Raw genomic sequence first — 144,179 nt, forward strand, 5'->3', positions numbered from 1 at the left:
AGTAAGTTCCTGACGTGATAACAGCAGAGCCAGAGAGCCCTGTTTTCTGAGTCCTAGGTCTAGATTGCAGCTCATTGAACATACCCTAAAGATCTCTTGAGTTTTGGCCTTAGCTGGGGGTCAACAAATTAAATGGCAACTCTGGCTAGTTCAGTTTCACTGCACTTAATGAGTAAAGTGGTTGCTAATGGGCTGAATTGTGTCCCAATTCCATGGTGAAGTCAAAACCACTAGGACCTCAGATTGTGACTGTATTTGGAGAGTGGACCTTTCAAGAGGTGGTGATAGTTTTGTCGCTAAGTCCTGTCCGACTCTTGTAACCCCATGGACTGTAGCCTGCCAGGCTCCTCTGTCCACGGGATTCTCCTGGCAAGAACACTGGAGTGGGTTGCCATTTCCTTCTCCAGCAGATCTTCATGACCCAGGGATCGAACCCAGGTCTCCTGCATTGCAGGCAGATTCTTAACCAATTGAGCTTTGAGGGAAGCCTCTTATAGAGGTAGCTAAGGTAAAATGAGGTTTGTGAATTAATGGGCCCCGATTTAGTATGACAGGTTAGAACACAGGTACTACCACGTGAGGACACAGCAAGAAGGTGGCCATCTGCATGCCAAGGGAAGAGGCCTCAGAAGAAACCACCCCGATGACATCTGGATTTTGGACTTACAGCCTCCAGAATTGCAAAGAAATAAATCCCCACTATTTAAGCCACATATTTCTGTGGCATTTTTAAAAATGGCAGCCCGAGCAAATACAGTGGTCCAGACCAAAGGAAAATGCAGAACTCACATTATGTTTTTGTTTGTAATAGAAACACTATGTGGTTAAGCAGGATTCATTTATCTTAGGGATACAGTGGTAGCTTATGGAACCAGAGCAGAAGCCAGCGGGCCTCAGAAGTGCACTGGGTCCAGGGCCTGGAGCACGGCCAAGATTCTGTTCTCATCTCTGCTTTTCACTGTGTATCTGCTTCAGTTTTTTCAATTCATCCCAATTTCCAGTTCCTGGGAAGAGACTGACTGGCCCAGATTGAGTGAGGGACTCACCCCGTCTACAGTCATGCCAGAAGAGGCAGAGTGACAGGCACACAGTGGCCATCAGAGCCCTCTGGAGACAGAGGAAGCATTCTCAGGAAAGCAGAGCTCACCAGACCATGAAATGGGTTCTCTGTAGCATGGAGGGTATGACCCACCTCAACGGCTATAGGGAGGCTAATATGTGATGCTCAGTGTGCTGAAGTGGAACAGTTGATGTATTAACAGTTTGGCTACAAATAGTAAAATTAAGGCAAGAGCAGCCTGAGACCTCATTCAGACCAAGGACTGCTTGCATCCCGACGGCTGTTTCCCAACTAAGGATGAGAGAGAAGGAAGAAATGCCAACAATGCTGATTAGGAGCCTGTCAAAGGATACACACTCATCAGCTAGAAAAAGTTGACTGGTGATCAACTGGAATTCCAATATACAAATGGTGTGCAATATTTATAATCTAAAAAATAATGTGCAATGAAACATAACAGAAAGCCAGACTGGTCTCTGATTTCATACATATTTGGGAGCCTAAATCATTACTCTCTGAAAGGAAGAGGGGAAAAGATTAAGTAACGCTTTCTGTTCTGGAGAAGAGGGTAACATGGAAAATACAAGAACAAATTTTCAATTAAATCAGAATAAGTCAAAAATGATTACCAGCCTGAATTAGCATAGGAAAAGGAATCCTCACCGCTATCATGGCACCCTGCTTTCGCTCACATTACCTCTTCTTCTTCCAGCTGGTATCCAGACCTAAAGCCCCTGTTTAGCTCCACCTCCTCTGTAACACCCTCCCTGACTGATCATATTATTTGGCATTTTATTTTTCTGAAACTGTTTGTGGATACTGTGTTCTCCACTGCCCCACCCAGGACTAAATCTCCTTAGAGTGAAAGCCCATATGATATTCCCCAATTTGTCTTTAAGGGTCTCATATATCTTTCACGAACATTTATTGCGTGACTAGTTGCCACCAGCCGAACTGAAAATGGTCAGAAATCTGCTTGCTGGGCTCAAGTAATCTTAGAATAAACAGAGAAGAGAAACATCCAGGTATAGTCCTTTTAAGATAAAAACTTTATTTTACAATTATATAAAGCAGCTTTACATTAAGCACAAACAATCCATTTACTTTGTATAGAAACAAAATACCTTTCCATCTGCAAAAAATCAAGTTTTGCTGTATATAAAACTAACATGTGCACATTGTGCTTAAACTGCAAAGTCTGTACAGCTTTACAAAGGACTACCCTTCAGAAGGGCATCCAGTAAACACTTTATTGCATATTTAACATATGGTCTATAACCCACACGTACAGTGGAGAAACAAGAAGAACAATCACAAGGAGGATGAAAATAGCAGCTTTCAGTGGAACTTCTGCACACCTATAAAGAAAAAGGACTGCCACATCTGGAGAGTTGTGCTTGTGTGTCATTTCTTGTATTTGCTCACGTACACTGGATGGTTTTTGGATGAAGCCTTTATGTACAGTAACTCTGAAAGGGTCAAACTTGACCTTTATCTGGAAACTTTTGGCTGGTTTTATAACTGAAGTGGCAATAGATTTAATTAAACATCAAAGCTAACTCAAGAGAAGTGTAAACAACTAATACCCATAATCTTGGAACAAGGAAAAATTTAAAGAATTAAAAAAAAAAAAAAACGGCAAAATACCTTCCCCATTCTCTCTAATCTCAGACAAAACATTTTGCATGATTTAAAACCCTAGAAAACTCCCTATGTGTTTAGGAACAAAAATGATGGATGGTCCTAGGCAGTGTTTTCCCACATGTGTCCCTCAGATCATGTGCCTCAGAATTACCTGAATGCCTATTTTAAAAATGCAGACTACCATGCTTCACAGGCAGATTCACTAGATATCTGGAATCTGTATTTCAGTAAGCTCCCAGGTGATTCTGAGGCATTCTAAAGTTTGAGAACCACTGGTTTGTACTGCCAGGGATGCTACAGGTTCAACTCACCCTCTTTGAAAATCCTGGGATCACAGGAAAAATCGAGTTGCTGTTGCAACATGGAAGGCAGTATGAGACCAACAGCAAAGAAACTGCAATGCCATTTCTAGACCAAAATGTCTTTCTGCTTTCAGTGAGAAAAGACAGCCACATTGTTAAGGCACTGATATTTGTCACAGACGCAGTACCATACTGTTTTCACTGATTCCCTCAATCTGAAGTAGCAGTATGCAAACAGAAGGCAGAAATCTGGACTGCTCTAAATAATAACAAATACAATGGAGTAAAAAGGATTTCCAGACTGGAGAAAGTTTATTTTTGAGCGGTGAAAATAAAATTTAAAAAGGAGTCTAGACATTCTTATTGAGACATCTAATGTATGAAGACTACAAAGGTCAACAGCTAGGGAGAAACCTAATACCCCACAACTGTTGTGGCAAAATTGACTTGTGGTCATATAAACTGGGAGTTTCAACTTCCTTTTCCATGGCCAGTTTCCATGGGCTTCCCTGGTGGCTCAGATGGTAAAGACTCTGCCTGCAATGCAGGAGACCCAGGTTCGGTCCCTGGGTTGCGAAGTTCCCTTGGAGCAAGGGAATGGCTACTCACTCTAGTATTCTTGCCTCGAGAATTCCAAGGACAGAGAAGCCTGGAGGGCTACAGTCCATGAGGTCACAAAGAGTTGGACACGACTTAGTGACTAAGAGTTTCACGTCAGTTGCAGGTCTTCGTTCTGGCTGCTGATACAACATAGACTTTGCACAAAGGCATGTATACATTTCCCCATCTCTGAGTGGTGTTGGTAGGCTGAGTCCAGTCAAGATGCAGTGGGCAGGGAGGTGCCCACCTCGCTCTTGATGTGCATTTCATATAGGTCACACACACACTGCACTGCGTGTGTCAGACTCAGTCCTCTGAAAGTACCGGATCTCATATTTCCAATCTGTATAAGTTATTGTATTGATTTAATGTATTGTCATACACTAAAACAGAGACAGCAAAATCAGTCTCCCTCAGTTCTGACCTACTGCCTAAGTCCGAGAACAGACACTGCCCAGGGTATGAGGGCTATGATGCCTATTTATGTGAGGTATGTGGGATATAAAACCAAAATAAAGGTCTGATTACACATGTACAGCTAATATAGTAGCATCACTTTTATCCAAGAGCTGAAATAATTTAAAATTAAAAACTGCAAAGAAAAAACACCAATACAGAAATGTTTAGAAATGCTTACTCAAAAACTATGTATTTTGTGTACATCAATAGTTTGGAAAGCTGTAGACCAAGAATGATCTAAGTAGGAAAAAAATCTGCTATAATCCTTATAATAGCTGACCTAGTATTTTTCTTTAAAGGGGAAAAGAATCTAGAAAAGGCAGTGGTAGTGGGCTTATTAAAATTACTACCTCCTCACCAAATTTAGGTTTATAGTAAAATTTCCCAAATGTTCCCAAAATTTCCCCCGAAAATAGACAAAACTCTCGAGTGTAGTCTGAAATGAAATACAAAATTTGAGATGGTGGCAAAAAGAAACCACCACAATGGGGGTAGAGGAGGGGTATACTGATTATCAAATCTTTACTGATTGTAGATTGTTTCATAAAACAGATAACATTTTTGTTCTGGTTCATAATTTCTTGTGCAGTCAACAAGTTTCATTTTAGTTGTGCTTACATTATATAACTGTGAAGCCTGAACACTGGTTGTGTTTTTAATTTATACACTTCAAGCAAACCATTAAATTCAAAATATTCTCCATATATAACAACTTGAACAAATGCAACAAATGCTCATCCACCCCTAAGAAATTAATTTATAGAAAAGAAAGATCATTTTTAAAGTTGCACACAGTCCACTATTCAGGCTACAAGTACATATTTACTGTATTTTAGCACATTATTTTTTAAAGTCTGCTTTCAACTTAAACATAAATAACCACATTTTAAAAGAGCCCCATACTAAGTTTTCAGACAAGTGCTGGACAGCTGGCCATTAAGAACTACTTACCATTGTCTTTCCCAAATCGAGAGAACTGGACTACCTGTGGAACTGAACAGGGTGATAAGCAAGGCCAAGTTAAATATCTTCATTCAGCCCACTGACTAAACACTTTTCTGCTCTAAATGCCACTGACATTCTAGACACTAAACCCATGGAATGCAATTATCTCAGAAGACTGGTTTTAAGGATCATTTATCACTTTGATGTAATCCACAAAAACCTAGTATACACCCTTTTAAAATGTGCCTATGCTCTGCTGACAGAGAGCCTCTAGTTTCTATGTACAGCAGAGGCTGACGTAGGATTTTGGTTCTGAGCTCTAGTTGTGCTTTGCCCGGCTGCCTTTAAGGTAACTTTTCCACCTCTTGACAAATTCTTTGAAGATTGGGGACTCATCAATGGTGCTAAGCAGCTGCAGTTGATTGATGTGGGTGGTGTGATAGTCCCAGCGGGCCAGGTTGGGGGCAATGCCAAGCATGAAGTGCCGGAGGTCGTAGATGGTTCCTGAGCCAGTGTCGTACAAGGGGAGCATGGCTTTAAGGGATTCCATGCCACGCTCATACAAGGACCTCGCTTCTTTCCCGAGTTTTTCCCCTGCAGTTTCTTTTAAGTCATATAGCCCAATTAAAGAATACATAAAGCCATTTAAAACAAAAGAGCTAGGTGTAGTTGGATATTCTTCATACCAATCATGTTTATTCATAAACACAGCCTTGACTCCATGCTGCTCTGACAGAAACTTGTAAGGGGCTGTTGCCCTTAAAGCTGAACTGAGGAATATATGGTCTTTTGTTAAGAGATAGGCCCTGACTAATGTAGAAATGGCTTGCCCTTGGGCCATGGCAGAGTACCACCCTGGCTCTAAAGACTTGAAGCCTTCCCCTAACTTACGGGTCACCATAATTGGCCAGCCGCCTTTCTCATCCTGGTTCCTCACCAGCCAGTCACTGGCAGCGAAGAAGGCAGCCATGTGGGCTGTGGTAGAGATGGTAATGTTGTCAAGGAAGCCCTTCCCTTTTGCAATCAGCCTAACCACCTTCTTGGGCATTATTCTTGTTGGCTTGACAGCTTTTGTGTTGGAAAGACCCACTCCTTTCCTGAGGTCAGTGACCAGGTCCCTGGTAACCGTGCTCCATGATGTTCTGGGCCCGATGCCATAGTATATGTCTCTTTCTTTAAAAGCAATTAGCTGGGTATTTGAGACATAATGTACAGTGAAGAGCTGATTCTTTTCTGTCGTCTCCAGAACCACAGACACACTTCCATTTGTTAAGAACTTGAGGTCAAATGAAATAATAAAATCTTTTGTGTTCCCCAGTTGCAAGGATACACCTTCACTGGTTTCTGTAGGGGAAAAAATATAACAAAAAATACTGGTTAGAATAGAAGGTCTCTCTCCGTATTTAAAATTTACTTAAAATTCATCCTTGATAACCACTGACCATAAAAAATTAACACATCAATATATGTTGGATTATTATTTTTTTAATTTTTATTTTTACTAAGTTAACCATAAACAAATGGCAGAATTGTTGAGTCCACGATGGCTTGTGAGCATCAGAACAAAGCTCTTTTACCTTTTGGCCTGTCTAGTTTATATTAGTGGGGTTAATGGCCTTAGCAGATAGCTAAGGTACTGTGGTCAAACTGCCTTTTCTAGATCCAAGTTGGTTGATCAATAATCAATGACTGTCTAATATACCTATTCTACAAAAAAGAAAAAAAAATAGCCCAAAGCTGGTTCAACACATAGTATTATAAGAAAGAGGCTAGAAGAAAAGAACAGTTAGACATGAATTGATGGAACAGGCAATTATGGAAGTTTTACGGAGAATGAGAACATCTTAGACTTAAACATCAAATGATGCTTTGAGTGACTTTTTGAAAACCAATTTCAAATTTTTTTTTTTGGCTATGCTGCATGCTTGTGGGATCGTAGTCCCCCCATCAGCAACTGAACCCAGCCCCTCACAGTAGAAGCATGGAGTCCTAAACACTGGACTGCCAGGGAATTCCCTAAACATTTTTTATTTAATTAATATTTGGTAAGTATTTACTGTGTTCTAAGTGCTATACATTAATTCATTTAGCCATTATAACAATCACAAGAGTAGTGCTATTATTACTCTTTATGGATGGTGAACAGAGACAGAAAAGTTAAGTAACTTGCCTAAGGTACAAAGAGCTGAACCCAGGTTGTTTAGTCTGGCTCTATAAAGTACATGCTCTTGATCACCCATCGTTGTTGGAAATGATAGGTTTGTTTTCAGACATTCACTGGAATTGTGAATAAAACTTCTGAGAATTAAGCAATGGGCTCCTGTAGTCAACAAAATGTGAGGAATACTGGGGGAGATGGAGGGGAAAGCATAGATTTTGGAGTTAAACAAACCTAGTTTGAATTATTAACTCCACCACTTACTAGCTTTGAGATGTTCAACAAGATACATCTTTGAGCCTTGGTTTCTTCATGTGTTAAGTAGAGATAATATTACTTTGCAAGGAAACTGTGAGGATTAAAAAGAAAAAGGATAGTGGCTTGGAACATAATAAAAAACGATGATGATAATTCTGAAGCCAAAGCGTTCAGAGACTGAAAAAATGGTTAAGAGCTGTTCTATTTGGGAAATAATCAAACAGGAAATTTCTCTTGCATATTTAGAGCAGTAAAAGAAACTGAGCATATTATAACCAAACAGTAGCAGCAGCAGGAAGAAGAAACGTTTTGTTGTTCAATTTCTTCTTCCTTCTTCTTCCTGCTGCTGCTACTGTTTGGTTATAATATGCTCAGTTTCTTTTACTGCTCTAAATAGAACAGAATTCAAGAGATGGTTCTAAAAAGCTTCTCAGCCCTTGAGGAGATCAAGATGAGGGCTGCTGTTTTCTACCCTAATCCAGACTACACTATTCATCAGTGTAAAAATAACCCCTCTAGATGTACCCAAAATCAAAAGTCCTTTTTAGTCTAAGCATTTCCTTCTACAAGCCATAAGCTAAATATTCTTAAACATCTCCATGTACTTTCTCACCCAGCCAAGCCTGTTGTTTTACAATAGGCAAAGATGCTCTGTGTACTAGAATATCACAGAATGCCACAGGATAAAAGAAGTTTTAGTCACAGAATAAAAAACTAAAGGTCACTCATTATTTGCACTGCATTAAACACTCATAAATCCATTACTTAAGGCCATCTAGAAGGAGTAGATTTGTATTGTGGCTTTCAAGGTCTGTGAATTACACAGCCATCAATAAAGGACAAGGAGAGAATACAGAAAAGGTCTTCTAACCTTTTCTCTTTTTATTTACCAACTGGCAAGGCTGGTGGGAGGAAGGATGAGTTCTGCTCTTGAAAACATTTCTCCACAGAAAACTAAGCCTGAGGTACTAACTAAAATTATTCCATTGTCTTTTTAACTAATGAACTCATTAATTCTCATGGATATTGATTAGTAGAGAGAAATACATTACACCCCAATTAATGAGACTGTCTTAGTAAAAGGGGAAATGTTGCATAAAGTTAATTTGATTTTATAAAAGATTTTATTAATGAAATGGCTTTATATGAAGTTTGAAACAATCTAGCACATTAACAAAATTCCACATAGGAAGCAGGCCTGGTTGGTAACGCTATATTAGCTTGAACAAATAAAAAGCTATTGGTAAAAAATAGGCAAAGGAAAGGATGGCTCTCTCTAGAAAGAAAAATTTCTACTTTAATGCAAAATAGTTTGAAAATTAAAGGATGAATACTATGCTGAAATATTAAACTGAGGAACTTCATTCCTGTGGGACATAGATCTCTGGAAGGAGAAAGCCCTCATGCAGTAACCTGGTTCTTGTGGCTTGGCTCTTCACACAGTAAATATTCCTTATATAACCTTGAACTTTTTAGCTGATCCTTTTTTAGATTTCATTTGGGTGACACTATTTGTGTCTTTATATATGTAATATCAAGGCATCTGCTAATGTGATTTTTACAACCATAAAAACCATTTTAAGGGAGTATCAGGTGTCATAAATCAACATAAAATTAGCAAACACACATGAAGCAGGACTTACCTGGAGCAATGAACTGTTTAACATTGGTGAATCTTGACTTGTCAGCCACACTAGCCATAAAGCAGCCCTTGGGCACAGTCCAGTCACTGGGCTTGCTGTTTTTGTCCCTGTCTTCGGCTGTTTCATATACCTCTATATGAGGGGGTTTCTCAGTTAGATTCTTGCTGTAGTGACTTAACCCATACTGTGCAATCTGGATTGGGTAGAAATAGCCTTGAGGTCCCCACTGTGTAGATAAAGGTACACCTATAAAATAGAGAAACAAAATAAATAACTATCTCCAGACATTCATAATCCTATTCTGAATACCTATTTCACTGTTTTACTTCACAGGGTTATCCACAGGGTTATAAAGCTTCCTTATTACACTGTTTTCATAATTACTAAAAATAGTACCAAATTAACCAGAAATGAAAACCAAAATTAAATGTTTATTCATTCTCATTCATTATTTGTTGACAGATAACAATGCATTGTTGTAAATTATCTTTTAAGGACTGATTTTTAATGAGCGCTACCCTTGCTCATAGCTATAAATGTCATTTTTCATAATTCGATGTCATCATTCAAATTCTATACAATTTAAACACATATATTGATAGTTAACAATTACCTGTTTTATTCTAGAGTATTAAACCTGAACTTTTGTTAACATCTGTACTTAACAGTCAAGTTAATTATATATTCATCTTTCCCTCCAATATCAAGATTTGGTCTAGCAACTATATCATCAGATGGTTAAAGTATTTGCTTAAGAAGCCAGCTATGACTAGGCAACTTAAGTATAAACAATTTGCAATTCTTTCTCATATCTCCCATGTCAAAATGTAATTCCTGAGAATAAGGAGTACTTAAAAAAAATGAATTACAGTTGTATATTTAACCATGGATTTTTAAAAAAATACATTTATTTTTATTTATTTGGCTGTCCCAGGTCTTAGTTGCAGCATGTGGAATCTAGTTCCCCTACCAGGGATTGAACCCAGGCCCCCTGCATTGGAAGTGTAGAGTCTTAACCACTGGACCACAAGGGAAGTTCCTTAACCATAGATTTTTGATGAATTCATTAATGGGTCACCTCTTGTAAAGTTCTAAGCAAAACTTTCCAATGTTTGGTATGAGTGCTCACTTCAGTAACTGCTTACATGGGAAGTACAGTACTACCACACTCTACAGAATATTTTATTATTGCGTCATGGTGTATGTGTTGAGATAAACTCCTCTTTGGAGCCCTAAAATAAGTCAACAAGCAACAGGCAGGCACAGCAGAAACCAAAACTTATAAAACCATATGCATTTTGGTGTAGTTTCAAAACAGTTTAAGGAACTGGGGACCATATAGGGTAAGAAACCTAGGCTGCAGATAAGCTTTTTAACTTCAGTCTTCTTTCTCCAAGGGTAGATTTCTTTTTTCAAAAGATTTTCACTGAGTAAAAGGAAGGTTTATACTATCTTATTATATGTGTAATAACTATGATAATATGCAATTGGCCTAAGAAGTGATAGACCGATCAATGGAACAGAACAGTAGGCCAGAAACATACTCTAGTTTTAAAATATTTAAGTATAATGATAAAGATTGTATCATTGATCAGCAGGGGAAAGAAGATTCAATAAATGTTAGGGGGAAAAACTAAAATTAGACCTTGGCTTTGTACCATTTGCCAAAATATAAATCAGCTTAGAGGGACTAAAAAATTAAATGTAAAAATACAAAACCATAAAACTATTAGAGAAAATAAAGATGAATAGCTGATCATGGCATAGCAAATGATTTTCTAAGCATAAAAGTAGTAATTTAAAAAAATTCCTTAGTAAATAGAACTAAAAATTTCTAAAACTAACAAATCATAAGTAAAATGAAAAGACAGTCAAATTAAAGAAAATATCTTTAACAAATATAACAAGGTGCTACTACCCTTGCTATATATATATAAAAGGTCTCATGATATATTTTTCCAAAAGGCAACATAATCACAATGAAAAGAGAGGGGAAAGAAAATCAAGGCCATTCTATAACAGTTAAAAGGATATGAAAAAGATACCTGACCTCACTAATTGCTACAGAAAGCAAATTATGAGATCCCTTTGTAAATGACAGATTAAAAAATAATGTTTCATGATGGCAGGAGTGAGATGATGAGTATCCTTATACTCTGCTACCAGAAGCATGAATACGGTCAACCTTCTTGGAAAACAGTTTGACAAAACTTACTATTTGGCAAGGTAATTTATTTCCTAGGGAAACAACTCTGAGAATACATTTAAAACAGTACATGATGAACTATGACTATCTATACCATTATGTATAATGACAAAAAGTATATGACCTAACTGTCCAACTAAAGAGCAAGGTCCTATACATTATTCCATACACTTTTATGAAATGTCATGATTATGAGTATTAGTGTTTAAAATGCTCAATAAATATTCAATAATAAGAGGAAATAATCCTGTTGAGGGGAAAAAAATACAAAATCGACTACAGAGCATGATTCTAAACTGTTTTAAAAAATGTATATATACAACAACAACAAAAAGATTGGAAAAAACATCAAAATATTAATAGCGGTTATAGGTGCTTTTCACTTTTTCTTTAGCACCTAGGCACCTTAACACATCGTAAAAAACTACTGGGGGAAAAGGTTTGGCAATGGAGAACTTTCAGGTCTCCAACAAACTATTACCCTCTTGAACACTGCACAATAAATATCATTACAACTATGTTAAAACATATACCTAGGTATAAAGACCTTCTGAGAATATATAAATATGGTAATCATTATCTTGAATGGTAAGAATCTATATGAATTTGGCCCCTTCCTTCTACTAAACATTCTGTAAAGATATTACAAAAATTAAAATATTAAGGTATGAAAATTACTTTTTATAAATGAGAAAAATGAAATAAAACTCAAACCAAGCAATCTTAAAACACATTAAGTTCTTTCCTTTGATTAAATTATATACTTTAAAGTCAAATTCAGTTTGGCTTTCTGATCAATTCTAGGTTTGAAATATAAATTCCAAAACATCCGTAAGGAACCCTCAGTGCTCCAAATTTTAAATACAAGGAAAGACAACATAGACAGTAGACTGTAGGAGTTCCAATATAGGTTCAGAGAAAACGGTACTATGGATTATCTTGTTCTGAGACCTTTAACCCTTCAACCAGAGATGATACCTGGCTAATCTGATAACAAGATGGCACTGGTACATTGATGGGTTCGCTGGATGGTCTGTCTCCCTTTCCCATCTCCTCTCATAGGATAATAACTGTATATTTTAATGCAAAATTTCTGGAGATGCTGTGCCTTGACTTTGATAATTTTAGTTTCTGGGGCAGGTTAATGGCATAATCCTATTTAATCAGGTATGATCTTATTGGAGCCCTTAAATCACCATCTAGAAGGCTGTCCAAGGTTCAGGTTTAACCTGTTCCTCCATGCTAAGTCGGAGTGGTGATAGGTCTCTTCTAATAAGCTATGTAACTACTTGCTATGTAATTAACACAGTCACTTATTTCTCAACACAATCTGGATAGAAAAACTCAGCAGAGTAGACGGATACCAACCTTCAACCCCACTTATGCACTTGACTCTGTCTCGGACTTCCACATTGTAGCCTTCAAAGGACATAAACACACCATCAGGGTGATAAGGGGCTCTCTGTGCATAGACTTTGGAATAGCTATGAGAGAATTCAAACCGATCATAGCCATCATACTGAACCACCTTTCCGTAAACGTCAAAATATTTCTCTACCCAGGTGAATGGAAGAAAGACTTCATTCCCCTCTCGTCTCCCTTTAATTGTGTGTTCATCATTTATGAGGCAGTCAATTTCTTCATATTTGAGCCCTAACACCTTGCCTCCCCCATTGTTATTGAAGCCCCCAACAACAGGGGGCGCTTTCTGCTGTTCCTGAGGGAAGGCCTCCTCAGACTGCTTGGCCATGTGGTTCACATAGTTGTTGCTCTCAGATGCTGCCGCTCTTTTTTCTAAGGCATCCACTCTGAAGCCACTACTCAAGTGCCGTGGAACCTGGATCGCTTTGTCACTGGAACACTTATTCCACAAAAGTACTGTGACCAAAGTGAAGAGTGCGCAGATGATAATCAAAGTCTTATAGTTGACCCGAGCTGCCAAGCAACGCATATTCAGACCATACCTATGGAGGCAAGAAGAAAAATTCACACAAAGATGTACTACTGACATTTGACAGGACAAGGCTTACTTTTTTATACTGAACCGCCACACTAGGGCAGTTTTATTAACTGCATGTAATCTGATCACACTTAAAATTACTAACTCAAACTTTTCAGCAGAGATGAAGAAAAGGAAGAGATGCTTCCCCCTCTTAACATGCTCAGTTAGCATGATCCTCTAAAGCAAAGATTCCCAAACTTGCCCTGTGTGTGCCTCCCTTGGATTCTTAATAACTTTTTCACAAAGCCCCTATGTCAAAAGGAATACCTATTCCTTCCATTTACGAAATAGGTGGGCTCCAACAACTTAACACATGCTTTTGTCCTAACAACTGAGTAGCTGTTTGAAAAAATATAACAGGTCTTGTCAAGGTAAACACTGACATCCATGGTGCCAAATCCAACAGTGCTCATTCTGTGTTACCTCTCAGGAGCATAAATGGCTCTTTCCTTTCTGAAACACTTTCTTTCCTGACTTCCAGGGCACCATTCTTTCTTGGTTCTCCTTATACCCCGGCTAGATGCTCCTCCTAGTCATCTTCGGTCATTCCTTCTCATCTCCCTGAATCTTAATGTTGAAATGTCTTAGGGTCCAAGTCCTCAGACCTCTTCTTTATCTCTATTCACTCCCAGGTGATCTCACTCATGAATCACATGGCGTTAAATACAATTTACATGCTGACTTTTCCCCAAATTCTATCTCCAGGCCAGATCTTTCTTCAGAACTGCAGGCATACATGTGTATGTGCCAATCCAAGTAACTGACATCTTTATTTGGAAGTCAAATGGATTTCTGAAACATAACTGCAGGGGTCCAGCCCCGGTGGATCCAGGGTGATTCGAAGGGGAGACGGATAGGCGAGGAAAAAAACTTATTTATTAATATAAGATTAGATTAGGAAGAAATAGTATAGTAGTAAAATTAAGTGGAGAAAAGATGCTGAATAACTTGGTTTACAGGGAAAACCAATAAAACCTCGAGACAAGAGGTTTGCACCATCTACGTTAGGCCACCAGCGCCCACGTGAATATCGAAGGGTGCCCCGCCTTAGGCTCCCTTTGCTGTGGGTCTTAGCAGCCAGGGCAAGTAAGCAGACGTGGTGAGCCTCCCCGCTCCAGATGGGAATTCAGCCGAAAAAGGAGAGAAAAGAATGATATGGGGAAGCCCAGCGTCGGTGCAAGACTACAAAAACTATTTTTCAAAATCAGCTTATATACCCCAAGTTGTACATAAAGAAATAATGGAATATGCAGAGTTATGCAGGGGCAGCAGTCCTGACCCTCACTGAGACAAACAAGGCTTTCTTTTGGCATACCCTCCCATATACAAAAGGTCTCAGGTGATTTACAATATCTTCTGGCCAAGAGGCCTGTTAACATTTTTATGGCTCTCTTCCTGGATAATTGTCTATCAACCAGAAAACTCCGTTTCCCTAAAAGTGTTTTCTCTACTCTGCATCACCCTCAAAGTACTAAATAAAGTTACATTCCTGTAGAACAAAGGTGCAGTGGGTTATAACAAAGAAAGTGCTTAACTCAAAGATCTAATGTTGCTAATACCAGGTCTACTACCTGTTTTTCTATATACCAACTGTATCTAAAAATAAAAGATATGAAAATTTGGCAGCAAGTATTGGCTTAACAAATGAAACCTTTAATCAGTCCTATTCTAATGATTTTGACTACTCGGAAGCCCCTACATTCCTAGGATGTTTTAAGCTTCCTGTGCCTCCTGCGGTCAGGAGGCCTCAAACAATCACATGCGCAGCTGTACGAGTCCTGCAGGCAGGCTAGAAAGCCATCAGAGGGGTTTTTGGATTGAAACACTCGTATTATGCCCAGGAGATTTATTATCTAAAAGCTCTAATTTTTTCCAGAAAAAGGTGGTGGGGGGACAGCCCCCTGTTAATGACAGAAGAGTAGGCGGAAAGTATAACACAGTAAAGCAGGCAGACTCTGGTCTTGGCAGGTGGATGCTCAGGAAATTCCACAGGGAAGCCCTGAAGCCTGATCACGTCCTTGCGTTTTGTCAGGCTTCCTTCCACATGACCTTGTCACAGGCGGGATTCCTCACGCTGGCCCCCAGCACATAACATTCAAAATTTATTCCCTAAGCTTTCCCCTCTACCTGTTGTTTTACTGGTCAGACCAGAAATACTGAGTCCTTTCTTGTTCACCCCAAATCCAACCAGTCAGGAAATCCTGTTGGCCCCACATTTAAATTATATCCAGATTCTAATCATTTTCACCAACTCCACTGTTCACACCATACCAGAGCTACTGCCATCTTTCACTTAGAATACTGCAATGACGGGGGCTTCCCAGCTGTTGCAGTGGTTAAGAATCTACCTGCCAATGCAGGAGACGTGGGTTTGATCCCTGGGTGAGGAAGATCCCCTGGAGTAAGAAATGGCAACCCACTCCTGTATTCTTGCCTGGAAAACTCCATGGACAGCAGAGCCTGGCAAACTACAGTCCATGGGGTCACAAAGAGTTGGACACAGCCAAGTGACTGAGCACACTGTAATGATGTCTAAACTGCTCTCCCTGCTTTCTACCCTTGATCTACTATTCTACCCCAGAGTCTACTCTCGACACAGCACTCAGAACGATGCATTTAAATACAAGCCAGATCATGTCATTGCAGTCACGATGGGAGAAGAGGATGATGCTGTTGCCCCTACCGGTCTTGTGGTATACCAACCAGTTGTGACTGTATATAGTAGTCCTGGCTTGCTTGTTGCTGAGGTCGTTGGGAAATATGGAAAACTATAGGTTAGTTATATGTGCAACATATCGAATATCTCAGTACACTGGAAGTAGAGAGACTAGGCTTATTGCTGTTCGCTACAGTAGCTCTAATTTATTTCATGGTGTAAATCCACAACTACTCATTTTATGGCTGTAATCCTTCTTTCCCCTTCTCCTCTCAATAAACCCTTCTGGCAGCAATGAGATAAAAAAAAAATCAAACTGTTAAAAGAAAAGGTTTAATGAAAAATATATAATGATTTTCTGTTTTTCAGGAAAGCTGATGATGAATGTGTAATTCACTCATTTCTTTTAATTCCAAGAGGAGGTAAACCCTGAGCCCTTGCATGTCTGAAAGCAACTTTATTCGGCTCTCACCTTTGATTAATAGTTTGGCACAATATAGAATCCTTGGGCTGCATATGATTTTCTTTCTAAATGCTGAAGGCAATATTTTACTTTCTTAAAGCATTACCAGCTACTGATGAGAGGTCTGATTTCAATCTGATACATGTCATTTTGTGCATAACTTCCCTCTGGATTTTGTGTTTACCCTACAAATTCTTCAGTTTTACAAGAATGTGTTACAGTATGATATTTAATTCACTATTTCAGCACATGGTGTACTCTTCCATCTGAAACCTTGTGTTCTCTTATTCTTATTCAACAGATGTAGTATCCTTTTGTAGCTCTGAGTATGTTAGAGTTCTGTTCTTGTAAGTTTCTCTCTGATATGTCTATTTTCTTTAGTGGTAATTTTCCTGGTTATTTTAGTCTCTCTCACAGTATTAGCTTTCCTGACACGCTTGTGATCTTTGGTTACTCACTCATCTTTAGGCTTGAATGACTCATTAGCCAACACAGATTTCCTCTGTTATTGTGAAGATGGTGTGATTTCTAGCTAGACCTCTCTCCAGAGAGGAGCTCTGTGTGGGCTAGGTACAAGCTGAGTGGTACTGTTCCTTTAGGGTGTGTGGGTGGGGACCCAGCAGGCCTTCTAGATGCCAGAATGAAGATGACTTTTATTTTGTTCTGGGACATAACTTGTACTCTAGAAGCCTTAGCTTTTCCCAATTTCTCTAAAGAAACCCTGGCAAAACGTGGGTTCGATCCCTGGGTTGGGAAGATCTCCCAGAGGAGGGTATGGCAATGCATTCCAGTATTCTTGCCTGGAGAATCTCATGGACAGAGGAGTCTGGTGGGCTATGGTCCATAGGGCCACAAAGAGTAGGACATGACTGAAGCAACTTAGCATGCACACATGCCAGGTATCTGCAGTTCAAATGCAGGGATGAGAGAGGTAAGGAGGAGGGTAGAGCTGTGCCTTCTAGTACTCAAAAAGAAATCCAGAAATATGTTAGATTATCATTCTGTGGTAATCTTCCCATTTCTTGTTATTGATTTCATTTCTTATTTCTATATATTTTATTTCAGTGGGGCAACAGGAGGGAAGGGAGGCAAAGATATGGGCTTGATCCAATTTGGAAATCGCACACAGATTGTAAGAGCCAGAATCCAATAATATACTTTATCATTCGCATTTACTATGAGAAAACATGTTGAATGCAAAAAAACAAGTGTGGAACAAGCAAATCTTCATAAGTCATGTATTTATAAATTGAGGATTTCCTTATATAGCAGCATGGGCAAACTGATAAAAATAAGTGATGTTTCATAAAAAAAAGAGCCCTCCATTAAAAATATTTAGGTGGCAACTTTTGAATTATCTGTCAGCTATACCTAACATTTAGACCAGTTTAAACAGAAATAAAAAGCTTTTGTGCTTCTTTGAGATGCACCCTTCCTCAATGACCCAAAAGACCTGCTTATGGAACTAGCAGACTACCATTATGATGAGGCATATAATGGAAAAAAAAAAAAGAAAAACCCATTAAAAACTTTTAATAACCTTTGCATCCAGATTTTTAAGCAATCAGGAAAAAAAATAAAAACAATCAAGGCTTCTCAGAGAAATCATTCTGAAAGATCCCCCTTCCCCATTAAGTCAAAGTTGTGAGAATTATGACTGACATTGACTGAAATGGTGAATCAATAAAAATCCATGAGTCTATAATAACATTCAGAAAAGGAGAAAGCCAGAAAAGATACTGATGTCATTTTTTGATAAAAATATGTAACTGAAAGAATTTATTTATCTAGTCTTTGCAGGAGAACAAACCAATAGTCCCAGATGATAAAAAATTCTATTTTACAGAAAACATGTGGTTAATAATGTGGAAGAAAAAAAATCAAAATCAGAAAATTAGCATATGTGATTCCTCATGCAATTATTAATTTCAGTTCAGTTCAGTTGCTCAGTCATGTCTGACTCTTTGTGACCCCAAGAATCACAGCACACCAGGCCTCCCTGTCCATCACCAACTCCCAGAGTTCACTCAGACCCACATCCATCGAGTGAGTGATGCCATCCAGCCATCTCATCCTCTGTCGTCCCCTTCTCCTCCTGCCCCCAATCCCTCCAAGCATCAGAGTCTTTTCCAATGAGTCAACTCTTCGCATGAGGTGGCCAAAGTACTGGAGTTTCAGCTTTAGCATCATTCCCTCCAAAGAAATCCCAGGGCTGATCTCCTTCAGAATGGACTGGTTGGATCTCCTTGCAGTCCAAGGGACTCTCAAGAGTCTTCTCCAACACCACAGTTCAAAAGCATCAATTCTTCGGCACTCAGCCTTCTTCACAGTCCAACTCTCACATCCATACATGACCACAGGAAAAACCACAGCCCTGACTAGACAGACCTTTGTTGGCAAAGTAATGTCTGCTTTTTAATATAGTATCTAGGTTGGTCATAACTTTCCTTCCAAGGAGTAAGTGTTAATTTCATGGCTGCAGTCACCATCTGCAGTGATTTTGGAGCCCAGAAAAATAAAGTCTGACACTGTTTCCACTGTTTGCCCATCTATTTCCCATGAAGTGATGGGACCAGATGCCATGATCTTTGTTTTCTGAATGTTGAGCTTTAAGCCAACTTTTTCACTCTCCTCTTTTGCTTTCATCAAGAGGCTTTTTAGCTCCTCTTCACTTTCTGCCATAAGGGTGGTGTCATCTGCATATCTGAGGTTATTGATATTTCTCCCAGCAATCTTGATTCCAGCTTGTGCTTCTTCCAGCCCAGCATTTCTCATGATGTACTCTGCATATAAGTTAAATAAGCAGGGTGACAATATACAGCATCTGACGTACTCCTTTTCCTATTTGGAACCAGTCTGTTGTTCCATGTCCAGTTCTAACTGTTGCTTCCTGACCTGCATATAGGTTTCTCAAGAGGCAGGTCAGGTGGTCTGGTATTCTCATCTCTTTCAGAATTTTCCACAGTTTATTGTGATGCACACAGTCAAAGGCTTTGGCATAGTCAATAAAGCAGAAATAGATGTTTTTCTGGAACTCTCTTGCTTTTTCGATGATCCAGCAGATGTTGGCAATTTGATCTCTGGTTCAAATTATTAATTATTAATTTAGGCAAGTATTATACCCAGGCATATGTTTGATAGGGATTTAATGATTCATACTGTGTGCAAAGTAACACCAAGTACATTATTTCCCAGTCACAAGGAGAAAAAGGTGAAATTCTACAATGAAGAGATCAGTCATCACCCTAAATCAGTAGTCAAATTCAGTCTCATTAATGATGACCCATCCAGATATTGTGCCTCTTGATAAGTTAAAATAAAAAACACATAGCCTATTGCATATCCCAGACAAAAATGTTTAACTTGGATCTCTTAGGCCCAACGATTTAACTTTGAGTTAACAGAAAATACAAGGGACAGAGGAACAAGTTAAACGCCGATGCAACCAGTGCATCTAGACAATGAAACACCCTGCAGGAGAATTGGCTCCATCCCCTCAATAAATTAATGGTATGAAAATACCACTGGGTTAGATTTTTTAAAAAAGAGACTTAAGGACTGTAACAACGAGATGTGAAACTTGGTCTGAAGCTGGGAAATTTGACTATGGCCTTGATAAGAAGAAAAGATGGAAGGATATATGGAGGTTAACACTGAAAAAATGAGGTTACAAAATAGCACATTTAGTATGATTTTCTAACTTTCCATGAATATATTTACTGTTTTTAAAAACCATATAATAGAAAATTAAGAAGGTCAAAGTCACTTTTGTTAAAATATTAAATGTAAATTTTGAGTTAAAATATTTTGTTTTCAAAACAGACACTGATATATTTTGGAGGGGAGGATGGAGAGAAAGAAAACTCTGAGTATTGACATGCATTACTAACTACCAAATAGGCTTATCTAAAGGTAAATGTAATAACTTTATTATGTTTCTCAGATTATAGAAAACTTTTACATTTCAAAAAGTAGACTGCATTGACATTTTGCTAAGTATAAGTGGTAGTAACTTTAAAAGCTAAAACCAGGGTTTTCTGCTGAGTAGTGATAAGCTTCCTACTCATTTTAAAGCCTTCGCTACATCCAAGAATTAGATTAACCCTTCAAGTTAAAGGGGGAAAAAGTAAATAAATAAATAAATTCAAAACCCATGAAAGCTTATGTACTGCTGACCTTAAATATTTATTTCATTAGAGACATAATACAATAAAATTTAGTTTAGCAACTTTAGAGATCTAAATAGGAAATAACATTCAGTAAACATCAAAAAGAAACTGTGGTAACTTATTTGCTGAAACCGGTTAAAAATTAAGTAAAGCAAAATATTACTTAGTTTCCCTCTGGAAGAGCAAACAGTTCTCTTCCCAAATGATTTGCAATTTAAAGAAATTTTCCTGATATTTTATATTTCAAATTCATTTTCCTAATTGAATATTTCAAGTAACCATTAGAGTAATTTAGTAAACATGAAAACTGGATATCACCATGAGTTTTTAAACTGGGAAGGTCATATTTCAGTTAAGAACAACCTTTAAATAAATTTGTAAAGGAGTTCAGTGACAGAAATTATCGGCTTTTTCTTTCCTCTGAATAATGTAGACCAAAGCTTGCCTGCCCGTTATTTTCTCTTATTTATTTACATATCTAACAACTGATATTCTTGTAATCCTTTGGGCTTCCCTGGTGGCTCAGACAGTGAAGACTCTGCCTGCAATGCAAGAGATCGGGGTTCGATCCCTGGGTCAGGAAGATTCCCTGCAGAAGGAAATGGCAACCCACTCCAGTATTCTTGCCTGGAGAATTCTATGGACAAATGAACCTGGCGGGCTACAGTCCATAGCGTCACAAAAGAGTCGGACACAACTGAGTGACTAACACTTTCAACACTTTGAATCCTTTGGTACCAAGTAAACAGAAGGAATAGCAGTTGCTCAATAGATAATCAAACTGATTCAATCAGTACCTATTCAGCAGCTAACATGCAGCAGGTAAGGCACAATTCCTGTCCCTAAAGGCCAGGCTGGTGGGAAACATAGGCATAAACACCATCATGCAACAACACACCAACTGTAAAAAGGAAAAGTTATATAGAACGTGCTATGAAACACCGTAACATTCTAAGTATGAAGGAAAGTGAGCACACTGACAGTCAAGCATGCTCGGAATCAGGTGTCTCCATTCGCCGTCTCCCCTGCTTGGAAACTTGTTTCCCCAGATATCCACCTGGCTTGCTCCCTTACTTCTTCAGGTCACTTTATTAGAGAGACTCTTTCTGACCACCTTATCCTAAGAAGGAATTCTCACCCCATCTTCTCTAGGTTCTTGATTTTTCTTCATGAACTTTATCATTACTTGATATTTTTGTTGCTGTTGTTTTTCAGTCACTAAGTCATGTCTGACTCTGCACAACCCCATAGATTGCAGCATGCCAGGCTCCCCTGTCCTTCACTATATCCCAGAGTTGTTCAGATTCATATCCACTGAGCTGGTGATGCTATCCAACCATCTCATCCTCTGTCATCCCATTCTCTTCCTGCCTTAAATCTTTCCCAGCATCAGGGTCTTTTCAAATGAGTCAGATCTTTGCATCAAGTGGCCAAAGTATTGGAGCTTCAGCTTCAGCATCAGTCCTTTCAATGAATATTTAGGGTGGATTTTCTTTAGGATTGACTGGTTTGATCTCCTTGCAGTCCAAGGGACTTTCAGAGTCTTCTCCAACACCACAGTTCAAAAGCATCAATTCTTTGGCACTCAAGCTTTCTTTATGGTCCAACTCTCATATCATACATGACTACTAGAAAAACCATAGCTTTGACTAGACAGACCTTTGTTGGCAAAGTAATGTCTCTGCTTTTTAATATGCTGTCTAGGTTTGTCATAACTTTTCTTCCAAAGAGCAAGCGTTTTTTGAATTTCATGGCTACAGTCACCATGTGCAGTGACTTTGGAGCCTGGAAAATGAAGTCTCTCAGTTTCCATGGGAAACTGTTTTCCCATCTATTTGCCATGAAGTGAGGAACTGGATGCCATGATCTTAGGTTTTTGAATGTTGAGTTTTAATCCAGCTTTTTCACTCTCCTCTTTTACTTTCATCAGGAGGTTCTTTAGTTCCTCTTCACCTTCTGTCATAAGGGTGGTGTCATCTGCATATCTGAGGTTATTGATATTCCTCCCAGCAATCTTCATGTATATACAATAATCAGAATCTAAAACACTTCCTTTACCCCACAAAAGTCCCTCATGCCCCTTTATAGTCATTCCCTTTCTGTCACTACTGATGTGTTATCCCTAAAATTTTCCAGAATGTCATATAAATGAAATCATATTAAGTGGCCTTTTGTGTCTGGCTTCTTGCTCTTAGCAAAATGCTTTTAAGGTTCATCCATGTTGTTAGTGATATCAGACATCAGTTTATTGCCGAATTATATTCCATTGTATAGATGAACCACAGTATTTATCCAGTCACCAGTTGATAGGCATTTAGTTTATTTCCAGTTTGGGATTAATATGGCATTATCTTGAGTACCTGGCATTCTGTTGAGTGACTAACATGGATTCCTTAGTCTTAAATAATCTAAAATATGAACCCTCTATTAGAAATTAGAGATGAAGAAACTTGTTGACTGTTTTCAATGATAATTTGGAGGGTACTTACTATATGACATTTGGGACATACTTCTTGTTTTTATTTAATTTATCATGCTGTAGTAGTAAAAAGATAAATAATACCTAGTAGAGTATATAGAAAATGTAGTCTAATGGCAAACACTAGACTAAGGATTTAGAAATTGAGTTTTGGTCATTTAATCTGGTTTTAATTTCCAACTCTATCTTTTATTAGACTTCAGACACATTGTGACTTTGAACAAATTAGTAACATTCTGTGCATGAAGAAAGACAGAAGTAATATTTCCACATTTTTAAGTATATTCATATCTCATTTAGTCCTAAAGACCACCCTATGAGGTACCTATGAGCTAAATAGTACTAGTCCTATTTTACTGGTAAGTTAACCAAGATTCACAGAAGTGAAACAATGGGCAATGGTTGAGCCAACAACTGACTCCATATCAGTTTTTTCTGGAAAATTGAGATAATACTCTTAAATGTGATTCCATTGATAAGATTCAAAACTGCTGTCTCTTGCTTCCTCCCACCAACCCCACCTTTAAATTGAAGTATAGTTGATTTACAGTGTTGTGTTTCTGGTGTACAGCATGGTGATTCAGTTATATATAGGTATATATTATTTTTCTTTATGGTTTATTACAGGATACTGAATATAGTTACCTGTGCCATATTGGTTATTGTTTAGTCACTAAGTTGTGTCTGACTCTTTTGCAATCCCATGGGCTGCAGCCCACCAGGCTCCTCTGTCCATGGAATTTCCCGGGCAAGAATACTGGAGTGGATTGCCATTTCTTCTCCAGGGGATCTTCCCAACTCAGGGACTGAACCCAAATCTCCTGCACTGGCAGGCAAATTCTTTACCACTGAGCCACCAGGGAAGCCCTGTGCTGTACAGCAGGGCTTTGTTATTTGTGCACGTTCTCCTTCCCTTTTTGTAACAGTCCCTCTTTCCTTGTCTCCTGACCACCTATTCTGCTACCTGTTAAGAGAAATCTAAAACATGGGGGCTAACCTTACCATGTTTAATTTTTAACTGCAAAAGATTATACACTGGCAAAGGGCTGGAACATTCATTTTTCTTTTTATCATAAACATTAGAAAAACACTAAGGTGCCTAGCAAATATTTGATCGAATTCCACAGTATAGTCTCACAACCTGACAGATCGTTCTCACATGATTCCTGTTAGCACATTCTCTCAACCATTTTTTCCAATGTGATTCTTACTGCATTGCTTTGTGCAGCAGCTCAAAACTGCATTCTGCTACTTCTGTTGTCACAGTCAACCCAATAATTACTCACATTTGAAAATCAGCTTGGTTGCTAATTTCTTCCACATACAGCTTCTTCTTCATGGCCAAGACTCTATTTTTCTGCCTTATGGTTGTTCAAAATTACTGTAAGTAAGCAAATTGATGAATCTTTCCCCTTCTGTCATTCGTTTTGCAGGATTACACCAAACTTGATAAAAACTTATTATCAGCGACTCTGTTCTGTAAACTTCTTAGGATCGTTCTACCAACTTGTTCTGTAAAGTCCTCCTATGTGTGAACTATGCAGAGTAAACACATCATTAGGTTTTCTTTCTCTTGGCTTTCCTAATGAGGACAGAAATCTTCTTATACAGCTGGAGAAGCCTAGTATTCCTTTCCGAACTGATTTATTTACATAGCATATGCTTCATTTGACACTTGCTTAGACGATGCAGAGAGCTTTTTAAGTTAAGTACTGTACAGTATTTGAAAGGATATTATAGCTATGCTGTAGCTGTTCAGCTTTTCCGGATACAAAGCTGCTCTTCGCTCTTTAAAAAACATTCCTATCCTAGTTCTTTAAATTACTACTTTCAGAATTCTTTATATTCCTGCTAGAGAGAATTAAGCTGATCGCATTTAGCAGCTCTTTTCAGAAACAAATTTTGGTTTCAGAAGCTGCTGCATAAAGCCAGCAGTTTAAAATGTCTGCACAAACCAAGGGCAACTAATTCTGCTCTTATCTAGTTGGTGAGAAAATAAATAGTGATTTGGAGTCAGATATTATACTGTTGTGGTCTGATATAAAGAACCTATGCTGAGAAGCCAGGTAAATCTAGGTTTAAATCCCATTATGTGTTTGCTGACAGTTTTTCTTCTTCAGAGTTAAAAACTACTGTTTCCTCAAGTATATGCTAGTGGTAACAAGAACTTCTTTATGGAGCTTGATTTCAGTAACTGAAAGTATATACAGTACTTGTATGTGCTTAGTTGCTCAGTCGTGTCCAGTTCTTTGCAACCCTGGTGGACTGTAGCCCACCAGGCCCTTCTGTCCATGGGGATTCTCCAGACAAGAATACTGGAGTGGGTTGCCATTTCTTCCTCCAGGGGATCTTCCCAACCCAGGGATCAAACCCAGGTCTCCCACATTGCAGGCAGATTCTTTACCATCTGAGCCACTAGGTAAATCTACTCTTTAAATATTTCCTTTACCTGTAATCTATCCCCTATACCCTCAAAAAAGAACAACTTCCTTTATCACTCAAATGTGATTTGTTGTTGTTAATCTAAATATGTCTCCTGAAGGTTTGAGATAGATGAACGTAGCAGGGTTGACCTCCTCAATAGTGCTGATGATCATCTTCAGCACAAACTCTGGACTGTGCGAAGACTAGATTGACCTAAGATTAGTTTGAAAATGTATGTGACCATAAACACTGTGCCCAGATACAGACCTTTGGTGTGGCTGAATAAGGCACATTCCATCTTAATATTTTATGGTTTTGAAGTATCTACTACAGTGAATATGGATAAGACATCTCACTGAGAGATGTGTTCACTTGCCCTTCTGTCATTTTTCCTTCTTTCTGGACTACAACACAAACAAGATGGCTGAGGCTTCAGCAACTCTCTTGGGCCAGAGAATGACGCAGAAAGATATAAAGTACCTAGGTCCTTGATCATGTAACTGTATATTAGCTCTAGACTGACTAATTATGGTTCTCTTTTACATGAGTGGAAAATACCAAGAGGTGGAACATATAAGAGTTTATTTCTCGCGTCTGTTACTAGAGGCAGAACCTAATCCATACAGATTCACATATCAGTCTGGATACAGGCATCTGACTCATCTCAGGCCACCACTGAAACACCTTAAAATAGTACACCAGCATTTAAACATGGAAAAGGCACATTCATAGACCTGAGACACAGAAATGTCAAGGAATTTCTATTAGAAATAGCCTAGATGTTCCCACTGAGAGCAACTAGAACTCTTTGAAGAACGGCTGTTTTGGATCTTTGGTAGGACGTGTACATGATGACCCTGGGATACCTTGTCACAGAAGAAAGCAAGAAAGCTCTCAGAAACTATTTTGTTGTTCAGTCACTTAGCCATGTCCCACTCTTTGTGATCCTACAGACTACAGCATGCCAGACTTTCCTGTCCTTTACTGTCTCTCTCAGTTTGTTCAAACTCATGTCCATTGAGTTGGTGATGCCATCCAACCATTTCATACTCTGTTGCCCCCTTCTCCTCTTGCCTCACTCTTTCCTAGCATTAGCGTCTTTTCCAATGAGTTAGCTTTTCACATCAGGTGGCCAAAGTGTTAGAGCTTCAGCATCAGTCTTTCCAATGAATTGACTTCCTTTAGGATTGACTGGTTTGATCTCCCTGCTGTCCAAGGGACTCTCAAGGTGTCTTCTCCAGTACCACAATTTGAAAGCATCAATTCGTCACCATTCAGCCTTCTTTATGGTCCAAATCTCACATCTGTACATGACTACTGGCAAAACCACGGCTTTGACTATATGGGCCTTTGTTGGCAAAGTGATGTCTCTGCTTTTTAATATGCTGTCTAGCTTTGTCATAGCTTTCCTTCCAAGGAGCAAGTATTTTAATTTCATGGCTGCAGTCACCATCCACAGTGATTCTGGAGCCCAAGAAAACAGTCTGTCACTGTTTCCACTGTTTCCCCATCTGTTTGCCATCAAGTGATGGGACGGATGCCATGATACTAATTTTTTGAATGTTCACTTTTAAGCCAGCATTACCACTCTCCTCTTTTACCTTCATCAAGAGGCTCTTTAGTTCCTTTTTACTTTCTGCCATTAGAGTGGTGCCATCTGCATAACTGAGATTATTGATATTTCTCCTGGCAATCTTGATTCCATTTTGTGATTCATCCAGCCCAGCATTTTGCATGATGTACTCTGCATATAAGTTAAATAAGCAGGGTGACAATATACAGCCTTGACGTATTCCTTTCCCAATTCTGAAACAGTCTGTTGTTCTATGTCTGGTTATAATTGTTGCTTCTTGACCTGCATACAGGTTTCTCAGGAGGCAGGTAAGGTGGTCTGGTACTCTCATCTCTTAAGGATTTTGAGCATTACCTCGCCAGCATGTGAAATGAGTGGAGCTGTGCAGTAGTTTGAACACTGCCCTTCTTCGGGATTGTAATGAAAACAGAAACTACTTGGGTTATGTCAAAAGGACTTTGGAGTCAGTCTGAAGAGATCTGTACTGGCTAAAGACGGGATGGGCTTCCTTGGTGGCTCAGCAGTAAAGAATCTGCCTGCCACTGCCAGAGACATGGGATTGATTCCTGGCTCAGGAAGATCCCCTGGAGATGGAAATGGCAGCCCGCTCCAGTATTCTTGCCTGGGAAATCCCAAGGACACAGGAGCCTGGTAGGCTACAGTCCATACAGTCACAAAAGAGTCACACACAACTGAGCAACTAAACAGCAGCAACAAAGATGGGGTATTTTGAGCATCAAAAAGTAGTCACTGTGGTGAACTGAAGCACATTGAATAGTATAAAATTAATGAATTCAGACGTTACTTTAAAAAAAAACTCACTGTTTATTTCTGGAGGTCATTAGGGACTCAATTCATTATTTTGAAGATTTGTAAATAAAAGGAGAGATTCAAGCATTAGTTCTGCCTCTCCTGTATGAACTCTATAAGGATAAGCAAGTTGTTGGGAAGGGCAAGATTTTCTTTAACAGAGATATTTCAGTTACTATGCTAGGAAAGGCTAATAGAATATCACCACTTTGCAGCCCATAATGAAAGAATTACTTTCAGCGCTTGCTAAAGCTATTTGATGGATTGCTAATGCAAAACTTTATGATAACTGGAAAAGGCTGACAACAGCTGAACACACAGATTAACCTTACAGAAAAAAAAGAGATTATCAGACATTTTCTGAGGTAAGTTCATACCTCTACCAAAGTATTCTTGCTGAAAAATCAAACCCTATTTTTGTCAAGCTGTAGAATCAGCTACTGGTTTACAGGAAATGCCCAGGGATAGAATCTGAGTTAGTACTCTGCAACCACTAAAAGAGAAGAAATTAGGACTCAGCACAAGACAAAATCATTTTCTTGACATTACAGGTTCCTTCAATACCAAGGAAGTTTTACAAACCATTTTTTTCTGCTAACAAATGTTAAAAATTATCTTTGCATTAACACAAAGAAAATGAATTCATAAGACAGTAGATTGAAATGAATCAGTTCAATTCAGTTCAAACACTCAGTAGTGTCCAACTCTTTGCAACCCCACGAACCACAGCACGCCAGGCCTCCCTGTCCATCACCAACTCTCAGAGTTTACCCAGACTCATGTACATTGAGTTGGTGATGCCATGCAACCATCTCATCCTCCGTCAGCCCCTACTTCTGCCCTCAATCTTTCCCAGCATCAGTCTTTTCAAATGAGTCAGCTCTTTTCATCAGGTGGCCAAAGTACTGGAGTTTCAGCTTCAACATCAGTCCTTTCAATGAACACCCGGGACTGATCTCCTTTAGGATGGACTGGTTGGATCTCCTTGCAGTCCAAGGGACTCTCAAGAGTCTTCTCCAACACCACAGTTCAAAAGCATCAATTCTTTGGCGCTCAGCTTTCTTCACAGTCCAACTCTCACATACATAGATGACCACCGGAAAAACCATAGCCTTGGCTAGACTGACAAAGTAATGTCTCTACTTTTTAATATGCTGTCTAGGTTGGTCATAATTTTCCTTTCAAGGAGTAAGCGTCTTTTAATTTCATGGCTGCAATCACCATCTATAGTGATTTTGGAGCCTCAAAAAATAAAGTCAGCCACTGTTTCCCCATCTATTTGCCATGAAGTGATGGGACTGGATGCCATGATCTTAGTTTTCTGAGTGTTGAGCTTTTTCACCCTTCTCTTTCACTTTCAAGAGGCTTTTAAGTTCTTCTTCACTTTCTGCCATAAGGGTGGTGTCATCTGCATATCTGAGTTTATTGATATTTCTCCTGGCAGTCTTGATTCCAGCTTGTGCTTCTTCCAGCCCAGCGTGTCTCATGATGTACTTCTGAGTATAAGTTAAATAAGCAGGGTGACAATACACAGCCTTGGCATACTCCTTTTCCTATTTGGAACCAGTCTGTTGTTCCATGTCCAGTTCTAACTGTTGCTTCCTGACCTGCATACAGACTTCTCCAGAGGCAAGTCAGGTGGTCTGGTATTCTCATCTCTTGAAGAATTTTCCACAGTTTATTGTGATGCACACAGTCAAAGGCTTTGGCATAGTCAATAAAGCAGAAATAGATGTTTTTCTGGAAGTCTCTTGCTTTTTCAATGATCTAGCAGATGTTGGCAATTTGATCTCTGGTTCCTCTGTCTTTTCTAAAACCAGCTTGAACATCTGGAAGTTCACAGTTTACGTATTGCTGAAGCCTGGCTTGGAGAATTTTGAGCATTACTTTACTAGTGTGTGAGATGAGTACAATTGTGTGATAGTTTGAGCATTCTTTGGCATTGCCTTTCTTTGGGATTGGAATGAAAACTGACCTTTTCCAGTCCTGTGGCCACTGCTGAGTTTTCCAAATTTGCTGACATATTGAGTGCAGCACTTGCACAGCATCATCCTTCAGGATTTGAAACAGCTCAACTGGAATTCCATCACCTCCACTAGCTTTGTTCGTAGTGATGCTTCCTAAGGCTCACTTGACTTCACATTCCAGGATGTCTGGCTCTAGGTGAGTGTGAGTGATCACACCATCATGATTATCTGGGTTGTGAAGATCTTTTTTGTACAATTCTTCTGTGTATTCTTGCCACCTCTTCTTAATATCTTCTGCTTCTGTTAGGTCCATGCCATTTCTGTCCTTTATTGAGCCCATCTTTGCATGAAATGTTCCCTTGGTATCTCTAATTTTCTTGAAGAGATCTCTAGTCTTTCCCATTCTATTGTTTACCTCTGTTTCTTTGCACTGATTGGTGAGGAAGGCTTTCTTATCTCTCCTTGCCATTCTTTGGAACTTTGTATCCAAACGGGTATATCTACCCTTTTCTCCTTTGCTTTTTGCTTCTCTTCTATTCTCCGCTATTTGTAAGGCCTCCTCAGACAGCCATTTTGCTTTTTTGCATTTCTTTTTCTTGGGGATGGTCTTGATCCCTTTCTCCTGTACAATGTCACGAACCTCCATCCATAGTTCATCAGGCAATCTGTCTGTCAGATCTAGTCCCTTAAATCTATTTCTCACTTCCACTGTATAGCCATATGGGATTTGATTTAAGTCATATCTAGGCTAGTGGTTTTAGGCTAGTGGTTTTCCCCACTTTCTTCAATTTAAGTCTGAATTTGGCAATAAGGAGTTCATGATCTGAGCTACAGTCAGCTCCTGGTCTTGTTTTTGCTGACTGTATAGAGTTTCTCTATCTTTGGCTGCAAAGAATATAATCAATCTGATTTTGGTGTTGGCCATCTGGTGATGTCCATGTGTAGAGTCTTTTGTGTTGTTGGAAGAGGGTGTTTGCTATGACCAGTGCCTTCTCTTGGCAAAATTCTATTAGCCTTTGCCCTGCTTCATTCTGTACTCCAAGGCCAAATTTGCCTGTTACTCCAGGTGTTTCCTGGCTTCCTACTGCTGCATTCCAGTCCTCTATAATGAAAAGGACATCTTTTTTGGGTGTTAGTTCTAAAAGCAGAGAAGGCAATGGCACCCCACTCCAGTACTCTTGCCTGGAAAATCCCATGGATGGAAGAGCCTGGTGGGCTGCAGTCCATGGGGTCGCTGAGAGTTGGACAGGACTCAGTGACTTCACTTTCACTTTTCACTTTCATGCATTGGAGGAAATGGCAACCCACTCCAGTGTTCTTGCTTGGAGAATCCCATGGACAGCGGAGCCTGGTGGGCTGCCGTCTATGGGGCCGCACAGAGCCGGACACGAATGAAGCAACTTAGCAGCAGTTCTAAAAGGTCTTGTAGTTCTTCATACATATGATAGGTCTTTACATATGATAAAACTGAAGCTTTATGATATTAAGTAATTCACCTAGGTCATGTGATTATTTGATGGTTCACTTGAGATCTGAACTCCAAACTGTGCTGTGAAATTCACAGAGGATCTTTGAGCAGACATATATTTTATTTCAGAAACTGAATAGTAAGTACCCTTTCCTGGGAGATATTATAACAGGTTACCAGATTGTGAATTGAGCTTAGACATTAACAGATCTTATTCTAAATAAAGCTGAATTATGTCCCTGAATCAATAGTTAACATAAGTAAAGTACAATTTTAGGAAAAGTTACCCAGTTATTTTAAAAATATATTAGCATTTCTGAATGAGTAACTTTTGAGTTTTCTTCAAATCCAGCAGTATAATTACATGCCATGTTACTATTAGAAAAGACAAGAAAGTCATAATTACGAATATTTATGTAGGTTTCCCAGGTGGCACCAGTAGTAAATAATCACCTGTCAATGCAGGAGACACAAGAGACATGGGTTCCATCCTTCGATCTGGAGGATCCCCTGGAGTAGGAAACAGCAACCCACTCCAGTATTCTTGCCTGTAAAATTCAGTAGACAGCTAAAGTCTATGAGGTCGCAAAGAATTGGACATGACTGAGCAACTGAGCACACGTGTACATGTGTACTACACACAGGTGGCACAGCAAAGCTACCTGGTCTGCACGTGGATTAGGACAATTAGGCTCTTGAAAATATGATTCCCATTGGCCCTACAAATCTAGCAACACCTTACAAATTCACTACAATGCTTCATTTCTGCTAATAATTATTAGGATATTCTGAGATAGCTTGTTGAAGCAAAACCTTTCTCTAGAGATAAAAATGGAGCTTAACAACAGTTCCATCATAATTTGAGGCACTGAAAAATAATGTACTGGTGTCCTAAAACCTCCACAGCAGCAGTATTTGTAAGAATAGTAATTAGCATTAGTATAAGGAGTTTGGAAGTAAAAAACTAGAAATCTTCAGATAAAAAATTTTATTCCACAACTGTCTTCTTATTAGCCACGGGGAGTTGGCGAGGGGGAGGAAGATTGGTAAGAAAAGAGAAACAAAGAAAAACCCAGAATAGAAAAAAAAATTTTTTCTACTTAGTTTAATTTCTGGTAAGAACATATAATCTTGGACATAGATTATTTGTAATTGCTCTTGGAATGAAAATTACCATCAAAGCTCAAATTTATCTGCTAGGTTGGTTACTCAACGCAAATCTGTTTTGAAGCAACATAAACCAATACTTCTGTGTTCTAGTCTCTTACAAGCATTTCCATTCTCATGAAAGGTAAAAACAAAATAAAAATGAAAAACTTCAAACTATAGAGATAAAGGAGAACCACATATACAACAGCAATTAATACAACATAAACCAATACTTCACTAAAAATTCTTTAGAACTGCACATTTTTTTTCCCCATTTTTTTCCTTTGGGAGGTAAAATGCAAATAATAAAGTCACTGTCTTAACTATTTTTAAGTGTACAGTTACGTGGTATTAAATATATTTGTAATGTTGGATTACCATCACTACCATTCATCACCATTACTCTTTTCATCGTGTAAAACTGAAACTCATACCTATTGAACAATAACTTCCTATTCCTCTCTCCTCACTAGCCTCTGGCAACCACACTTTCTGTGTCTATGATTTTGACTTCTCTAAGTATTTCATGTAAGTGGAATAATCTAATATTTGTCTTTTTGTGACTGGCCTCTTTCACTTAGCATAAAGAGCCCATGTTTCATACAGGTACATATGTCAGTTTTCCCTCCTTTTTAAGGCCCTGGGCTTTGCTGGAGCAGCCGTAAAGAGATACTTCACGTCCAAGGTAAGAGAAACACAAGTAAGATGGTAGGCGGTGAGAGAGGGCATGAGACGGCAGACACACTGAAACCAAATCACAGAAAACTAGCCAATCTGATCACGTGGACCACAGCCTTGTCTAACTCAATGAAACTAGCCATGCCATGTGGGGCTACCCAAGACGGAAGGGCCATGGTGGAGAGGTCTGACAGAACGCAGTCCACTGGAGAAGGGAATGGCAAACCACTTTGGTATTCTTGCCTTGAGAACCCCATGAACAGTATGAAAAGGCAAAATGATACTATACTGAAAGATGAACTCCCCAGGTCGGTAGGTGCCCAATATGCTACTGGAGATCAGTGGAGAAATAACTCCAGAAAGAATGAAGGGATGGAGCCAAAGCAAAAACAACACCCAACTGTGGACGTGACTGGTTACAGAAGCAAGGTCCAATGCTGTAAACAGCAATATTGCATAGGAACCTGGAATGTTAGGTCCATGAATCAAGGCAAATTGGAAGTGGTCAAACAGGAGATGGCAAGAGTGAACATTGACATTCTAGGAATCAGAGAACTAAAATGGACTGCTGCTAAAGCTGCTAAGTCGCTTCAGTCGTGTCTGACTCTGTGCGACCCCATAGACAGCAGCCCACCAGGCACCCCCGTCCCTGGGATTCTCCAGGCAAGAACACTGGAGTGGGTTGCCATTTCCTCCAATGCATGAAAGTGAAAAGTGAAAGTGAAGTCGCTCAGTCGTGTCCAACTCTTTGTGACCGCATGGACTGCAGGCTACCAGGCTCCTCCATCCATGGGATTTTCCAGGCAAGAGTACTGGAGTGGGGTGCCATTGCCTTCTCCAAAATGGACTGGAATGGGTGAATTTAACTCAGATGATCATTATATCTACTACTGTGGGCAGGAATCCCTTAGAAGAAATGGAGTAGCCATCAGAGTCAACAAAAGAGTCTGAAATGCAGTACTTGGATGCAATCTCAAAAACAACAGAATGATCTCTGTTCATTTCCAAGGCAAACCATTCAATATCACGGTAATCTAAGCCTATGCCCTGACCAGTAACACTGAAGAAGGTGAAGCTGAAAGGTTCTATGAAGACCTACAAGACCTTTTAGAACTAACACCCTCAAAAGATGACCTTTTCATTACAGGGGAATGGAATGCAAAAGTAGGAAGTCAGGGAACACCTGGTTGCTGCTGCTGCTAAGTCGTGTCAGTAGTGTCCGACTCTGTGGACCCCACAGTCAGCAGCCCACCAGGCTCCCCCGTCCCTGGGATTCTCCAGGCAAGAACCCTGGAGTGGCTGTAACAGGCAAATTTGGCGTTGGAATACAGAATGAAGCAGGGCAAAGGCTAATAGAATTTTGCCAAGAGAATGCACTGGTCATAGCAAACACCCTCTTCCAACAACATAAGAGAAGACTCTACACATGGACATCACCAGATGGCCAACACCAAAATCAGATTGATTATATTCTTTGCAGCCAAAGATAGAGAAACTCTATACAGTCAGCAAAAACAAGACCAGGAGCTGACTGTAGCTCAGATCATGAACTCCTTATTGCCAAATTCAGACTTAAATTGAAGAAAGTGGGGAAAACCACTAGCCTAAAACCACTAGCCTAGATATGACTTAAATCAAATCCCATATGACTATACAGTGGAAGTGAGAAATAGATTTAAGGGACTAGATCTGACAGACAGATTGCCTGATGAACTATGGATGGAGGTTCATGACATTGTACAGGAGACAGGGATCAAGACCATCCCCAAGAAAAAGAAATGCAAAAAAGCAAAATGGCTGTCTGAGGAGGCCTTACAAATAGCAGAGAATAGAAGAGAAGCAAAAAGCAAAGGAGAAAAGGGTAGATATACCCGTTTGGATACAGAGTTCCAGAGAATGGCAAGGAGAGATAAGAAAGCCCTCCTTACCAATCAATGCAAAGAAATAGAGGTAAACAATAGGATGGGAAAGACTAGAGATCTCTTCAAGAAAATTAGAGATACCAAGGGAACATTTCATGCAAAGATGGGCTCAATAAAGGACAGAAATGGCATGGACCTAACAGAAGCAGAAGATATTAAGAAGAGGTGGCAAGAATACACAGAAGAATTGTACAAAAAAGATCTTCACAACCCAGATAATCATGATGGTGTGATCACTCACACTCACCTAGAGCCAGACATCCTGGAATGTGAAGTCAAGTGAGCCTTAGGAAGCATCACTACGAACAAAGCTAGTGGAGGTGATGGAATTCCAGTTGAGCTGTTTCAAATCCTGAAGGATGATGCTGTGCAAGTGCTGCACTCAATATGCCAGCAAATTTGGAAAACTCAGCAGTGGCCACAGGACTGGAAACGGACAGTTTTCATTCCAATCCCAAAGAAAGGCAATGCCAAAGAATGCTCAAACTATCACACAATTGTACTCATCTCACACACTAGTAAAGTAATGCTCAAAATTCTCCAAGCCAGGCTTCAGCAATACGTAAACTGTGAACTTCCAGATGTTCAAGCTGGTTTTAGAAAAGACAGAGGAACCAGAGATCAAATTGCCAACATCTGCTAGATCATTGAAAAAGCAAGAGACTTCCAGAAAAACATCTATTTCTGCTTTATTGACTATGCCAAAGCCTTTGACTGTGTGCATCACAATTAACTGTGGAAAATTCTTCAAGAGATGAGAATACCAGACCACCTGACTTGCCTCTGGAGAAGTCTGTATGCAGGTCAGGAAGCAACAGTTAGAACTGGACATGGAACAACAGACTGGTTCCAAATAGGAAAAGGAGTATGCCAAGGCTGTGTATTGTCACCCTGCTTATTTAACTTATACTCAGAAGTACATCATGAGACACGCTGGGCTGGAAGAAGCACAAGCTGGAATCAAGACTGCCAGGAGAAATATCAATAAACTCAGATATGCAGATGACACCACCCTTATGGCAGAAAGTGAAGAGGAACTAAAAAGCCTCTTCATGAAAGTGAAAGAGGAGAGTGAAAAGGTTGGGTTAAAGCTCAACACTCAGAAAACTAAGATCATAGCATCTGGTCACATCACATCATGGGAAATAGACGGGGAAACAGTGGAAACAGTGGCTGACTTTATTTTGGGGGCTCTAAAATCACTACAGATGGTGACTGCAGCCATGAAATTAAAAGACGCTTGCTCCTTGGAAGGAAAGTTATGACCAACTTAGACAGCATATTAAAAAGCAGAGACATTACTTTGTCAACAAAGGTCCATCTAGTCAAGGCTATGGTTTTTCCGGTGGTCATCTATGTATGTGAGAGTTGGACTATAAAGAAAGCTGAGCGCCAAAGAATTGATGCTTTTGAACTGTGGTGTTGGAGAAGACTCTTGAGAGTCCCTTGGACTGCAAGGAGATCCAACCAGTCCATCCTAAAGGAGATCAGTCCTGGGTGTTCACTGGAAGGACTGATGTTGAAGCTGAAACTCCAATACTTTGGCCACTTCATGCAGAGGGCTGACTCATTTGGAAAGACCTTGATGCTGGGAAAGATTGAGGGCAGGAGGAGAAGGGCCAACAGAGGATGAGATGGTTGGATGGCATTACTGACTCGACGGACATGAGTTTGGGTAAACTCCGGGAGTTGGTGATAGAAAGGGAGGCCTGACGTGCTGCAGTTCATAGGGTCGCAAACAGTTGGACACAACTGAGCGACTGAACTGAACTAAAAGTGGAAATATAATATTTCATCTTAAAGTTCTCATCTATGTTGGCTTTGTCGCTGTACTCTGTTTTAGTGAATCTTTTATGGGCTAATACACCTTAGTCTCTTCACCTATAAAATGTTAATAGTATAATATAGTATAAACTGCTTGCTCAATTTCTTTGAGATGTTTGTATAGGAATATAATCTTACTTGAAGCACTGTGAGCCACTTGTATCAAAGATTATTTTAACTCTGCTATTTTTTAAAATGGACTAGCAGAATTACTATTTCAAGTTGTCCTTTGAGTAGTTGCCAGGGAATACTGCATGCTTTCATTATTGGAAGAATCCTGACCATCAAAAGTACTAAGCAGTTCTGCCTTGAATTAGAGCTATCACAGAAAACTTAAACATTTGTCTGTGTAATTTAAATCTTGGTCTCTCAAGCAGTAAACAGATGGGACATTACTAACAGCAGTAATTAAACTATAAATCCGTTTTTAAACAGAGTTCGCCAATATTCAGCATCACAATCCATATTCCGTTTTATCAGTTATGTTCATTTTTATTTGGATTATGATTTCAGAATACCAAAAAATGGAGGGGGAAAAAAAAAGCAAAACTGTCTATTTCAGATGTCTGTTATTTTTAAAAATTGTATGCTTAATAGTATTCATTCAATAAATATTTATGAATGACTGCTTGAACTATCCACATTTCGAGGCATTGGGGATTTAGCAATGACTGAGTGACTTCACTTTCACTTTTCACTTTCACGCATCGGAGAAGAAAATGGCAACCCACTCCAGTGTTCTTGCCTTGAGCATCTCAGGGATGGGGGAGCCTGGTGGGCTGCCATCTAAGGGGTCACACAGGGTAGGGCATGACTGAAGTGACAGCAGCAGCAGCAGCAGCAAGAGAAACAAAATCTCAACCCTTGTGGAACTTATAGTGGATTGGAGAGGGTTTATAATCTAAATGTGCATAATATCAAGTAATGCAAGCCCCTTCACCATGACAAGGCTGTGATCCAAGAGGGCAAAGTGGTTGTCTGAGGAGGCTTTACAAACAGAAGGCAAGCAAAAGGCAAGGGAGAAAGGGAAAGATATACCCAGCTGAATGCAGAGTTCTAGAAAATAGCAAGGAGAGATGAAAAGTGTAAGTTGCTCAGTCGTGTCTGACTCTTTACAACCCCATGGACTATATAGTCCATGGAATTCTCCAGGCCAGAATACTGGAATGGGTAGCCGTTCCCTTCTCCAGGGGATCTTCCCAACCCAGGCTTTGAACCCAGGTCTCCCACATTGCAGGCAAATTTGTTACCAGCTGAGCTACCAAGGAAGTCCAAGGAGAAATAAGGCCATTTTAATGAACAATGCAAAGAAATAGAGGAAAACAACAAAATGGGAAAGACTAATGATCTCTTCAAAAAAATTGGAGATATCAAGAGAACATTTCACGCAAGGATGGGCATGATAAAGAAAAGAAACAGCAGCGACCTAACAGAAGGAGAAGAGATTAAGAGTTAGCAAGAATACACAGAAGAACTATGTAAAAAAGATCACAACCTGGATTACCATGATGGTGTGGTTGCTCACCTAGAGTCAGACATCCTGGAATGTGAAGTCAAGTGGGCCTTAGGAAGCATCACTATGAACAAAGCTAGTGGAGGTGACGGAATTCCAGCTGAGCTATTTCAAATCCTAAAAGATGATGTTGTGAAAGTGCTGCACCCAATATGTCAGCAAATTTGGAAAACTCAACAGTGGCCACAGGACTGAAAAAGGTCACTTTTCATTCCCGTCCCAAAGGCAATATCAAAGAATGTTCAAACTATCATACAATTAGGCTCATTTTGCATGCTAGTAAGGTTATGCTAAAAATCTTTCATGCTAAGCTTCAGCAGTAGGTGAACCGAGAACTTCAGATGTACAAGCTGTATTTAGAAAAGGCAGAGGAACCAGAGATCAAATTGCCAACATTTGTTGGATGATAGAGAAAGCAAGGAAATTCCAGAAAACATTTTTACTTCTGCTTCATTGATTATGCTAAAGCCTTTGACTGTGTCAATCATGACAAACTGGAAAATTCTTCAAGAGATTGAGAATACCAGAGCACCTTACCTGCTTCCTGAGAAACCTGTAAGCAGGTCAAGAAGCAATAGTTAGAACTGGACATGGAAAAATGGACTGGTTCCAAATTGGGAAAGCAAGGCTGCATATTGTCACCTTGTTTATTTAGCTTCTATGCAGAGTACATCATGTGAAATGCCAGGCTGGATGAATCACAAGCTGGAATCAAGATTCCCAAGAGAAATATCAATAATCTCAGATACACAGATGACACCACTCTAATGGCAGGAAGTGAAAAGGAACTAAAGAGCCTCTTGACAAAGGTGAAAGAGGAGAGTGAAAGAACTCAGCATTCAGAAAATTAGTATCATGGAAGCCGGTCCCATCACTTCAAGGCAATAAAAGGGGAAACAGTGGAAGCAGTGACAGATTTTCTTTTGTTGGACTCCAAAATCACTGTGTATGGTGACTGCAGCCATGAAATTAAAAGATACTTGCTCCTTGGAAGGAAAGCTATGACAAACCTAGACAGTGTATTTAAAAGCAGAGACATCACGTTGTCAACAAAGGTGATGCTGGGAAAGACTGAAGGCAGGAGGAGAAGGGGATGACAGAGGATGAGATGGTTGGATGACATCACTGATTCTATGGACATGAGTTTGAGCAAGCTACGGGAGTTGGTGATGGACAGGGCAGCCTGGTGTGCTGCACTCCATGGGGTCACAAAGAGTCAGGCACAACTGAGTGACTGAACTGACATCTGTCAAAACTCATCTAACTGTATACTTTAAAAGGTGTGCATTTTACTGTATATAAATTATACTTCAATAAATGACTTTTCAAACAATATATAAAATTAATCAAGAATAAATGCATTGCCACTGGTTTTTTTGGGTAATAAATGTTACAAAAATACCAAAGAAACTAATAAAGTAGGTCAAATAAGCAAAAAGAGATAGTTTATTTTGGAAAAATTCTGAGATTTTGAGTCTCATAGACTTAAAATTGAATAATGGAAAAATAGGTAATGTTGGACAAGTTAGGTGAGCTTTCCAAATCTCAATTTTCTTATCTGTAAAGCTGAAATAATATCTTCTATTTTATAAAGTAGTTGTAACATTAATCTAACAATTTGGTTCCCACCACAGTAGGCAAACAAAGTAAAGTGTCTGTGTATGAAGTGGTGCCTCTTTCTTGAAGTCAACAGAAAGTAACTTTCATCTCTGTACATCAGTCATTCAGTCAACACATATTAGTTAAATATCTATTAACATTTTCCCAAATAAGCAATCTCAAAACAGAGAGAAGCACATATGTCCCCTGAAATGAACACATTTTTCTAAGCTTCTGCAATTTTATCTCAGAAAAGTTGGTAAGAACAGCAATCAAGAAAAAAACACAATCTGCTTTTCCACAGAATGATACACTGGTAAGGAACATAAATTTTATCAGCAATAAATGTGAATTAAATAAGATTTAAGCTAAGATTTCCAAGATGTACAATTTTCTAAACAAATAGGAAGGTTACCAAATTAATTTCAACACTGTAGAAATTTTCATTTAACTCATACTTAAGACCTTTCTGCGTGCTAAGCAAAGGGTATAGATATTCTGTGGGTTTAAAGTTTGAGATGAATGTAAATTACACAGAAATTCCATTTACCTAAATAAGGTGACTGAAGTAGAAATAAAATGTATCCCAAAATAGTATTTCTTAATGTATAGAAATACATTTCTGTACATTTTCTAAGGGTTGAAATGAAGTTTTCAGTGACATTTAAATAAACAGTCTCTACACTGGAATTATTTACAAAGGTGAAACTTGAGTTACAAACATTTGGCAAACATATATCTTGTTTTTCTTCCCAAATCAAAATCTCACCCTGCACATATGTATGTATCATGTATATTTCACATATATGTATATATATACACACACATATACACATACTTTGTCCCTGCAACAAGCCCCATCATATGCCCAGACACACATTTTTTAAAAAACTGCTCCTTCAAAACAGAATTTAAAGTATTATTCCACATCTTATAAACTTCAGGTTTCAAAAATGCAGCAAATATTGACTAAAGAATAAGAAATTAAGATGATATACAAATCTTCTCTTTTCTCTAAAGCCAAAAGCAAAGCCTCCAAATGATCCAATAGGAATCTGCATTATAAACTGAGCTCTTCTCTATGATGCACATTTGTAATAATAATAGAGATCATTCTTTTTTGCTAGTGCTAAAACTCTGTCTCTAGGAAGCGAAGTGAATTTAAAAGAAGCTTAATATTACACACTAAATTTGAAGACATGGCACCAATGTTTTCCACCGCTTTAATATTGCCTGGGGAAGGGGAGGGGGGCTCAAGCAAATTACTGATGGCTATTTCTTGACTGGAAACTAAAGTCTTCTAGCTGGAAAATCCCACGGACGGAGGAGCCTTGTAGGCTGCAGTCCATGGGGTCACGAAGAGTCGACACAACTGAGCGACTTCCCTTTCACTTTTCACTTTCATGCATTGGAGAAGGAAATGGCAACCCCCTCCAGCATTCTTGCCTGGAGAATCCCAGGGACGGCAGAGCCTGGTGGGCTGCCGTCTATGGGGTCGCACAGAGTCGGACATGACTGAAGCGACTTAGCAGCAGTAGCACTTTATTGCTGTAAATTTACAGCTTGAATGCAAAAATCAAACAAAGGGACTTTATTTATAAGCTAAAAATAAACATAAAGTCCATGAAACTTTCATTTCTCATTCTGCACTTTATCACAAGAAGTAACTAAAGAGGTCATAGGAATTTGTTCATTTCAAGATTCTGAGGGGTCATAATGAGTTTTTTTTTTTAAACATGTTTTTCATGTATTTTAGAAACTAAAACTCCTAAAAGTTATAGAGCACTCTAAAGTTAAATATGCCCAACTTGAACATTTTTCTGTAAGCAACTCCTTAAGATCACTCATCAAATTCTAAGTCAGTATACCTTCCTTCAGCCTTAGAAGGAAAATACCCTAAAATACCTAAATATGGATATTCTACAATCTTTAATTATGCCAAATTAATGATTTATTTATAAGGAAATTGTTACTCATTTGTATATTCTCTGCCTCATTCCTTACTTCTGCTGCTGCTACTGCTAAGTCGCTTCCGCTACTCCTCCCCAAATAGTATTAATACATCCTTCACTCAAACAGAAACTCTCTTAAATAGTCTACGATTTTAGACTAAAGTGTGTAACTCTCTCAGGATGAATTTCCTATACGCCCTCATTGTTGCATTTATATCAGAAAATAACTCCTTAAGGAGAGAAACCATATGTGAATGGATTTTTCCCCCTTCCAAAGTGCCTAGTACAATATTGGCACTTTTTTTTTTCTTTCATATAACAGTCTAACTATTCTTGGAATACACTTGAATACATTTCTACGAACATAATTCCCACCTCAAATTCTACTTTGCCAGCCTAAACATGGAGTTATTTTTTTTCCCTGTGAGAAGTAGCTAGTTTGGGAAGTGTAAAGGATCCCAAGCTCTGCAACAATGAAAAACATTTAGACAGCAATGTTTCAATTTTTTAAAAAAAGTATCTGACATCTTTAAGACAACTGGCAGAATAAGATGATCAGAAATTTGTTTTCACTACAAATAAACCTAGGAGGAAGGAAAATGGGCATGTGAGTGTACACATATACACACACGCACACACACACACACACAGAGGATTCATGTAGTTACACAAACCCCATTATACCAAGTGACAAGTCAAGATTTGTTTTCCTGGGAAAACAACACAATATTATGGATTTCATTCAAGGTGCTGTTGCCTAGAAGTATCACACTGGTTATTTCGGCTATAATATTACATCTGGATTAGTCTATAGCTGCTAATCACTATATTCAACCATATTCTACCTGACTGATACTATTGTCTTGACCAGTAAACATATTGGGCTTCCCTGGTGGCTCAGACAGTAAAGAATCCGCCTGCAATGCAGGAAACCCGGGTTAATCCCTGGGTTGGGAAGATCCTCTGGAGAAGGAAATGGCAACCACTCCAGTATTCTTGCCTGGAGAATTCCATGGACAGAGGAGCTTGATGGGCTGCAGTCCATGGGGTCACAGGGTTGGACACGACTGAGCAACTAATACTTTCACTTTCATCAATACACTATCTGCATAAAGAAAGTTTTCATCTAGCTTAAATAATTAGAAATATGTTATTTTACAGCAAATAAAAGAAAACTCTGATCACTCAGACAATAACCTGTTTTACTCCATCCAAAGGTTTATATGAAAAAATGAAACACATATATATCCTAAATGGGTAACGCTAACAAGCATATATAAAGATACATTTCAAAAAAGGGTATTGAATCCTGTCAAATGCTTTTCTCTGCATCTATGAAATAATCATATGATTTTTGTCCTCTATTTTGTTAATGTGTCATTTAGGCCAGTATTTCCTTATTGATGTTCTGTCTGGATGATTTATCTATTGACGTAAGTGGGGTGTTAAAAGTCCCCTACTAATGTGTTACTGTCAATTTCTCCCTTTGAGTCTGTTAATAATGCTTTACATAATTTGGTGCTCCTATGTTATATGTCTTCTTGATGGATTGTTCCCTTTATCATTATGTTATGCCCATCTTTGTCTCCTGTTACCTTTCAGGGCCTGAAGTCTGTTGTGTCTGATATGACCATGCCTATGTTCACTTTCTTTTACCTGCCATTTAGAGTGTCATCTTCCATCCCCGTGAGCCTATGTTTGTATTTAGAGCTGAGAGGATTCTCCTAGAGGCAGCATATAGTTGGACCCTGTTTTTGAATGCATTCAGCCAATCTATGTCTTTTGATTGGACTCTCAAGAGTTCCCCAACACCACAGTTCAAAAGCATCAATTCTTTGGTGCTCAGCCTTCTTTATGGTCCAACTCTCACATCCGTACATGACTACTGGTAAAACCACAGCCTTGACTAGCCAGACTTTGTTGGCAAAGTGATGTCTCTGCTTTTTAATACACTGTCTAGGTTTGTCATAGCTTCTCTTCCAAGGAGCAAGTCTTTTAATTTCATGGTTTCAGTCACAACTGTGGTGATTTTGGAGCCCAAAATCTGTCACTGTTTCCATTTTTTCCCATTGATTTGCCATGAAGTGATGGGACAGGATGCCATTATGTTTGTTTTTTGAATGTTGAGTTTTAAGCCAGCTTTTTCACTTTCCTCTTTATCCTTCATCAAGAGGCTCTTTATTTGTAGCTGTCTATGATTATTTTAAGTTCCTAACATCTTAAAAGCAAATGCATCTAGACAACTCTGCATTTTTACTCCCCTCCCCCTACAATTATACAGATACATTTACTGCTTTTGTCTTTTAATGTTCCTACTAGCTTTCTATGTGGTTGATTTACTATAATCACTACATATTTGCCTTTACTGATGAGCTTTTTCCTTTCAACTTTCTAGTTGTGGCCTCTTCTTTTTTGCTTAGAGAATCTCTTTAATATTTCTTGTGAAGCTGGTTTGGCTGTGCTAGACCCCTTTAGTTTTTGCTTTGTCTGTAAAACTTTTGAGTTCTTTGTCAAATCCGGATGCAAGTCTTTCTGGGTAGAGTATTCTTGATTCTAGGGTTTTTTCATCACTTCAAATACATTGTGTCACTCCTGGTCTACAGAATTTCTGTGGAAAAATCAGCTGATAGCCTTATAGGAGTTCCCTTGTATATAACTTGCTCTATCATTGCTGCTTTCAATATTCTCTTTAATTTTTAATCATTTAAATTATGTCTTGGCATGATCTTCTTTGGATCAGTTCTGTGCTTCCTAGATCTGGATGTCTGTTTCTTTCCCAGGTTAGAGAAATTTTCAGTTACTATGTCTTAAAATATGTTCTCTGGCCCTTTCCCTGGGAGGCATTCCCATACTGGTACCTACAGGCTGGTGAGCAGGGATAGGGCTGGGTCCTGGGCCTAATAAGCTAAAGAGAGGATTCCAAAATGGTGATCACTAGCACACCAGTGACCCTGTGGTAGAACAAGCTTCCAAAATTGGCAGTCACCAGTGTCTGTGTCCCCAGGGTGAGCTCCAGCTGCCTCCAGCCTCTGTGGGAAGCACTCTAAGATCAGCATGCAGGTCTAACTCAAGCTTCTTTCAAATTATTTCTGCCCTGGGTCTGGGAGAGTGTGAAATTTTTGTGTACATGCTTCAAGAATGGAGTCTCTATTTTCCACAGCCCTCTGGGTCTCCTGAAAGTAAGCCCCATTGGCCTTCAAAGTCAAATGTTCTGTGGGTTTATCTTCCTGGCCCAGGACTATAGGCCTAGGGAGTCCAACATGGGGCTCAGATCACTCTTTCCTTGGGGAGAACTTCAATTGCCATTATTCTATTTCTCAGTCACCCAACTGGAAGTATGAGTCTTAACTGTACTGCAGTTTCACACCTCCCGTCTCACTGTAGTTCCTTCCCACCTTTAGTTGAAGATTGTTCCTGGTAGATTTCAGTCTTTTGTATCAGTAGTTGCTCTGCAAGTAGTTGCAGTTCTGATGTGTCAATGAGAGAGGTGAGCTTGGGGTCTTCTTACTCTGCCATTTTGCTTGGTGCTATACAGTTTTCTTTTGATTGGTGTATACACAGTGTATATTTTCTCATCTGTTTACTTTTAACTTGTATCTTTATATTCAAACTGGGTTTCTTGTAGGCAGTATGTAATTGAGTCTTTGTTTTAAATATAATCATACTATCACTTTTAATTGGAACATTTAGACCATTTACATTTAATGTGATTATATGGTTGGATTTATATCTCTATCTTGATATTTATTTATTTGTCTAAACTTTTCTTTCTGCTCTTTTTCACCTGCTATTTTCTGAGCATTTTTTTTTAAATGATTCTATTTTCTCTACCACTAACATCAGCTATACCTCTTTTTTCTTCTACTTATGTTGAAAGTACCACAATATATTATTCTTCTTGATTTAAACAATTATCTTTAGGAAAAAAATTCTTAAATGAGGGAGAAAAGGCTTTTATATCCACCTACATGTTTACTTTTCATAGTGCTCATTTCTTTTCAAAGTTGTAAATTTCCATCTGATATCATTTTCTTTCTACCTAAAGAACTATTTTTAACATTTCTGACATTGCAGGTTATGTTGGTGACAGATTCTCTAAGCTTTATTTATCCCCAAAAGTCTTTATTTTGCCTTCATTTTCAGGAGATCTTTTTTGCCAGGTACAGAGTTCTAGATTGAGTGGGGCAGATTTTGTTTTTAAAATGTTCAATTCCAGTACTTTAAGATGCCAGTGCTGGCATGTTTAGTTTCTGACAAGCAGTCTGCAATAAGTTTTATATATTTGCTTATCTGTCATTTAAGATGATTCCTACTCCCTATCCCACCTTTGCTGGTTTTAAGAATATTTTCAAGATTTTTGTCATTGGTTTCAGCAATTTTTGTGCCTGGTTCTTCTGTTTAGAGATTTGTGAACTCCTGCAGTCGTTCACTTTACAGTTTTTTAAATCAAACTTGGTAAATGTTTGTCCATTATTTCTTGAAATAGTCTTTCTGTCTCCCCATCTCCTTCTGAAACTTGTTATACTTATGTTAAACTGCCCCATAGCTTACTGGCGCTGTCTTTTTCTTCTTTTCCTCCCAAGCTCTTTTTTGCTCTTGGTGTTTCATTTTAGATAATTGGTACTGCTATGTTTTCAGATTTTAACTAATTCTTTTCCCCTGCAATCTGCTATATTTTTCATTTCAGATATTGTGTTTTTCATCTCTAGAAGTTCTATTTGGGTTTTTCTTTTTAAAAATAACTTCCAAGTCTCTTCCTGGCATGTTCATGTTTCCCTCTACCTTCCTGAACATATGGAGTATACTTACAATTGCTGCTTTAACATCCTCGTCTGCTAATTCAATCATATGTGTCATTTCTTTCTCTCCTCTTATTGGTTGATTTTGTCCCAGTTATGGGTCATACATTCCTGCTTCTTTGCATGTCTGGTAATTTTTTTTAGGACACAAGACACTATTTTACATTGTTTGGTACTGGATTTTTATTTCAGATTTGTTTTGCATATATTTATTTTTTGCTTCACTGTATGGATATGTAGCATATTTTTAAAAAGTAAAAAATGGTCTTTATAACATGAATCAATGAACAAATGAATCTGTGCAATTTATTTATTTATTCACCCTCAACAACTTTTTTCTTAATTTTTGGGTGCACCCTGTGGTATGTGGGACCTTGGTTCCCTGAACAGGACTTGAACCTGTGCCCCCTTCACTGGAAGGCAGACTCTTAACCACCAGACTTCCAGGGAAGTGACTACCCTCAATAAATTTTTAAGTATACAGTATTGTTAACTGTGGAAGAAACACAAGCTGGAATCAAGATTGCCAGGAGAAATATCAATAACCTCGGATATGCAGATGACACCACCCTTATGGCAAAAAGTGAAGAGGAACTAAAAAGCCTCTTGATGAAAGTGAAAGAGGAGAGTGAAAAAGTTGGCTTAAAGCTCAACATTCAGAAAATGAAGATCATGGTATCTGGTCCCATCACTTCATGGGAAATAGATGGGGGAACAGTGGAAACAGTGTCAGACTTTATTTTGGGGGGCTCGAAAATCACTGCAGATGGTGACTGCAGCCATGAAATTAAAAGACGCTTACTCCTTGGAAGAAAAGTTGTTATGACCAACCTAGATAGCATATTCAAAAGCAGAGACATTACTTTGCCAACAAAGGTCCGCCTAGTCAAGGCTATGGTTTTTCCTGTGGTCATGTATGGATGTGAGAGTTGGACTGTGAAGAAGGCTGAGTGCCAAAGAATTGATGCATTTGAACTGTGGTGTTAGAGAAGACTTTTGAGAGTCCCTTGGACTGCAAGGAGATCCAACCAGTCCATTCTGAAGGAGATCAACCCTGGGATTTCTTTGGAAGGAATGATGCTAAAGCTGAAGCTCCAGTACTTTGGCCACCTCATGCAAAGAGTTGACTCACTGGAAAAAGACTCTGATGCTTGCTGGGAGAGATTGGGGGCAGGAGGAGAAGGGGACGACCAAGGATGAGATGGCTGGATGGCATCACGGACTCGATGGAAGTGAGTCTGAGTGAACTCTGGGAGATGGTGATGGACAGGGAGGCCTGGCATGCTGCGATTCATGGGGTCGCAAAGAGTTGGACACGACTGAGCGACTGAACTGAACTGATTGTTAACTCTAAGCTCAGTGTTGTACAGGTGATCTCTAGTACTTTTTCATCTTTCATAATGAAATTTATACTCATTGAACAACTCCCCATTTCCTCTTCCCTCCTGTCCCTGGCAATCACTATTCTACTTTCTGCTTCTATGAGTTTGACTACCTTAGATATTACATATAAGTAGAATCATGCAGTATTTGTCTTTCTGCGACTTATTTCACTTAGCATAACATCCTCAAGGTTCACTCATGTTGTTGCATGACAGAATTCCACCACTTGAAGGCTGAATAATATTCCACTGTATTTATACATATATACCACCATTTTCTTTATTCATTCATCTACTGATGGACATTTGGGTTGCTTTCACCTCTTGGTTATTGAATAATGTTTCAATTAACATATAAGTGCAAATAACTCTTCAAGATCCTGATTTCAATGATTTTGGATAAATAACTAGAAATGAGATTGCTGCACCTCACAGTATGGATTTTTTTTCTTTTTTTTTTTGCATTAAGTGTTTCTGAGTTTTGTCCTGTCTGTAGTTAAATAACTTGGAAATGGTTTGATCATTTCAAGGCTTACTTTTAACCTTTGTTAAGGGGGGCCAGAGTAGATTCTCGTCTAGGGCAATACCCTTAAGACTTTACCCAATGCCTGTCTATCAGGAAGTCTTTCCACTCTGACTGTAGCCCTCCATGCACCCCTGTCCATGGGATTCTCCAAGCAAGAATACTGGAGTAAGCTGTCATTTCCTTCTCCAAGGGATCTTCCTGACCCAGGATTTGAACTGGGACTCCTGTACTGGGCTTCTCTGATAGATAGCTCAGTTGGTAAAGAAAGACCTGGGTTAGATCCCTGGACTGGGAAGATCCCCTGGAGAAGGAAATGGCTACCCACTCTAGTATTCTGGCCTGGAGAATTCCATGGACTGTATAATCTATGGGGTTGCAAAGCGTGGGACATGACTACGCAACTTTTACTTTCACTTTGTTTACCAACTGAGCTACAAGGGAAGCCCCTTAACACCAATACGTTTCATTTAATTACTATGCCACTGTCTTGCTGCCACTTAAAAAGCTTCACTTCATTTGTAGCTGACTTAACAGGGGCAAGTGTTAATTACAACAAGGGCAAGCATTAATTACAAAACCACCTCATGAAATATCGTTCTTCTATAGAGTATATTCTAACTCAAACATGACTGAAAAGAATAATCTTCCACGTAAATATAAGTTCTTTGTCTCTTCTTGTGCCATAAAGATGTAAACTTTGGCTATCACTCCAAATATATTTTTATTTTTTTAAATATTAAACTTTTAAAGTAAACTTTTAATCACAATCTAGCACACATAGTGTACAGCTTGATTGATTTTCATAAAGTGAATGCACCCATGTAACCATAACCAGGCCAAGATACAGACTACAAGAACATAAATCTGGTTTAATACTCAGAACTCAAAATAGGAAAAAAGAAAAAAGAGAAAACCCATATTGCTGCAACAGATTTTATCAAATAGAAATATTTAATAAGATTTACTCAGTCATGATTTTATTAAATGCTTACATCAAACTATCAGTAGAACAGAACTTCCTTAACTGGCTACACAGAAGATCATCTTGTACTATTTCCTTGTCAAAACCCTTCTCCCCAAGTAACAACTCTCCTGTCTTCTAACACAATAAATTGCTTTTTTCCCCCCTATTTTTAAACTTTATATAGCTGGAATGATATAAAATGCATACTCTTTTGTGACTGACTTTCCCCCTGAACATTATGTTCTTGAGATTCATCCACATAGTTGTGTACTGCAATCTTTCATTTCCTCATGTTGTACAGTTATTCCATTGTACAAATACACCACTATTTAGTTATCCAGTTCGTTGTTGAATATTTAGATTGTTTACAGTTTTTGGCTATGTGAATATTGCTCTATGAACACTGTTATACATGTATTTCCAGTTCAGTTCAGTCACTCAGTCATGTCTGACTCTTTGCGACCCCATGGACTGCAGCACGCCAGGCTTCCCTGTCCATCACCAACTTCCAGAGCTTGCTCAAACTCATGTCCATCAAGTCAGTGATGCCATCCAACCATCTCATCCTCTGTCGTCCCCTTCTCTTCCTGCCTTCTAGCATTTCTGCTGGGTATATAACTAAGAGTGAAATTGTAAGGCCATGTGGTGTGAGTATGAGTAAGTTAAACTTTAGTAATAAAAAATGTTTAAAGGTATTAATCAGAGTGGTGAAAGCAATTTATATTCCCACAAAGTATGGAAAATATGTTGCAGATACAATGTAATCTCACAAACAACTGGTATCCTCAGTCTTTTAATGTATATGTAATATAAATTGCAAATACCCTTTTCCACTCTGTGGCTTGCCTTGTCATTCTTAATGGTGTCTTTTAATGAATAGATTTTCTAAATTTTAATGTAGTACAATGTATCATTTTTTCTTTTTATTGTTAATGCCACATGTATTCAATTTAAGAATCTCTGCCTCTTCCAGGGTCACAAAGATAATGTTTTCTTCCAGAAGCTTTATTGTTTTACTTTTCATATCTATAATTTCTTTTGATTTCTTTATATGATTTGAAGTCAAGATTCATCTTCTTTCCCCCACATGGGTATCTATCTAATTGACCTAGTACAATTTATTGAAAACAATGTTCCTTCCTCTCTGCACTGCAATGTTATCTTTGATATAAATCAAAGGTCAATATAATGTGTCCATCTGTTGGCTCCATTTTGCTTCATTCACTATTTGTCTTCTCTTGTCTTTACTACTGTTGCTTTATAATAAGTCTTGATATCCTATAGTAAAAATCCTCCAGTTTTGTTATTCAAGACTATCTTAGCTATTCTTGGTCCTTTGCATTTTTATAATTTAAGAATTAGCTTGTCAATTTCAAAACCTAACAAACAAATCTTCAAGGATATTGCTTGAGACTACCCTGAATCTATGTGGGGAGAATTGAAATCACAGACCACTGACTCTTTTAATCCATAACTGATATCTTTTTCTTTTGTCTTAATTTTTCCCAATAATGTCTTAAATTTTTTAGTGAAGAGGTCTTTTTTTAAATTACTTTTGCATATTTGATGTTTTCAATATACTAATACGGCATTTTTAAAGTTTTACTTTTTGTTTGTTTGTTGCTAGTATATGGGCCTAAGATCGATTTTGTTTACCAAGATTGTATCTGGCAACCTTGCAATACTAAAACTAACTTTTTAATTCTATCAGTTTATAGATTCTTTCAAACTTCCTCTATAACAATCAGGTCATCTATAAATAATTGTAGTTTAATTGTTCTCTTTCTAATCATTATGCATCCTCACTTACTGCACGTCTAGGCCAACGCTGTCAATAGAACTTTCTGTGATAATGGAAGTGTTCTATATTTGTGGTATATAGTAGCCACTAGTCACATGTGCCTTTTGAGCACCTGCCACATGGCCAGTGTGACTGATAATCTATAATTTTAACTAATTAGAATCTAAATTGCCAAATATGGTATCGGACAGCTCAGATCTAGATCTTCAATATAATGGTGATACACGACTTTAGAGCAGGGATCTTGTTTTAATTCTGGTCGAAAGATAAACAAACGCTTCTGGTATTTTGCCACTATATGTGATACTTGCTTTAGATTTGCAGGGGAAGCAACTAACACACCCTATCAGACTGAAGAAGGAATAGTTTGCTACAAGCATTTTAAAAAATCAGAAGTGGGTAAATTTTATCAAATACTATTTGATAAACCAATTGACATGATGTATTCTCTCTCTTTTTCTGCTAATTTTTGTCATCTACATGCACTGAATTCTGAATGTTATAACAAACTTATGCTGCTATAGTAAATTCAACTTGGTCATGACATCTATTTCTTTATTGATCTATCTAGATATGATTTGCTAATATTTTTAGAATGTGCTCACCCATGTTCACAAGAGCAATGGATTTGGAATTTTCCTTTCTTATGATGTCTTTATCAGCTTTTGGTATTAAGGTTATGCAAGCCTCAAAACAGACTGGGAAATATTTTCTTTTTATTCTCTGAAAGCATTTTAGTAATATTGATGTTATTTCTTCTGAAAATTCCTTGGAAGAATTTATTTGTGAAGCCACCTGGGCCTAAAGATTTCTTTGTGGAAAAGTTTCAAATTACAGACTCAGTTTCACTAATATATATAGAACTATCCAAGTTATTAATTTCTTATAAATTTTAGCAAACTTTTTTCCTAGGAATTTGTCCAGTTCATCTAAATTTTTAAATCCTCTGGCATAAAGTTATTTTTAAAATCCTCTTACCTCATCTTAAATGAGTAAAAATGCTCATTTAAAAGGTGACTGAGGGACTTCCCCAATGGTACAGTGGATAAGAATTTGCCTACCAATGCAAGGGACACGGGTTGGATCCTTGGTCCTGGAAGATTCCACATGACTTGGAGCAACTAATTCTGTGTGCCACAAATTCTGAGCCTGCACGACACACTACTCAGCCTGCATGCTGCTACTACTAAAGACTATGCACCTAGAGCCCGTGCTCCCCAACAAGAGAAACCACTACAATGAGAAGCCCGAGCACCACGACAGAGTAGCCCCGACCCACCACAACTAGAGAAAGCCCGTGTGCAGCGAGGAAGACCTAGAACAACCCAAATAAATACATAAATAATTTTAAAAAATTTTTTTAGGTGATGGATTGGCTTTATTATTGTTGCAGATTTTCCTATCTTCTACATCTCTATAATTGAGATGGACAAGGCTTATACAGACCAGAAGTTTATGAAATACTTACAAAAAATACTCTATTTGCAATGTCTACCTTAATATAGTACTCAAAATTCCATCAATCATGACTTTTCCAATAATAGCAGTGTTTGGAACTTTGCGAAAATCTTACTTACTACTTCTAAAATGTCAACAGTTTGGAACACAAATGACATTGTGTCAAAGACCTATTCTTATCCAACCCACCTAAAGATAAGCACTTTAGTGATTAAAAATGCCATGATCACAAGACAGTCTAATTACTATATCTGTGTGTGTGTCTGTTTGTGTGTGCACTAAATCGCTTCAGTTGTGTACAACCCTGTGGACCATAGCCCGTCAGACTCCTCTGTCCATGGAATTCTCCAGGCAAGAATACTGGAGTGGGTTGCCATGCCCTCCTCCAGGGGCTCTTCCCAACCCAGGGATGGAACCCACATCTCTTATGTCACCTGCATTGGCAGGTGGATTCTTTACCACTAGTGCTAACTGGTAAGTCCAATTACTATATCTAATAACAAAGAACTGAAATACATGTGTGTAAGTGTGTAAACTCCACATGTGTAAGACCAAGAAGCTGTATAGCATAGTAAAGAATGCAGGCTTTTAACTGTTGCTTCTGGGTATGAATCTTGGCTCTATCACTTACTAACTCTGTGTCTCTAAGAAAGTTTGTAACTTGCTTATATCACAGTTTCTCATATACCATATGGGTTTAAAGAATAACTAATTTATAGGGTAAGATTAAATGAGTTAATGTATATAGTGTTTAAATCAATGCCAGGCACATAGAAAATAATCATACTAAATTTTTAAAAAGTGAGACAGTTTTAATAAGAAAGTAAATCATGTTCAAAATTTAAAATTTATACATAGTTTACAGGAAGCTGTACACACTTTCAACCTAATTCTATCCAAGTTTGAAAACCTTCACTACTTCACAAAATAATATTATGCTTTATATGATGACATAATCAATAAGTATTTATTGAACACTTATTAGGCACTGGGATGTAAAAACAAGAGACATAACAAAACCTTAAACAGTAAAACCTTAAACCTGCCCCTTAAAACCTTATAATCAATTGTAATAAACAAACAGTTAAGAATATAAGACCATATATAATTAAGTTCTAAATTTTGTGGTAAAGAACATAAATCCTGACTAAGACAGGGAATTCCATGAGAACTGATACAAGGATGCCTAGCGTACTACAGGCATCCCCAGAAGTAAGTAAGGGCTTACCCTGTATCATCCCAAGTCTTTTCTTACTGTTGTCTAGTCGCTAAGTCCTGTCTGACACTTTGCGACCCCATGGACTGTGACCCACCCCCCCGGCTCCTCTGTCCATGGGATTTCCCAGGCAAGAATACTGGAGTGGGCTGCCATGTCCTTCTCCTGGGTATCTTCCTGACCCAGGGCCGAATCCATATCTCCTATAATGGCAGGCGGGTTCTTTACCACGAAGCCACCAAGGAAGCCCATGAAAAGTTCTAGAAAGGACCAAAGAATCTAACCTTTCCCTACCATCATACTAAAAAGAACAATAGCAAAATAAAGTTTAAAAAAACCTTAAAAAATAAAATTTAGGAAATTATTGGCTAATACTGTAGTCTGTCAGGGCTTCCCTGGTAGCTCAGTCGGTAAAGAAACTGCCTGCAGTGCAGGAGACCCAGGTTCAATCCCTGGGTCAGGAAGATCTCCTGGAGAAGGAAATGGCAACTCACTTCAGTCTTCTTGCCTGGAGAACCCCATGGACAGAGAAGCCTGGCAGGCTACAGTCCATGGGGTCGCAAAAGTTGGACACAACTGACTAAACCACCACCACACTTTTTACATATGGTGTGCTACTACAGGTATATGAGTACTTTAAGCACAAAATTTCACCAGCATAGATGTATTGGGCTGCACTTTCTAAAGATAAAAGACAAAATGAAAACCACTACTTATTAGTTAAGAACCAGAAAAGAAAAGCAGACCAGTACACCTTTTAGGTTAGGTTTGCATGCATGCTCAGTTGCTCCAGTTGTGTCTGACTCTTTGTGACCCTATGCACTATGGACCACCAGGGTTCTCAGACCATGGATGCTCCAGGCAAGAATACTGGAGGGGGTTGCCATGCTCCACTCCAGGGGATCTTCCCAACACAGGGACTGAACCTACATCTCTTATGTCTCCTGCATTGGCAGGCAGGTTCTTTACCACTGAGCCACTGGGGAAGCCCAAATTAGGCTTAGTAAGCTGGAATCAAGATTGCTGTGAGAAATATCAATAACCTCAGATATGCAGATGACACCACCGTTATGGCAGAAAGTGAAGAGGAACTAAAAAGCCTCTTGATGAAAGTTAAAGAGGAGAGTGAAAAAGTTGGCTTAAAGCTCAACATTCAGAAAACGAAAATCATGGCATCTGGTCCCATCACTTCATGGGAAATAAATGGGGAAACAGTGGAAACAGTGTCAGACTTTATTTTGGGGGGCTCCAAAATCACTGCAGATGGTGACTGCAGCCATGAAATTAAAACACGTTTACTCCTTGGAAGGAAAGTTATGACCAACCTAGATAGCAGATTCAAAAGCAGAGACATTACTTTGCCAACAAAGGTCCGTCTAGTCATGGCTATGGTTTTTCCAGTGGTCATGTATGGATGTGAGAGTTGGACTGTGAAGAAAGCTGAATGCCGAAGAACTGATGCTTTCGAACTGTGGTGTTGGAGAAGACTCTTGAGAGTCCCTTGGACTGTAAGGAGATCTAACCAGTTCATTCTAAAGGAGATCGGTCCTGGGTGTTCACTGGAAGGACTGATGCTGAAGCTGAAACTCCAGTACTTTGGCCACCTCATGCAAAGAGTTGACTCATTGGAAAAGACCCTGATGCTGGGAGGGATTAGGGGCAGGAGGAGAAGGGGAAGACAGAGGATGAGATGGCTGGATGGCATCACCGACTCGATGAACATAAGTTTGGGTAAACTCTGGGAAGTTGGTGATGGACAGGGTGGCCTGGCATGCTGCGATTCATGGGGTCACAAAGAGTTGGACACGACTGAGCAACTGAACTGAACTGACATGATTTCTGATACAAGAATCAGAGGCTGAGAATAGTCTTAGAAACCACAGACCAGTTACTTAATTTACAGCCTGAAGAGGGGACAAAAGTCTGTAGAACTTTGAAGTCACACTACATCAACATTAAAACTCAACTCTTCTGATTTCTATGGCTGTGCTTTCCATTTCAACTTATTGCTTTTACTGATCTACCTGCAACACTGAAATAAACATAGAGATGCATATAATGCTTTTATATCATCCTATGTAATATGCTTTTGAACTGTGGTGTTGGAGAAGACTCTTGAGAGTCCCTTGGACTGCAAGGAGATCCAATCAGTCCATCCTAAAGGAGATCAGTCCCGGGTGTTCACTGGAAGGACTGATGATGAAGCTGAATCTCCAATACTTTGCCCACCTAATGCAAAGAACGAACTCATTGGAAAAGACCCTGATGCTGGGAAAGATTGAAGGCAGGAGGAGAAGAGGACGACAGAGGATGAGATAGTTGAAAGGCATCACTGACTCGATGGACATGAGTCTGAGCAAGCCCCAGGAGTTGGTGATAGACAGGTAAGCCAGGAGTGCTGCAGTCCATGGGGTCATAGAGTTGGACACGACTGAGAAGCTGAACTGAACTAATGTAATATTGTAAGATACTCTGCCCTAGAAGTGGAACAAAAGAAATACTGTATTCTGGACTTTTTCCTTACCAAATACCAACTAGAATTAATTTAGCACTTTCAAAACATAAAGTCTATGGTTTGATAGCTTATAGATATTGAAACAATTTTGCATATGATTTTATCATATCTAATATATTTTCTATATTTATTGAGATTTTAATATGCTAGAAGTGAATACTAAATAACTAGCAACTGGCCTATATACAAATTTATGTTAAGTATACAATAAGACCACTAACATAACAAAAGTGCTACGAAAAACTCTTACAACAATTCTATATATGGTCATTAATTTTGACAGTATAACACTGCTACAGGGTAAAAAACCATTAAGATAAAGATGGCTTAATTATTGTGCAAATGGGATTTATTGTTCTACCATAAAATGAGCTTATTGACATAATAGTTTAAAGCTTTGTTTGCAGTTACACAACACTTTGAAAACGTTATATTAAGAATTTTTTTTCTGAGTTCAATTAGAATACTAAAAAGTTACTGCAAGTGTCTTGACTTTTTGAGATGAATATTTTTACTGCTAACACCAATGCAGGCATGTACTACTTCTGATTCATAATGATTTTTACTTTCAAGAAAGCTATTATCATTAATATTAGAGAATCCTTCCTGAGACATCAATTGGAGAATCAGTCAAATGATTAGAATATAACACGTAAAATAGATTTTCCAAAAGTGAAGCCCCTTAAGGTTAAAGTAAACACTACATAAGATTGAGATAGTCTCAGTTTTATATAATTATTATTTTCCCTCCTAGTGGCTTAAAAGTTTAGATAGATTTCCTAAGAATTCACAATACTTTTCTAATATTAGAAGAAGCGGTATGCATAATGGACAAGCATGTAGACTTTCAGGCCAGAAAATAAAAGTTCAAATTCTAACTGTGCCACTCACCTTGGATAAATTTTCCCTATTTGTGAAATGTGGACATACTATGTAGGCTAACTGTGAGGATTAAATAATATGGAAAAGAAAGTGCCTGACTTGGAATCAACGAAAGAATAGCTGCTCAAAAGAAGTTAAACTCCATCCTTCCTTAATCCTCCAATTTCGGAATAATGACTTCAACACTGAAAGGTAAAAATGGTATTGTCAACTAACACATAAGCATGGCTACTTGTAGTTGCTACTTAATAGTCTCAGAAGCTAAAGTATACTTAACCAAAGTCACAAAGTTCACCTTCCTAACCTTCTCTAAATAAGGAAGTAGGCTGCCATCAAGACCTTGAAAAACAAAATCCTACACTCTCTCTTTTTTTTTCTACTCAGGAAAAGGGAGGAAGGAAATAAAAAACATTATATATACATATATATTTATAACCTCTTCTGGTGTTCTGAGACCAATTCCAGTGCCTGTGTGTATATGCCAAGGAGGGGATTGCCCTACATACAACCAGGCAAGTTCCAGGACACCAGCAGGGCATCCAAGAATTCAACTCAATTCTGACCATCTACCTGGAGACAGAATCAGATTCCATAGGAGGGCTCAGCCCCACAAAATGGCCATCTACTTCAGAGGCCAATCACAAGTCCTGGTTGTTACCTGTACTTCTGACTAACTGGCTATAAATAAGAGGTTTCCACAACCCTTTCTCAAGTTTGATTTATTTGCTAGAATGGTTTACTGCCTCAAAGAAACACTTTACTTACTGGATTGCCAGTTTATTATAAAAGAATATGATGAAAGATACAGATAACATTCAGATGGAAAGGATGTATAGGGCAAGGTATGGGAGTAGAGCCTTCATGCTCTCTGAGCTTGCCATTCCCTCCAAATCACCACATGGTCACCAACACGGAAGCTCTCTGAACTCTCTCCTTTTGGGTTTTCATGGAGGCTTCACTACATAGGCATGCCTGATTAAATCATTGGCCACTGGTGACTGATTTAACCCCAAGGCCCTCTCCCAGGATCTCAGGGGTGATATTAATGTTCCAACGCTCTAATTACATGGCTGGTCCTACTGGCAACAAGTCTCTATCCTTGAGTAGGGAACAAAAGTCACCTTCCCTGAAGCATTTTTAGGAACGAAAGACAAGAGACCAAATATTATCCCACTGCTCTTACTGCTCAGGAAATTCCAAGGGGTTTGGGAACTGTGAACTAGAAACTGTGGTGAGAAATTTTTCCTATAAATCACAATAGTACCTTTCTTCCTCTTTCACAAGGCTAGGAAAACACTGTTTGTCTTTATATCTTATTTACAAAGAGAGCCTGCGAGGGTACAATAATGTAAGATATGCACAGTGATCAAAGCAGCCACTATAGAAAGATCTACATTTTTCAATTTAAAACTTGCAGGTTTAAATTCAGACTCTCATCATCATAACGACCACCCTGGATTTAGCCACTATATATATCAAAGTCGTAATCATACTACCAAATAGAATAATCTTTAGAATAATCTAAAGAAGAAAGTCATCCTCTCATTTGTAAAATTTCTAACCCAAACATCATTTTCAGAATCTGACTCTGTAATAAGTAAAATACTGCTTAGGCTGGCTTTCTCCTACTGAAATAAGGGGTAACTTAGTTAACCAGAATCTGTTTCAAGAGAATCAATCATAATTACCCAAACAATGCAACAGAAATGCTATCCTTTAAGGCATACAGCATTTTCCCAATTTAAGCATGTATTTTATGCAATATATTAAGTTCTTAAGAGGAGTTTTAACAGCAAACAAACAGAAAAATCCATTTAAATAACATAACGTCTGTGCATATATTCTAAAAGATTAAGTATATAGGTCTTTTGGTTACAAAACCAAAAAAATAAATACAAAGCTCCAATAGGGTAAAAATCACTCACTAAAGCTAAAAAAGTCACTCAAGTTTAAAAATTGAAACTTGATATGACTTTATTCCATTCTGATAAAGGCTAAATGTAAGCTAGGAACTCAGTTACTGAATTACAGGTTTTTTAGCAGTAGTCTTTGAAATGACAGAAAGCAGGTGATGAACATTCCACACCTTTTCATTAATTCAGCTCAATGAAGCAATATATATAAATGTATTTTTAAGCGGTCAGGCAATGTAAATGTTTATATAAAGTGGGCCAAGTTTAAAAACATGCATTTCTAATCTCTTTCACCTAATACTAACTGATTAGTTTTGAGAATATAGCAAAAGTTTCATATATTGACAGACATTTCAAGAAAATATCAGGTTTGTTTGATGATTTGATAGTCAAAGGGGAAAAGATCTCACCTAAGACTCTAACATTTCTTTCTCTAAAATGACATTTGTTAATCCTAAATCAACCATTAGCATTAGCAGAGTTTATTCTGTTTTACCTTGCCCTGAAAGTCTTTATAACCAGAGATGAAACAGAGCCAAATATTCAGAGGTGACGGCAACTAGTAATAATAAAAAATATACTGAAAAAGATACTATTTACCCAGTTGATCATAAAAGGAGAAAATCAAGAGAAATGAGGAGAGGCCAGCTGCCCATCCACAAACATAATGGATGGTAGAGCAACATCATTAGTCACTGGGGAAATGCAAATTAAAACCACAAGTACCACAATGTATATCAGAACAGACAGAAACAAACTGGCAACCCTGAAGTGACGACAAGGATGCAGAGGAGCAGGAACTTTCATGCACGGGCCGCAGAGGAGCAGGAACTTTCATGCACGGGCCAGTCGGTCTGAGGCACCAGGAAAGCCTGCAAAACTGCATAACCACCTGAAAACAAGATCGGCCGTTTCTTACAAAGTTAAAAACATATTGAAAATGATGAGGTCCATAAACCCATTCCAAGCTATTTACACAAGTAAAAAAACATATTATAGATAAAAATTTTTATGTAAATGTAAACACTTACATAAATGTAAAATAGTACTTTTATTCATAACTGTGCCCAAAGCTGAAACCAACCCATATGTCCCTCAAAAGGTAAATGGATAAACAAATTGCGGCAATACAAAAGAATGCCACTTGGCAATAAAAAAAGAACAAACCAATGATTTATGCAACAGATGGATTAATAGTAAATGCATTTTAAGTGGGGGGGAAAAGAAGCCAGTTCTAAGAAACTATTTTTATACGATTCCATTTATATGAAATTCTAGAAAAGGCTAACTGAAGGCACAGGAAACACATTAGAGGTTGTCAGGGTTTGGAATGGGAAAAAAAGGTGACAACAAAGGGATTTGTGGAGTGATTAACTTGTTGGTAGATACATGATCTATACATTTCTCAAAACCCAGAAAACTGCATAACATAGAGAGTAAACTTTACTGGATATACATTAAAAAAACCAAACCAGGGTGTCAGAGAACCAAAGACGGAATGTAAACTGTGACAAATGAATCTAACTGCATCACAAATGAATGACATAGCAGACAGAAGGAGATATGGAAGAAAAGACCTGACTTAACTAACTTTGGAAAAGAGCTAGGCACTGTGAGAATAAGAAAAGGTGGCAAGAATACACAGAAGAACTACACAAAAAAGATCTTAATGACCCAGATAACCACAATGGTGTGGTCACTGGACTAGAGCCAGACACCCTGGAGTGTGAGGTCAAGTGGGCCTTAGAAAGTATCACTACAAACAATGCTAGTGGAGGTGATGGATGGCCAGTTGAGCTATTTCAAGTCCTAAAAGATGAGGCTGCAAAAGTGCTGCACTCAGTATGCCAGCCAATTTGGAAAACTCTGCAATGGCCACATGACTGGAAAAGGTCAATTTTCATTCCAATCCCAAAGAAAGGAAATGCCAAAGAATGTTCAAACTACTGCACAACTGCACTCATCTCACACACTAGCAAAGAAATGCTCAAAATTCTCCAAGCCAGGCTTCAGCAGTATGTGAATCGAGAAGTTCTAGATGTTCAAGCTGGATTTAGAAAGGGCAGAGGAACCAGAGATCAAATTGCCAACAGCTGCTGGATCATCGAAAAAGCAAGAGAATTCCAGAAAAACATCTACTGTTTTACTGATTACACCAAAGCCTTCAACTGTGTGGATCACAACAAACTGTGGAAAATTCTTAAAGAGATGGGAATACCAGTATGCAGGTCAAGAAGCAACTGTTAGAACCAGACATAGAACAACGAACTGGTTCCAAATCGGGAAAGGAGACATCAAGGCTGTATATTGTCACTCTGCTTATTTAACTTAGATGCAGAGTACATCATGCGAAATGCTGGGCTAGATGAAGCACAAGCTGCAATCAAGATTGCAGAGAGAAATATTAGTAACCACAGATACACAGATGACACCACCCTTATGGCAGAAAGCGAAGAACTAAAGAGCCTCTTGATGACAGTGAAAGAGGAGAGTGAAAAAACTGGCTTAAAATTCAGCATTCAAAAAACTAAGATCATGGCATCCGGTTCCATCACTTGATGGCAAATAGATGGGGAAACAATGGAAACAGTGACAGACTTTATTTTCTTGGGCTCCAAAATCACTGCAGATGCTGACTGCAGCCGAGAAATTAAAAGAAATTTCTTGCTCCTTGGAAGAAAAGCTATGACCAACCTAGACAGTGTATTAAAAAGCAGAGACATTACTTTGCCAACAAAGGTCTGTCTAGCCAAAGCTGTGGTTTGTCCAGTAATCTTGTGTGGATGTGAGAGTTGGGCCATAAAGAAAGATAAGCGCTGAAGAATTGATGCTTTTGAATTGTGGTGTTGGAAAGTCCCTTGGACTGCAAGGAGACCGCAGTCAATCCTAAAAGAAATCAGTCCTGAATATTCACTGGAAGGACTGATGCTGAAGCTCCAATAGTTTGGCCACCCGATGCAAAAAACTGACTCACTGGAAAAGACCCTGGTGCTGGGAAAGACTGAAGGCAGGAGGAGAAGGAGATGGCAGAGGATGAGATGGTTGAATGGCATCACCAACACGATCGATGTGAGTCTGAACAAGCCCCGGGAGTTGGTGATGGACAGGGAAGCCAGGCGTGCTGAAGTCCATGGGGTTGTAAAGAGTCAGACACCACTGAGCGACTGAGCAGACTGACTGAAAGCCGCCTTATAAAACAGTTTGTCAATTTCTTATAAACTTAAATTATATTCTTACCATATGATCCAGCAGTCCCGCTACTATGTATTTACCAAAGAGAAATGAAAACTCACATTCACACAGAAGCCTTACACCAATGTTTATTACATCTCTACTCAAAATAGCTAAAAACGTGAAACAACTCAAAGTCCTTTAACAAATGAATAGATAAACAAACTGTGGTACATCCACCCAACTGAATACCACTCAGCAATACAAGAGAAAGAAATACCGATACACAAAACAATGCAGAAAAATCTGAAGGCATTATGCTGAGTGTATGCATGCATAATAGTATCAAATGGCTACATTCTATATGATTCCATTCAATGACCATTCTTCATAAGGCAAAACTTAAATAGCAGGGTGTGCCAAGAGTAATGGGTGGCGTGGGGTGGGGTGGTACAACTACAAAGTAAGAGCACAGAGCAGTTTTATGAACTAATGGGAGTGTCTGGATCCTGACTGTGTATTCATGATGGTTGCATGAACCAATACATACGGTAAAATTCATCAACTGTTCACAGAAATGGTCAACATTACTGCATGCTTTATTTTTAAAAGTTCTGAGACTTAAATAAACTTTAAGTCATCAAAATTCTTCCAGGAGGTTTAGCTTGGATTTTTATAGTCTGTAAAAATCCTCTTGTTTATTCTGGTGACTTTTAAGATAGCAAGTGACAAATGTCGCAGCTTAGTCCTGACATGTAGAATCACTGGAGGAGCAATAGCCTAATCATCAGTTACTTTAGGAAGTGCATCACCTGCAGAAGAGTCTAATCTGCTAACAATCATAACCCCACCTAACTGAAGGGTAAATCCTGGCATCTACTTAATGGCATCATAAAAAAACCTTCATTAAAGTTTTTCTTCTTCTTTAAAAATACTGCTTTATAGTCAAAGAATTCCAGGGAGTGAAAAAAATGTGGTAAGTTCTTCCTCAGTTGCATAGAGAGCATTCTAAAAATGAAAAGGTCAAATTTGTTTCCACCCTTATTATCAGGGAAAAAAATTGTTTTATTTGAACAATTAGGACAGAGTAAAACAAGAATGTAAACCAGATAACATTTCAGAATTAATTCTACTCTTCTGCAAGAATTTGTCTTATATCAACTAATATAACTACCCTTCTTGAACATCTTTATCATATTATTTAATCTATATGATTTCTAAGTTTATCTTAGGTTTTATTTTTAAAAAATAATATTTAGTAACTACTTGTATTTAAATAAAACAATGATTAGTTATTTTAAGGCTATAATTGTTCTCAGTTGTGCTAGTAAATTTAGCAACAATTTTGCACTGCTGTATTTTATTGAAAAGAATCAGATTTTTTTTTAAGCCAATCTGCAATCACACTAATTTCAAATGGAAAACAAAAACCTCTATGAGGAACAGTTTTTGCCTAAAGGCCTTTGTTTTTCTAATACTACATTCAACTAGAAGTAAAATGGCTTGTTTTAAGAATTCAGCTTTATTTTCCCCAGAAACGCATTTGGAAAAATATATGACTTACACATGGAACCATACCCTTTCTACCTGAAGCCATTTGTGTGCAGTTACTGTGATGGTTCAGTAAGGCCAGTTAAATTTTGATAATCCATTAAAACAATGCCTACTGTAAATCTGTATGCTTATTCCTCCATGTAATCTTCTCAGTAGATGTTCAATGTACTAAACAAAGGCTACTTTAATAATTCAAATCTGACTTCTAAAGATGCAATGGACCTGTCAAAAGCTTTCAGTTAAGTCAGTAAATTTCATCTGTCTCCCATGTCATTGCATACATTTAAGTTATTCTGATATTTTAATGTCAAAAACCATGGAGGATTTTTTCCCTCTTTGTAAAAAAATTCAAGAGAACCTTAGTCATTTTTATTATTGAAGGATTCACTGTTATACTTCCAGCTTTCTTCAAATGTTTCCATTTAATAAGAATCTTTACATATGAACTAAATCCAATAGCATAGATGTTCCTAAGATAATGAAGCATCAAAAAAAAAAAGTCTGCAGAAATCAACATTATCTAGTACATTAAACTTTTAAACATTGTGTATGTGTGCTGAGTCACTTCAGCTGTGTCCGACTCTTTGCGACCATATGGACTGTAACCCTCCATGTTCCTCTGTCCATGGGATTCATTCTCCAGGCAACAATACTAGAGTGAGTGGCCATGCCCTTCTCCAGGAGATCTTCCTGATGCCTTAAACTTTTAAAGGTTACAGTACATTAAACTACCTCAATAAAATAGAACTAGCTATCATCTTCCTTCACCCAAGTTAATGTCACCCAAACACAATATGACAAAATCCCCTTTATACAGGCAAATCAAATAAATTTTCCATCCACTACAAAATTTGATCAGAAATGAAATCTTGTATAAATATATTTAGGCTATTTGGAGAGTCATGTTGATAGGACCTTATCCATAAATAACGTTAAACTGCCAAAGAATCACGAAGGAATTCTGGATATAGAGCTTGGTATTATTTATTGCAATTAAGAAGGTATCCTAAGACTCCATGTGATATTTACACTTTGTAGCTCAAACAATGTAACAAGTATATTTATAGCCCCTCACCAACAGTTCTGATAAAAAGTTCTGTGATGGTCACCTCTGAAATTAATGCCTGGGTATGTTGTCTGAGAGACTGATCATATATTATCTATGGGGTTTCCCTGGTGACTCAGTGGTAAAGAATCCACCTGCTGATGCCGGAGAGGAGGGTTTGATATGTGCATCAGGAAGATCCCCTGGAGGAAGAAATGGCAAATCCCAAGGACAGAGGAACCTGGCGGCTACAGTGCATGAGGTCACAAAAGAGTTGGACACAACTTAGAGACTAACAACGACAACAGTATTATCTATAAATCTTATATACCTACACTTACTCCAACCCATTGTTATTATTAAAGTTCCCCCTCTACTGCTTCTGGAAACTACATAATATACAATTGTAACCCTGACCATCACTGAAAAAATTAAAAATAACTGTCTTTACAAGTCTTTAAACAACTTATCAAAATCCTGTGGTTTTGGAGAAGTAAATGACAACCCACTCCAGTATTCTTACCTGGAAAATCCCATGGACAAAGGATTCTAGTAGGCTACAGTCCATGGTGTCTCTATAAAGAGTTGGACACAACTTAGTGACTAAACAACAACAACCTCCACACACAGCAGAATGAGCTCTGAAACACAAACTTAAGCATCTAACTTTCCTCCTGCGGATTCTTCAGTGGGGATTTTTTCCCCTCTTTGTAAAAAATAATGCTTCCAGTTGCCTTTGGAATAAAGTCTTAAAACCAAAGACCTTGCATAAATCAGCCTCTGCTTGGCATCAACCCCTCTTCATTCCCTATGTTCCAGTCATTTTGGCTGGCTTTCTGTTCACTAAATGTCTTCCTGCCTCAGAGCCAGCACACAGGCTCTTCTCTCTGCCTGCAACATTCTTCCATTTCCCACCTTGCCAATCGTAAGTGTTTCTTCCTCATGGAGACCTTGTCTGATTTCTCGACGTAGTTGTCAAGACTCTGTTAAATCTCTTAACACCAGGCCTACTTAAGAGCACTTATTACAATAGTAATGTTTAAATTATGGATGTAATTGGCTGGCTGGCTGCTAGATTGTAAGCTCATGAGGGCATATACAGTGTCCATCTTGTTCACTGTTGTATTTCCAGCGTTGGGCACATAGTTGATGCTCAATAAATTTTGATTACAAAAAAAAAGAATCCTGTGGTTTTACATAAAGAGTAAGCTGATACCCAGCACACAGTGGGAACACAATAGGAACTGTATATGAGGAAGATAGCTCCAAGAGTAGTGTTTACAAATAAAACATCTTTTGGTTATTTTAAATGTCTACCCAGCCACATAAAAACTATATTGAAAGCTTACTTTAATGTGCTTCTTGGTTGTCAATTCTTCACTGTCTATTGATGAATACTCGTTTAAAGCAACTGCCAATTTTTTTTTAATTGGGTAAATAATTACTTTCTGGCTATTGAATCCAGGGAGAAGAAACCAAAAGTCTGCCACTTAAAACAAAGATAACATTTGTAACTGCCTTTAGCACTTTAGTGTTTTTACTGAGAAAAGAAAAATGGAATACAATAATTTTTAATGCCTTTAAAAAAATTTTTCAGTTGGTTCACTTCAGTTCAGTAAGTTCAGTCGCTCAGTTGTGTCCGACTCTTTGCGACCCATGAATTGCAGCACGCCAGGCCTCCCTGTCCATCACCATCTCCCGGAGTTCACTCAGACTCACATCCATCGAGTCCGTGATGCCATCCAGCCATCTTATCCTCTGTCGTCCCCTTCTCCTTCTGCCCCCAATCCCTCCCAGCAGCAGGGTCTTTTCCAATGAGTCAACTCTTCACATGAGGTGGCCAAAGTACTGGAGCTTCAGCTTTAGGATCATTCCCTCCAAAGAAATCCCAGGGCTGATCTCCTTCAGAATGGACTGGTTGGATCTCCTTGCAATCCAAGGGACTCTCAAGAGTCTTCTCCAACACCACAGTTCAAAAGCATCAATTCTTCGGCACTCAGCCTTCTTCACAGTCCAACTCTCACATCCATACATGACCACAGGAAAAACCATAGCCTTGACTAGACAGACCTTAGTCGGCAAAGTAATGACTCTGCTTTTGAATATGCTATCTAGGTTGGTCATAACTTTTCTTCCAAGGAGTAAGCGTCTTTTAATTTCATGGCTGCAGTCACCATCTGCGGTGATTTTGGAGCCCAAAAAAAGTCTGACACTGCTTCTACTGTTTCCCCATCTATTTCCCATGAAGTGATGGGACCAGATGCCATGATCTTTGTTTTCTGAATGTTGAGGTTTAAGCCAACTTTTTCACTCTCCTCTTTCACTTTCAGCAAGAGGCTTTTTAGCTCCTCTTCACTTTCTGCCATAAGGGTGGTGTCATCTGCATATCTGAGGTTACTGATATTTCTCCTGGCAATCTTGATTCCAGCTTGTGTTTCTTCCGGTCCAGTGTTTCTCATGATGTACTCTGCATATAAGTTAAATAAGCAGGGTGACAATATACAGCTTTAACGTACTCCTTTTCCTATTTGAAACCAGTCTGTTGTTCCATGTCCAATTCTAACTGTTGCTTCCTGACCTGCATACAGATTTCTTAAGAGGCAGGTTAGGTGGTCTGGTATTCCCATCTCTTTCAGAATTTTCCACAGTTTATTGTGATCCACACAGTCAAAGGCTTTAGCATAGTCAATAAAGCAGAAATAGATGTTTTTCTGGAACTCTCTTGCTTTTTCGATGTTCCAGCGAATGTTGGCAATTTGACCTCTGGTTCCTCTGCCTTTTCTAAAACCAGCTTGAACATCAGGGAGTTCACAGTTCACGTACTGCCTGGTATCTGTTGGTATCTGATTAAATTTTACATTATCATCTGAGTCTGGATTGCTGAACTCAAAACTCCTTTCTGCTTTCAGAGAATTCATGTAACTATGAAATATGTGAAGAATCCTTTATAAAGCACTGCTTGTTTTTATAGGTATACGGCTATATACAAGGGTAGGGACTGGATCATATCTTGTCTGTTTACCACAATAAGCCCAGTTGCTTATTGCTTACTGCAATGCCTAGCACAAATAATTCAAAAATTATTTTCTGGCTAAATGAAGACCTTCAAAAGCTATGTCAATACTGTTACTTGGCTTCCTTCAGTGACCTAGCCCCTTCTGATAAGCAGAATAATGGCCCTACAAAGGTGTCTTTGTCCTTTCCCCTCCTACCCCCAGCCAAGATTTCTTTACCTGGCAAAAAAGACTTCCTGTTATAATTAAGGTTAAGGACACCAAGATGGGGAGATTATCTAGGATTATTCAACTAGGTCTAATCTAATTGCATGAGTCCTTTGAAGCTGAAGAGAAAGACAGACAGTGGGTCAGACAGATAAGACTGAGGAGACAGAGATAAAGAGGAGATAGGGGAACCATGAAAGAGACCTGACCTGCTCTTGCTGGCGTTGAAAGCGGGGGAAGGCCACAAGGCAAGGAATGAGAGTGGTCTCCAGGAGCTGGGAAGGGCTCTCATCTGACAGCAGCATGGCAACTGGGATATAAATCCCCCCAATGTAAGGAAAAGATACCTGCCCTACAGCCTCTAGAAAGGAATATCATCCTGATGAATCCTTGATTTTAGTCTAGTGGGATCCTGATATTATCTTACTGACCTACAGAACTGTTGGAGAAGACTCTTGAGAGTCCCTTGGACTGCAAGGAGATCCAACCAGCCCATTCTGAAGGAGATCAGCCCTGGGATTTCTTTGGAAGGAATGATGCTAAAGCTGAAGCTCCAGTACTTTGGCCACCTCATGTGAAGAGTTGACTCATTGGAAAAGACTCTGATGCTGGGAGGGATTGGGGGCAGGAAGAGAAGGGGACAACCGAGGATGAGATGGCTGGATGGCATCACGGACTCGATGGACATGAGTCGGAGTGAACTCCGGGAGATGGCGATGAACAGGGAGGCCTGGCGTGCTGCAATTCATGGGGTCGCAGAGTCGAACATGACTGAGCGACTGAACTGAACTGAACAGAACTGTCAGATAACACATTTCTGTTGTTTAAGCCACTAAATCTGTAGTGATTTGCTACGGTAGGAATCAGTTCAGTTCAGTTGCTCAGTCGTGTCTGACTCTTTGCGACTCCGTGAATCGCAGCACGCCAGGCCTCCCTGTCCATCACCAACTCCCAGAGTTCACTCAAACTCACGTCCATCGAGTCAGTGATGCCATCCAGCCATCTCACCCTCTGTCGTCATCTTCTCCTCTTGCCCCCAATCCCCCCAGCATCAGAGTCTTTTCCAATGATTCAACTCTTCCCCTTTAACCTCTACTTTAGCACCTCAAATACAGCCTCTCGCTATCACCCTGACACAACTCCAATAAAAGATCTAAAATTCTTAAAAGCTTCAATCTGATCACAATCTCCTATTCTCGACTCTTCTACTGCAGTCTCATACCTGTCATTGTGAAGGAAAGCTCTTATTTTTCTTCAAAAAAAGAAATATCTTGAAACAAATGTTACTTATCCAGCGTGAATTAATACTTTCTAGTTACAATGCTTGATCAGCATTGTACCAAAAAGTACATGACAGTGCCACAGAATGATTATAACCAAATTGCAAATTTCACATTCCTTACAACATGCAATATGAAGGATATACACAGAAATGTGTTATTAAACAAAAGTGTGTCAAATTCTGACTAACTTTCAAAAGTCTTTTGGTTTTAAATCTGGAACCATTTCTTTGCCTCCTGATATAAATACAGTTGCCCTAAAAGTATTAAAAACAACGTCATAAACAGTCTGTTTGACAGTAATTAGAGTTTCTCTAGTTAAAACAACGGCAGAGTATGCCACAGCACAGATGGCACATGGCTTTCCCCTTGTCTGATCAATGTCAAAAAACTGTTCCATTTCATGATTAAGAAGAGTTTTGTCACAGGCTATCTCATTTACAAAATATGCACTAGTGAGTGAAGAAAACAACTTTAATGAAAGCCTTTGTTCAGCAGAATTCTTCGCTATTTTTCAATGCAATGACATCTCTTACTGCCCAGATAAAACCTAGCCAAACACATGATTAAGGAATCAGAATGGACAGAAGTCTATACTATTGATTTCACTCTGGTTCCAAGTCCTAAAGCACACTAATTCCTTATGGAACAGTTCCCAAACCCGGCGCTTTTAAAAATCCCAAAGATCAAGTTCCACTGGATAGCAATTAACTCAAAATGTCTTAGGATGGGACAGGCATAGGCATAAGTATTTTTAAAGATCCCCTAAATGGTTCCAATATGGTTTATTACTGGCAATGTGGCATGGTGCAATGCACTTAATGGAATCAGTAGACCTGGGATCTGGCACTGGCTCTGCTACCAGGAAGCTTGGGCACATTACTGGATAGCCATTTCCTCATCTGTAGAAAGTTATGGTTGGAAAAATCATTCCTAATATCTGGCATATTATAAATCTAGGATGATATTCCTTAGTTCTCTTCTAAAAATTAAACTACCTTGACACTGAAACTATGCAAAAAACAAAAAAACAACTGAATCCATGATGTGATATTTAGTCCAACTATTATGGGCTTATTTTTGTAAGGAAAGATTATTTTAGTGTAAGTTTCAAATTTAGCTATACTTTAATTCCCCAGAGTTTGATATATTGCTATATCTATCCAGGATATAAAATGACATGTGTTGGCAATGACTGGGAAGCTTAAATTATCTCAAAATATAGCTTGCTATTAGACTATTTCTGGAATTCTCATCAAATTATATACTACACATATTCTGATTTTCTTAAATAGCACTCCTGGTTTCATAAATATAAAATGATTTTACCTTTTCACTAAATACTAAGTTACTTCATAAAAGCACATCATTAATGACACCAGGAACGTGGGATAAAAGAATCCCTTTGTAGCAAGTTACCATTTGATAGTCTCAAACTGAATTTTCACCACTGGCCAGCCCTCTTACAAATGTATGCTACCTGTTAAGTATGCTTGGGAAAGGTTAATTCACTCAACACAAGAAGCATTCTACAGTACCAGAGTCTGAGGACTGGGTGACAGACTTCCTAGATGTACCTCCAATGATCCCTGCTTCCTGGTATTCACATGCTTGTGTAACCCTCTACTCCTTTGAGTGTGGGATGGGTTTTGAGATTTCCTTCTCAAGAATAAAATATGGCAAAAGTAATGGGATGTCATCTGTCTGTGACTGTGTTATAAAATTGTGATGTCCTTCTTGCTAGCGTTCTTTACTGGCACTCTTTTGCCCTCTCATGTGCTTGCTTGAAGGGAGATGCTCTAAGGAGAGGTCCATATGGTAAGGAACAACAGGAAGCCTCTGGCCAGCAGCCCAGTGGGGAAATGAATTCTGCCAACAACCATGTGAGTGAGCTAGGAAGTGGATCCTTCCACAGCAAGCTTTTAGAGTAATACAAACCGAGTCAACACATTGATTTCTGTCTTATAAGAGATCCACCTGGGAAGCTCAGTGGTAAAGAATCTGCCTGCTAACGCAGGAGACTTGGGTTTGAGCTCTAGGTTGGGAAGATCCTGTGGAGAAGGAAATGGCAACCTACTCCAGTATTCTTGCCTGGGAAATTCCAGGGACAGAGAAGCCTGGTAGGCTACAGTTTGTAGAGTTGCAAAGAGTCAGACAGACAGCATGCACAAGAGACTCACCTAGGCCACTGCTGCATTCCTGGCCCACTGTGAGATAATAAATGTCACTTTGTGCTCAGTTTTGATGTAACTTTGTGTGTGTGTGTGTTTTCTTTTTTTTAATTTAAATTTATTTAAATTGGAGGCTAATTACTTTATAATATTGTATTGGTTTTGCCATACCTCAACATGAATCCGCCACGGGTGTACATGTGTTCCCCATCCTGAACCCCTCTCCCACCTCCCTCCCTGTACCATCCCTCTGGGTCATCCCAGTGTACCAGTCCCAAGCATCCTGTATCCTGCATTGAACCTAGACTGGAAATTAGTTTTTTATATGATATTATACATGTTTCAATGCCATTCTCCCAAATCATCCCACCCTCACCCTCTCCCAGAGTCCAAAAGACTGTTCTATACATCTGTGTCTCTTTTGCTGTCTCGCATACAGGGTTATCGTTACCATCTTTCTAAATTCCATATATATGTGTTAGTATACTGTATTGGTGTTTTTCTTTCTGGCTTACTTCACTCTGTATAATAGGCTCCAGTTTCATCTACCTCATTAGAACTGATTCAAATGTATTCTTTTTAATGGCTGAGTAATACTCCATTGTGTATATGTACCACAGCTTTCTTATCCATTCATCTGCTGATGGACATCTAGGTTGCTTCCATGTCCTGGCTATTATAAATAGTGCTGCAATCAACATTGGGATACACGTGTCTCTTTCAATTCTGGTTTCCTTGGTGTGTATGCCCAGCAGTGGGATTGCTGGGTCATAAGGCAGTTCTATTTCCAGTTTTTTAAGGAATCTCTACACTGTTCTCCATAGTGGCTGTACTAGTTTGCATTCCAACCAACAGTGTAAGAGGGTTCTCTTTTCTCCACACCCTCTCCAGCATTTATTCCTTGTAGACTTTTGGATCACAGCCATTCTGACTGGCGTGAAATGGTACCTCACAGTGGTTTTGATTTGCATTTCTCTGATAATGAGTGATGTTGAGCAACTTTTCATGTGTTAGTTAGCCATTTGTATGTCTTCTTTGGAGAAATGTCTATTTAGTTCTTTGGCCCATTTTTTTTATTGGGTCGTTTATTTTTCTGGAATTGAGCTGCAGGAGTTGCTTGTATATTTTTGAGATTAGTTGTTTGTCAGTTGCTTCATTTGCTATTATTTTCTCCCATTCTGAAGGCTGTCTTTTCACCTCCCTTATAGTTTCCTTTGTTGTGCAGAAGCTTTTAATTTTAATTAGATCCCATTTGTTTATTTTTGCTTTTATTTCCAGTATTCTGGGAGGTGGGTCATAGAGGATCCTGCTGTGATTTATGTCAGAAAGTGTTTTGCCTATGTTCTCCTCTAGGAGTTTTACAGTTTCTGGTCTTAAGTTTAGATCTTTAATCTATCTTGAGTTTATTTTTGTGTGTGGTGTTAGAAAGTGTTCTAGTTTCACGTCTAGTCAAGGCTATGGTTTTTCCTGTGGTCATGTATGGATGTGAGAGTTGGACACTGAAGAAGGCTGAGTGCCAAAGAATTGATGCGTTTGAACTGTGGTGTTGGAGAAGACTCTTGAGAGTCCCTTGGACTGCAAGGAGATCCCACCAGTCCATTCTGAAGATCAACCCTGGGATTTCTTTGGAAGGAATGATCCTAAAGCTGAAGCTCCAGTACTTTGGCCACCTCATGCTAAGAGTTGACTCATTGGAAAAAACTCTGATGCTGGGAGGGATTGGGGGCAGGAGGAGAAGGGGACGACCGAGGATGAGATGGCTGGATGGCATCACCGACTCGATGGACATGAGTCTGAGTGAACTCCGGGAGATGGTGATGGACAGGGAGGCCTGGCATGCTGTGATTCATGGGGTCGCAAAGAGTTGGACACGACTGAGCGACTGAACTGAACTTGATTTCTTTCACCAGTGTTTTATAGTTTTCTATATATAGGTCTTTTGTTTCTTTAGGTAGACATATTCCTAAGTATTTTATTCTTTTCGTTGCAATGGTGAATGGAATTGTTTCGTTAATTTCTCTTTCTATTTTCTCATTATTAGTGTATAGGAATTCCAGGGATTTCTGTGCGTTGATTTTATATCCTGCAACTTTACTATATTCATTGATTAGCTCTAGTAATTTTCTGGTGGAGTCTTTAGGGTTTTCTATAGAGAGGATCATGTCATCTGCAAACAATAAGAGTTTTACTTCTTCTTTTCCAATTTGGATTCCTTTTATTTCTTTTTCTGCTCTGACTGCTGTGGCCAAAACTTCCAAAACTATGTTGAATAGTAGTGGTGAAAGTGGGCACCCCTGTCTTGTTCCTGACTTTAGGGGAAATGCTTTCAATTTTTCACCATTGAGGATAATGTTTGCTGTGGATTTGTCATATATACCTTTTATTATGTTGAGGTATGTTCCTTCTATTCCTGCTTTCTGGAGAGTTTTTATCATAAATGGATGTTAAATTTTGTCAAAGGCCTTCTCTGCATCTATTGAGATAATCATATGGCTTTTATTTTTCAATTTGTTAATGTGGTGTATTACATTGATTGATTTGCAGATATTGAAGAATCCTTGCATCCCTGGGATAAAGCCCAATTGGTCATGGTGTATGATCTTTTTAATGTGTTATTGAATTCATTTTGTTAAGGATTTTTGCATCTATGTTCATCAGTGATATTGGCCTATAGTTTTCTTTTTTGGTGGCATCTTTGTCAAGTTTTGGTATTAGGGTGATGGTGGCCTCATAGAATGTGTTTGGAAGTTTACCTTCCTCTGCAATTTTCTGAAAGAGTTTGAGTAGGATAGGTGTTAGCTCTTCTCTAAATTTTTGGTAGAATTCAGCTGTGAAGCCGTCCGGACCAGGGCTTTTGTTTGCTGGAAGATTTCTGATTACAGTTTTAATTTCTGCGCTTGTGATGGGTCTGTTAAGATTTTCTATTTCTTCCTGGTTCAGTTTTGGAGAGTTGTACTTTTCTAAGAATTTGTCCATTTCTTCCAAGTTGTCCATTTTATTGGCATATAATTGCTGATAGTAGTCTCTTATGATCCTTTGTATTTCTGTGTTGTCTGTTGTGATCTCTCCATTTTGATTTCTAGTTTTATTGATTTGTTTTTCTTCCTTTGTTTCTTGATGAGTCTGGCTAATGGTTTGTCAATTTTATTTATCCTTTCAAAGAACCAGCTTTTGGCTTTCCTGACTTTTGCTATGGTCTCTTTTGTTTCTTTTGCATTTATTTCTGTCCTAATATTTAAGATTTCTTTCCTTCTACTAACCCTGGGGTTCTTCATTTCTTCCTTTTCTAGTTGCTTTAGGTGTAGAGTTAGGTTATTTATTTCACTTTTTTCTTGTTTCTTGAGGTACGCCTGTATTGCTATGAACTTTCCCCTTAGTATTGCTTTTACAGTGTCCCACAGGTTTGGGGTTGTTGTGTTTTCATTTTCATCCATTTCTATGCATATTTTGATTTCTTCTGTGATTTGCTGGTTATTCAGAAGCGTGTTGTTCAGCCTCCATGTGTTGGCATTTTTAGTAGTTTTTCTCCTGTAATTGAGATCTAATCTTACTGCATTGTGGTCAGAAAAGATGCTTGGAATGATTTCAATTTTTTTGAATTTACTAAGGCTAGATTTATGGCCCAGGATTTGATCTATCCTCAAGAAGGTTCCGTGTGCGCTTGAGAAAAAGGTGAAATTCATTGTTTTGGGGTGAAATGTCCTATAGATATCAATTAGGTCTAACTGGTCTATTGTATCATTTAAAGTTTGTGTTTCCTTGTTAATTTTCTGTTTAGTTGATCTATCCATAGGTGTGAGTGGGGTATTAAAGTCTGCCACTATTATTGTGTTATTGTTAATTTCCCCTTTCGTACTTGTTAGCATTTGTCTTACATATTGTGGTACTCCTATGTTGGGTGCATATGTATTTATAATTGTTATATCTTCTCCTTGGATTGATCCTTTGATCATTATGTAGTGGCCTTCTTTGTCTCTTTACACAGCCTTTGTTTTAAAGTCTATTTTATCTGATATGAGTATTGCTACTCCTGCTTTCTTTTGGTCTCTATTTGCATGGAATATCTTTTTCCAGCCCTTCACTTTCAGTCTGTATGTGTCCCCTGTTGAGGTGGGTCTCTTGTAGGCAGCATATATAGGGGTCTTGTTTTTGTATCCATTCAGCCAGTCTTTGTCTTTTGGTTGGGGCATTCAACCCATTTACATTTAAGGTAATTATTGATAAGTATGATCCCGTTGCTATTTACTTTATTGTTTTGGGTTCAAGTTTATACACCCTTTTTTGTGTTTCCTGTCTAGAGAATATCCTTAAGCATTTGTTGGAGAGCTGGTTTAGTGGTGCTGAATTCTCTCAGCTTTTGCTTGTCTGTAAAGCTTTTGATTTCTCCTTCATATTTGAATGAGATCCTTGCTGGGTACAGTAATCTGGGCTGTAGGTTATTTTCTTTCATCACTTTTAAGTATGTCTTGTCATTCCCTCCTGGCCTGAAGAGTTTCTATTGAAAGATTAGCTGTTATCATTATGGGAATCCCCTTGTGCGTTATTTGTTGTTTTTCCCTTGCTGCTTTTAATATTTGTTCTTTGTGTTTGATCTTTGTTAATTTGATTAATGTGTGTCTTGGGGTGTTTCTTCTTGGGTTTATCCTGTTCGGGGCTCTCTGGGTTTCTTGGACTTGGGTGACTATTTCCTTCCCCATTTTAGGGAAGTTTTCAACTATTATCTCAAGTATTTTATCGTGGTCTTTCTGTCTTCTTCTTCTGGGACTCCTATGATTCAAATGTTGGAGTGTTTAATATTGTCCTGGAGGTCTCTGAGATTGTCCTCATTTCTTTTAATTCATTTTTCTTTTTTCCTGATTCATTTATTTCTACCATTCTATCTTCTATTTCACTAATCCTATCTTCTGCCTCTGTTATTCTACTATTTGTTGCCTCCAGAGTGTTTTTGATCTCATTTATTGCATTATTCATTATATATTGACTCTTTTTTTATTTCTTCTAGGTCCTTGTTAAACCTTTCTTGCATCTTCTCAATCCTTGTCTCCAGGTTATTTATCTGTGATTCCATGTTGATTTCAAGATTTTGGATCATTTTCACTATCATTATTTGGAATTCTTTCTCAGGTAGATTCCCTATCTCTTCCTCTTTTGTTTGGTTTGATGGGCATCTAGCCTGTTCCTTTGCCTGCAGGGTATTCCTCTGTCTCTTCATCTTGCTTATATTGCTGAGTTTGGGGTGGCCTTTCTGTATTCTGGCAGTTTGTGGAGTTCTCTTTATTGCGGAGTTTCCTCGCTGTGGGTGGGGTTGTACAGGTGGCTTGTCAAGGTTTCTTGGTTAGGGAAGCTTGTGTCGGTGTTCTGGTGGGATTTCTTCTTTCTGGAGTGCAATGAAGTGTCCAGTAATGAGTTTGAGATGTCAATGGTTTGGGAGTAACTTGGGGCAGCCCGTATATTGAAGCTCAGGGCTGTGTTCCTGTGTTGCTGGAGAATTTGCCTGGTATGTCTTGCTCTGGAACTTGTTGGCCCTTGGGTGGTGCTTGGTTTCAGTGTAGGTAGGGAGGCATTTGATGAGCTCCTGTCAATTAATGTTCTCTGGAGTCAGGAGTTCTCTGGTGTTCTCAGAATTTGGATGTAAGCCTCCGGCTTCTGGTTTTCAGTTTTATTTTTACAGTAGTCTAAGACTTCTTCTTCTATACAGCACTGTTGATAAAACATCTAGATTAAAGATGAAAAGTTTCTCCACGGTGAGGGACACCCAGAGAGGTGCACAGAGTTACATGGAGAAGAGAAGAGGGAGGAAGGAGTTAGAGGTGGCCAGGAGGATAAAAAGGGGGGAATAAAAAGAAAAGAGACAGATCCAGCCATTAATCAGTTCCCTAAGTGTTCTCCACCGTCCGGAACACATTGGTGATTCACAGAGTTGGGTAGAGAAGAGAAGGGGGCGGGAGGAGACAGAGGAAACCTGGTGGAGAAAAAGGAAAGTCCAAAGGGGGAAAGAGCAGTCAAGCCAGTAATCTTGCTCCCAAATAAAAATGAGTACTGAAGATTGGGTTCTTAAAGGTACGAGATTGATCAGTTCAGTCACTCAGTCACGTCTGACTCTTTGTGACCCCATGAATCGCAGCACGCCAGCCCCCCTTGTCCAGCATCAACTCCCAGAGTTCACTCAGACTCATGTCCATCGAGTCCATGATGTCATACAGCCATCTCATCCTCTGTTGTCCCCTTCTCCTCCTGCCCCCAATCCCTCCCAGCATCAGAGTCTTTTCCAATGAGTCAACTCTTCACATGAGGTGGCCAAATTACTGGAGTTTCAGCTTTAGCATCATTCCTTCCAAAGAAATCCCAGGGCTAATCTCCTTCAGAATGGACTGGCAGGATGTCCTTGCAGTCCAAGGGACTCTCAAGAGTCTTCTCCAACACCACAGTTCAAAAGCATCAATTCTTCAGCGCTCAGCCTTCTTCACAGTCCAACTTTCACATCCATACACTACCACTGGAAAAACCATAGCCTTGACTAGATGGACCTTCGTTGGCAATGTCTGTGCTTTTGAATATGCTATCTAGGTTGGTCATAACTTTCTTTCCAAGGAGTAAGTGTCTTTTAATTTCATGGCTGCAGTCACCATCTGCAGTGATTTTGAGCCCCCAAAATGAAGTCTGACACTGTTTCCACTGTTTCCCCATCTATTACCCATGAAGTGATGGGACTAGATGTCATGATCTTCGTTTTCTGAATGTTAAGCTTTAAGCCAACTTTTTCAGTCTCCTCTTTCACTTTCATCAAGAGGCTTTTTGGTTCCTCTTCACTTTCTGCCATAAGGGTGGTGTCATCTGCATATCTGAGGTTATTGATATTTCTCCCAGTAAGCTTGATTCCAGCTTGTGTTTCCTCCAGTCCAGTGTTTCTCATGATGTACTCTGCATATAAGTTAAATAAGCAGGGTGACAATATACAGCCTTAACGTACTCCTTTTCCTATTTGAAACCAGTCTGTTGTTCCATGTCCAGTTCTAACTGTTGCTTCCTGACCTGCATACAGATTTCTTAAGAGGCAGGTTAGGTGGTCTGGTATTCCCATCTCTTTCAGAATTTTCCACAGTTTACTCTGATCCACACAGTCAAAGGCTTTAGCATAGTCAATAAAGCAGAAATAGATGTTTTTCTGGAACTCTCTTGCTTTTTCGATGTTCCAGCGGATGTTGGCAATTTGACCTCTGGTTCCTCTGCCTTTTCTAAAACCAGCTTGAACATCTGGAAGTTCACGGTTCACATATTGCTGAAGCCTGGCTTGGAGAATTTTGAGCATTACTTTGCTAGCGTGTGAGATGAGTGCAATTATGCAGTAGTTTGAGCATTCTTTGGCATTGCCTTTCTTTGGGACTGGAATGAAAACTGACCTTTTCCAGTCCTGTGGCCACTGCTCAGTTTTCCAAATTTGGTGGCATATTGAGTGCAGCACTTTCACAGCATCATCTTTCAGGATAGGAAATAGCTCAACTAGCCATCCATCACCTCTACTAGCACTGTTTGTAGTGATGCTTTCTATGGCCTACTTGACTTCACATTCCAGGATGTCTGGCTCTAGATGAGTGATCACACCATTAAGATTATCTGGGTCATGAAGATCTTTTTTGTACAGTTCTTCTGTGTATTCTTGCCACCTCACAACTACCAAAAAGCAAAGATTAAAAATCTAGAGTAGAGGTTGGACTTTCAAAAATACAATATTAAAGGAAAGAAGAAGAAGAAGAAAAAAAGACAAAGTCACAAAAATTATTAAAAAAAAAATATATATATATATATATATATGAAGTTTGCTTAAAAAAAAATAGGGTCTTTTTTTTAGACTCCACCAGAAAATTACTAGAGCTAATCAATGAATATAATAAAGTTGCAGGATATAAAATCAACACACAGAAATCCCTTGCATTCCTATACACTAATAATGAGAAAGTAGAAAAAGAAATTAAGGAAACAATTCCATTCACCACTGCAATGAAAAGAATAAAATACTTAGGAATATATCTACCTAAAGAAACTAAAGACCTATATATAGAAAACTATAAAACACTGATGAAAGAAATCAAAGAGGACACTAATAGATGGAGAAATATACCATGTTCATGGATCAGAAGAATCAATATAGTGAAAATGAGTATACTACCCAAAGCAATCTACAAATTCAATGCAATCCCTATCAAGCTACCAGTGATATTTTTCACAGAACTAGAACAAATAATTTCAAGATTTGTATGGAAATACAAAAAACCTCAAATAGCCAAAGCAATCTTGAGAAAGAAGAATGGAACTGGAGGAATCAACTTGCCTGACTTCAGGCTCTACTACGAAGCCACAGTCATCAAGACAGTATGGTACTGGCACAAAGAGAGAAATACAGATCAATGGAACAAAATAGAAAGCCCAGAGATAAATCCACATACATATGGACACCTTATCTTTGACAAAGGAGGCAAGAATATACAGTGGAGTAAAGACAATCTCTTTAACAAGTGGTGCTGGGAAAACTGGTCAACCACTTGTAAAAGAATGAAACTAGATCACTTTCTAACACCACACACAAAAATAAACTCAAAATGGATTAAAGATGTAAATGTTAAGACCAGAAACTATAAAACTCCTAGAGGAGAACATAGGCAAAACACTCTCCGACATAAATCACAGCAGGATCCTCTATGATCCACTCCCCAGAATTCTGGAAATAAAAGCAAAAATAAACAAATGGGATCTAATTAAAATTAAAAGCTTCTGCACAACAAAGGAAACTATAAGCAAGGTGAAAAGACAGCCTTCTGAATGGGAGAAAATAATAGCAAATGAAGCAACTGACAAACAACTAACCTCAAAAATATACAAGCAACTCCTGCAGCTCAATTCCAGAAAAATAAACGACCCAATCAAAAAATGGGCCAAAGAACTAAATAGACATTTCTCCAAAGAAGACATAAGGATGGCTAACAAACACATGAAAAGATGCTCAACATCACTCATTATTAGAGAAATGCAAATCAAAACCACAATGAGGTACTTCACATCAGTCAGAATGTCTGTGATCCAGAAATCTGCAAGCAATAAATGCTGGAGAGGGTGTGGAGAAAAGGGAACCCTCTTACACTGTTGATGGGAATGCAAACTAGTACAGCCACTATGGAGAACAGTGTGGAGATTCCTTAAAAAACTGGAAATAGAACTGCCTTATGACCCAGCAATCCCACTGCTGGGCATACACACCAAAGAAACCAGAATTGAAAGAGACACATGTACTCCAATGTTCATCGCAGCACTGTTTATAATAGCCAGGACATGGAAACAACCTAGATGTCCATCAGCAGATGAATGGATAAGAAAGCTGTGGTACATATACACAATGGAGTATTACTCAGCCATTAAAAAGAATACATTTGAATCCGTTCTGATGAGATCAATGAAACTGGAGCCGATTATACAGAGTGAAGTAAACCAGAAAGAAAAACACCAATACAGTATACTAACACATATATATGGAATTTAGAAAGATGGCAATGAGGACCCTGTATGCAAGACAGCAAAAAAGACACAGATGTGTATAGCGGACTTTTGGACTCAGAGGGAGAGGGTAGGATGATTTGGGAGAACGGCATTGAAACATGTATACTATCATGTAAGAATCGAATCACCAGTCTATGTCTGATGCAGGAGACAGCATGCTGGGGGCTGGTGCACAGGGATGACCCAGAGAAATGTTATGGGGAGGGAGGTGGGGGGGGGATTCATGTTTGGGAACACATGTACACCCGTGGTGGATTCATGTCAATGTATGGCAAAACCAATACAGTATTGCAAAGTAAAATAAAGTAAAAATAAAAATTAAAAAAAGTAGGGTCTTTTTTTTGCAAAGTAATAGCAGGTTATAAAAATGAAAATTAAAAGAGTAATAGGATTTAAATTTTTTTTAATTAAAAAAAAAGAATGATCATAAAAATAGTAAAAATATATCTAGGACTTTCTCTGGTGTTGTTGTGGGCAGTATGGGGTCAGTTCATTTTCGGATAGTTCCTCGGTCTGGCTTATATTTCTCAAGATCTATAGGCCCCTTCCTATGTAGTCAGTACAAACTACAAGGTTTTAATCTATTGCACCTGTCACTTCCAAGGCGGTTCCCTCTGTTTTAGCTTCTTCTGTTTGCTGGTCTCTTCAGTGTCTGATTTCCACCCTAACACAAGGAGGGCGGTGGTGGACACTTTTTTTAGGCTCACTTGTTCAGTCGTGCTGTGGGGAGGGAGGGACGCTGCAAACAAATAACACTGGGGTGTGCTGACAGTATCTCAGCCACAGTGGGCCTGCCCCAACTCACGGCAAGTGTGCCCTCCCTGCCCACACTGCTCAGGCTCTAGGCTGCTCCGCTGGGAACCGTCCGAGGCCGGCCCTGGGCTGCATGTACCTCCCAGGTCTAAGCCGTGCAGGTTCAGGCACTTGGGTAGTCCTCAGAGGTGCAGACTCGGTTGGGCCTGCGTTTTGTGCCCTTCCCAGGTCCGAGCAGCTCAGGTGATGAGGTGTTTGGTGAGCGCAGTCACTGTGACTTATCACCTCCCTCGTCCCTGCTGCTCGGTTTTCTGGGTGTACAACTGGTGCACCTTATCAGGCAGATGTTGACCGTTCAGGACCCCAAGAAGTCTTAGTTAGCAAAGAAGCCTGCTTGCAGTTTGGTAGATAATGTCTCTCTGGGGCTGCAATTGCCCCCTTCTGGCTCTGGCTGCCTGTCACCAGAGAGGGATGGTCTGCAGCCGGCTAGTTCTGTTCAGTCCTTTGTTCTGTGCGCAGGCCTGGAGGTGTCTTAGGTTAGGACTTTTCGCGTGGTAGCTATCCAAGTCTGAATTGCTAGCCCAAGTTAGTTCACTCAGATTGCCCTTGGGGCATTCAAGCCCAGTCCTTACTCTAAGCAATGCAGCCTGCGCCTCCCTGCCCAGCCCCCACTTGCTAGTGGCAGGTGCAGGCGTCTGTGCTGCTTCTCCGCTGGGGAAATTACCGTTGGGCTCGTAATCTGTGGGTTTTAATTATTTATCTTTTCTCCCTGTTATGTTGCCCTCTGTGCTTCCAAGGCTTGCCACAGACTCAGCAGTGAGAGTGTTTCCTGGTGTTTGGAAACTTCTCTCTTTTTAAGACTCCCTTCCTGGGACAGAGTTCCGTCCCTACCTCTTTTGTCTCTTTTTTTGTCTTTTATATTTTTTCCTACCTTCTTTCAAAGACAATAGGCTGCTTTTCTGGGTGCCCGATGTCCTCTGCCGGCATTCAGAAGTTGTTCTGTGGAATTTACTCAGCATTTCGATGTTCTTTTGATGAATTTGTGCGGGAGAAAGTGGTCTCCCCATCCTATTCCTCCGCCATCTTAGCTTGATGTAATTTATTACGCAGCAATAGGTAACTAAGATAGGTTATGTAGCAATGAATAAAAACACTATACTGAAGAAACCAAGAGCTGCATAATCTATAGGTTCAAGGTATTAACAATCTAGTAATGGCTGACAGACATGTAAATAAGTGCAATAAAGTATTTTAGGCTCTTTTGACAGAACTGCACATATGGAGGGTATGGTGCAAACATTAAAAAGGTTTTGTGTCAGAAGTAAACAGGCATTAAAGTTCTTTAAAATGGAGAAGTGTGAGTTATAAGCATAAAAGCAGGAAATACTAAAAAATGGTCACTTTAGGAAACTATAGGTCATCCAGTAAGACTGGAACATAGAGGAAGGAGATGATTATTCATCTCCCAACTTCAAAATTGTGCAAACATTTACAGGTAGCGTAAGAGTCAAAGAGGTCTCTAGTATTGCATACAGTATAATTTTAGTTACATTAGTACAGTAGACTCAAGCTACACTAGACTACATATCATCATTTTATTATGGAATTCTATCACTAATTATGAATAAACTGGTCCATGTCTCCAAGACAGAATGTGGCCAACCCTTCTACTGTATACTAGATCCCAATTCTCTCCCACTGGATCCTAATTTCCTCCCATTAGAGGCCAATTTTCTCTCAAGGAAATTGCTTAGTAATTCTCTCTTCTTTCTGCTGCACTGTCAAATATTCTTTCTCGGACTGCAAGGAAATCCAACCAGTCCATCCTAAAGGAGATGGGTCCTGGGTGTTCACTGGAAGGAGTGATGTTGAAGCTGAAGCTCCAACTTTGGCCACCTGATGCGAAGAGTTAACTCATTTGAAAAGACCCTGATGCTGGGAAAGATTGAGGGCAGGAGGAGAAGGGGACGACAGAGGATGAGATGGTTGGGTGGCATCACCGACTCAATGGACATGGGTTTGGGTGGACTCCAGGAGTTGGTGATGGACAGGGAGGCCTGGCGTGCTGAGGTTCATGGGGTCACAAAGAGTCGGACGTGACTGAGCGACTGAACTGAACCTTGATCATTCCCATTCCACATTTTAAAACAAAAGTAAAAGCCCCTCCCTTAACTCTACATGCCATGTGTGTACAGCTCCCCATTTATAATAAAACTGAAAAGTGTTATCAATACTCATCATCACCATATCTCATTTTCTCTTGTATCCACATAACTTATGTGGATGTGCCAAACTTGCCCTTATGAAAGTCACCAATGACTTCCATATTGCTAAATACAATGACCAATTCTCAGTCTTCCTCTTACTTTACCTATGACCAGCAGCTAAAACAAACAACTTCTTCCTTAAAATACATGGCTCCAAAACACCACATTCTCATTTACTCTCTTTTGTTGATTCCTCATTTCTCTACCCTCTAAATACAGAAATGTTCTAGATCTCTGTCCTTGTATTTCCTGTCCTTTCTATTATACTGTGACATAGAATAAGAAATACTATATATTATATATATATACATATACATATATATATATATATATTTACTTAGTTTTGGTCCCTGTTTCTGACATAGAGCTTCTAAAACTCTTGGAATTTTGGAATTTCCTAAGAGATGACAGCTATATAAGATATTTTTTGTTATGTTAATGAAGTAAGGTGACTAGGAAAATGTCTACAGATAGGGGCTAGTTGGGACTATGTGATTAGAGGGCTGGAATTTTCAGTCCTATCCCCTGACCTCCAGGGAGGGTAGAGAGACTGGACATTGAATCAGTCTCCAACTGTCAATAATTTAATCAATTGTGCCCATGTAATGAAGCCTCCATAAAAATCCAACAGGAGGATTTCAGAGACCTTCCAGGTTGGTGAACACGTGGAGATTTGGGGAAAGTGGCATACTCTGAAGGGACATTGGATACTCTATACCCTTACTCCGTGCCCTTTCTCCATACTTGCCCTGTGTATTGCTTCTATCTGGCTGTTTCTGAGTTCTATCTTTTTGTAATAAACCAGAAATCTAGTAAGTAAAGTTCTTACTTTACTTAATTCTATGAGCCAGTCTAGGAAATTAACCAAAGATAAGAGTGTTGGAACCCCTGATCTACAGCTGGTGGGTCAGAAACACAGGTGACAACTTGGGCTTGTGACTGACATCTGAAGTGGGGACAGAAATAGTCCTGTAGAACTAAGCTCTTAACCTGGAGAATATGATGCTGTCTCAAGATTGTCAATCTTGAGCTGAATTGGAAGACCCCAGCTGGTATCCAAGAATTGCTTGGTGTGAGGAAAAATCTACAGTATGAAACTGAGTGCAGAATACTTCCATCTGTACTCGCTCCCTTCATGGGCTCCTCCAGTCTGAGGTCTTTATTACCACCTACAAACTGATGATTCTCAAAATTATTTATGATAGAGAAATAGCCTATTTCTCTCTCCATAACTGTCCTCTAGTACAACCAACTACCTACTCAACATTTTTCACTTCGACATTTGTTTTAACATGTTCAAAACTGAACTTCCAATTAACCTTACCACAACCCCACTCACAAATCTGCTCCTCTTCCACAGTCTTTCCCATCTTAGCAAACAAAAACACTAAGCTTCTAGTAGCTCAGACCAAAAATCAAGTGTAGGCCCTAGCTTCTCTCTCCTTCTGCTTCTTATCTCTTATCTATCAGCAAAACCGCTTGGCTTTACTTTTAATCAAGCATTTATTACCATCTCCACTGCTATCAAGTTCACTTTTAGTCTCCTAAATGATCTATTTCTGCCTTAACCCTCAATTTGCCCACCAATGGTAATCCTTAAAAAACATAAGACAGGCCCATGTGACCACTCTGCTCAAAGACTCCAATGGTTTCCCTTTTCAAATTAAAAGGTAAAATCTCCACAAAGTTCCACTGAAGTCAGAGTTTTGAAATCAAAGTTATGTCTATTTTGTTTAATGTTGGAGAGTGTTGTGGATAACACAGTTTTGCCAAAATAATGCACTGCTTATGGCATTGATATCACCGGATGGTCAATACTAAAATCAGACTGATTATATTCTTTGCAGCCAAAGATGGAGAAGCCCTATACAGTCAGCAAAAACAAGACCAGGAGCTGACTGTGGCACAGATCATGAACTCCTTATTGACAAATTCAGACTTAAACTGAGGAAAGTAGGGAAAACCACTAGACAACTCAGGTATAAGCTAAATCAAATCCATTATGATTATAACAGTGGAAGTGAGAAATAGATCTAAGGGATTAGATCTGATAGAGTGCCTGAAGAACTATGGATGGAGGTTTGTGACACTGTACAGGCAGCAGTGATCAAGACCATCACCAAGAAAAGGAAATGCAAAAAGGAAAAATGGCTGTCTGAGGAAGCCTTACAAATAGCTGGGAAAAGAAGACAAGCGAAGGGCAAAGAAGAAAAGAAAAGATATACCCATTTGAATGCAGAGTTCCAAAGAAAATCAAGGATATATGAAAAAGCCTTCCTCAGTGATCAATGCAAAGAAACAGAGGAAAACAACACAATGGAAAAGACTAGAGATCTCTTCAAGAAAATTAGAGATACCAAAGGAACATTTCATGCAAAGAAGGGCACACTAAAGGACAGAAATGGTATGGACCTCACAGAAGCAGAAGTTATTAAGAAGAGGTGGCAAGAATACAGAGAACTATACAAAAAAGATCTTAATGACCCAGATAACCACAATAGTGTGATCACTTACCTAGAGCCAGACATCCTGGAGTCCAAACTCAAGTGGGCCTTAGGAAGCATCACTACAAACAAAGCTAGTGGAAGTGATGGAATTCTAGCTGAGCTATTTCAAGCCCTAAAAGATGATGCTGTGAAAATGCTACACTCAATATGCCAGCTAATTTGGAAAACTCAGCAGTGGCCACAGGATTGGAAAAGGTCAGTTTTCATTCCAATCCCAAAGGAAGGCAATGCTAAAGAATGTTTAAACTACTGCACAATTGCGCTCATCTCACATGCTAGCAAAGTAATGTTCAAAATTCTCCAAGCCAGGCTTCAACAGTATATGAATTAAGAACTTCCAGATGTTCAAGCTGGATTTAGAAAAGGCAGAGGAACCAGAGATCAAATTGCCAACAGCCACTGGATCTCAGAAAAAAGCAAAAGAATGTCAGAAAAATATCTACTTTTGCTTTACTGACTATGCCAAAGCCTTTGATTGTGTGGATCACAACAAAATGTGAAAAGTTCTTCAAGAGATGGGAATACCAGACCACCTTACCTGCCTCCTGAGAAATCTGTATGCAGGTCAAGAAGCAACTGTTAGAACCAGACATGGAACAATGGACTGGTTCCAAATTGGGAAAGGAGCACATCAACGCTGTATATTGTCACCCTGCTTATTTAACTTAGATGCAGAGTATATCATGTGAAATTTGAAAAAAGAATTTACAAACTGTAGGAGTAGAAAAGAGGATAAGTAAAATTTTCAATCAAATTGTATTAGTGGAACAAATTTTTTTTCGGGAGATTTTATAAATTTTCTCATCAGTAACTTATTGTTGTTGTTCAGTTACTAATTTGTGAACTCTTTTCCAACCCCAAGGACTGTAGCTCACCAGGTTCCTCTATCATTGGGATTTTCCAGGCAAGAATACTGCAGCGAGTTGCCATTTCATTCCCCAGGGTTTCTTCCCAACCCAGGGATCAAACCCATACCTCCTGCATTGGCAGGTGGATTCTTTACTGCTGAGCTACCTGGGAAGTCCTATAGATAACTTATAACCTTTATCTAAGACATCATCATATGTTTTCCATCCATTTCCTAACCTACATCTTTTTTATTTTCCTTTTTATAAACTATAGGTGATAAAAAAAAGAAACTATTTAGATGAAACTATATTCACATAGTCTCCCAAAGAATAGGACTTAATTGAACTGAGATACATAAATTTTATAAATATAGTTTTACATTTTTATTTGTAGTGTTTTACACATTTTCCAAAGTGCTTTCACATCTTTATTTATGATCTTCATACTGACAAGTATAATAAGCAGACAGATATTATCACAACCTCTCCCACATACTTACACTTTTTACAGACGGAAAAAATTTTGAGTCTCAAAGAGATTTACTGACTTGCTCAAGGTCACAAAGCTGTAAGTGGCTCAACCTTGACTAAACTCAGTTTTTTCAAATCTAAGTCCACTGTTTTCTATCATAATGATGTATTATTTCACTCAACAATTAAAGAAAGGTACCACTGCATAAGTCTATAAAAACATGACTGTAAAAGAACCTTCCTTCAAGATTGGGGATTTTTACATTCCAATCTATTATTAAAGTGCTTTGAAGATGGTACAAATGTACTAATATTCTTGGAGAGAAAAAAAGGAAAAAAACAAAACAAGAAATCAATAATAATCAATTAAAGAAAATATAGGATCCAAAGCAGTAGTAACATGATACTGCTTATTCTGTGCATACATGTTCAATGTTTTAGAACCTCTGAACCATCAAATAGATACCTAAGACTACTGCACCAGACAGGAAGCCATTTAACAGAGGCCATTTCAGGTAAAATCACTTACTATCACTATAACTCACACTAGATTCATATCTGACTAACCCTAGAAATCTGGACTGAAAAATATAGAATGAATGTTCTTTGCCTTCTCTCCAAGGCTTAGCTCAGTTTCAGATAAACAGATGGCCCCATGACTCATTTCACCTGTATTTCCTACTGGTCTTCTCTAATATTCCAAAATTAAGAAAAAGGAATTCCTTTTACATTTCAGCTGTACCATAAAGCAATCCAACAATAGGTCAAAAGTCAAAAGAACTCAAAAAGAGTACATTCCATGTGAGATCAAAAGCTTTATTTTTCTCATCATCAGAGCATAACTGTGTCTCTGGCTCTGATTAAAATTCTCCTGCTAGAAACAAGACTCATTTCTGAAGCCAAGATAGGCTGACTTGGAACTCTTAAACTGCAAATAAGGTTGCAAGCCCAGTGGGTAATAGCACACATGGAACTAACAGAATCTGGCCCAGGTGGGGAGAGCCATCCATTTCAAGGGCCAGGACAGACTAACCTAAAAATATGTAAGCCTTCAGTATACATGGTTGGCTCTATGGAACAGTATTTGCCACCTCAGATACTCTTTTCTTTCTTTCATTTCTCAGCCTAATCCTGAGGAACTGACATGTTACATTAGACTTTATTACAGTTCCTTCAAGAAAATAAGTGGCTGGAGAGAAGTTAAAATAATTATTAAGATTTTTAAAAAAACCTGAAACCTACACTGAAGGAAATACATGATCTAGACTTAACAGTGATTTTGAACCAAGGTCCTAGGTAATGAAAATGATCTTTGTCTGGAATATCCCATGTAAAGCCTAAAATAAAGTGAAGAAAGCAAGGTATGCAGCGGCACAAAATTTAAGGAGGCACTGATTCCAAAGGCTATTCAAGTGTAGGGCTGGTACCTGAGTGTGAGTGCCTCCATACATTTTGTACCCTAAATGCCCCACTTGCCTCACTCTAGAGCCCCGATCTACTATGAGAGATACATATAATCATCAAAGGCATAGCAGATTTTGTGCCTACAGCAAGAATCTGAGCAGAAATTGAAGTCTGATATCCTGATCACATTCATCATGGTTATCTTCTGAGCACAGTAAGAAAAGAATAGGAGAGGCTTGACATTTTTGCATATATTCTGAAATAAAGTTGCCTTAGAAAAAGGAAAAGCATACAATGTTATTGTTATCATCTTTCTAAATTCCATATATATGCATTAGTATACTGTATTGGTGTTTTGGACTCTGTGGGAGAGGGTGGGATGATTTGGGAGAATGGCATTGAAACATGTACAATATCATATATGAAACTAATCGCCAGTCCAGGTAAGATGCATGACACTGGATGCTTGGGGCTGGGGATGACCCAGAGGGATGGTACGGGGAGGGAGGAGGGAGGGGGGTTCAGGACAGGGAACACATGTATCCTGTGGCGGATTCATGCTGATGCGTGGCAAAACCAATACAATATTGTAATTAACCTCCTTCTTTATTTATTAAAATAAATAAATTTATATTTAAAAAAAGAAAAAGGAAAAGTTTATAGTGAAAACGTTAAAGTTTAGTGCTTACAGGGAGATTTCCATTTTGGATATGAAAAAAGGATCTGAAATTACCCTTCTGTGTAAACAACTAGAAATTATAAAAAATATTGAAAACAATTATTTTCTGATGCTGAACAAAGGGATACTGCAATCTCAGACTACTGCCCTGAAAGGGTAGTAAGTGAGACAGTCCTTCAGCTTTCTGCCTGAAAGTGGGCCCTTTACCACTAGCGCCACCTGAGAAGCCATGGACTAAAGCCCACCAGGCTCCTCTTTCCATGGAATTCTCCAGGCGATGCTGGTGTGTGTTGACATATCCTTCTCCAGGGGATCTTCCCCATCTAGGTTTGTTGCATTGCAGGCAGATTCTTTATCATCTTAGCCACCAGGGAAGTCTGCAAGAGATTAGTAAACTAAAAGACACAGGAAAAAAACTACTCAAAAAAAGTAGATAAAGGGGAAAAAAAGACATCCCTTTCCCCAAAATGAACAGTCTCAGTAACTTAAGGGACAGTAAGCCATCTAAGATGTTTAACTGAAGCATGAAGACAAAACAGGTAGGGCAGCTCTGGAAAAAATAATGGCGGAGAAAATGTCAATTTGTGAAAACCACAAACACACTTCAAAGAAGTTCAAGGAATTCACATACAATAAAGATAAGAATCATCACAGATTTCTCCTCAAAAGGTCTGCAAACCAGAAGACAACAAAATGTTCTACGTGACTCTACTGGGAGAACAATTCTGGAAGTTTGTGTTTTGTTTTCTCCAGACTTTATCCATGGACTTTTGCCCTTTGCTAATCTGGCTTTACATCTTTTCACTATAATAAATCCTGAGTACAACTATATGTTCAATCCTGAGAGTCCTCCTGGTGAACCACCACACCGAAGGCAGTCCTGGAGACTCCTGAGACAATAAAATTAAGTCTAGCTAAGACATCTTTCTGCAATGTTGATGACATACTTTTTCAGACAAAGAAATAAATGAAAGAATCTGTCACCATCAGACATGGACAATAAAAAATGCTGAGGAAAAATTTTTGCATAAGAAAAATGATAGTAGACAAAAATGTGACTCTATACAAAGGAATGAAGAGCACTTAAAAGAGAAAATTTGTGGATAAATGTACATTTTCTTTATTTTTAAAGGCAACTACCTCAAAACAAAAAGGTGAATGATATCAATTGAAGAAGCACAAATGCTTTGTTTCACCAAGAGTAATAAGAAAAAAGAGAAACTATATTTAATACTCTACAATTTATTAACATATTCAAGTTCAATATGTACATTAACTAAGACATGATAAATATATTAGTTATCTTAAAAGTCAAATTCCTTAGGATCATCTTAACTTCATTCAACTTCAAATACAAAGTTTTGATTTTTAAAGTTCTCAGCAATGATATGTGACATCTCCTTTAGTAATAACAACAGAATTCCACCCACATTTCTGTGTGAAACCTCAGAGTTCTTATCAAGAAAGGAAGACAACAAAGTTCATATGAGAAAAAAGTCAATAACTGGAGTAAATAAATATATCCATCATACCCTCCAAGCCACATAAAGCACTTTAGTTTACAATTTTTCTCCATAGTTGGTATCTTCAAAAACATCTTTGACCCAAAAAACCATAGCAAAAATTTGAAGTAAAAAAATTCTGGGGAATACTTACTTGAAAAGTAGTGGTAGGATACACTAGGTAGAATCAAGTATTCAAATAGCTGTTCTATAATACCTATTTTATCCATTAAGCATCTAATTTGAAAACAGTTGTACCCATCCCTTGGGATTCCCAAGTAGGCCAGCAGTAAAAAAAATCTGTCTGCCAATGCAGGGGACGCAAGAGACATGGGTTGGATGCCTGAGTCAGGAAAACTCCCTGGAGTAGGAAAGGACAACCCACTCCAGTATTCTTGCCTGGAAAATTCCATGGACAAAAGAGCCTGGTGACCCGAAGAGCCAACTCACTGGAAAAGACCCTGATGCTGGGAAAGATTGAAGGCGGGAGGAGAAGGGGACGACAGAGAATGAGATGATTGGATGGCATCACCAACTCAAGGGACATGACTTTGAGTAAACTCCAGGAGATGGTGAAGGACACGGAAGCCTGGTGTGCTGCAGCCCATGGGATCACAAAGAGTTGGACACGGAGCGACTGAACAACAAAGACAAAAGAGTCAGTCACAGCTGAACAACTTAGCACAACACACACACACCCCTTATCATCGACTGATACATCGTGAATACTTAGTGTCTAAGATCCATTATTCATTTTTTATGTAGGTTTCCCTCCCTTTAACTCTTTTTAGTTAATGTAATAATTAAAACAATTTAAAACTATATGCTACTCTGTACTCAATCTCTTGAACTGAAAATCACATCACTTAACTCCTACAAGAACAATTTGGTGAGAAGACAGGTACTATTATCTCAGCTTATAGAGAAGACAGTTGAAGGTCTGAGAGATGACGTGATCTGTCCATAAACACAAAACTAGAAAGTAGTGAAGTTAGGATTAAACAGAACCTTAATCATAATCCAGTTCACTTTCTATTTTATCACAATGCTCCAGGCAACTTTTTAAGAGAGAAAGGAGATACAAATCGAATCACTAAAGTCTTCATGTAAATGGTTCAGTTCAGTTCAGTTCAGTCGCTCAGTCATGTCCGACTCTTTGCAACCCCATGAATCGCAGCACGCCAGGCCTCCCTGTCCAGCACCATCTCCCGGAGTTCACTCAGAGTCACGTCCACTGAGTCCGTGATGCCATCCAGCCATCTCATCCTCTGTTGTCCCCTTCTCCTCCTGCCCCCAATCTCTCCCAGCATCAGAGTCTTTTCTAATGAGTCAACTCTTCGTATGAGGTGGCCAAAGTACTGGAGTTTCAGCTTTAGCATCATTCCTTCCAAAGAAATCCCAGGGTTGATCTCCTTCAGAATGGACTGGTTGGATCTCCTTGCAGTCCAAGGAACTCTCAAGTCTTCTCCAGCACCACAGTTCAAAAGCATCAATTCTTCGGCGCTCAGCCTTCTTCACAGTCCAACTCTCACATCCATACATGACCACAGGAAAAACCATAGCCTTGACTAGATGGACCTTAGTCGGCAAAGTAATGTCTCTGCTTTTGAATATGCTATCTAGTTTGGTCATAACTTTTCTTCCAAGGAGTAAGCGTCTTTTAATTTCATGGCTGCAGTCACCATCTGCGGTGATTTTGAAGCCCCAAAAAATAACTGACACTGTTTTCACTGTTTCCCCATCTATTTCCCATGAAGTGATGGGACTGGATGCCATGATCTTTGTTTTCTGAATGTTGAGCTTTAAGCCAACTTTTTCACTCTCCTCTTTCACTTTCATCAAGAGGCTTTTTAGCTCCTCTTCACTTTCTGCCATAACGGTGGTGTCATCTGCATATCTGAGGTTACTGATATTTCTCCTGGCAATCTTGATTCCAGCTTGTGTTTCTTCCAGTCCAGCGTTTCTCATGATGTACTCTGCATATAAGTTAAATAAGCAGGGTGACAATATACAGCCTTAACGTACTCCTTTTCCTATTTGGAACCAGTCTGTTGTTCCATGTCCAGTTCTAACTGTTGCTTCCTGACCTGCATACAGATTTCTTAAGAGGCAGGTTAGGTGGTCTGGTATTCCCATCTCTTTCAGAATTTTCCACAATTTATTGTGATCCACACAGTCAAAGGCTTTGGCATAGTCAATAAAGCAGAAATAGATGTTTTTCTGGAACTCTCTTGCTTTTTCCATGATCCAGTGGATGTTGGCAATTTGATCTCTGGTTCTTCTGCCTTTTCTAAAACCAGCTTGAACATCAGGAAGTTCACGGTTCACGTATTGCTGAAGCCTGGCTTAGAGAATTTTGAGCATTACTTTACTAGCATGTGAGATGAGTGCTATTGTGCGGTAGTTTGACCATTCTTTTGCATTACCTTTCTTTGGAATTGGAATGAAAACTGACCTTTTCCAGTAAATAAGGCAATTACCTGAAGGTGAAAAAGGTTAAACATTATGGGTATCAATGAGACAGAGATTCAAATTCGCCAACTATCTTCAGTCTTTTCATTATTCTTGTTTTTCTCTTTTTATAGACAGAAATGCTTAAAAATAGCTGTATTGCTTTATATGATAGAAAGCTCTGAACATGGGCAACTATACCAGTATATATGACTAAGCATATTTTGAATCATTATAGAAATATAAAGGAAAAAGGACTAATTTAAAAACCTCAGAACACTAGGACACAACTAAAGTAGACACTGTGACTGCTTCACTGTCTATTTCAATGCCATTCAACTCTCAGTGGCAGTGACCTGGGGAACTGACTTCAGCTCAGAGGTAGGCCTGTCCCACTGCCAGAAACTGATTCAAAAGTGAAGAGAAATTGTGCCAATGAAATATGAAAAGAAGTTTTATGGCAGCTTCTGGTTAAGTTTGTCCTTTCTGATAAGAGGAAGCCAGATTGTTTCTTATTTGTAGAACATATGGTTCCTTCCTGGCAACCCATCAGACAACTACAAAGAGAATCCTGTTTGGTACAAAGCCAGCATTATGGAGAGCAGAGTAGAACAATGGAAAGAATCTAAATCCTTGGTGTCTTCATTAAAGCAATGACCGACTAATTCTGAAAACTACTGTGCTTCTGGACTTCCAGTTATGTTATAAATCTCCTTATTGGGTGAGGCTGTTTGAACTGGGTTTCTGATACTTAGAGATAAAAGAAGCCTAACTGAAACAGACACTGAGATTAATACACCTCATTGATAAGAATGTTCAAACTACATCATAATTGCACTCATTTAACATGCTAGCAAAATGAAGTCGTTCAGTTGTGTCCAATTCTTTGGAACCCCATGGACTGTAGCCTACCAGGCTCCTCCATCCATGGAATTTTCCAGGCAAGAGTAGTGGAGTGGGTTGCCATTTCCTTCTCCTAGGGGATCTTCCCAACCCAGGGATCAAACCCGAGTCTCCCACATTGCAGGCAGACACTTTACCATCTGAGCCACCAGGGAAGCCCACATGCTAGCAAAGTAATGCTCAAAATTCTCCAAGCTACGCTTTAACAGTATATAAACCGAGAACTTCTAGATGTTCCAGCTGGATTTAGAAAAGGCAGAGGGACCAGAGATCAAATTGCCAACATCCATCGGATCACCAAAAAAGCAAGAGAATTCCAAAAAAAACATCCACTTCTACTTCATTCACTACACTAAGCCTTTCAAATGTATGGATCACAACATACTGTGGAAAATTCTGAAAGAGACAGGAATACCAGACCACCTGACCTGCCTCCTGAGAAATCTGTATGCAGGTCAAAGAGCAACTGTTAGAACCAGACATGGAACAACAGACTGGTTCCAAATCGAAAGAAGTACATCGAGGCTGTATACCGTTACCCTGCTTATTTAACTTAGATGAAGACTACATCATGCAAAATGCTGGGCTGGATGAAGCACAAGCTGCAATCAAGACTGCAGAGAGAAATATCAAAAACCTTAGATATGCAGATGACACCACTCTTCTGGCAGAAAGCAAAGAGGAACTAAGGAGCCTCTTGATGAAAGAAAACTGGCTTAAAACTCAACATTTTAAAAACTAAGATCATGGCATCCAGTCCCATCACTTCATGGCAAATAGATGGAGAATAGAAACAGTGACAGACTTTATTTTCTTGGGCTCCCAAATCACTGCAGATAGTGACTGCAGCCATGAAATTAAAAGATGCCTGATCCTTGGAAGAAAAACTATGCCAAACCTAGACAGCATATTAAAAAGCAGAGAGTCTACTTTGCCGACTAAGATCCATATAGTCAAAGCTATGGCTTTTCCATTAGTCATGTATGGAGGTGAGATTTGCACTGTAAAGAAAGCTGAGTGTCAAAGAATTGATGCTTCTGAACTGTGGTGTTGGAGAAGACTCTTGAGAGTCCCTTGGACTGCAAGGAGATCAAACCAGTCTATCCTAAAGGAAATCAATCCTGAATATTCATTGGAAGGACTGATGCTGAAGCTGAAACTACAATACTTTGGCCACCTGATGTGAAAAGCTGAATCACTGGAAAAGACTCTGATACTGGGACAGATTGAAGGCAGGAAGAGAAGGGGATGACAGAGGATGAGATGGTTGGATGTCATCACTGACTGAATGGACATGTGTTTGAGCAAGCTCCGGGAGATGGTGAAGGACAGGGAAGCTGGCATGCTGCAGTCCATGGGGTTGCGAAGAGTTGGAGATGACTGGGACACTGAACAACAACTGACAGCCTAAGAACTAAGATGAGCTCTTGAATTTTTAAAGACTTTAAAAACGCTGTTATAAGTAGGTAATTTAGATTTAGAAACATAAAATAGATAAAACAAACTGTAGATCTGGAAAAGAAATAGATCACTTCTATGCTTATTTTTTACAATTATAACTTTTCTCTGATTTGGAGTCCTGAAAAACTTGGGAGGGATGCAGGGTTCACGAGGGAGATGTCATTATTCTGGACTGCATGCCCAGAGCTATGACTTGTTATTAACGGTTCAATATGAGTCCCCGGAAATATTAAGCCAAGGCCCTACTGATTTCAGTCTTGGGGCTGAAATTTTCTGGATGCTAAAATACAGAGAATGCTTGTAAATCCTAAGTACTATGAAAAGGGATACAGCTACAAAGACATTAAACAGAAATAAAACTTAAATTCCATATCTGCACTTTAAGTTTTGCGGTTTTCCAACATTAGAACCTTCTATGCCTCTATTTGCAGATGACATCACCCTTATGGCAGAAAGTGAAGAGGAACTAAAAAGTCTCTTGATGAAAGTGAAAGTGGAGAATGAAAGGGTTGGCTTAAACCTCAACATTCAGAAAACGAAGATCAAGGCATCTGGTCCCATCACTTCATGGGAAATAGATGGGGAAACAGTGGAAACAGTGTCAGACTTTATTATGGGGGGCTCCAAAATCACTGCAGATGGTGATTGCAACCATGAAATTAAAACACGTTTACTCCTTGGAAGGAAAGTTATGACCTACCTAGATAGCATATTGAAAAGCAGAGACGTTACTTTGCCAACAAAGGTCCGTCTAGTCAAGGCTATGGTTTTTCCTGTGGTCATGTATGGATGTGAGAGTTGGACTGTGAAGAAGGCTGAACGCCGAAGAATTGATGCTTTTGAACTGTGGAGTTGGAGAAGACTCTTGAGAGTCCCTTGGACTGCAAGGAGATCCAATCAGTCCATTCTAAAGGAGCTCAGTCCTGGGTGTTCTTTGGAAGGAATGATGCTAAAGCTGAAACTCCAGTACTTTGGCCACCTTATGTGAAGAGTTGACTCATTGGAAAAGACTCTGATGCTGGTAGGGATTGGGGGCAGGAGGAGAAGGGGAAGACAGAGGATGAGACGGCTGGATGGCATCACCAACTCGATTGATGTGAATGTGAGTGAACTCCGGAGTTGGTGCTGGACAGGGAGGCCTGGCGTGCTACAATTCATGGGGTCGCAGAGAGTCGGACATGACCAAGCAACTGAACTGAACTGAACTGATGCCTCTATTTACTATTCACCAGCTCACTGGTTATAGTCATTCTTGCTGTAACTACCAGCTTGGCTCTCCCTCACTACTGCTTCCCCAGAAGCTTTCTCAAAGGCCATGTTTTCTCTCCCAGTTCTTCACAGGACTGGGCTTGGAGGTGAGGTAGGTATCCTCCCCACTAACTGCCCCACTCCAAACTATTCTACCTCACTCTTCCCTAAAAACACCTACTATAACAATTTACTGCCTCTCCTTACTGCAGTTATGTACCAAGCCCTAAACTTCATTTCTTGAAAATTTTAGATACTTGGTCACTACACCCTCTCTAAAGTTATTACTGTCATAATGCTTAGGAATCTCAATATCCACACACACAATCCTTCCCAAATTCTTGCTCATCAATTCCTCTACATTCTCTTCTCCAACAAACACACTCCCAATCCCATTTCAAGTGCTCACTCCCAAGGTCATACCTTAGATCTACTTAGTATTAATGAGTGCAACCCCTATAAAGTATCACTTTCAAGGATTACACCCCAACTACCAGCTCACTCCCCCTAACAGCCTAACTCCAACAATCCCAAGAGATATGCCGTCCATTAATCATATATCTTTTCACTTCTGTGCACCTCCCCAAGTCCTCAATGCCTTTCTTACCCAAGTTCAATACACATTCAATCATTTAATTAGTCCCCTCCCTTGTATATACCCTATAATACTTGTCCTTTCTCTTTGTCAATCTTCCTTGACTAAAACTGGTACCAATCCAATTTTCTGCATATTCCACATCAGAACCCACATAGCTGAATGTGGTAATAAGGAAACACAAATATACACACAAGATGTATGATAATTGGTTTCCCCTTAAACTCACGATCAGGAACCCCAAATGAGACATTAATTCTGCCTAGCAATTTCATTTTATTTTTGTGATTCATTCATTCTGCCATTGTCCTCCTACATGACTAATCTACTTTTCTCTACTTAAACTTCCATTACCTTCCCTCTCATTCTCACTCATTTGATGACCTTGTTCAGTATTTCATTGAAAAAATAGAAGCAATAAGAAAAGAACTTCCACAACCTCTCACAACTGTATCTACCCACCTAACTGCATCTGTGCTCACATATTCTCATTTCTCTTTCATTACCATTGTGGACAGTCTCTGATCCCGACCTTTGTACCTGGGCACTAGACCTCCACTAACCACCACCATCATCGCCCTCCTCACCTAATCAAATTTCCCCTCTCTACTGCATCTTTCCCAGACCCCTACAAACATGTGAATTTTCTCATTTAAAAAACAGAAATTTCTTCTGAACATCTCAAGCTACTACTTCATTTCTTTTATCCTTCATTAGCAAATTCCTCAGAAGAATCATTCTTTCTGCCTGTCTACGATTTCTCACTTCCTTTTCTAAGGATCCATTCCAATGAGACTTTCTCCCACCATTCTACCAAATCTGCTATTGTCAGAACCACTAGTAAATTCCACGTTGCCAAATTCAACCATCAGTTCTCAGTCCCTCATATTATTTGAACTATCAGGAGCATCTGACAGAGATTTATCACTCCTTCCTTCTTCCACGGTCTCCCTCTTTCTTCCCCTAGCAACAACTCTTGTTGATTCTACCTTCAAAATACCAATTGCTTACCATCACCACTGCTACCACTTTGGTCTAAGCCACCATCTCTCACCTAGATTATTGCAACAGCCTCCTAAGTGATTTTACTACTTTTGTCCCTGTCCTTCTTCAGTCTGTTCACAAGATAGTAGGCAGAATAGTTCTTTAAAAGGAAAATCTACTCACATCACTATTATGTTCAAATTTATCCAAAGTCCCTCTATATCACATACCACTTAGACTAAAAGTGTAAGTCCTTAAAATAACATATAAGACCTGGATTGATTTAACCATCATTTGCCCACCTCCACCACCCTCTGACTCCATCCTCCATTTACCCCTTTACTCCACTGTGAACAGGCTCTCAGAATTAAATACCTCAGGCATGCTCCAGCCTCAAGGACTTGGCATTTGCTGTTTTCCTGGATCTACATCTTTATACTTGTCTGCATACCTCATTCACAGACTGCCTTCATGTCATTATTTAAATGTAACCTTCAGCAGTGAATTTTCCTAGCAATACTTTGAAGTGCAACCACTCCAATACTCAACTCCACTTTCCCTGTTTTATTTTCCCTCTTTGTTCCTTATTATTTAACATGCTAGTAATGGTAGCATGTTATCCTTTTTTATCATCACTGATGTGTTTCCAAGGCCTACAGCATGCCTGGCATAAAGTGGTCATAAAATATTTGCTAAATAAATGAAACCATTTCCCTCCTTCAACAATGATATCAAATTATCCACAATATCAAGATTATATAGAAATGGGCCAATGAAAATCTCTCTCTCAACTTTATTTTAAATACATCTAGTTAGTAGCTGGTTTAGGTAGGATTAGAACTAGAGCTAGTTCAACTAATAACTATACTAATGTTGTTCCCATGAAGATTTTTCTGATCTCTTTTCCAATCTTCGATCACCCTGAGCTCTCAAAGCAATAAATACGTTCCGCCCTTTTGGCACTTGCCAAGTTCTGTTCTTTGTTCAGGACTGTTTGTATGTCTTTCTTATCTCCCCATAAACCTGTATGTACAGCCAAGGACTCCATCTATTTAGCACAGTAGTAGTCTATTCTCAGGAGAGTCTCAAAATATTTGTTGAAGTGAACATATAAGTCAGGCAAGAAAAGGATGAAAGTCAAATAGAAACAAGTGCTAGAAAACAAACTATTCTGTTTTGTTTATAGCAATATTGAGGCCTGAGAAGCACAGACAGTGACTGATTTAGCAGATTTTATTCATAAACAAGTTATATACCTAAAACTTACAATGTGAGTGCTTAAAAGCTTGGGGTTCAAGTAAAGGATTTTGGGAAATCTGTGAACATCTTGAAATCATACATAAAGTTTCCTTCTGGGCTGCAATGTTTGAAATATTCTCAAAGAAGTCTACTAAGAAAGCAGTTGCAAGCAAACTTTTTAAGGAAACCATTTTAAAGTACTTGCGCTTCCTATTATCTTCTAATGTGATACTGACTGAATTAGTACTTTTAAAAAATTTAATGAATAACTCCAGAACACATTTCACTACAATTTAAATTTTATAATTCTTCAAAATCCCATGACTAATCAGATGGCTAACTATAGCACTCCACTTCAGAATGGTGCATTGCATTTACCTTGTTTCTAAAATATTAAATTACAGAATATGCAATTTTATCATTTAAAATCACAGTTCAACACCAATACCATATTTTCCAGACTACAGCATAGATATTATGTCAGTATTATGGCATCATAGATATTAATTCTGTTTAGAAAAAGAAAGATAATTATTACCTGACCATGGCTTGACATTTTTCTCTAACAAAAGATTTGATCCCAGGAAGGTGGTTTGGACTGAGAACATTAAGTCGTTAGTAAAATACATTCAAAGCAATTTAATAGTAGAAATAAAAGCAAAATGAAAGTTCACATAAGTTTGCATTTTACCTTTAAAAAAAAACTTTACAAAATAGATTATAAGCCTTAGGTTTTCTCAAAGGGAAAATACAGGGGTTTTTTGTTTGTTTGTTTTGTTTTGATTTAAATACAAAGGATTCTAACAACCCAACAAAATAATCTTTGAATATTCGCCTAACAAATTCTAAATGTATCTAAGGAAATGGAAGGATTTTTTAAATTAATAATTCATAGTCCCTGTCATAATGAAGTTAAAACAGAGGAATGAATGGTTTCATATGTCTTAAAATACAAATCATATGTTAAATTCAGTGCCTTAGTCTGTTCAGATTGCTGTAACAAACTACCACAGACTGGGTAGCTTAAATAACAAATACTTATTTCTCACAGTTCAGAAGGGTGGGAAGATCAAGATTAAGGCACCAGCAGATTCCATGTCTCATGAGGACCTTCATCCTGGTTCACTGATGATCTTTTTACCATGTCCTCACATGACAGAAAAGGCCGAGGGATCTCTCAGGGGTCTCTTCTGTAAGGACACTAATCCCATTCATTAGGGTTCTGCCCTCATGACCTAATTACCCCCAAAACACCCATCTCCAAATGTTCTCACACTGGGAATTAGGTTCCAACATACAAAATTTGGGGAGACACAATCAGTCTACAGCATGCAGTAAGAGGAATATAAAGTGCCACAGGTGTCTACAACATAAAATGATACCTAGTACATGCATCTGACACAAAAACTTATAAAATAAGCATATACAATACATACATCATGCACTACACACACACGCACACACACAGTCTGGTATATCTACGACCTATACTCCACACACATGTTAATCTACTATGTATCTAAATATATCTCCTAGTGGTTCTGCTTCTCTGATTGACACAGACACCAAGAGTCACAACAGCAAGCAGAACTATATGGCCCTAACAGCAGTAACTGATATACCTGTCACAACTTCCACAGATACCTATAGGAAACAAACTTAATAATCAAGTTTGAAGACTGACTTTTTACACATTTAAAGTCCCATATTAATTAAAGTCCCACATTAATAAAGTACTATGCAAAATTCCTATACCACCAGATACAAAGCAAAAATGCCCCCTTAAATCTATTTGCTGCTGCTGCTAAGTCGCTTCAGTCATGTCCGACCCTGTGCGACCCCATAGATGGCAGCCCACCAGGCTCCCCCGTCCCTGGGATTCTCCAGGCAAGAACAGTGGAGTGGGTTGCCATTTCCTTCTCCTTAATCTTTTTATAGAGGTCTTATTAAGTGCAAGGTACTGAATCTACCCTCAAGAAGCATATAATCAGCTCTATATGCAGCTCAAGATTGCAGCCGATATACCAATAATTGCCTCGAAGACCATACTCATGTATTAGAGAACCCACCACGCCCAGCCCCTGGACGGTAGAACCCTATGTGCCAAGTCACTCGGTTCACCTGAACTAAATGAGCTATAGTCTCTCTCACTATAATTTGGAAAATGACACAAAAGAGAGTGACTAAGTTAAATATAGTGACCTTGGAAGTAAGAGGAAACACATTCAGAGTTGGAATTAGTGCCATGGCAAGTCAAACCATGTACAACCCAAAGTTATGAGGTAACAGATAATATGAGGATACAGAGGAACCTACAATGCAGAAAAAAGAATGGGATAGGCATGCAGAAAGAAGCAGACAGAGAGCATACAGCACCAAGAGAGACGAAAGAAGCTACAATCGTTCACTTTACTTGCATGCCTCTCATGGAGGCACAGTTACATTTTATTTTCAGTCCTTGGTCACCGGTGAGATTGCTCATTCAACAACAGGGAAATTGGCTTATTTACTACAGACAACGGAACACTGGACAAACATCAAAAAACCTTGCTTTCGAACATGTTTTATCATACGGAAAAATGTTCATGAATATTGCTAAAAGAGCAAAATTTAAAAATTATACATGCATAATAATACCTTTTGTTTTTATGTTTAAAGGCACAGATGAAAAAGCAGTGCATAGGAAAAACAATAGAAGAAAACAAACCCAACAGTAAACAGTGGCTGGTCTTGGAGGCAGGAAATACAGCTGATTTTTGTGTTCTACAAATATATTCCAGTAAACTGATAATAAGATTAACACTGCAAAACGCAAGTGAGGTTACAGCAGGCAAAACGTAAATACTCTAATTGCACACAGATGTTGTGTGGTTATTTAAATATTATATACTTAGTATTCACACAAATACTTTCACATTCTAAAACTAATTTTGAAAAAAAAGTCTGTTCCTTCCCTTAAATGACGAAATTTTTTTCTCTTATTTTATTTTTCTTCCTAGTCTGTTTTTTGGTACATTTTGGCTATTATCACTACTGATAGTATTTCCATTCTTAAGAGAAGCATATACATATTTAATACAAGCTGGGTTTAGCAAAGCAGAGGAACCAGAGATCAAATTGCCAACACTGGTTAGATCATAGAGAAAGCAACTGAATTCCAGAAAAACATCTACTTCTGCTTCATTGATTATGCTAAAGCCTTTGACTCTGTGAATCACAACATATTGTGGAAAATTCTTAAACAGAGGGGAATACCAGACCACCTTACTTGTCTCCTGAGAACCTGTATGCAGGTCAAGAAGCAACAGTTACAACCGGACATGGAACAATGGACTGGTTCAAGGTTGGGAAAGGAGTATGTCAAGGCAGTATATTGTCATCCTGCCTATTTAACTTATATGCAGAGTACATCATGTGAAATGCTGAGCTGGATGAAGCACAAGCTGGAATTAAGACTGCTAGGAGAAATATGAACAACATCAGATACCACTCTACTGACAGAAAGTGAAAAGGAACTAAACAGTCTCTTGATGAGGGTCAGAGAGGAATGAAAAAGCTGATATAAACTCAATATTCAAAAAACAAAGATCATGGCATCCGGTCCCATCACTTCATGGCAAATAGATGGAGAAACAATGGAAACAGTGACAGATTTTATTTTCCTGGGCTCCAAAATCACTGCAGATGGTGACTCCAGCCATGAAATTAAAAGACACTTGCTCCTTAGAAGAAAGTGTCAAAGTCGCTCAGCCGTGTCTGACTCTTTGCAACCCCAGGGGCTGTAGCCTGCCAGGCTCCTCTGTCCATGAAATTCTCCAGGCCAGAATACTGGAGTGAGTAGCTGTTCCCTTCTCCAGGGGAATCTTCCCAACCCAGGGATCGAACCCATGTCTACTGCATTGCAAAAGGATTCTTTACCATCTGAGCCACCAGGGAAGCCCAAGAATACTGGACTGGGTAGCCTATCCCTCCTCCAGGGCATCTTCTTGACCCAGGTGTCGAACTGGGGTCTCTTGCACTGTGGGCGGATTCTTTACCAGCTGAGCTACCAAGGACCTTAGAAGAAAAACTATGACAAATCTAGAAAGCGTATTAAAAAGCAGAGACATCATTTTGCCAACAAAGGTCTATATAGTCAAAGCTATGGTTTTCCAGCAGTCATGTATGGATGTGAGAGTTGGACCATAAAGAAAGCTGAGCGCTGAAGAATTGATGCTTTTGAACTGTGGTGTTGGAGTAGACTCCTGAGGGTCCCTTGGATGACAAGGAGATCAAACCAGTCAATCCTAAAGGAAATCAGTCCTGAATACTCATTGGAAGGACTGATACTGAAGCTGAAGCTCCAATATTTTGACCACCTGATGAGAAGAGCCGACTGGCTGGAAAAGACCCTGATGCTGGGAAGGATTGAAGGCAAAAGGAGAAGGTATCACCAGAGAATGAAATGGTTAGATAGCATCATCAACTCAATGGACATGAATCTGAGCAAACACCGGGAGACAGTGAATGACAGGGTAACCTGGTGTGTTGCAGTCCATGGGGTAATAAAGAGTCGGACACAATTTAGTGACTGAACAATGAAAACAAGACCTTTTTTGTAAATGTGTCATTATTTAGAAAGACTGCATCTTTGCACTACTGTTTTATTTAATCCAGAACAATGTACAGTAAGTCAACTAGTAAATAACATATGTGCTAAACATTTTCAGTTCAAGTGGGCTAAGCTCACTGGCTTGTCAAGATGTACTGACACAGTAAAAAAATAAAATAAAAAATAAAAACAAAACTAAAATCTTCAACTTCTAACCAAAACAGAGAAACAAGGACTAAATTTACTCTCTAGTCTGAAAATAGAAAAAGAAAATACACTGAACAGTTTCAAGACATTGGCTATCAGGCAATGTAGGGCAATGATCCCCGAAATGAGAAACAATTAAAGATAAACCCTGTTATTAGCCCTACCTTCCCCTTCCGGCCTTGAGAGAGTTTCCAACCCATGGTGCAGGAAGGGAGAATTGAGGCAGAGCACAACACACTCTGAGTTTAGATGGAGCTGAAAGTCTAAAAGACAAAGGCAACTAGAGTTAACAGAATACAGTACCAGAGAAGTACAAAGTGGGTACAGAGAGACAGAACACCAGGGATTACACCACATGTAACAACTTGGCTGGATTTCAAGGGAACTATGCTGAATTTTTAAAATGCAAATCTCCAAGGTTACATACTGTATGATTTCACTCTTATAACATCTGGAAATGACAAAACAGTAATGGAGACAGATAAGTGGTTGGCAGAGGTTAGTGGATCTTTTTGGTGATGGAATAGTTCAGTTCAGTCGCTCAGTCGTGTCCGACTCTTTGCGACCCCATGAATCGCAGCACACCAGGCCTCCCTGTTGATCACCAACTCCCGGAGTTCACTCAGACTCACGTCCATCGAGTCAGTGATGCCATCCAGCCATCTCATCCTCAGTCGTCCCCTTCTCCTCCTGCCCCCAATCCCTCCCAGCATCAGAGTCTTTGTCAATGAGTCAACTCTTCGCATGAGGTGGCCAAAGTACTGAAGTTCCAGCTTCAGCAGCATTCCTTCCAAAGAAATCCAGGGCTGATCTCCTTCAGAATGGACTGGTTGGATCTCCTTGCAGTCCAAGGGACTCTTAAGAGTCTTCTCCAACACCACAGTTCAAATGCATCAATTCTTCAGTGCTCAGCCTTCTTCACAGTCCAACTCTCAAATTCATATATGACTAGACTTGGCTAGACAGACCTTGGCTAGATGTCTAGCCTTGACTAGACGGACCTTAGTCAGCAAAGTAATGTCTCTGCTTTTGAATATCTAGGTTGGTCATAACTTTTCTTCCAAGGAGTAAGCGTCTGTATCTCAACTGTAATGGTGATTATTCAGAGCTACACTTGATAAAGGGGCTTCCCCAGCGGCTCAGCAGTTAAGAATCCACCTGCAATGCAGGAGGTGCAGGAGATGTGGGTTCAATCCGAGTCGAGAAGATCCCCTGGAGGAGGGCGTGGCAACTCACTCCAGTATTCTTGCCTGGAGAATCCCACAGACAGAGGAGCCTGGCAGGCCACAGTCCACGTGGTTGCAAAGCATGAGAATAACTGAAGCAACTGAAAATGCATGCACACTTGATAAAATTGCAAAAAATCATATACACAAATGAAAACATGTAAAACTGGTCAAACAGGAGTAAGATCTGTAGATGGTATTAATGTCAATTGCCTGGTTTTGATATTGTATTACAGTTCTTTAAAATGTTACCATTAAGGGGAATTGGATAAAACATATGTAAGACCTCTCTATACTAATTTTGGAAGTTCCTATGAAGCTATAATTACTTCAAAATTAAAAAAAAAAAAAACACTTTTTACAATACACGCTTAACCAAAAAGAAAAATTCAATAAGTATAAAAAGAGCACCAGACCACCTGACCTGCCTCCTGAGAAACCTGTACGCAGGTCAAGAAGCAACAGAAATGGACATGGAACTACTGACTGGTTCCAAATTGGGAAAGGAGTACATCAAGGCTGTATATTGTCACCCTGCTTATTTAACTTAGATGCAGAGCACATCATGCAAAATGACACGCTGGATGAAGCACAAGCTGGAATCAAGATTGCCGGGAGAAATATTAATAACCTCAGATATGCAGATGACACCACTCTTATGGCAGAAAGCGAAGAGGAACTAAAGAGCTTCTTGATGAAGGTAAAAGAGGAGAGTGAAAAAGTTGGCTTAAATTAAAACTCAACATTCAAAAATCAAAGACCATGGCATCCAGTCCCATCACTTCATAGCAAATAGACAGGAAAGCAGTGTAAACAGTAACAGGCTATTTTCTTGGGCTCCAAAATCACTGCAGATGCTGACTGCAGCCATGAAATTAAAAGACGCTTCCTCCTTGGAAGGAAAGCTATGACAAATCTAGACAGCAGTATTAAAAAGCTATGGTTTTTCCAGTAGTATGGATGTGAGAGTTGGACTATAAAGATGGCTGAGTGCCGAAGAATTCATGCTTTTGAACTGTAGTGTTGGAGAAGACTTCTGACAGTCCCTTGGATTACAGGCAGATCAAACCAATCAATCCTGAAGGAAATCAATTCCGAATCTTCACCTGAAGGACTGATGCCAAAGTTGAAGCTCCAATACTCTGGCCATCTGATGCGAACAGCTGACTCACTGGAAAAGACCCTGATGGTGGGAAAGACTGAAGGCAGGAGGAGAAGGGGGTGACAGAGGACAAGAAGGTTGGATGGCATCACTGACTCAAGGGACATGAGTTTGAGCAAACTCTGGGAGATGGTGAAGGACAGGGAAACCTGCCGTGCTGCAGTCCACGGGGTCGCAAAGAGTCGGACACGACTCAGCAACTGAACAGCAACAATAAAAGTGTATACAAGTAAACCAAATCAGTCTTACTGAGATCTCAGACTTCCAATCTCCTAACTCTTCTCCAGAAAAATCTATGCATATAGAAACATAAATGTTTATTAGCGTGTGAATATGCATTTTATTTAAACCGACACATACACATCTTTTTTTGTAGTAATGTCAGCATACCATAGCACTGTCTTGTCACTGTTTTTCACCGAATAATAGGTCTTAGAGATAAGCTCATACAGACAGAGAAAAGACCCTAATGCTGGGAAAGGTTGAAGGCAGGAGAAGGGGACATAGGAGGATGAGACGGTTAGATGGCATCACTCAATGGACATGAGTTTGGGTAAACTCCAGGAGTTGGTGATGGACAGGGACGCCTGGTGTGCTGCAGTTCATGGGGTCACAAAGAGTCAGACACGATTGAGCGACTGAACTGAACTGAACTGAATGACTCAGCTGGTACAGAATCTCCCTGCAATGCGGGAGACCTGGGTTCGATCCCTGTGTTGGGAAGAACCCCTGGAGAAGGGAACAGCTACCCATTCCAGTATCCTGGCCTGGAGAAAACATGGACTGTATAGTCCATGACGTTGCAGAATCGGACAGCCTGAGCCACTTTCACTTTCAGGGCTTCTGGCAATATAATGAATACTATAATGAACAAAGATAAGATCTTTGGATTATATCTGGATTCTATTCTTTGTGTGTGTGTGTGTCTGTCTGTCTGTCTATTATAGATTTTTGGTGTTTGGTTACCATGACTGGTTTGACTGGTTTGATCTCCTTGCTGTCAGAGGGATCTCAAGAGTCTTCTCACAGCATCACAGTTCAAAGACATCAATTCTTTGGCACTCTGCCTTCTTTACAGTCCAGCTCTCACAACTGTACGTGCCACTGGGAAGACCATAGCCTTGACTATACAGACCTTTTTTGGCAAAGTAAAGTCTCTGCTTTTCAACAACTTGTGTAGGTTTGTCAGAGCTTTCCTGCCAAGACACAATCATCTTCTGATTTCATGGCTGCAGTCACCATCCACAGTGATTTTAGAGCCCAAGAGAGGAATCTGTCACTTCTTCCTCCTTTTCCCCTTCTATTTGCCATGAAGTGATGAGACCTGATGCCATGATCTTAGTTTTTTTAATACTGAGTTTTAAGCCAGTTTTTTCGCTCCCTTTTTTCACCCTCATCAAGAGGCTCTTTAGTTCCTCTTCGCTTTCTGCCATTAGAGCACTATCTGCATATCTGACACTGTTGATGTTTCCCATCTTTATTATAGCTTGTAACTCATCCAACCCAGCATTTCTCATGATGTGCTCAATATACAGGTTAAATAAACATGGTGACAGCAGACAGCCCTGTTGTACTCCTTTCTCAATCCTGAACCAATCAGTTGTTCCACACAGGGTTCTAACTGCTGCTTCTTGACCTGCATACAGGTTTCTCAGAAGACAAGTAAGATGGTGTGGTATTTTTATCTCTGTAAGAGCTTTCCACAGTTTGTTATAATCCACATAGCCAAAGGCTTTAGCATAGTCGATGAAACAAAAGAAAATTTTTTTCCTGGAATTCCCTTGCTTTCTTTATGATCCAGCGAATGTTGGCAATCTGATCTTTGGTTCTTCTGCCTTTTCTAAACCCAGCTTGGAAATCTGGAAGTTCTTGGTTCACATAATGCTGAAGCCTAGCATGCAAGATTTTAAGCATGACCTTACTAGCATGGGAGCTGAGCACAACTGTCCAACAGTTTGAACATTCTTTAATAGTACCCTTCTTGGGAAATGGGATGAGGACTGATCTTTTCCAGTCCTATGGCCACTGCTGGGTCTTCCAGATTTGCTGACATATTTAATGCCAACACTCTGATACCATCATCCTTTAGGGTTTTGAATAGCTCTACTGGAATTCCATTGCATCCACTAGCTTTATTGGCAGCAGTGCTTCCTAAGGCCCACAACACTTCACACTCCAGATCTTTTTTGCACAGTTCTTCTATGTATTCTTTCCATCTCTTCTTGATCTCTTCTGCATCTATGAAGTCTCTACTGTTTCTCTCGTTCATTGTGTCCATCGATGGGCAAAATGTTCCCTTGATACTTCTAATTTTCCTGAAGAGATCCCTAGTCTTTCCCCTTCTGTTGTTTTCCTCTATTTTTATGCACTATTCATTGCAAAAGGCCTTCTTGTCTTTCTTGGCTACTTCTTTGGATCTCTGAGTTTAGTTGGATGTACCTTTCCCTTTCTCCTCTGCTTTTTGCTTCTCTTCTTTCTTCAGCTTATTTGTAAAGCCTCCTCAGATAACTACTTTGCCGTCCTGTTTTTCTTTTTCTTTGGGATGGTTTTGTTCGCTCCCTCCTGTACAATATTACAGACCTCCATCCATAGTTCTTTAGGCATACTGTTTACTAGATCTAATCCCTGTATATTCATAGGAGATTTGACCTAAGTCATACCTGGCTGGCCTAGGGGTTTTCGCCGCTTTCTTTAGTCTAAGCCTGAATTTTGCTATGAGAAGCTGATAATCTGAGCCATCATACAAAAATATGATAAAAGGCTATCAAATGCTATCTGTATAACTTTTGGGGTCCTCTTCCTCATTTGTAAAACAGGGCTAAATGAGGCAATCTACATAAGGTGGATAAGCCTACCCTGAACAAAATTTAAAATCCAACAAACGTAGCTATAATTCTAAATATACTATAGCCAGAGCATCTCCTGATGTACCTACCAGTTTACATGGGTACTAAGTCACTTCAGCTGTGTCTGATTCTTTGTGACCACATGGACCGTAGCCCACCAGGCTCCACTGTCCACAGGATTCTCCAGGCAAGAATATTGGATTGGGTTGCTATGCCCTCCTCCAGGGGATCCTTCCAACCCAGGGATCGAAACCATGTCTCTTATGTCTCCTGCACTGGCAGGTGGACTCTCTACTACTAGCGCCACAAGTGAGGCTAGTGTGGCATGACTTGTCCTCTGTGACCCCCAAGCTGGCTCCCAGTGATTAGTGTCTTCTAAATATATACCAAAATAAACCAAAATATATATAATATTATATACCAAAATATATATGTTCAATAATCTGATAATTTGTTCAGGAATGACACTAAGATCATCAGTTTATTATTATTGCCCGCAACATTCACTTCTTTTCCAACACTGTGTATCAGCAGCTAAAACACTCTATTATAACAGGTGTTAAAAAAAGTTTGTTGTATTCTTTGTAAAAATCAGGATTAATTCCTTATTTTTAATAAATCTGCCATGGTTACACAAGATGTTAACATTAGGAGAAAGCTGGGTGAAAGGTATATAGGAATTCTTTATACTATGCAATTCTCTATATTCTGTAATATATATACAGATATATAACTATTTCAAAATTAAATTCTTTTTAATCAAGAAGATCTTTTCCTGCCTCTGGTTTTCTTAAAACAAAGTGAAAGTCACTCAGTCGTGTCTGACTCTTTGTGACCCCATGGACTATACAGTCCACGGAATTCTCCAGGCCAGAATCTTTTTGAGCTTTTTGAATCTGGGCTGGGTAGCCTTTCCTTTCTTCAGGGGATCTTCCCAACCCAGAGATCAAACCCAGGTCTCCCCTGTTGCAGGCGGATTCTTTACCAGCAGAGCCACAAGGGAAGGTTTTCTTAAAACCACTCAAATATTACCAACCACTAGTAGGTGCAAATTCTTTAGCAGCCTTTACAGCCTTATAATTAATCTGAAATAGGAGACATGAATTCCAGCAAATAGAAACTCTCATAATACCCCTAACTTATCTTGGGCCCCAAAGAGTTAGTATTCAGTAAACTTTTTTTTTTTTTTAGATATTTTTAATTTTATTTTTAGAAACAAGGGCTTAAAAAAAAAATCTCTCCCCAAAGCAATTATCCTTTCCCTAAAGCTCTAAAGTTCTGTACAACCAATTAAACCTTCTGAGTCTTATTGCTCAAATAACTTATTTAGCAGCAGCCTCCAAGTCAAGCTCAAAAAGATTTTTGACTGTATGAGACAAATTAGTACTTAAACTATTAGCACAAAAATCTTTTAAAAGTATATTTTAAAATATGTATCATGGCTGATTGGTTTTTGAATTAGGAAATAAGAATTCAGGGAAATGATGAATTTCATTTATAACTATTCAAGCTCAAACTTTCACTGTTAAGCAACAAAATCATGAAAATTCTTCTAAAACTGTACTTGCCAAAGAAATCCTAAAATACCTAAGGACAAAGTATCTTGCCCCTAAGTATCTCAAAACAGCTTTTGTACTTTGAAGAGTTTCTTTCAGGCATCAACTGTCTAATTTTCAAAAACTTGGCTTTCCTTTTTGGAATAGTACTATAGAATCAGTACTATAAACAGAAGTGCTATTGTCAAAGAATTGATCCAATAATAAAAAGAGCTAAGGCCACTTGTCTTATAGAAAATTACAGCCAAATGCTGCCAGACCCTGCTTTTCTTCCTTCTGGGCCAGTAGCCAGATACTAATCATTTTTAGACCCTTTCTAATTTTTAGTACACAATTTAGTACACAATACCACATCTGAACTAGACAGTATTTTAATGAATGTTCTCCATAATTTGTTTAATGTTTTGGCACACACACACACTTGATTTACAATACCTTGGAAGTACCTATAAAAAAGTGGTAACAGTAGTTGTCTCTGGGGCAACTGTTTGGGTCCTTGAATTTTGTAAGTTTTTTAAATAACTATTCAAGAAATTAATTTATCTATTAACAGAAAAAACTACAATAAAACATTAATTCTAGTTAAAATATTTTACCTTATAAAATAATGCATGTGGTTTTCTTTTAAAAATCTTTTCATTTAATGGGTAACTTAAAAAAAATTTTGCAATGCTCTTCAATTATAATCAAAGAAATACAAAGTCAGATCATTTTTGCTTATTAAATTTGGATTCAAATTTTTTTTAATTTATTTATTTTGGGGGCCACACTACACAGCATGAGGGATCTTGGTTTCCTGACGAGGGACTGAAATCATGCCCTCTACAGTGGAAACATTGAGTCCTAACCACTAGACTGCCAGGGAATTCCCTAGAAAAGGTTTTTAAGAGTAATAATGATACTGGTATGTAAACTGGGATAACCTTTCTAGAAAATAATATGGCAATGTTTAATTTTTTTAAGGTCTTAGCTTTTGACTAAACATTTTTATTCTTATCCTAAGAAAATAATCAAGTATGGGGAAACATTTATGCACAAAGATTTTCTTCAGTGTTCTCCAAAGAGGAAAAAAATATTCAATAATTGGGGATGGTTAAATCATTACATATTCATTCAACAGAATTTTATGCTGCTATTAAAAATTCAGTTTTGAAGCAATGTTAACAAAGTAGGAAAATTTTTATTATATAAATTCATGATAGGAGGATAAACAGTATACAAATGAATCAATATATTCATGGAATGAGGAAGAATGTGTATCATAACATTAGTTAAGCTTCTGTTTGTGCTGAAGCATTAGATTTTGTATTTTGCATTTCTCCAAGTATTTAAAATGAGTCCCTAGAAACCTATAAAATTAGGCGGGAAAAAAAGAGCTGGACACAGCTTAGTGACTAAATAACAACAGCACTATACACACACAAACACACACACACACAGAGATGAGGTTAACTTTTTTAGACAAGAAATGAATCTTTATGTCAACAAAAAGACAGGTACAGAATTGTTCTTAGAAGCTTTGTTCCTAGAAGTTAAAACCTGAAAATAGCCCAAATGTCTATAAACAGTACAATAACAACAACAACTATATATATATATATATACACACACACATATATATACACATATATATACTCATACAATAGAATGCTACACAGCAACGAAAAAGAATGAAGTCCTGCTAAATTAAAAAATGATTTGGTTCCATTTATATGAAGTTTGCTGCTGCTGCTGCTAAGTCACTTCAGTCAAGAAAAGCAAAATTAATCTATTGTGACAGAAGTCAGAATAGTGGTTACCTTTGGGAAGTACTGACTAGGAGGAATAAGAAAAATTGCGAAGGTCATAGAAGTATTCTATACTTGGTTCTTGGTGATTACACAATGACATATGTAGAAGTTCTTATGTCATGATTTCTATGCTGTATACAATTTAAGTATTAGGGAAAAAATTTTTTGTAATGGAAAAGAAAGTTCCTCTTGCTCCATGCCAGCCAGCAAGAAAGAGAGAGGTTAGATCAAACAATCTTACTGCTTGAAAGTTTGATTGTTGTATTCATTTAACAAATACGTGAGCAGCTACTTTGTAAGAGGTAATATTCTGGGTGCTGGGGATATAGCACTAAATAAAATGGGTGAAAATCCCTGCCCTCATGGATCTTATGTAATATTAGGGGATATATAGTGGAAAGACAATAAAAACACAATGTGGGACTGCAGAAAAGCACAAAAAAAGACACAAAGCAAGGAAAAGGCATAGAAGGGTATGCATGGGAGGGATGCTGTAATTTTAACAAGGCAGACTTTTACAAAAGGGGTGATACCTTAATTCAGACCTGAAGGAAGGGAGGGAGGGAGATATACAGATATCTGGAAGAGTATGTTCCAGGCCTTCTGAAACAACAAGGAGGCCACTGCAGCTGAAGGGACGTGAACATGGGTTACATTAAAAAAAAAAAAAATTATATACACACTCACACACAGCCAGATATTCCTTTCTTTAGTCTTTCCCTCCAACTCTTCATCTAAACACTAACTTAAGCCAAATCTTTTCTACACAGAAATTTCTACAACCACTAGCCCAGTCCACATTTACCTTCTTCTGAGCTCCTGGAGTTGCATCTTCATATGCTGCATTGCAGTTAAATACTTACTGCTTCCCACTCCAAACAAACTAAGCCTCTTCAAGGCATTGACTAGATTTTATGCTTTTTTGTATCCCTATTAGTTACATGGTTGGCATGTAAACAGTTACTGGTTATTAGGCTGCTGCTAATAACTTCATCAGGGAGATCAGTAAGCTGTGAATATATTTTTGAAAAGAAAAAAGAGGAAGGAAAGAAACCAAGTCTAGGGAACTATGTGAGTGAAGAGGCAATGAGATGTCTCCATGTATCATGATCCAAAGTCAGGATTTTCTCTGAGCCATGTCCTTAAGACTCTGAGATCCTCATCATCATTTTTCTGAAAGCCACTCTAGGCTTTTTTCCTTGGCCTTGGGAGTTGGGGGGTGGGGGGTGGGGTGGGGGTGGGGTGGGGTGATAATCAGGCACTTGCTTTTCTTTCAAATAATTGTTTTACAACACCAATGGTCATAACAAGCTTAATAACAACAAATCTTAACCAAGTACAAAGCTGTGTGATCTTGAGCAAGTCATTTAACTATTCTTGCGTATGTCAGTTCCCTCATATGTTAACTCTAGGAGCTGGATTAAGTGGTGTCTAAACTCCAATCAATTTCAAATGTTCTACTTCAGCTTTTCAGCTTTTTTTCAAAAAAGCTGAATGGAAAAACCTTACAATCTACTTCTTCAATTTATAAAATGAGTAAAATATCTATTAATAGTTATAAATACACTAAGAATTCATATACAGAAAGCAATGTAGTATTTTTTTTTTTTTTAGTTTGAAGGACAATTGCTTTACAAAGTTTTGTTGTTTTCTGCCAAGTATCAACATGAATCAATGTAGTATTTCTAAAAAGCACAGAATCTGGATTTAGACAGACCTGGCTATAGTCTGCTTCTTAACTTCTCGAGAAAATTAACTAAATTTTTAGGATTTGTTTTGAGAATGAAAGGTAATGTAAGTAAAGTGAAAGTGTGAAAGTGTTAATCACTCAGTCATGTCTGACTGTGCAACACCATGGACTGCAGCCTGCCAGACTCCTATGTCCATGGGATTCTCCAGGCAAGAATACTGGAGTGGGTTGCCATCCCCTCCTTCAAGGGATTGAATCCTGGTCTCCAGCATTGCAGGCAGATTGTTTACCATTTGAGCTATCCAGGAAGCCCAGTGTATATAAAGAAACTATTAAACCAATATAAAAACCCATATACATCAGCAAAATCATTTCCTGTACAGAAAGCAGAAATGGTAAAATATCCACCAAATCACTGATGTACAAGATCTGAAATACTGAAACCAGTTCACAACTCTCCTAGCAATTTTAGATACTGTGATTAGTGTTTGCCTCAAAATTCTGTGTGACTTTTCTGCAAGTTTAACAGTTAACACCTAACTCCTACAGTGCTGGTAATCTCTCTTCTTAAATATGAGGATAAGTACTATAGACCTAATATCAGTTTGCAGTCATAGGGGCAAGAGAACAAGATAATTTAGAAAGCCCAATGTTTTAGAAAAATAGGGCAAGACTGAGATATGCAATTAATTCATACATTTGGAAGATACTAAGCTTGGCACTGAGAGTTCAAATCTGTAATGGGAACCAACTGTGTAAAATAAGCAATAGATATTCAATAAGTAATGAGCGTGCGTGCGTTTGTGCGTGCATGCGTGCTCAATCGTGTCCAACTCTTTGTGACCCCATGAACTGTAGCCCACCAGGCTCCTCTGTCCATAGAATTTTCCAGGCAAGAATACTGGAACAGTTTGCCATTTCCTACTCTAGGGGATCTTTCTGACCCAGGGATTGAACCCACGTTTCTTTTGTCTTCTGTATTGGCAGGTGGATTCTTTACCACTGTGCTACCTGGGAAGCCCCAATAAGACAAATATACATCTGCTTTTGAGTCCTGGAAGAGAGACACATCCATAACTACAGCAAACTAATAAACAAAGGGAAAGAATGAACACAACGTAGTAAATAACTCAGTGGGGCTGGAAGAGGGAGGACCAGAGCACACAGAAGACTCAAAAAGCAGATAGCACTTAAGTTATATCTTGAAAAATCGGTAGACTGTCAGCAAGATAGGAGAAGGAAAGGCATTCTGAGTAGGAGGGAGAATATATAAGAAGGTTCTGAGTTAGCAAACGGTATGGCTCCTTCAGTAAAATGACGGTATTAGTACAGCTGGAGCTTGAGATGTATGATGGTAGAAATACAGGAGACGAGCCAGATGATGAAGGGCTTTGTAACCATAGAACTAAACACTGTAGTTAAGAGAGAAGTATGTTTTAAGAAAAAAGCACTGAACATATTTGCATTTTAGAAAAATTACCTTGGCAGTAGTGTAAAGGGGTTCAACCACTAGAGACCTCATCTATACACAGAATTAAATAAGAACATTACATTATCATTTAGATACTCCATTACAAAACCAGGAATCAGAAAGAAAAATAATAGATAAAATTTAGCTTTAACAGATAAAGCTAAATTATCAAAAGAAAGTCATTTACCTTCATGAATGTATATTCTTGAATTAAATAGTTCCTATATATCTTAAAAAAGGAGAGGCCTAAAATTAGGTATGATAAATAAAAATTACATGGAACTAGTTGTACCCTAAGAACTAGCAACTCTTATAGCATCTATCGGTTTTTGTACATATAATATTGTAGATCTGCAATATAAAAACCATGGAATATAAACCCTGGCATTAGAGTTTATATTGATTACTGACAGGGACTGCTCTTTCTTTCATTTTATATGTATGGAAACTAAGGCCCTGAAAGACTAAGGAATTATTCAAGATCATATGGTTAGTAGCACAGTTTGAGATCAGAATTTCATGTCTTATGATTTCCTTTCTAGAAACTGGCTTAGTATGTCTCATCTATGACTTAAGAATTTTGAATGATAATTCAAAAGACATTCTGGTATCATCATTTTTTATCAGTGTAATAATGAATTATAAAACTATTTTTATGCTTCATATCCCTCACAAGAAAACATATCTATTAGATGTCCATATGTTTGACCAAATCCGATCCTGAAATCTGTGCCACAATAAAAGACCTGCTGCCCCACCACAGCAGGAGGAGGCACCACAAAAATACAACTTATTCTTCTCAAGAGTCTTAAAAAAGACTTTTAAGAAGTCTTTTTAGAAAGAAAAGAAATTTAAAATAAAGGCCAAAGATTAATTTATCTTCATACAATTAAAGATCCAACATCTTTAACACATTTTCACATTTTATTTGGGCTTTAGTCTTTTTTCTTATTCTGTTGTGTTCCCCTCCCCATCCCATTCCTATAATTTTAGATAACTGAAATACATTTTTCCTTCACTAGTACACACAGAAGTGGCAACACTGGCAAAAAGCCTGCGCGACATTTCACAGATTTGCACAGTGACCAAAATGTTTTTATTTCCAGACTTTTCTAATTAACACCTAAGTAATGTCTGTTCATTGAAATAAATTCAAATAGTATAAAAGCATATAATTCCAGTAAAGAATCCACCTGCAATTTAGGAGACTTGGGTTTGATACCTGGGTTGGGAAGATTCCCTGGAGGAAAGCATGGCAACCCACTCCAGTATGCTTGCCTGGAGAATCCCCATGGACAGAGGAGCCTGGTGGACTATGGTCCATGGTGTTCCAAAGAGTCGGACAAGACTGAGTGACTAAGTACAGCACAGCACATATAATTAATAACTCCTTTCCATGTCATTACAACTCTCTCCTAAAGAATTCCCCAAACACTTTTAAGTTTGCTGTTTATCCTTACAGGTTATATGCTTATATAACAGAGGATGCTAATACCAGTTATATTATCAGGGGTTAATGTTTTTTAAGTGAGCTGAACCCCAAAACTATCCTGTTTATTTCTCTCTTATCAGCATCTCAATTATTTTATGTATTTGTTGTCTCTTTCTCTTGATACAGGTTTATGAGAGCTGTAATCACTGTACATGGAGGTACACACCATGCTGTGACACCTAGCAGATAATCAAATACTTGTTGATTGATCATCATGTTTACTTAGACATTATGAAAGTGGCTTTTTTAAAAAGTTACTGGTATCCACTTATCATTGGCTTTCAAAAATAATGGGGAAACAAAGGTCTGCTTAGGGTTTTTTTGGCTGTGATTCCAATCAAACATCTGCTCAACTGATCAGTTTTGATAGTTATAAAAGTCAAACAGGCATTTTGGTTTAATTTACAACCAAAACAAAAGCCAAACTAAAACAAAACCCCCAAACACTTAAACTTTTCAGAGTTATATATTGCTATATAGAATTCCCTGTTTTTTTCTTTAATTTTAAAATTTATTTATTTATGGCTGCACTGGGTCTTCACTGCTGTACCAGTGCTTTCTCTAGTCACGGCGCGCAGGGGCTAGTCTTCACTGTGGCGCGAGGGCTTCCCACCGCATGGGCTTCTCGTTGCGCAGCACAGGCTCTAGGAGAGTGGACTCAGCAGTCGTGGCGCATGGGCTGAGCTGCAGGTCTTCCGGGATGGAACCTATGTCCCTTGCATTGGCAGGTGGATTCTTAACCACTGGACCACCAGGGAAGCTCCCTTGTTTTTTAAAATGATTATAAAAGTCAAGAATTAAACATATTATCACTAATGTTTCTGGTTCTAAGGTCAAAAGAAATATTAAAACAAAACTGTCACTCAAAAAAAAAAAAGATTAAAGCAGGCAAAATTTTCTGCCTTGCCATATACTCAAATTTGTCTGTTTATCCCAAATTACAGAATTACTATAAGTACAGGTTCCATCAAATCAAGCCACATCAGACTTGATTTATAGGCCTCTATGATAAAGGAGCTATCTAACCAGGCGAACTGTCAAGCAAAAGCACAGACTTTCTGACTTAAACATTTAAAGAAAAAAAAAAAAGAGCATATGCATGTATACAGGTCATTTTATTTGAATTCCATCTAAGTTTGGGCTAGTTACCAAGGACTCTGCATATGAGTCAAGACTAACTGTATACAATAAAACTGTTAAGCAGGATTCTTTAAAAGAGTTCCGTTAGTCATCCTTACAGGTCTCAAACCACGGATCTGCAGAGCTCTAGCTTTGGAACTTCGAATTCCAATGCGTTACTTGGAGGCTGAACTTGAACTGATTCCTCTACACAAATGCTTTTCCATCGACAGAGAGAAGCCAGAACACACTTTCCAGCATACTTGACTGCCTAACACTCAGGCAGGACTTCAGGACAGACCTAATAATGCAGGATCAGCAAAGTAGACCCTAACATAGGAAAGGAAAACCGCACAGCCTTCCCTATCCTCAGTGGCTTCCACGCTCACCCGGAGGACATTCGCCTCCTTAAGAACCTACATGTCTACATGCCCACTTAAGGTGCTGTCTGCCACTCTGGTTCCCAGAGGAGAGAAATCAGCACGCCCCCACAGGGATCCTGGGGCAGAGAGAAGAAAACTGCAGAACAGTCGCACTATTCTCCAACTAGGCAACAACACGGATCAATCCTTCAACTAAGCATTGAGTAAATCTCATTTAGAAAGAGATCTGTTCCAGGATGCTGACCAGCCACAGACTGCGAACTCGAGATGTCACCAGAGTTCCCTTCCCGCCACGAGCCGATCCAGCGCCTGCAGAGCCGCGCCCTCCCTTCGAGATTTCCCGGGGACCCGCTCACTCGCCCTGTCGCCCCCGAAAAACCTGGGGACCATGCCAAGTTACCGCTCCCCTCTGGGCAAACTAGAAACCCCAATAAAGACACTGGTCTCCGTCGTAAACCCTTCCGCCCCCAGCAGCCCACCAAGGCGGTCCCGGCCCCTGCAGGACGCAGATACATCGCCCTCCCGCCCGAAGACCCCGATAAACAGACAGAACCCCAATACACTGCTTCTTTATCCCAGGAATGTGAAAAAAGAAGCCCACTCCTGCTCAAAGTACCCCCAAGACCCCGTACATCTGCCCCTTCAGAGACCTAGGACCTTGCTAAAACTGAATCCTCTGCCCCTAAAAGAGCGTGAGACCGTGATAAAACGACCCCTTGTCCCGGAACCCCGCTATACCACTTCAAGGAACCGAAGGATCCCGGTAAATCTTCAACCCCAAAGACTCGGGACCCGAAGCGCTGCCACCCATCCGAACCCCAAGCCGGAAGAGACCCAAGACCCCCAGTAAACCGCCTCCTCGCCCGGAGAAGCCCTGGCACCCGCTACACAGCCCTTGGGCGTCCGCACCCGGATCCCACCCCACCGCGTCCTCGCCCTCCTCACTCCGAACCCCGCCAAGCCTCGCGCACACCAAGCAGCGCCGCGCTGCCCGCGGAGCCGCCCCCGTCAGGAGCCCGCCTGCCCCGACTGCTCCATGTCCCGGCTCCCCGACCGCTCCTCAGCGGAGACGCGCTCCGGGCTTCCTCACCTGGGCAGCGTCGTAGGGCAAGCGGACCGGGGAACCCTGAGGAAGAGAAGGAGGCGGCAGAGAAGGGGCGGCCCAGGCCTGCGTCTGCCGCAGCTCCAAACCCTCCACGAGGAAGCGCTTGTGTGAGGAGATCCCTCCCGCTCCCCGCGCAGCCTGGAGACAGAGCCACAGCCGTACCCGCCGCTCTTCCCGCGAGATCCCAGCCACGGAGAGGGGCGGAGCCACGGCGAGGGGCGGCCGCAGTGAATCGAGTGACAACTCTGAGAGCCTGTTGGCGGCAGCGTGGGAGGCGGGACTTGGAGCCTAGTACTACCAATCACAAAATAGGAAAGGTGATTCTCCCACCGCTTCTTCTCTCCCCCACCGCGTATCAATAAACTAGGGGCAAGAGCAGTGACATTTAAGTAGTCAGGGGCAGAGGAAGTTCTTGGGAAGGAACCTTGGATGAAGAATCTTGGCTTCTGTCTAGTCCTAGTCAGGCTCCGTAGATACATCTGGTTAGGGAAGAAGGTGGTTTTCACACTGCCGTGAGCTGAAGCGCTATTACCCTTGGTTACACCGCGGCCTGAAGTGCTTAAGAGGCACAGTTCTTCCTGGTGGAAGGCGCACCCTCCTCGGGTTACCCAGGTCTAAACCTGTTTTTCCCCCTCTCTGGGCCTCCCCTCCCTTTCCACCTCTAACAGGGCGCCATTGTTGAGATGCCCGTGTTTTCTCAACCCCTACTCGGGTCGTCTGATCTGACAAAAGACTCCCTTCCGACTGGTGTTTATTTATACTGAAAGCCTTCTAGAAGAGTAAAAAGTAAATCTCACTGAGTCATCGTTATAACATTCCAAAATTACATGAAAAGTTGTGTCTCTGTGAACACCAGTGTCTGGCACACTGGGGGCACTGAGTAAATGTAGAAAGAAAGACTGAAGAATATGATATTTAAATAAAGTCTTCTCTCAATATCCTGAGTTATTTGTTCCAGGATACTTGCAGCTACTAAAATAGTGGACGCTCAAGTCCTTTGTGTAAAAATGACTGTAGTATTTGCATATAACCTATCACCTATATACTTTAAATTGTTTCTAGATTACTTATAATACAATGTAAATACTATGTAAATAGTTGCTGCTGCAACTTTTTAGAACTTTTCTGAAATTTTTTTCCTGAATATCATGACTGATTGAATCCACAGATATGGTGACCAACTATGTAAGAAATCTTAGACCTGCTCCAGAAAATTCAGGCTTCCCTAGCCTTTCCTCTACAGTGACAGCCAATTTCTTCACCCTTAAGTCCAGTCTCTCGATTAGGATGTCTGTCCTATAGTCTGCACTCATTCCCTTTACCACAAGTCCTTTCTCTTCATCAAGGTTAATCCCTGCACCTGTGCCCTGGATGGCCACCATTCCCAGATTTTGATTAATCAAACTATCCTTTCCCTGATATCACTGTTCCCCTCTAATCTAGCTCTTTTTTTCCTCACAGACACATTTGTTCCATCCTTTGCACAGAACAAAACCCAACATCCTCCACCTTTTCAGATAACTCTGAATTGAATTTGCTGTCTTTACTTTTCATCTCTTATTTTCCCTACTACAATGCTGTTTACCCCCACACAATGGGCTGATCTTTCAGTGGTCACAAAGGACCTCATTTCTCTTTCTATTTTGGGGCATCTTTCCCAATGACCACTCTGCAGCCTTTGACAATGCCAGCCATCTCCTCCTTGGTTACTTGCCTAACTACTTTCTCCTGATTCTTTAGCTACTCTTCTGTTTTTTTGGGTTTTTTTTGGATACTCTTTCCTCGTTTAAAAACTGTTGCATATTGGCACCTCCTTATATCTATATACCTTGTGCATGGAAAGAAAAATGGCTTCCACACACAGTTCCACACCTTGAGTGTCAATGAGTGGTTCAGAAAAAAGCTGTTAGAAGAATCCAGAGGAGGAAACATGACTATGAGGCTGGGTGTTTAAATAGTAGTTGGCCTATACAAATGCAGAGCAGAAGCAAAGGTTCTTGAGAGAAAATAGAGTGAACCTGAGCACAGAGGAGAGGATGTAGGCCAAGCCTGGATCTGAGTGGACCAGACTGGCCCATGGAGGATTCCTGCAGAAGAGCAGTGAAAGGTAAGTTTAGGGAAGAACCAATAGTAAAAGGCCTTAAAAAACCAGGTCAAGCTAATTCAACTTGATTCTGTATCAAATGAGATACCAGAGCCAACCCTAGCAGTTGTAGGGCTTACAAAAGTCTACACAAGGGAGCCCATATATCAAATGTCTAAATAGTATGAAAAGTTATAAAACAAGCTAACAAACTCTAAATTTAACATATATATGCCTAGTTGCTCAGTTGTGTCTGACTCTTTGCAACCCCATGGACTTTAGCCTGCCAGTTTTCCTTGTCCTTGGGATTTTCCAGGCAAGAATACTGGAGTGGGTTGCCATTTCCTACTCCAGATATGTATATGTTGTGTGTGTGTGTGTGTGTGTCTGTGTGTGTGTGTGTGTCTGTGTGTGTGTCTGTGTCTGTGTCTGTGTCTATGTGTATATATATATCAGTTCCGTTCAGTCATTCAGTCGCTCAGTCATGTCCGACTCTTTGCAACCCCATGGACTACAGCACACGAGGGTTCCCTATCCATCACCAACTCCTGGAGCTTACTCAAACTCATGTCCATCGAGTCAGTGATGCCATCCAACCATCTCATCCTTTGTCATCCCCTTCTCCTCCTGCTTTCAGTCTTTCCCAGCATCAGGGTCTTTTCCAGTGAGTCAGTTCTTCGCATCAGGTGGCCAAATTATTGGTGTTTCAGCTTCAGCGTCAGTCCTTCCAATGAATATTCAGAAGTGATTTCCTTTAGAATTGACTGGTTGGACTCCTTGCAGTCCAAGGGACTCGCAAGAGTCTTCTCCAACACCACAATTCAAAAGCATCAATTCTTCGGCGCTCAGCTTTCTCTGTGATCCAGCTCTCACACTCATACATGACTACTGGAAAAACCATAGCCTTGACTAGACGGACCTTTGTTGGCAAAGTAATGACTCTGCTTTTTAATATGCTATCTAGGCTGGTCATAGCTTTTCTTCCAAGGAGCAAGCGGCTTTTAATTTCATGGTTGCAATCACCATCTGCAGTGATTTTGGAACCCAGAAAAGGTCTCTCACTGTTTCCCTGTCTATTTGCCATGAAGTGATGGAACTGGATGCCATGATCTTAGTTTTCTGAATGTTGAGTTTTAAGCCAAATTTTTCACTCTCCTCTTAAACTTTCATCAAGAGGCTCTTTAGTTCTTCTTTGCTTTCTGCCATAAGGGCGGTGTCATCTGCGTATCTGAGGTTATTGATAGTTGTCGCAGCAATCTTGACTCCATCTTGTGCTTTATCCAGCCCGGCATTTCACGTAATGTACTCTGCATATAAGTTAAATAAGCAGGGTGACAATATACACTCATGTCCCCTGTAGTGAAACTTCAGAGTCTTAACCCCTGGACCACCAGGGAAGTCCTATATATATCTTCCTTTGCCTAGACAAACTTAGCTAACAACTTGGAAGACCATGTCCAAATTTAGGATTCTGGGACTTCTTCTTGGAACAGAGAGCTAGTCCTCACATAGAGTGGTCTTACCCTCTTTGCCTCCCACGGTTCAGCTACACGCTGCAAAGTAACCCCACTCCATGGGTACCCCAGTCTACATGTCCAAGCTCCATCCCCACTTTTCTCTCTATAAAATTGTAATCTCTTAGCCATTCCATGAGTCCAGGAGTTTATACTTCAGATCTAGGGGAGGAAGCTCACAAAAGCCCTGGAAGCAGGCTCAGGACCATTGGGGCAGAGAATTTTGCCTTCCAGTTACCTGGAATGAGGTCCAAAGGGGTGAAGTCAGCTGCAGCTGGGCATATTCCTTTGGTTTGATGGACTTCTGTGTAAGAATACATCTAGAGAAGGACCAGAGCAGGGCCCCTTAAAAGGAGGCCCCTCCCACCTGCATCTAAGGTGGTAGCAGGTAGCAGCAGAGTCCCTGCATGTCTTTCATAGGGCAATGACGTATATAGTATATCTGTATCTTGAAATATAAATCTGTTTATTTCTACCTCCCACCTCCTCTTGCATTGCTATCTTTTTAAAATGTTTTAATTTTAAAATTAAAATCCAGCTGCGCTGGATCTTCGTTGTTGCATGCAGGCTTTTCCCTAGTTGCAGCGGGGCTACTCTCTAGTTGTGGTGCATGGGTTTTTCATTGCAGTGGCCTCTTGTTGCAGAGCACAGACTCTAGGGCCCGTGGGCTCAGTATTTGTGGATCCCGGGCTCTAGAGCACAGGTTCAATAGTTGTGGCGTGTGGGCTTAGTTGCTCTGCAGCATGTGGGATCTTGCTGGATGTGAGTGATTCACTTCTAGCAAAGAGAACATGGCAGAATTATTGACAGCATATGATTTCTGAGGTTAGGTCATAAGAGACATTGCAACTTCCTCCTTAGTCTGTCTCTTTGATCACTCACTCTAGAGGAAACCTCTGGAGGAAGTCAGCTACCATGCCGTAAGGTTTCAATCAGGGATCGAACCTGCGTCTCCTGCATTGGCAAGTGGATTCGTTGCCGCTGAGCTGCCACGGACGCCCTTGCACTCGTGCCTTAGTGGCAGGAATGTACTGGAAAGAAAACTCTATTCTTACTCCACTCTCTCCTTTTGTGGCATCTTCTTTCCACTGCCTTCTTTCACAAAGTGTACTATTCTATAACTCCCTTATTTATCAGTGTATCAGAAAGCTAGATGTCTCTAAATGTGAGAAAAGAGAAAAGCTGTGAAGCACTGTTAGCCTAGATCGGAGCTTGGAATACTCACATTTGACTTCTAAATTAAAATGCTTTGGAAATAGAAGCTCCTGAAGAGGCCCAGTGTGAAGGGTACACAGGCAGGATGAGTACCAAAAAGGCAGTAAGCCACCACAGACAGGGGCACCCCTCTCACCACCTGTCTTTGTGGCATGATGCTTTGCTCTGTGGCCTCACAGTCATGCCCTGTCCTCGCAACCTCTCCATCTGGTACCAAGTGCTGTACCAGCACATTGTATGTTAAGAACTGCCTGGGAGCCAGAACCACCATGATTTCTGTTTTCAAGATCCAAGGCTTGAATTCTGCCCACGGAGCATGTATATCTCTTGGCGGTGCTGCAGATGATTTCAGCAGGAGGCTCTGGCTCTTCTTAATCCCAGGACCAATATCTTCTCATAGCCTCACTCTTGTTGCCCCATCTGTGGCTGGTCTTCGCCAACCAGCAGCAGAACAGAACCAACTAACTTCTTACTCAGGTCTTACCATCTGCTGTATGTGCCCAACCCAGTAGTCCAGGTGAGTGTAATCCAACACTTCTCTTTCTTTCTGTCCCTTCCATCCTTACTGCCATCCCCTCTCTGAGCATGCACTAGGGAAAGCTTTCAGCTGGCCACTGCATATTCATGAGGGGCATAGAAGACATTATCACTGGAGAATCTGGAAGAAGAAATTTGGCTCTCCCAGACCCCACCTCCACTCCTCCCTTTTCAAGTTTTGGAGGCGCACCCAACCGTTAAGGTTACAAGGCAGAAATTCTACATGAATTACCCCAAGATTGAGAAAGCAGTATTCATCTATCCATTTTGCTGTCCACAGTCTAAACCTCTGAGTTTGCTTTGTTTTGCAAATACCTCGTTACAAGGGGGAGAATCAAGAGGGTGGTGGTGGTGGTAGTTGTTGTTGACTTGCTAAGTTGTGTCTGAGTCTTTGCAACCCCATGAACTGCAGCACGCTAGGCTTCCCTGTCCTCCACTATGTCCTTTTTAAATATATCTACAAAACTTTTGATACATCTCCCTTCAAGTGGCAGAACTCTTCCCCTTGAGTTGGGCATGACCAAGTGAGTGATTCACTTCTAGCAAAGAGAACATTAGCAGAAGTGACAGGCTATGACTTCTGAGATTTAGGTCATAAGAGGCATTTCAGCTTATTCCTTAGTCTCTCTCTTTGATCACTCACTCTGGAGGAAGCCAGCTGTGATGCCATAAGGACATTCAAGCAGAGGCCAACATGGCAGGAAACTTAGGCCTCCAGCTAACAGCTATGTTTGAGTGAGCCATCATGGAAGGCCCAGTCCAGCTTCAGTTAGGCATTCAGATGCCTGCAACCCAAGGCCAACACCTTGAGCTAACCTTATGAGCCAGGACCCTCAGATAAGCCTCTCCCCGATTCCACACAGAAACTGTGTGAGATAACATGTGTCTATTTTTTTTAATTGAAATATTGTTGATTTGGGGGACTTCTCTGGTGGCTTAATGGTAAAGAATCTTCCTGCCAATGCAAGAGAAGCTGATTCAATCATTGGGTCAGGAAAATCCCCTGGAGAAGGAAGAGGCAACCCACTCCAGTATTCTTGCCTGGAAAATCCCATGGATAGAGGAGCCTGGCAGGGTTACAGTCCATGGGGCCGCAAAAGAGTCAGACACGACTCATCTACTGAACAACAATATAGTTGATTTACAAAGTTGTGTCAGTTTCAGGTTTTAAGTCTGTTGTTTGAAGTCACTTCCTTTTGGCATCATTTGTTATGCATCAATAGATAATACAAAAGTGTTGAGAATAGTATAGTCGAATCCTACTCCTGGACAAACATCTAAAAACTCACATCAGGCAGTAACACTACCTGAAGAGCAAGGTACAAGGTATTTGTAGACATAATGGCTGTATCTAAAATTCAGGTGGCACTAGTGGTACTACACCAAAAATAAGTGGAAGAAATAATTTCTTGGTGGAAATAAAGATTCCAGGGCCTTCAGACTATTGGGAGATTGCAATAATCAGGGAGTCATTTGGAGGCAGTTAATAGCAGGTCTTGAGCAGGAAGGAAACTTTTCACTCTTAGAAGCTGAGAGTGCTTCACAAACATACTGCTGTCACACAAATTTATGGAAAAGTATATGTTTCTATAAAAACAGAGGTGGAAATATCCTCAAACATCCTCTTACCCATCCATATTAACCAAGAATAAAAAGTTGAAATTTCCACCTATAGGGGCCCTGTCAAAATGAAATTGACATCCTGACACCATTAAGTACCCATGTGAGATCAGAGTATATTTGACAGCAAGAAGATTGAAATTCTTTCTTGAATATAAAACTGTATTTCTGAAGTCTTAACATTGTGAATTAAGATTCAGTGGGAGAGCAATTTCCCTATTAAATAAAATATGAGGAAAAGACATAAAAAGGAGACCAGTTAACTGAATTACATACATTGCCTGTCTAAATTCATCTTACATCTGTAAGAACTATCTAGATGGGCCATATATACAAAGAGTCAAATACTTTACAAGTTGACCAAAACATAACTTAGAGCTGAGAAGATATACCTGAGGTTTATTTGCAGCTCCATTACTCCAACAATCGTAACACAGATGTGGGATCTATCATTTCCTTTAGCAGTAAGAGCCAAAAGTAAGTCTTTAAACAAGGTCCTAGAAACACTCTAAATTCTCTCTTTCCTCTCAATACCTCATCATCAAATTTTTAAAGTCAGCAAATATTCACTGAATGGCTACTAAGTACAAAGCATTATGAAGATGCAGAGTATAAGCCACAGTTCCTGCCATTAAAAAAGAAAATCATAGAAACAAGATGAGAATCCAAAACATGTCATGCCTTGCATGCAGTAATTGCTAGCAGGTAAGTTGATGAAAAAGCCTCCTGTGCAGTCACTGTTGGTTACCTAGGCAACAGCAAGAACCGCACCCCCTCCTTTTTTCTAACAGAACCCTGCCTTTGTTCAGAATGTTCTCAGTCCCAGGAATGTACCTCGTTTGAGCTGATCCAGTTTCAGCTCATCCGTTCCCCTTTGCCAGATATTCATCTTCCCTGCCTCCTCACCACGTGATCCAAGTTTCCTGGATGGTCTCTAGGGAAACTATCCTTTTTCTAGGAAAGTCCCCTCTCCATCTGCTCCCTTCTTCCTTCTGTTTGGAATACTGGCATTAAGATGTGGTGTCTGAGGCTATGGTGACCACAGGGAAACAAGGCAGACAAAAAGACGGAGAAGCCAATGGCACCCCACTCCAGTACTCTTGCCTGGAAAATCCCATGGACGGAGGAGCCTGGTAGGCTGCAGTCCATGGGGTCGCGAAGAGTCGGACGTGACTGAGCAACTTCACTTTCACTTTTTACTTTCATGCATTGGAGAAGGAAATGACAACCCACTCCAGTGTTCTTGCCTGGAGAATCCCCGGGATGGGGGAGCCTGGTGGGCTTCCGTCTATGGGGTCGCACAGAGTCGGACACGACTGAAGCGACTTAGCAGCAGCAGCTGCAGACAAAAAGAGCGTTAGGAATTCAGAGCCAGGAGAACCCACTTACATTTGGAGTGGTAGAATGGATAGCTGATGTTTTTGCCTGCCTAGTTTCCATTTCCCCTTCTGGGAACAGTATCTAAATTTTCCTCTGGGGGTCCATCCAACCCCCATTGTCTGTTACTGCAGTTCTGTGAGGTTTACTCTGCCCGTTTGTCCAGGAATGGATGAATCACCCAGCCCAGGTTCATCAGAGTACCATAGCAATAGGTTCAGGATTGGGCGTGTGACCCATCCTTCTTTAGGACTTTGGTTGGAACTTTTAACAACGAGAAGTTCGTTTATCCCAAGGTTGTTAAGCTGGTAGGATTTTAACCTTGCGTTTATGGGGCTCCCCATGAAACTTATTGTCACCCACTCCCTGGTAAAACTAACTCAGAAAGAAATCAACAGATCAAAAGAATCAGCAGAATCCAGACACAATGATTCCTGATAATATTTTACTTAAAGTCATATTTAAACTCTATACCTGGACTTATCAATTACATGAACCAATAAATTTTTTCTTTCTTAAACTCATTTGATATTAGCCTCATCACTTACAGCTGAAACTGCTCTAACAGGTGGCTAGGGGTTGTCATACAGAGAAAATGGGACATAAGCTGTACTCTTAACACGGATTGAAGTTTGGAAACAGAAGAGAAGGGGGTGCTTCTGAGTGAAGTAAATAATGTAAACAAAAACTTAGTAAATAAAAATGTCATGGTGGAACAAACAGTTTACTTTACAGAATAAGTGAATACAGGAATTTAGGTCAGAATCAGAATACAGATGGGCTTGAAGGCTAGGAGAGGTCTGAGCTTTATTCTGTAGCCAACTCTTTTAAGCCAAAGAGTCACCTGGTCAGATCAGTGTTTGGGGAAAATTAATCGAGTAGGATCTAACAGGGTGGACTGAAATTGGGAAAGCTCAAGTGTGAGACAATGAGAATAGAATCCAAGTACAGAGTCTGCCCAAGAGAAGGGGCCTTTGACAGTAGGTGACCACTCTGCAGGGCAGAGCTAATCAGTTTTTGAATTACCAAATAATAAATAAGAAAACTCTTGATGAAGTTTTGACTTAGAGGCATGGTACTTAGGATTAGTAAGTACTCATGCTTAGTACCTACAAAGTACTTATACTTGGTCATGTATATATTCTACAGATATTTACTATGAGCCCAGCATTCTGCCAGATGCTTGGTAAATAATAATAAACATGACAGCTGTGAAGACCAGTTGATGAGGTATACGTGCATGAGACAAGTAAGTGAACACAACTATGGATGTTTCATACATCCATGAAACAATTAACACAACAATTTTCAGGTGCTCTGAAAATTATTGGTTGCTATGAGATCATGTATCAGGGAGCCTAATCCCAGTCTCACTGGGAGTCTGGGAAGGCTCCCCAGAATTAGTGACATTTAAAATGGGACTTAAAGTAGGAATGGGAGTTATTGTGGTGAAAGGGGTTGATGACTAGAACACTGCAAGTAGAAACATGCTAAGATTAGATGGTGTTTCTATCAAAGATTCGACAAAATTCCAATGTGGTTTTCTTCCAATGGAGCAGAAAGAGTCTAAAGAGTTAAGTAGAAGGCTGGATTATGCAGGGTCTTGTGTGCAATGAAAAGGATTTGGAGCTCTGTCTAAAGAGCAATGTTAGCATATTTTCTCAAAAAGGAGTCAATGAAGGGACCAGTCTCGTGCATGTTCCAAGTGGGTGGTCGCCAAGTGGTGGAATGTAAGGTTTTAGAGAAGGTTCCTGCTTGCAAACTGCTGTCTAAGATTTATTGAACACAGAATAGTTGATACAACAATAGATAATCACATGTCAAATTTCTCTAGGAAGAGGAGCACTATGAGAGTCATGCAAATGATTTACAGCTGAACTGCCCTGAAAACCGGTTTGCAGGTCACAGAGAGGTGGAGGAACGGAAGAAATCTGATACAGAAAGCAGTCACAGAGAGGGGAAAGGGATACATGAAAAAAAACCTGGAAGCACCAGAGAGAATACATAGCACGTAGTATATGCTCAACAAATATTGTAGGAAGAAATGAAAGAAAGGGAGAAAGAACTTTCATAATTTTATTAAGACCTGGCATCTAATTTGGGCAAGCAAATTGGCCCTTGTCTCCCTGAGCCCGCAGATGTCATGTATTAGGAAGCTGAGGGACAAGGAAAGGAAGGAACATAAATATAATCCATTCCCAGAAGTTCTGGGAATGCCTAGAGCATGACTTGTGATTCAGTTGGTTCCTGGGACCACAAGGTCAGACAACAGCTTTGTCTTCCAATGAAGAAGACATAACAGGGCCCTGAGGGCCGGTGCACTGTGACGACCCTGAGGGATGGGATGGGGAGGGAGGTGGGAGGGGGGTTCAGGATGGGGGCACATGTACACCCGTGGCTGATTCATGTGAATGTATGGCAAGATCCACTACAATATTGTAAAGTAATTAGCCTCCAATTAAAATAAGTTAATTACCAAAAAAAAAGATGTAGGAATTTACCCCAGAAAGGGGAGGAGCCTTAGAAACAGGCCAGGCCTGGAGCCCTGTGAGAATAGTGGACAGAAAACCATGGCAGACACTGCGTTTCTGTGCTGGCAAGGCTGAGGACGAGCATCTAGACCGTGGGACCCTACACCTCTGAGACTTCCCAATAGCCGCTGCCCTTCTGCTGACAGTTCTTTAGCGGCACCTGGAGTAGCTCTTCATTTGCACCCCCACGAGGTTTTTGTTATTGAATCATTATTGCTGACCAAGAGTCATCCACACCTATGGGCTTTAGTTGGGACAGAAAAATCTGACAAAAACTGCATTTGAGTAGTTAAGGATGGTTTCTCATTTTCTTTCCATGCAATACAAAAGATATACATCCCATTTTCCTTGTGCACATTTCAATTAAATATGTATGTTTGCCATATAAGCCTCTGCTGTCAGAATGAAAATGCTTCTGGAATAGCTCAGTAAACTCACTGTGTTAACAGTAACTTGACCTTTCACTGATTTTAAATGAACCAACAGTGAAACAGTAAGTTGCCTTAATTAAAGCATTATCTTCCTTAAAGATTATTAGATGAATAGGAAAAGGGCTTCTTGAAAACCAGCATGTGTTCATTGGTTATAACAACCCTAGAATGTTGAAGGTAGCATGATTGAATAGTTTGGAATTGAGTTTGGTGATTGGGTATCTCTGCAAAAAAAGTGAACCATGTTAACAATGATTCCTTCTCCCCAGTGTGTTCTAAAGATTGTTTCCATGGCAATCTACATTGTTTTGTCTAAATTATTCTTCATGCCACTTTTTTCCCTACATCTAGATATTTGTAAAGCACCTATCACTTGAGTATCTCTTCTCTGATAAAGCACCCAAGAGGGAAAAGAGAATATTTCTCGGAAGAAATGAAAAGCTGACAGTTGTCAAGAAGAGCCCAATTTGTGAGATTATGTAGGGCCTGAGGTTCTCTATAAAGCACTCCACACTCTCCCTGCCCCTGAAATGGGATCCACCTTCTGCTCAGGTGATGGGAAAGCAAAAGCCCCAGTTCACATCTCCGTAACATCTGAGATGTCTTCTCAGGAGCCCAGTCCTTTCCAGGCTTTGGGCAGAATGATAAACTGAGGGTAGGGGAAGGAGGAGGTGGCTGGGCTGAGAGGAGATCACCCTTAGAAAACAGATGCCTCTACTGTGTAGCAGAGACAGTGATACTTGTACATCAAACGATTCCATTTCTCCCAGCACAGAGGAAGATTTCATTTTCTAGGTATGGCCAGATACTAGTTCTAGCAGAGGCAATGAACTCCTCATCGCTGACTTATCAGGGCAGAAGCAATGAACACTACTTCTTGGCCAGGCTCTAAAATCTCCTGAGATATATTTTGCTGTCTCTCCTTTCTCATCAACTGGCTGGCTGGATATGGAGGAACCAGTGAAGGATTCCAAGGTCCTAAAAGATGGAAGGACCACTGGATGGAAGGAGTGGGTCCTAAATCACTATTGTGGTAGACTGTCATACACCTGAACTGATGTGAATAAGGAATGATGTGTTAAGCTACTAACATTTGGATTGAAGCCCCAGTATTTTGGCCACCTGATGCAAAGAGCCAACTCATTGGAAAAGGCATTAATGCTGGGAAAGATTAAAGGCAGGGGGAGAAGAGGGTGACAGAGGATGAGTTGGTTAGATAGCAGGACCAACTCGATGGACATGAATTTGAGCAAACTCCAGCAGACAGTAGAGGACAGAGGAGACTGTCATGCTGCAGTCCATGAGGTCACAAAGAGTCAGACACAACTTAGCAACTGAATGACAACAACTGACATTTGGGGTTGTTTGTCAAAGCAGTTGTCCTGATAGATGAGATATGGCAGGTTTCTGTGCAGGATCAGCAACAGATGGCAGCAGGATCTCCATGGAAGGAAACAAAGTGCAGTGACCAGAGGGAAATGGACAGAGTCCAGATCAGGGTCTCCCAGGTGGCACTAGAAGCCGTAGCCTGACATTAACTGAGCATGACAAGAGGGAGATCAAAGGATTGGGGTTCCCACTGTACTGTAGCCCTTGAAGGCACAGTTTGCACAATAAAGGTAAGACAGGATCTTCATTTCAAAGAAGGGAAGTGAAGCCTTTAAGAAGGAATCAGGCAAGGCAGGGGTTCAAGCAAAAGGATAAGACTAGACCTACCTGGTAACCAGGACTGCGGCATAGTGCAGAGGCCTGGACACAGGAAAACAATGTAAGAACTTCTTCCCAAGCCCAGGGTCACCTCAGAGGAACAAAAGTGGCAGCTACAGCATGGCTGACTCAATGTCAATCTTCTGGGGTACTAATACTCATGGAGCAAGCTGGTTGCCTCGTACTTATGGGAGGGTACCAAGTGTCCTTGGCAACCGCAGAGGACAGTAGATGAAGGAAAAGCCAATCACACTGTGGGAGGGCAGGGGAACCAGGGCTCAGGAAGTGAGCCAAGAGTCAGGAGCCCATCTGTGGGGTCAGAAGGTGAGAGACAGTGGGAATCAGAGGTTAACAAAGTACTCTGAGAAAACAGCAATACTGGAGCTTAATAATCAGTCAGTTGCCTTCTAATACCAGGTCAGGTAGACTTCAAGAATGGCAACAGGTGGGTGATGAGAAGGGACACTGATGAGCCAAGATGTCAGAAGTACCTGACACCAATCAACGAGGAAAGTAATCACTGCAAGAAAGTGTCCTCATTTCCTCCCTGGCAGTGCTGTGAATGAACTATGTCAATGTGCTAGCAAGGTCTGGCTTTCCCTGAACATCTCTATAACCCACATGTTCTCATAGAGAGAATCAACACTCATCTCATTCAGGTGTTAGGAGGGGGAATTACCACTCTTGCTGCAGGCACTGGACAATCGCCTGTTACTTAGACGCCCATAAAACAGTTTTTATAGGCAATGAGCTATGAGACTGTTAACATTTACATTCTGCCCCATGCCTAGGAGTTTGGCTAGCTGTATGTGAAGGATACAAGTTCTGCAGGTTTATCATTAGGAGTTGGACGGTATTTTATCGGGAGAAGTGGTTAGCAGCTCGTGGGATAATTAAGCTCTCATCCAGAGACCAGGGGAGCTCTAAATGACCAGGGATGGTACAAGCACATTGAGCTGGACAAATGGCCAGTTGAATGCAGGATTCTGTCTCTGGTGAAGAGTGGTAGATATTTTCCTGCAAGTCTCTCACTATGGGTGGAGAGTGCATTGGTCATAGGAAGGATCGCCACAACAGCCTTTCAAACAAGAGAGACACAGCCTTTTATTATTTAAGGTGAAATCAAATTTCAAATAGTAAGGAAACTCTGCAAGAAAGAACTTCTTATAGACTATGAATAATCTCATTTATACTATAATGTAAATGACTAATATAACTTTCCAGAGTAGATTTTAATTGTGGAGAGTCAGAGAGCTGAGTCTGAAAGGTGGGAGCAAAATGGGACTATGAGGAAGGGGAAACCCACAGAAGGAGTGTATCTAGGGATGCTACTGGTACTCTTTTACAAGATGGCCTCAACTTACTGCTCCAGATTCCTCCCCTGCTTGTCTGATCACCTTTCACACCTGTCGTGCGATACTGAAGGATGTCTACCTTTCTGAAGACACATCATATCCTTTCATCTGTTTCCCATGTGTATTCCCCATGCTTGGGGCTTTTTTGTGCCCCATATAGTCTGCCTGAACAGCTCTTACCCCTCCATATCCAGGTTAAATGTTATTTCCCCTGTGACGTCAGTCAGTCTCTCAGGCAGGGTCTGTTGCTGCTTCCCCTGTGTTGCATCAGCACTTCAGTCAGCTGTCTTTAGCATTAGCTATGTTAGATATCTTCTCCTCTAGGTTGCGAAGCCCTCAGTGTCGAGGACTGTCATTAACCATTTCTGGATCCTGTGTCCAACTCAGGGCCAGGCATTGCCACTTCCCAATCAGTGGCTACTGGATCAGTAAAGAATTTTCTACTTAGGTATTGTGAGAATGGATGAAGAGAGTTGTAGACTCCAAGCGGGAACAGTCAAAGCGTCAAAGCAGTCTAAAAGAAATTGTTCATGTGGCCTTGACTCTGGAAAGGATTTTAGATAAAATACTGATTCATTTTTAAAAGCCAACCAAACAATCCTTTTAAGTACCAATTAGGCCCCTGATGCTGGACTGGAAACTAGCGTTTTACCTCAATTTTAATTTTGAGCTGTAATTGATGACAATATTAGTTTTAGGTGTACAACTAATGAGTCAATATTTCTATGCCTTACAGAATGAGCACCATAATAACAATTCAATTTTCTGAGAACTGACAAGACCAAAATGTTCCATCCACCAGAAGATACTTTTCTTGGCTGGTCATGCCCCATCATGGTATTAATATTTGAATCAGCCTATTCACTAAGTTAATGACCTGTTAATTCAGAAAGAATAAACTCAGATCCAAAAGCAGCATGGTAAAGTAGAAGGAGCTCAAATCTGAAGGACCTGGTTCTAGTCCCAGCTCTGCCCTTAATAGAAGGGTACCAATTCTTTCTTTCTCTTCATCTTTCAAATGAAAAGGGCTTGACAGACTATATCCTCCAATCACACCACAACACACTTTCTCGTTCCGCATGCTTTTTTTTTAATTGAAGCATAATTGCTTTGCAGAATTGGGGTTTCTGCCAAATATCAACATGAATCAGCTATAGGTCTGCATGCTCATCTTACGGCATGATACAGATTCTTGTCCCATCTTGTTCTTTCCCTTGATTATGGGTGAAACTTTGGGACTGCTTCAACCAATAGAATATAGCAGAAGCAGCTCTGCGTGACTTCTGAATCTAGATTATAAAAAAGCCATGCAATTCTGCCTCACTCATAGAACACCCAGCTCTATGAACTCATCTGTCACTGTATAACGAAGCACAAACTAGCTCTTGTGACAAGACCACAGGGAAAGGTTATATGTAGGCGTCCTAGTCAACAGACAGACCTGTGAATGGAGACTACGCAGGGGAATCTAGCCGTTGGGCATTGAGTCATTTCCAGCCCTTGAATCTTCCCAGCTGAAGTCCCGGACAGCGTAGGATTGAGAAAGCATTTCCTTCTGGGCCTGTCTGAAATGCTGACCCAAAGAATCTGTAAACATAATAAAATGGTTGTCTTAAGCCATCCAGATTCAGGGTGGTCTGCTACATAGCGATAGGAACTGGAAGAGATGGTACTGTCTTGACACCCTTACAACGTTGTGAAGATCAGACGAGATTAGTATGTAAGGCCATGCTCTGCACATTTAAAAACAGCCTACAAATAAAATTCAATGAACTCATGTAAAGCAGCTGTGCCTGGCCTCACTCCCCACCTCCCTGCCCTTGTTGGTTTTGAGGCACCACTATGGAACATAAGACCTTGAGGAACCCAGTTTGAAAACCACCATTCTCATCCAACCCATTCATTCTATGAATGAGATAACAGACCTAGGGTGACTCATCCAAAATCACACACTGGCTATGTACTTGTTCCAATTGTCATGCTGCCTCCAAAAAGAGAACTATCTCAGGTAGGCCCGGCCTTGTCTGAGAGCCAGAAAATGGCAAGCAGGGCCAGCAAGATCATTGTGTGATATTTCTTTACAAGTCTCTAACAGACACTTGGAGCTGTTGCCCAAACATGCCAAAGAGGAGGCTATTTCATTCCCCTCCTCCCCTCTCTGCTCCTCTCCCTCTCAGTCCTGATAGTATAGATCATTCTGTTGGGTAAAACAGGAAGACTCAGCTGCCTGGTCCACGTGGAGCTCTGCAGGCTGTCAGCTCCGTGATGAATGGAGATCTGAGCTCATGCAGAGGTCTGCCTGGTTTGGGTGAAGCTCTGTTTGATCACCCATCATTGGCATTCAGGGAGAGTTCGTAATTGTCACTCGGTGACGGGGTGCTGCTCTGTGGTTAAGTGCATGGGAGCCTCGCTCGGTTATTAACCTTTATGTTGCCCCCATTGCAGTGAGGGCAAAGGCAGGCTGGGATTCTGATCAAGTTATATTTAATGCACTGCCTCTCTTACTCAGCAAATATCCTAACTATTTCAATGGAAGGGAAAAAAGTAAACCCCCAAATCAAACCAAGCAGAAAGGATAAAGGTAAAAACTATTGACCCGAGTACAGTAATGTCTTTCCATCTGATATGTTCCTATACCTGGGAAGGTCCTGAGGGTATTGATGAAAGACCCCTGACACTCTGAAAACTGCAGATTCATAAATCATTGAGTTTGAAAAAGGCTTTGGTGCCTGTCCCCTGAAATAAGGGTGTCGTTCATTTAGGATTTATGGTTCTGGGGAAGGCAATTTATCTAAATAGCTACAGAGAACGTTAATGGGGGACTTGAGTGTTTCTGATCCAGGGGGAGCCATGGAGCTAAAAGCTTTACATGGGAATTCAGGAATATCAGGTTTCAATGAACTTTCAGAAAATCTATAGATGTAGTAATTAGTGAACAATCATTTGGTTGGAATATTAGTGGTCTGCATAATTCGAAGAAGAGATAATGAGTTATCTTTAAAGACAAAGTAAGATGTTTATTATAATATTTCATGGCAGAGTATGGGGATTTTAAATTTTAAAAGATTAAAAATGAGCATTTTCGTTACTATAAATGTGCATGTTCACTAAATAAAATTTAGTAAACATAAAAAGTCTAAAGAAAAATTAACAATATCCTTACTTGGTAATGATAATCACTGTAAATACACTGAGTATCTTTCCTTCCAGTCTTTTTTTCTGTGAATAGGTGTAAACACACACATGATTTTATGTTATATGTGTGTGTGTGTATGTATATATATATATCCTTTAATATTAAGAATTCTGCATCCCTGGGGGTCCAGTGGTTAAGACTCCTCCCTCCCAATGCAGGGATCCCAGGTTTCATCCCTGGTCAGGAAACCAGATCCCACATGCCGCAACCAAGACTCAGCACAGCCAAGCAAATTAATTTTTTTTAAAAAGAATTTTGCACCACAGCTTTGTATCCTGCTTCTTTATTTGACATTATGGAGATCATTTCACATCTTTCAAAAATATGTTTTGAAAAAGCAATATTTGTTCCATAATATATTGAACAGTTACCCTATTATTAGACATCTAGTTGTCTCCACCTTTCACACTGTCTCTGAAATTTTCTTTATGTTAAATCCTAGAAGTGAGGCACTTGACACCAATTGCTTTATTTTCTCTTTTCTTGCGCAGTGTGTGGGCTGTGGGCCTTCACGCTCTTGCCCTTGTGTTTGCTTATTCCCACATCTTCCCTAGGAACTGTTTACTCGGTGTTCCTTGTGCATATGTTGCCTTACCATCCACGCTCACTTGCCTTCATTTCTCTTCTTCCACAAATCACACCCACCTTCAGGGTCCAGTGCAACCGTCCTCCTCAAGGAGAGGAGGTCCCTCTCCTCCCCCACAGAGCCCTCCCAGACCTCTCTATCCACAGGCTTCTCCCCTGAACTGCTCCCTATTTCATTGTCTTCACGGCACTCCCCTGACGATTAATCACCACTTACCAGCTGTATGACCTTCAGTAATCCCAGAAGCTTGTCGTGAGAATTTAATGAGATCAAGCCTATAAAATAAATACCTATCACAGAGTGGGGCACAGGCTGCGGCTGGGCAATAAATGGAATAAATAAATGGAAGCTCTTGTTGTTGTTACGGCCCGTTTGCCTTGTGACATTTCTTCTGTGGATGTTACATACGTCCTCTTCCACTGCTATTTAACTGTGTGTGACACTGGCACTCCCTGGCACTCAGAGCAGCGTCCTCTCAGGAAAAGATCACAGGGAATGTTGCTGCTGGTGACCAAGCAGTAGGTCCCTTGCTTTTCCCAACCACTTTGGCTTCTTAGATAACCTCAGAACTCAAAGCTCCGAACTTGTCTGTCTCTTAAATGACAGTCTAGGCTGCTGGAGCACATAGCAAGATTCAGCAGGATATGGTGGTTTAGGACTAGTCTTGTGTTTAATTTGATTGAAGGGTAGAAACGTGAGCACATATGTGCATCAGAGTTCCTGAGCTGGAAGGACACTTCGAGGTCTCCTTGTCTCTTGTACTCGTTTTCCAAATATTGGGAGATACCCTCATGGTGTGCCTGGGCTGAGTGCTAGAAGGCCTGGATGCTGGCTTTCTATTTACAAATATTTGTGTCTTCAACAAGTCACCACCCTTTCTGGTTTTAAGCTTCTTCATCTATAAAATGAGACAGTTGGACTAGATAATATCTTAAGTGCCTTTCAACTAAATTTTATGATTCTATGGAACTGAAGCCCAGAAAGGTTAACAAACTTCCCATAAATTATGGAGAACACAGACTAGAATAAAAATCTGACTTAAATCCCAGTGCTTTGCCTAGCCCTCTCGTCTAACTCGCCAATCACAGGCACTCATCTAATGCCTTCCATATACTAGACACTCAGAAAGATCACAAGCAGGGATAAGACAGGGGCCCAGTTTTCACACCTTGCTGGCAACACAGACAGAAAATTACTAACCAGCTGGTTGTTCCCCAACATCTATTCTCCCCTATTACTCACACAATTTGTAGAACCTCCAATTTTAACTAGGCATGTATCCACTCAGAATAAAGTTAAATCTCTCACCCTTCATTGCAGCTAAGTGTGGCCATGGGATCAAGTTCTGGACAGGGCCATGTGATCATAATTGTTCTGTGTGACTCCTAGGTCATTGCACTCCCTCATCTCATTTTCCCTTTTTTCCACTGACTGGGATGTGGATGTGGTGCTGAGCCATCTTGGATCATGTGAACAAAGGTGCTATCCTGGGGATGAGCTAGAAGATAGCAGAAGCCTGGGTCCTGGAGATGCCACTGGACTGATTATTCCGGCACTGTTACAGAAGACAAATATATTTCTAGGGTTAAATGAGGCAAAACTGTTATTTTGAGTTTCTATTATAGCTTCTAAATTCACATCCTAATATATTTGCCAGTTGAGGGGCAAAGGTGTTCATGGAATACAGATGAGAAGACCATTCCTGGAAGCTATTATGGTCAAGATCCTTATAGATGGAGAGTGAGCCGGGTTAAAAAATCAATAGGTAGATGGGACTTCCCTGATGGTCCAGTGGCTAAGATTCTGCACTTCCAATGCAGGGTGCCCAGATTTGATTCCTAGTCAGGGAATTAGATCCTACATGCCACAACCAGGAGTTCGTACGCTGCAACTAAGATAAGATCCCACTTGCCACAGTGAAGCTCGAAGATCCTGCGTGTCACAAATAGGACCCAGTGCAGCCAAATAAATAAACAAATATTGAAAAAAAAAGAAGAGTGACGGGAGGAAATAGACAACAGCCAACTAAAGTGAGGTACATGGCAATGAGCCAAGTCACAGAAATGGGAGTATAGATGGTAATTTGGAAAAGGCTTGTATAAGATGATGGTTTCCAAACCAACTGATCATCATAATCAATTTGGAGACTTAAAAACAGATTCCTGAGTCCCAGAAACAAGTACTATGATTACAATAAATCAGACATGGGATCCAAGAATCTGTATTTTGAAGCTTCAGGTGATTCTGATGATGGAAAGCACTGTGTGTCTGCAATATGAAGCAGTTAGAATGAGACCAGGCCATGGAGGACTTTAAAGTCCGTGCTAAAAATCTGTTGTTTTCCAAAGACTGTGCTTGGCACCACCTGAACACCTTAGAGACTGCTTTTAAAACTAACTGTCAGGTATACACACTATCAACACCGAAATCAGATTGATTATATTCTTTGCAGCCAAAGATGGAGAAGCTCTATACAGTCAGCAAAAACAAGACCGGGAGCTGACTGTGGCTCAGATCATGAACTCCTTATTGCCAAATTCAGACTTAACTTGAAGAAAGTAGGGAAAACCACTAGACCATTCAGGTATGACCTAAATCAAATCCCTTATGACTATACAGTGGAAGTGAGAAATAGATTTAAGGGACTAGATCTGATAGACAGAGTGCCTGATGAACTATGGACGGAGGTTTGTGACACTGTACAGGAGAAAAGGATCAAGACTATCCCCAAGGAAAAGAAATGCAAAAAAGCGAAATGGCTGTCTGGGGAGGCCTTACAAATAGCTATGAAAAGAAGAGAAGTGAAAAGCAAAGGAGAAAAGGAAAGATATAAGCATCTGAATGCAGAGTTCCAAAGAACAGCAAGAAGAGATAAGAAAGGCTTCTTCAGCAATCAATGCAAAGAAATAGAGGAAAACAACAGACTGGGAAAGACTAGAGATCTCTTCAAGAAAATTAGAGATACCAAGGGAACATTTCATGCAAAGATGGGCTCAATAAAGGACAGAAATGGTATGCACCTAACAGAAGCAGAAGATATTAAGAAGAGGTGGCAAGAATACATAGGAGAACTGTACAAAAAGATCTTCACGACCAAGATAATCATGATGGTGTGATCACTCACCTAAAGCCAGACATCCTGGAATGTGAAGTCAAGTGGGCCTTAGAAAGCATTACTACGAACAATGCTAGTGGAGGTGATGGAATTCCAGTTGAGCTGTTTCAAATTCTGAAAGATGATGCTGTGAAAGTGCTGCACTCAATATGCCAGCCAATTTGGAAAACTCAGCAGTGGCCACAGGACTGGAAAAGGTCAGTTTTCATTCCAATCCCAAAGAAAGGCAATGCCAAAGAATGCTCAAACTACTGCACAATTGCACTCATCTCACATGCTAGTAAAGTAATGCTCAAAATTCTCCAAGCCAGGCTTCAGCAATATGTGATTCCTGAACTTCCAGACGTTCAAGCTGGTTTTAGAAAAGGCAAAGGAACCAGAGATCAAATTGCAAACATCTGCTGGATCATGGAAAAAGCAAGAGAGTTCCAGAAAAACATCTATTTCTGCTTTATTGACTATGCCAAAGCCTTTGACTGTGTGCTGCTGCTGCTGCTGCTGCTAAGTTGCTTCAGTTGTGTCTGACTCTGTGCGACCCCATAGACGGCAGCCCACCAGGCTCCCCCGTCCCTGGGATTCTCCAGGCAAGAACACTGGAGTGGGTTGCCATTTCCTTCTCCAATGCATGAAAGTGAAAAGTGAAAGTGAAGTTGCTCAGTTGTGTCCGACTGTTCGAGACCCCATGGACTGCAGCCTACCAGGCTCCTCCGTCCAGGGGATTTTCCAGGCAAGAGTATTGGAGTAGGGTAATGTGTGGATCACAATAAACTGTGGAAAATTCTAAAAGAGATGGGAATACCAGACCACCTGACCTGCCTCTTGAGAAACCCATATGCAGGTCAGGAAGCAACAGTTAGAACTGGACATGGAACAACAGACTGGTTCCAAATAGGAAAAGGAGTATGTCAAGGCTGTATATTGTCACCCCGCTTATTTAACTTATATGCAGAGTACATCATGAGAAACGCTGGGCTGGAGGAAGCACAAGCTGGAATCAAGATTGCTGGGAGAAATATCAATAACCTCAGATATGCAGATGACACCACCTTTATGGCAGAAAGTGAAGAGGAACTAAAAAGCCTCTTGATGAAAGTGAAAGTGGAGAGTGAAAAAGTTGGCCTAAAGCTCAACATTCAGAAAACGAAGATCATGGCATCTGGTCCCATCACTTCATGGGAAATAGATGGGGAAACAGTGGAAACAGTGTCAGACTTTATTTTTGGGGGGCTCCAAAATCGCTGCAGATAGTGATTGCAGCCATGAAATTAAAAGACTCTTACTCCTTGAAAGGAAAGTTATGACCAAGCTAGATAGTATATTCAAAAGCAGAGACATTACTTTGCCAATAAAGGTCCGTCAAGTCAAGGCTATGGTTTTTCCTGTGGTCATGTATGGATGTGAGAGTTGGACTGTGTAGAAGGCTGAGCGCCGAAGAATTGATGCTTTTGAACTGTGGTGTTGGAGAAGACTCTTGAGGGTCCCTTGGACTGCAAGGAGATCCAAGCAGTTCATTCTAAAGGAGATCAGTCCTGGGTGTTCTTTGGAAGGAATGATGCTAAAGCTGAAACTCTAGTACTTTGGCCGCCTCATAT

General features: G+C 39.7%; 1 protein-coding gene and 1 non-coding gene across 2 annotated transcripts; both read right to left on the reverse strand.

Moving 5' to 3' along the window:
- Positions 1 to 2,199: 2,199 nt before the first annotated feature.
- Positions 2,200 to 121,421, reverse strand: GLCE (glucuronic acid epimerase). The gene is made up of 4 exons (XM_068964153.1): positions 121,306 to 121,421; positions 12,644 to 13,239; positions 9,070 to 9,315; positions 2,200 to 6,354 (listed from the first exon to the last, which is right to left on the reverse strand). Exons 2-4 carry the CDS (start codon positions 13,224 to 13,226, stop codon positions 5,330 to 5,332), a joined length of 1,854 nt encoding a protein of 617 aa, XP_068820254.1. The 5' UTR covers positions 13,227 to 13,239; positions 121,306 to 121,421; the 3' UTR covers positions 2,200 to 5,329.
- TRNAG-UCC (transfer RNA glycine (anticodon UCC)) lies at positions 10,031 to 10,103 on the reverse strand. Its single transcript has one exon. It is a non-coding gene; the product is annotated as a tRNA-Gly (tRNA).
- Positions 121,422 to 144,179: the final 22,758 nt, after the last annotated feature.

The sequence above is a fragment of the Capricornis sumatraensis genome, chromosome 2 (genome assembly GCF_032405125.1).
Source record: "Capricornis sumatraensis isolate serow.1 chromosome 2, serow.2, whole genome shotgun sequence".
Lineage (NCBI taxonomy): Eukaryota > Metazoa > Chordata > Mammalia > Artiodactyla > Bovidae > Capricornis > Capricornis sumatraensis.

Excerpts from the sequence above, each read along its gene's own strand:
- GLCE (XM_068964153.1), bottom strand. The coding sequence starts at position 13,226 with ATGCGTTGCTTGGCAGCTCGGGTCAACTATAAGACTTTGATTATCATC. Across the intron at positions 9,316-12,643 it reads GTGCATAAGTGGGGTTGAAG|GTGTACCTTTATCTACACAG; the intron begins GTTGGTATCCGT and ends TCTATTTTATAG. Across the intron at positions 6,355-9,069 it reads TAAACAGTTCATTGCTCCAG|AAACCAGTGAAGGTGTATCC; the intron begins GTAAGTCCTGCT and ends TTTCCCCTACAG.